This window comes from Jaculus jaculus, chromosome 1, assembly GCF_020740685.1.
Source record: "Jaculus jaculus isolate mJacJac1 chromosome 1, mJacJac1.mat.Y.cur, whole genome shotgun sequence".
NCBI lineage: Eukaryota > Metazoa > Chordata > Mammalia > Rodentia > Dipodidae > Jaculus > Jaculus jaculus.
In genome coordinates, this window is record NC_059102.1 from 222,043,916 (window position 1) to 222,188,094 (window position 144,179).

Genomic DNA, 144,179 nt, shown 5'->3' on the forward strand with positions numbered 1-144,179 from the left:
TTCAACCATTCAGGGCCTCACCATTTCTCCAGGGGTCGTTGATAATGATTATACTGGGGAAATTAAACTCATGGCCACCACCCTTCAGGGGCCTATTACCATTCTTCCTGGACAACGAATTGCTCGGTTAATACTATTGCCCCTCAATAATAAAGCACCCTGCCAGAAACAAAAGAGAGGTCCCTATGGGTTTGGGTCATCAGGCATTTACTGGGCACAAGAGGCCACTCAAGCAAGGCCCCTTCTTAAATTAAAGTTAAAAGGAAAAACCTTTGAAGGTCTTATAGACACCGGTGCAGATGCCACAATTATTTCCAGTAAAAATTGGCCTGCATCTTGGCCTCTCACTGCTTCCATGACTCATCTCAAAGGAATCAGACAGGCCTCTAACCCCTTACAAAGCTCTGAAGTCATTCAATGGGAGGATGAGGAAGGAAACTGAGGCACTGTTCAGCTTTATGTGGTCACAGGCCTGCCCATTAATCTCTAGGGCCGAGACATCCTCTCTCAAATGAAACTTATTATGTGCAGCCCTAATGAGTTGGTAGTTCACCAAATGCTTAACCAAGGCTTCCACCTGGGACAGGGACTGGGCAAACATTCACAGGGAACAAAAGAGCCAATACCATTTACTATAAAGACTGATCGTGCTGGAATAGGCTATAAAAATTTATCCTAATGGCTGTTGACATGCCTGTACCCCATGCAGATAAAATATCTTGGAAAACAACAGAACCTGTCTGGGTTGTTCAGTGGCCTTTGGCCTCTGAAAAATTAACTGCAACCACGATGTTAGTGCAGGAACAACTTGCTGCAGGCCATATTGAACCTACTACCTCTCCTCAGAATACTCCTATCTTCATTATAAAGAAAAAGTCTGGAAAATGGAGATTGCTCCAGGACCTCAGAGAAATTAATAAGGCCATGGTACCTATGGGGACCCTACAACCAGGCCTCCCCACTCCAGTAGCAATTCCTGCAGGATATTGTAAAATCATTATTGACCTAAAGGATTGCTTTTTTACAATTCCCCTGCACCCTGAAGATCAACAGCATTTTGCATATAGTTTACCTGTGGTAAATTTTAGAGGCCTTATGCAGAGATTCCAATGGAAAGTGTTGCCCCAAGGGATGGCTAACAGCCCTACGCTGTGTCAAAAATTTGTGGCCCAAATTATAGATCCATTTAGACATAAATGGCCTTCTTTGTATATCATTCACTATATGGATGACATCCTCTTGGCCAGTCCTGATCCCACTGAACTCCTAACTTGCTCTCAAGAACTTTCTAGGGCCCTTACTGGAGCTGGTCTTCAGACAGCTCCTGATAAAATTCAATTAAAACCTCCTTACTTATTCTTAGGCTTTGAACTTTTTCATAACAAAAATCTTCCACAAAAGATCCAACTTAGGACTAACAATCTAAAAACTTTAAATGATTTTCAAAAACTCATAGGAGATATCAAATTGGCTCAGGCCTTATCTTAAGCTAACTACTGGAGAGCTTAAACCCTTGTTTGACATCCTAAAAGGAGACCCAGATCCTGCTTCAGGCTGCTCATTAACAGCCCCCGCCCTAGAATCCCTAAAGATAGTGGAGGCTACAATTTTGAGCCAAAGGGTCACTTTTATCTCTAATAAAAAGCCTATTCTCCTGGTCATTTGTGCCACTGACTTTACACCCACTGGGGTGTTCTGGCAGGAGGGGCCCCTCGTCTGGGTCCATTTACCCGCTTCACTACCCAGAGTCCTTACCCCTTATACCTCATGGGTGGTGGAATTAATAAAAATTGGACGTGACCAAAGCAGAAAAATATTTGGTAAGGACCCTGATAAAATCGTCCTACCCTATTCCACTACCCAAAAATACAGTGGTTAATACAGAATGATGATGACTGGGCAATATCTTGCTCCTCTTTTCAGGGTTCCCTTGATAACCACTACCCTGCTAACAAACTTCTACACTTTCTAAGAATTCAGCCATTTGTTTTTCCTACATTAACTTCTCCCCAACCTCTTCCCCATGTCCCTCTAGTTTTCACCGATGGCTCCTCTAATGGAGTGGCAGCCTTCACTATAGACAATCAAACCACTTCCCTACAATCCCCATTCCACTCTGCTCAATTGGTGGAGCTTTTCACTGTTTTACAGGTTTTCCAACAACTTCCAAATACCTCCTTTAATCTGTATACTGATAGTGTTTATATTGCTCAATCCATCCCCCTGTTAGAAACTGTGCCATACATAAAATCCATCACAAACGCTACCCCTCTGTTTTTCTCCATCCAGCAATGCATACATTGTAGGCAACATCCTTTTTTGTTTTTGTTTTTGTTTTCTGTGGATTTTTTCCATTTTCTTTAATTTTTTGTCTTTTTATTTTTACTTTTTAAAATAAATTCAGTGTTCACATTTCTATAAAGAATGAACGCAGTTTCAGGGAAAAGTGCTTTTCCCGGCATACCTCCTGTCTGATGCCCACCCTGATGCTTCGAGGTGCCTGGGAAAGCAGCGAGCTGCGGAAGAGAAGGCCTGCGCTTGGCTGTTGCCTCCAGACGCCAGGCAGGTAAGCTTTCAAGAAGGCAGAGGGGAAGACTAACTACTGCTTTTTAAAAAATATTCATACGCTTTGATGCGTGTCCGTTGAGACGATGAGAACAAGAGCTTGGAGACATCCCGTCCAGGCCATGCGTGGGGGGCAGCGGTGCCCTCGCACCTGCCTGTCGTGGGACATTAGGGTGCGGGGTAAGTTCTGGCTTTCAACGCGGGGCAAAGCCTCGCCCAGCTTCCTAGTTCAAGGTTGACTCTTTCCTCTAAAATCTGTGCTGAGTCTTTGACTGCATGCACGGGAAGTATGAACGTTCGACTTGTATGCAAAAAGGTACAAAAACAACTAGAATATAAAAGTTTTGGTAATATAAGGCCATCTGTTCAAGTCCACCTTGGAAACCTGTAACAGATATTTAAATACTACAGTGAAAAGGCATCTTATTATACTTTTAAAAACATCTGAATTCGCTAAGATTAAGTATGTAAAAAAAATCATTTCCCTTTGAGAGCACTTTGTCCTTTGAAGAAGGGGAGGTGGAGGGGAGGGCACCACCGTGGCTAATGCTTCAGCCACGGGTAGGCTTCAATGGAGGCCTTGCGGCGGTCGCCATAGTCGTACAGGAGCTCATCTCCCGCTGCGATGTCACGCGAGGCGATGAGGGTGAGGTGAGGCACGCCATCGATGTCATGCAGTTTAGTTTGGCAGTTCCCACATTTGCTGTGGATGATCAGTCTCCCTAGGCGATTTGTCTCTCGAGTGGCATCCACGCAGTATGTTTTGCTCAGTTACTGAAAATAGCACATGTAGCAGCCCGTGGAGGGGTCTTGTGCATAGAGCCTCCCGCTTCTTGGCGTCAGTGATCTCAATGAGGTCCCCGTGGTATTCCCCCACCAAGTCCCCCTGCAGAACTGCTTAGTGGCAATCACGCCCCTGCCTTTGCCATCAATGAGGTCAATCTTCATGCCTTCTTCCTTCCCACTCTCGATCAGCTCGTCTATTCTTTTCCATTCTTCAGACTGCAGCTCAGCTTTGCTCTTCCTGGAGCTCCTTCGGACCGGGTAGAAATCTGTGAGTTTGCGATTCTGCTGTGTTTTTCCTTGAGCTTTTTTCCGGGGGGCCTGCTTGCCCTTAAGGGGCTTTTTCAGGGCTTGCTTGGTGACAACTGCATTGGTAGAATCAAATGATGGGGGTGGAGTTTTTGGAGGTTCTGCTGCTTCAGATTTTTGGTTTGGAAAAGGTGCCAGGGGATCTCTCCTGGCATCTTTGATCTTCTGTTCCTCAGACTTCATGGTGTTTCTTATGGCGTTCCCAGCATTTCTTTTCTCTTCTCGTTTCCTGTAGATCCCAGCTAATAGTTTCCCTTGGCATTTGACTTCATGCTGTATAACGGAGTTCTCTTCCTGAAGGGGAATACGCATTCCAGAGCACTTGTTTGGGCTCATGTAGGAATAGATCTTTGATTGCCCAGCAAACACATTCTCCTCTTGTCATGGCTGGGGCTCTGTCACCTCCAGGGATCTCCCAGGAAACCGAGCTTTCGAAAAAAGTTGCAACAACTGTAGCCAACTGCCAACATCCTTTTTATATAGGCCATATTTGTGCTCATTCTGGACTCCCTGGGCCTCTAGCCACAGGCAATGCCATGACTGATAAAGCCACCCACGTTGCCTTCTTTGTTGAGCTCGATCCTGTGGCCCAGGCCAAAGCAGCTCACTCTGTACATCACCTTAACGCTCAAACCTTACATCTTCTTTTTAAAATCACCAGGGAACAAGCTCGCTAGATAGTCAAACAATGCACAAACTGTGTCACCCTTCTACCCATTCCCCACTTAGGCGTGAATCCTAGAGGTTTAATTCTCAATGAGATCTGGCAAATGGATGTAACACATGTTCCCTCATTTGGTAATCTTAAATACCTTCATGTTACTGTGGATACCTTTAGTGGATTCATTTTTGCCAGCCTCCATGCTGGAGAAGCTTCAAAAAATGTCATTGCTCATGTACTCAATTGTCTTGGTGTCATGGGAAAGCCTCAAATTATTAAAACTGACAATGGTCCTGGATATACTAGGAAAAAATTCCAAAATTTCTGTCATCAATTGCAAATTAAACGTATTACAGGCATACCATACAATCCCCAGGGTCAAGGAATTATTGAGCGAGCCCATCAAACTATTAAACATACCCTCCAAAAGTTAAAAACGGGGGATTTATATCCCATAAAAGGCTCTCCAAGAAATATCCTTCATCATGCCTTGTTTATCCTAAACTTTTTAACCTTTGATACTCAGGGAAATTCAGCTGCTGATTGCCTTTGGCACACAAATACAAAAAATACCTTTGCTAAAGCCATGTGGAAAGATCCTTTAACTTTAAAATGGAATGGCCCAGACCCAGTACTCATTTGGGGCCGAGGACCAGTATGCTTGTTTGACACCAAAGAAAATGCTGCGAGATGGTTGCCAGAGAGACTTGTAAAACAAAGCTGATGATCCTCCAGTGACATCTCACATATCCAGGGAAGAAACACTTCCCTGAGAGAATCTTCCTTTTTCCCTAACAGGACAAAGTTGGAAGGACCTCTACTTATCTTAATCCTCTCACTCATAATCGGACTCATTATAATTAAAATCATGTCTTTTATATGTCAACAGATTAAAGCCATTAAGGTGCAGCCTTTACAGGTCCATTATCACAGACTGGAGCTGGCGGATCGAGGCGAGTCATTGCCACTGAAGACCTACCACCTGCAGCTGCCACTCTCCCTTGATCTTACATTCTGTACTTATTTACTATACTGCTGTCCTCTACACCTCTGCTATCACTGCCATCTACCTGTCTTGGCCAAATAGCTCCCCCTCCTTTAGGAGCTGCATAGGATTCAGACCTATACATATCAGCTCACAATAAAGTGAGTGTGATATGGGCACCAATGTGGGTGCGAGGCAAAGCACCGCAAGGGAAGGTCCCTATCTGACCGCTTCTGAATTCCCTGAGAGATATACCTGGCTTGCATGGAGGTTGGTACCATAACTGTTATCACTAAAGCCGTGCCTCACTCTCCAGCCACACAGGCCCTGCCTCCCCTCCCCAAAAGGTACCAAGGGCCAAAGATTTTGGGAAAAAGACATCCCATGGGAGGAGTCGGGTCCCTACTCCCCCAGTTGGTTAATGCCCACCGCTGCAAAGCAGGCCTTCCCTCTTTTTGTATAAAAGAAAGGAGGAGGAGATGTTGGGAGCCATGAACCAAACCTCAGCCATGTTAACAGAGACTGCCATATAGCAAGTTAAAGTTTCTACTTCCTCACCTAATACTCAACTACCAGAAACAAAGACTGCCATATAGCAAGTTAAGTTTCTACTTCCTCACCTAATACTCAACTACCAGAAACAAAGACTGCCATATAGCAAGTTAAGTTTCTACTTCCTCACCTAATAGTCAACTACCAGAAACAATGGGATCGTACACTTGGCCAAACATTTCCCCATCCTGCCGGTAGCTAATGAAGAAACAAAGGCATTGCGGTTTAACCAGTAACTCTCTGATCTTTGCCCTAACTATGTCCCCTTCCCCCTACAACTCCTTGCCCTGACCACGTCCCCTTCCCCCTACAACCCTATATAAACCTACATGTAAGAATAAACTCTCAAGGCCGTGACAAATGTCTAGCATGGTCTCCTTCTTGTGTCTGTTTGTCTTTCACCCAGGTTAGCTTCTCCTTGAGTCCTTGTTCAACTCCCCGCTGGCTGGGGCACTTCTGGTATTATTTCTATAAAATTGTAAGTCTACACCTGGTAAGGGAGAAAGACCTCAGGTAAATTTTAATTGTGTTGGAATTTAAAAAAAATGTGTGTGTGTGTGTGTGTGTGTGTGTGTGTGTGTGCGCGCGCGCGTGCGCGCGCGCACGCGCACGTGTCAGCACACCTGCATGCTGCAAATCAATGCCAGATGCATGTGCCGCTTCTTGCATTTGGCTTTACATGTTTGCATCTGGTGTTGGGGAATTGAACTCTGTCTGGGAGGCTTTGCAAGGAAGCACCTTTAATCACTGAGCCATCTCCCTAGTCCCTGGGATTTTACCTGGTGTGGGGTGAGTACCCTTCCAATGCTAAAACAAGGGATCACTCCTTCCAACATTTACTCTATAATACTATGTGCACTATGCACTGTGCCTACAAAGAAGTGCAGGAAGCAGCTAGTGAGCTCATCAAGACAATGGGGCCAAGCCTCCCAGAAAGATGTCAGCCAGGGAGATCTCTGAGGGCCCCAAAACATTATAGACTATGGCCAAGGCTCTTTCTTGCACACCAAAACTAGATAATAAGACCCTATTGCTGAAGACTCTACATGTTTGGGCTACAAGACACCGAGAAATCAAGCTGGTACTGAGGTGGAAGCCTCCTTCCTGTTGACTAGCTATTAGGATTGTGGAAAGGCGTATGCAGCAGGTTGGGGGAGAAAAGTCATAAGTGGTTTTAATGAGCAGTGGACTCTGTAAGCTTGATCGTTGCCCAGCCAGGCCAAATGTACCAACTGGTACAACAGTGGCATGTCTCTTATGGGGGAAACCAACTTCTATCTGATTGGACTTGAGGCCTGCTCCACCAGAAGAAATTACTGCCCGGTGCTGAAAAGCCTATAATTTGGTAGGTCATAAGCCTTGGGAGGGAGTGGGATTACTACTGTTCTCTGGCTAAATTATTATGGCCACCAAATTGCCATTTATTTATTTTTTGTTTTTTTTCCGAGGCAAGGCCTCACTCTAGCTCAGGCTAACCTGGAATTCACTATGCAGTCTCAGGGTGGCCTTGAACTCATGGTGATCCTCCTACCTCTGCCTCTATGCATCTATGTTCATGAGGGAGATTGGTCTGTTATTTTCTTTTTTTGTTCTATCTTGCCTGGTTTTGGCATCAGGGTGATGCTGGCTTCATAGAAGGAGTTTGGTAGAATTCCTTCTTTTTCTATTTTATGGAAAAGCTTAAGAAGCAATGGTGTTAGGTCTACCCTGAAGGTCTGGTAAAATTCAGCAGTGAATCCATCTGGGCCTGGGCTTTTTTTAGAGGGAGAGAGAGAGGGAAAGGGAGAGGGAGAGGAAGAGAGAAGGAGGGAGGGAGAGGAGAAAGAGCAAGGTCAGCTCAGCCAGCCACATCAGGAGCAATTTCTGCTCAAATGCAAATATCTCTGGAAACTGGGTGAATTCTTGAGGCTGAAGCCACGGTTGAAAGGGCCATGGCCGTCCCTCGCATTTCAGTTACAGTTACGCAAACCTAAGAGCATTTATCCCATAGTTCAATCCTGGAAGGCTCGGGTGGCCCTAGCCAACCCCAGCCTCAACAGTGAGCTCACAGGACTAGCCAATGAGCAGCGCCAATGGGCGTGGCCCGAGCCGCAGCTGCGCTGGGCTCTTTTCCGGCTGCTGCGCTGTGCCTCCGTTTTGGACTCTGCAGCCGCGTGAGGCGCCCCGGGGCCCGTGTGCCGAGCTGTGGGCGCCGGGGACCTGAGCTGCTTGCCGGCCAAGCCCGGAAGCCGGGACATGGTGAGCGTGGGGCCGGCTGTCCTCAGACCGGGAGGACCGGCCGGGAGCCGCCAGAGCCGCCGGTGGCTCCGGCCTCCCCGCGCAGCCGCCCTGGCGCCGCGGGCTCGGGGTCGCGTCCTCCCCGCGGGGCGGGGCGGGGCCGGAGCGGCGTCCTGGGCGGTCCGCTGGGCTCGGGCGGTGACCCGGACCTCGGCCCTGCGGCCTCTGGGCAGCTCCGCCGACCCGGCGCGAGAGGCGGCGCGGGTCCCCGTCGTGGTGCTTCTGGGGTCCGTCGGGAAGCCAGCGGGGGTTGCTGCCGACGTGTAGAGCTTGCCTAGCGGATTAGGATCCCTCGCTCACACCCCAAGCATCGCATATACCGCCTTGTTGGAATCCGTCTTTCATCCCAGCATTTGGGATTGGAAGCAAGAGGATAAGGAGTTGTAGTGTTACCAGCGTTATCCTCCACTACATAGTGTTAGGTCGGGGGGGGGGGGGTTGCACAAATAATGAGGCAGAGACTGCTTGAGCTCAACAAAAACCAGAGAGAAATTTATTACAGCCAAGGCAAGACAAAGCTGATGGATCAGGGACAGGCCAAACTCGGGAGCTGGAACTGCATCCCCGAAGGAGTGGCTCACAAGCTTTTTAAAGAAAAATCACAACCAGGTGCTGGGCAAACAATGTACAGCCAGGGTGACCTTAACAGGATTGGTGAGTTTCAGGTGGAGAAATACATTGTAACGATGTAACTGTAGCTAAGGAACTAGTTGCTTTGGTTCCAGGATATAGGCAAGCCTAGAGGGTATTCAGAGAGGGGATCTGACTTTTTTTTATTGGTTGGCTCAGTTACAGGGAAATAACTTGTAGTCATTCCTGGAACTGGAGGTCAACAACAGTACATGAACAATATAGAAAATGTTTTACAAAATGGAGTTTCTATGGCTAGCTTAGTTCTTTCATTCCCCTCGTTGATTTAGGACTGAATCAAACCTTTGATTCAAGATTATGCCCCTCAGATAATCCTGTGACCAGGCAGTTATACTGGGTTCTGACTACCATAAGTTTTATAGATGAGACCTTTGTTTAACAAATTGGAGCAACTAATTTAAGGATACAGGGTCCTATGATTAATCCCATCAGTAGCACTAATGGGCCAACAAGGGCAGTAAGCAGGAGTTAGCCAAGGGGACCAGTTGAACATTTTGTGAAACCAAGACCATGATCATTAACTGTCTGTCTATTTTCTATGTTTTTAGGAGGGCTAGGGTTTGTCTGATGATCCCCGAATGATTAGCATAAAAACAGCATGTTTCTTATAATGCTGCGCATTGTCCTCTTTCCTTAAGGAACAAGAGGTCTAAGCCCCTTCTGTTTTGAAGGAGTACTTCGGCCAAGGAATTGATTTGGTTTTCTAATAAGGCTGTCGTCTCGCATAGTCTCGTTAAATCTCTGTTTACGGCTTCATTTAGCTGTTGATTATTGGAGAGTCCGAGGGCCAACAAGTTGTCCTTGATGGCAGCAGACCCTGCTATTCCCATTCCCACTAAGGCAGGTTTTAGAGTGGGAACGGCCCTCTGAAAACGGTAAGGGATGAGAGAAGGCATTAGATGTTGACTGCCCATTTCTCCTTCGTAATAGAGTACCCTGGGTACAACCATTACTAAGATACAGAATTCAGGGCTATTTTTCTTTGTGAAGAAGGACACTGATAGGCAAAGTGTTAGTCCTGTGGTGCAAGCAAAGTATGCCCGGTCAGGGGCAGCTAGTAATCCTTTCCAGGAGTTGGAGATTGGAACAACATGGGTGAAGGAAGGATGGCATAGTGATGAGTAGGGGAGCCCTCTAACTGATAGTTGTCAGAGTGAAAGCAGGTGCCATTTCCCGAGATGTCACCTACAGTGATGGAAGACGCCAGGGGCATGAGCGAGAGTCATTAGTGGGAACAGTTTTTAGCTTGGAAAATGGAAGGGGGTCTTGAAAGGCCACCCCATATAATATAGGGGGGTCTAGGGTCCAGACAAAGCCAGCAATCTTTAGTGGCATTGGGAGTGCTAGATTTTAGTAATGAGTGTGTGGCATTAACTAGATTCACTAGGGTAGTGACAGATGGAGAGGTTAGGTTTGAGGGCCTTTGACAGTATGGCTCTAGGTAGAGAGGCTAGGGGTCCAATGGGGAGACTGGGGATAGATTCCTTCTGGGGTATACACTAGATACTAAAAGAAGTTCCAGGGTCTGGGCCAGGAATATAAGCTGTCAGCCCCCAGGTTTTCCTACCTGCCAGGATGGGATGACATGCGCCTCCCCAACTGCTTGATTTACAGGGGTGGATGTGGGAAAGGTAGACAAGAGAGGTCAGGATCCACATTGGTGGCCTTCCATTTTTCTGGCCCAATTGTTAGGGATTCACATCTCCATTACACACAAAAATTAGTCCCCTCAGTACAGGGATGTCCCATTCACGTATCGATCCATGGAGCACAGGTAATAAGTGTATGTGAGTAAATTGAGGTTTCTAATGGGAATTTGGCCCCTTGATAGTTCCAAATAGAAGACCAGAGATATGCAAGGTCTACTCGAAAGTAAGGTTGTTGGTTTAGGTCACTGGGAAAAAAAGCTAGACAGGACTTTTCCTGTTTTTGTTTCAGTTAGCCTCCAGACACAAGGTGGGGGTTCATCGGCCACTGGGGGCCCATGTGGGGAGTCTAAGAGTCTGGACACTCTGAAAGATAAAGCATTAGAAGGAGACAAGAAATTAAAGTCAATGGCTGACAAACTAGCTTGACTCACAGAGGGTCAGTTGGATGTCTTTCAGTCTGCCATCTGGAGTTGGGCTTGTATCTTCAGTCTGGCAAGGGTTTGATTTGGGAGTGATGAATCCAAATCCAGATGTGTCTACCTTGACTGCTGTCAGGGTGGTGAGGATGATAGTGTGTGGTCCTTTCCACTGTGGGGACAAGGTTTTCCCTGGGTCTCTTGACCCAGATTAGGTCCCCAGGTTTATATCTGTGGGGTTTGGTGGGTGGCAACTCATAGACTTGCCTCAGGATTGGGAAGATATTATCCCGGGCTATCTGTAGTCCCTGGCTAGATTGGAGAAAATTAAATTCAGATATCTCAGGTAGCAATTCTGTCTGGAATCTGGGGAGTAGGGGAGGTGGCCTCCCAAACATGATCTCATAGGGAGTCAAGCCATAGGTGTAGGGAGTATTCCGGGTGCAGAACAGGGCAAAGGATAGGAGGGCTGTCCAGTCCTTGCCAGTTTCAAGGGGTAATTTATTTAAGGCCCCCTTAATGTCCGATTCATTCTTTCTATCTGTCCTGAGCTTTGGGGGTGATAAGCACAATGAAGTTTCCAATTAGTCCCAAGATTTTTATTAACCCTTGTGTTACCTGTGAGACAAGGCAGGTCCATTGTCTGAGCCTATAGTGGTGGGGAGGCCATACCTGGGGATGAGTTCTTCCAAAATTTTCCTAATCACCACATTGGCTATTTCTTTCTTTGTAGGAAAAGCCTCAATCCATCCTGAAAAAGTATCTACAAAAACTAGAAGGTACTTACAACCATATTTATCTGACCTTACCTCAGTAAAACAACTTCCCAGTATACCCTCGGTGCCAATCCCCTTTCCCTCTTGTTGGGAGTCTGGTTGTTGGTACTTGGTTTTTTGACTTGGCAGGGTAAACATTTAGAGACACAGTCTTCTATAATTTAGCTGAACCTGAAAATTTAAAAGCAAGAAGAGGCCAGGAGTTCTCTAATTTTACATCTGTCTAGATGAGTACCTTTATGGATCTGATGGATTAGGTCCTTTGCCATTTCTTCAGGAAGAACCAGATGTCCCTATATCTATCTATATCTATATCTGTATCTATATCTATATCTATATCTATATCTATATCTATATCTATATCTATCTATATCTATATCTATATCTATATCTATATCTATATCTATATCTATATCTATATCTATATCTATATCTATATCTATATCTATATCCATCCTTTTCTGGTGTAGGGATATTGCAGGGTACCAAAGTCCTAGTTATCTTGGGCCATATACTTTCGTACATCTGGCAGGGCTGGTACTGGCAGCATGACCAACAGTTTTGAGTCTCCCATGGCTGCCTTTTTAGCAGCCTGATAGCCAGTCTATTTCCTGTGCCTCCAGAGAATCTCCTTTCTGGTGGCCAGGGCAGTGAATTATAGCCAATCTCTTTGGTAGCCAGAGGGCAGATAACAAGTTTCATTTTTATTTTTGACAGTCTTTCCTTCTGCTTTGAGCAGGCCTCATTCATGGTAAACAGCACCATGAACATATGATGTGACAAAGGCATACCTGCTATCAGTATATATGTTGGCCACCCATCCATCACTCAATTTGAGTGCCTCTGTTAGTGCCATGAGTTTAGTCCTTTGAGCTGAAGTTCCCGGGAGCAAAGCAGTAGCCCAAACAGTCTCATCTAGAGTTACCACACCTTCCCTGGCATACCTTGTTCCATCCTGAATGAAGCTGCTTCCATCTGTGAAGAAAACCACGTCCGGGTCTTTCCAGGGGACATCCGTCAGGCCTGGTCTAGTTCCCTGGACTAGTTGAAGTACTTCCGTGCAGTCATGCAATTTCTCCAAGTCAAGGTTGGGTAGCAAGGTAGCCAGGTTAAGGGTGGATGAAGGCTGAAAGGTTATCCTTGGGGGATTGAGTAACAAAGCTTGGTAGTGAGTTAGTCTGGCATTTGTCATCCACATGTCCGGGGGATTTTTGAGAACCCCTTACTTAGAGTGGGTGGTGGTGATGGTAAATGGCTGTCCCAGAGTTAAGTTTATCTGCATCCTTTACCAAAAGGGCAGTGGCAGCAGTGATGCGTAAGCAACTCAGCTAGCCAGCGGCCACTGAGTCCAGCCTCTTACACAGATAGGCCACAGGTCATTTCCAGGGGCCAAGTTGTTGAGTCAGTACCCCTTTAGCTATTCCCACCTGCTCATCCACAAACAGCCGGAAGGGTCTGTGGACATCTGGAAGGGCAAGGGCAAGTACTTCAAGGAGTACCTTTTTAATACCCTGGAAAGCCTGATCTTGAGCTTCATCCCAAGAAAAAGAGCTCTCATTACCCTGAGTGGCTTCATAAAAAGATTGGGCCATTTCTACAAAACCAGGTATTCAAAGCCCACAGAAGCTGGTGGAACCTAGAAACTTGCATAATTGTCTTCGTGCCCTTGGGGTAGGGATCCCAAGGATGGTCTGCTTGGAAGCTGGAGACAGCCACCATTGACCTTCCTTTAATATGTTACCCAGGTAAATAACTTCTGAGGCACAAATTTGGGCCTTTTTGGCAGATACTTTGTGGCCTAAGGTGGCCAAAGTTTGCAGTAATTCTTCAGTGGCCTGAAACCAAGTTTCTTGGTCTTCACCAGCCAGCAAGAGATCATCAGTATATTGGAGGAGACTCATTTCAGTGTGGGAGGCATGGTACTCATTCAGGTCCCGATGTTTTTGAATCCTTGAGTGAGATGAGTCCATATCAGTTGGCCACTGAAACCTTGCTCAGGGTCTTGCCATTCAAATGCAAAGAGCATTTGACTCTCTTTAGCCAATGGCAGGCTTAAAAAGGCATACTTTAGGTCTAAGACAGTGTAGATCTGTGGTTCTGGAGGGAGTGAGCTCAGCAGGGTATATGGGTTAGGTACCATAAGGTGAATATCTTCAAGCCTTTTTTTAATCTCCCCCAAATCTTGTACTGGCCTATAATCCATTGTCCCCAGTTTCCTGACTGGGAGGAGAGGTGTGTTCCAAGGGGACTTGCAGGGTACCAGAATACTGTGTTGTCTCAGTCTTATCTATATGCTTGTGAATCCCCTGATGGGCTTCTGGAGTCATTGAATATTGTTTTATTTGGATTGGAGAGGCTGAAGGCTTAAGGCTCACAATCACAGGGGCTTGATGAATTGCCAACCCTGAGGAGGGAGGGGTTGGATTCAGCCCAGACTTCAGGAATTTGCTGCTGTAATTCAGGCAGAAAGGCCTGGGGCCTGACAGTCAATGTGTTGGAGAAGAGGCAGTATTCTTCCTCCATATCGACATCCAAAACACAAAGTACTTCAGGCTGTGGGGAGATCATCACCCCGTTCCCAGTGAAGTGAATTTGGGCTTTCATTTTGATCAACAAGTCTCTTCCCAGAAATGGGTAGGGACAATCGGTGATAACCATAAAGGAGTGGGAGACCTTACTTCTCCCTAGATCCACTGAGTGTTTGGTGGTCCCTGGATATAGGTTGGTGCCTATTGCTCCTTGGATCCAGGTTTCCTTTCCTGACAGGGATCTCGTGGATGATTTTAGAACAGAATTATAAACGCCTGTATCTACCAGGAAGCTGACCAATTGCCCCTCTACTTTCAAAAGTTACCCAAGGCTCAAGGAGGGGAAGTGTGCCCTTTTGGCCTCAATCACCTAATCCACCCAGTTCTAGGACCTTTGGTGAGTTCCTAGAGCTCACTTGTCTCTGTTTTCTTTGGGGACATTCTCCCTTCCAGTGGCTTATCTCCTTGCAATAGGCACACTGATCCTTTTTAAAGGGGTGGCCAAGAGGTGGCATCTCCGCAACTCTTGTGGTTGGTCCCCCTAAATGGTTGGCTTCCCTTGTAGTTCTTGAGGCCCCTCTTATTTCTTTCCCCTGCTGGTAAGAGGACTTTAGTTAGTCCTTTGGTCTGTCAATCCTTTGGGGTTTCCCTGTTGTAAATCTTAGTATCCACTACAACTAATTCAGATAGGTTTTTACCTTCAAATCCATCTAGATACTGGAGTTTTCTTTTAGTATCTGGGTTGGGCTGGTTAACAAAAGCCATGTTGAGGGCCATCTGATTTTCTGGTGCCTCCAGATCCAGAGGGGTGTAGGTTCTGAAAGCCTCTAATAATCTTTCCAGGTAGGTGCCAGGAGACTCATCCTTCCCCTGGATTACCTGACCAACTTTTGACAAATTTGTGGGCTGCTTAGAAGCAGCCTGGAGACCACCCATTAGAACTTGGTGGTAGATTTTTAGGTGCTCTCTTCCTTCAGGTGAGTTGGGGCCACGTTCCTGGTGGGATCCTGGGTGGTAGGAACAGAAGATGAAGGGTGACAAGATGGGCTCACTCGGCTCAGCACTGGAGAGGCCTTGCCTCAGATTGTTAGGAGGGGGGAGATCTTCCTCTGGAGAGCCTGAGGGAGGGAGTACTTCTGGAGGTTTCTCATTCCCCTTGGGTAAGAGTGAGAGGATGGTGGCCCTTTTAGTAGGAGGAACCAGAGATTTTAACCAGAAAGGGGAAGGTCAAAGATGAGGTAGCGCTAAGCCACAATGTAGGGTACTTGGTCCAGTTGGCTGGGGTGGCCAAATATGACTCTGGGTTTTAAGAATTAGGTTCAAGTCAAAAGTTCCCTCTGGTGGTCAGCCAACTTGGAAGGTAGGCCACTCAAGGGAGCAGAGGTCTGGAGTTTTTCAGGTTTCACTTTGGCTGCCGAGAGTGCTGCTGCTTCCTGGAAATCCTTAAAGTGGGAGAGAATGAGGTCAAGGGGGGGGGGGGTTGAAAGCTGAGAGGAAGAATTTCCCATGGTTAAAATAAAGTTGAGGGAGACAGAAAAACAAAGGATGATGACAAAAATGACAGCTATGAAATGAAAGTAATGAAAAGACAAGCCAGACACAACAGAAGGGAGAGCACTGTGCAGGGGTCACCAGTAATTGGTGACCCTAAACCAGATCCAAAGGGTGGCAAGTGGACAGAGGAGGAGCCAAGGCGTCCCCCAGCCCCCTTTGGCTCTGAAACCAATAGCGTGTCTGCCTGTTCTCTTTTGAGTCCTGAATGTCTAGACACCAGCAAATGAGAAAATCAAAACAAAAATAGACTTACCAGCTGGCCTGGAACCAGGGGTCTCATGCCTCAAGTTGTTCAATCTCAGGGGAACCTCCAAAATGTTGGGTCAGGGGGTTCCACAAGTAATGAGGTAGAGACTGCTTGAGCTCAACAAAAACCAGAGAAGTTTATTACAGCCAAGGCAAGACAAAAGCTGATCGATCAGGGACACGGCCAGACTCGGGAGCTGGAACTGCAACCCCGAAGGAGTGGCTCACAGGCTTTTTAAAGAAAAATCACAACCAAGCGCTGGGAACCAGGTGCTGGGCAAACAATGTACAGCCAGGGTGACCTTAACAGGATTGGTGAGTTTCAGGTGGAGAAATACATTGTAATGATGTAACTGTAGCTAAGGAACTAGTTGCTTTGGTTCCAGGATATAGGCAAGCCTAGAGGGTATTCAGAGAGGGGATCTGACTTTTTATTGGTTGGGTCAGTTACAAGGAACTATCTTATAGTCATTCCTGGAACTGGAGGTCAACAAGAGTACATGAACAATATGGAAAATGTTTAACAAAATGGAGTTTCTATGGTTAGCTTAGTCCTTTTACATAGGCCAGCCATGAGAAAACAAGCACATTGCTAAACTCCTATTTCTTAGTCTTCCAGATGCTCTGAACTTTACATTTTATGTTTAGATAAATGGTCAGCTTTGAATTGATTTTGTGAAAGCTATAAAATCTGTAGCCAATTAATTTCTTTTCATGCCAGGTGGTGGTACAGTAAGAGATAACTAGACTTTGCAATGAGTTTTCTTTCCTCCCTTGTCATAGTTAAATTTTTTTTTAAATTTTTATTAACATTTTTCATGATTATAAAATATATCCCATGGTAATTCCCTCCCTCCCCACCCCCACACTTTCCCGTTTGAAATTCCATTCCAGGCCACTTTGTGTCTGGAGGAGCACGTTGTAAGGAGTCCTATCCTTCCTTTGGCTCTTACATTCTTTCTGCCACCTCTTCTGCAATGGATCCTGAGCCTTGGAAGGTGTGAAAGAGATATTGCAGTGCTGAGCACTCCTCTATTACTTCTTCCCAGCACCATCATGCCTTCTGAGTCATCCCAAGGTCATTGCCATCTGAAAAGAGAAGATTCTTTGCCAAAAATAAGAGTAGCATTGATATATGGGTATGAACATTAAGAGAAGTGCTTACTGGGCTGTTTGGTGAGCATAGTATATATATTTAGCGAGACATTAGCAGACGTTACACCCCTAGGGCTCATAACTACCCCTGTTTTAGGTTTTTAGTATCAGGGATGTATTCCCTCCCATGGAGTGGGCCTCCAGTCCAATTAGAGGGCAGTTGGTTTCCACCATAACAGATGTGCCACTATTGCACCTGTTGGCTCATTTGGCCTGGCTGGCCAATTATAAGGCTTGCAGTGTCCACTATTGAGTATCTTCACTGGTGATTTCTCTTTCTCCCATTGAACTGTGTGCAGAATGGCTTCTTCTAGCTTTCTGTCAGCTGGTCTACATGGAGGAGGTTTTCAGCTCAGTTCCAGCAGGATTTCTCAGTGGCCTTGCAGCCCAAGTATGTGGAGTCTTCAGCAATAGGGTCTTACCATGGATTCCTGGTGGGAAGCCAAGGGCCTCTACAATGGCCTATAATATTTTGGGGACATCAGGGACCTCCCTGGCCAACAACTCACTGGAAAATATCCCATCCCTGGCGCTGAAAATTTTTTAGTAACAATCTATGACTCCTGAGTGTTCCATTGTCCAAAAGAGTAGGTTTCTATATGATTTATTTATATCCTCTTAGATTTTGATTAGCCCTCCCTGCACCTTTCCTTTACTCAGCCTTTTCCCCTGACCTCAATTAGGCTTTTTCACCCACATTAATCTATTCTTCTACTTACATATATGCAATGTCATCCTATTAAGTCTCCCCTCCCTTCCTTTCTATTCCCTTTTGTGGTGGTTTGATTCAGGTGTCCCCCATAAACTTAGGTGTTCTGAATGCTAGGTTTCCAGATGATGGAGATTTGGGAATTAATGCCTCCTGGAGGGAATGTATTGTTGGTGGTGCACTTATGGGTGTTATAGCCAGTTTCCCCATGCCAGTGTTTGACGCACTCTCCTGTTGCTATGGTCCACCTTCTTTTGGCCATGGGGTTATGTCCATCCTCTGTTCATGTCATGGTTTTTCCTGCCATTGTGGAGCTTCCCGTCTTTTTCCCACTAGCTTCTCTTGATTGGGTGTTTTCTACCAGAAATGCAAACCGTCTGCAATGGTAAAGTGGTACCGAGGAAGGGGATTGCTGCTACACATGACTGTCTGGCTTTGGCCTTTTGGAGCTGATTTTCAAGAGGGATATGGAAGGATTTGAAACCTTGTCCTAAGAGATGCCTTTCAGTGCTATAAGTACAGCTTGATGGACTGTTCTGGTCAGAGTTGAAAAACCGGAATGCAAAAAGAAATATGGACTGTGAGGTTTGGCTTATGAGGGTGAGAAAGAGTTTTGCTTTTACTGGGCTAGCAGTTTGTGTGAGGCTTGCTGTTATGCCGGTGTTCTGAGAAGCAGGGTTGCTTTGCATAGAAATGAAGTGGTGTGAGCAGAGGATTATGGTACAGAAAAAATGAAATATTTGGGCCTAAATTGCTGCCCCTTCACCTGAAAATTGTTTGTGAGATTACAACCTTTGAGACTGGGCCAATTGACCTGCACTGGAGCAACAGAAAGAAGACTTTCTGTAGACTCTTGAAGGGGCCTGAGTGCTCAGGAGTGTCCTGTTCTTCAAAGTCTGCTTTATTCCCCCCGGATTAACAAATTGGCATCTACCTGGTATTGTGGACTATCAGAAATGCAGAAGAGAGGGTCATTGAGTCTGCAACACAGTCTTGTATTTTGAAAATGGCCATGGGCATTGTGAATCAGGTTTGCTGGATGCCTGGGTGGAGACCCAGTGGAGCCATGAGGATGACCTGTGGGTTGCAGTGGTGACTCAATGGAGATTCCAGGACTGTGAGTAGCATAGCTGGAGGGGCCAACTTGGAATGCTAGAGACTTGTTGCTGGTTGGAATTATCGGACTTGAAGATTTGTTACTGGCTAGAGTTGTTGGATTGAAGCTACAGAGTGGGCTGGGGAGATGGCTTAGCGGTTAAGTGCTTGCCTGTGAAGCCTAAGGACCCTGGTTTGAGGCTCGGTTCCCCAGGTCCCACGTTAGCCAGATGCACAAGGGGGCACACGTGTCTGGAGTTCATTTGCAGAGGCTGGAAGCCCTGGGGCACCCATTCTCTCTCCCTCCCTCTATTTGTCTTTCTCTCTGTGTCTGTTGCTCTCAAATAAATAAATAAATAATTTAAAAAAAAAAGAAATGAAGCTACAGAGTTTGATGTTTGCCCTGGTTGTTTTAAGTATTGTATTGGATGAATGTTTCTTTACTATGCCCAATGCCATCTTTTACAGTGTGAATGTTTATTCTGTGCCATTATGGGTATTTTGCGGTTATTTTTTGGTATTACAGCTCAGTTAAAAGATTTTGGACCATGGGGATGTATGAACATCATTGGAATTCATAAAAATCATGAGGACTTTTAAAGTTAGATGAATGCATTTTACATCATGTATGGTTATCAGTTTATGGGGGTCAGGGGCAGAATGTGGTGGTTTGATTCAGGTGTCCCTGATAAACTTAGGGGTTCTGAATGCTAGTTTCCCAGGTGATGGAGATTTGGGAATTAATGCCTCCTGGAGGGAATATACTGTTGGGGGCAGGCTTATAGGTGTTATAACTAGTTTCCCCATGCCAGTGTTTGGCACACTCTCCTGTTGCTATGGTCCACCTTTTGTTGGCCATGGGGTGATGTCACCCTCTGTTCATGTCATCATTTTCCCTGCCATTGTGGAGCTTCCCTTCTTTTTCCCAGAAGCTGCTATTGATTGGGTGATTTCTACCAGCAATGCAAACCTGACTGCAGCACCTTTATATGTCTTTTATAGCTTACTGGCCTATGCTAATTAGTTTTCTTCCTACTCACACAGAAGTCCAACCATCTGCAGCTAGGATCCTCATATGGGAGAGAACATGCCACATTTGGCATTCTGGGCCTGGGTTACCTCAGTTAGTATAATCCTTTCCAGATCTATCCCTTTTTTTTTTTTAGGTCATCTTGACATTTATGAATCCCAAAGTAATCACATGTATGTGATTTTGACATTTATGAATTGTGAAGCAACTATATGTGCTCCATATATATCTGAGGTAAATTGTTTTTTTTTTCAGTCTAAGAAAGTATTTTTTTTTCCTTTTCACAATTTTTATTAACATTTTCCATGATTATAAAAAATATTCCATGGTAATACCCTCCCCCCCCCACACTTTCCCCTTTGCTATCCCTTTTCTTGCAGATTTCATAACTTCATTTTTCTTTACTGCTCAGTGGAACTCCATTGTGTAAATATGCCATATCTTCATTATCCACTCATCAGTTGAGAGACATCTAGGTTGTTTCCTCTTCTTAGCTACTGTGAATTGAGTGGCAGTAAACATGGTTGAGCAAGTATCTCTAAGGTAATGAGGTGAGTCCTTAGGATATAAGCCTAGGAGGGCTATAGCTGGGTCATACGGTATACCTATTTTTAGCTGTCCTACGAATCTCTACACTGATTTCCACAATGGCAGTACCTAATTGCATTCCCATCAACAGTGTAGAAGGGTTCCTCTTTTTCCACATCACCGCCAGCATTTATGATCATTTGTTTTCATGATGGTAGCCAATTTGACAGGACTGAGATGGAATCTCAGTGTAGTTTTGTTTATTTTATTTTATTTTATTTATTTATTTTTTTAAAAAAATTATTTATTTGTTTATTTGAGAACGACAGACACAGAGAGAAAGACATATAGAGGGAGAGAGAGAGAATGGGCGTGCCAGGGCTTCCAGCCTCTGCAGAAGAACTCCAGACGCGTGCGCCCCCTTGTGCATCTGGCTAACGTGGGACCTGGGGAACCGAGCCTCGAACCAGGGTCCTTAGGCTTCACAGGCAAGCACTTAACCGCTAAGCCATCTCTCCAGCCCTCTCAGTGTAGTTTTAATCTGCATTTCCCTGATGACTAGGGATGCAGAACTTTTTTTAGATGCTTATATGTCATCTGTATTTCTTCTTATTCCTTTTTTTTCTTTTAATAGGTAGGGTCTCTGGTCCAGGCTGACTTATAATTAACTATGTAGTCTCAGGGTAGCTTTGAACTCATGGCAATCCTCCTACCACTGCATCACAAGGGCTGGGATTAAAGGTGTGCACCACCACACATGCCTATATTTCTTCTTTTGAGAACTGTCTATTTATTTCCATACCCATTTTTAAATTGGGTTGTTTGATTTCTTGTTATTTAATTTTTTGAGTTTTTTTTAAATTTTTTTGTTTATTTTTATTTATTTGAAAGTGACGGACACAGAGAGAGAAAGAAGCAGATAGAGAGAGAGGCAGAATGGGCACGCCAGGGCCTCTGGCCACTGCAAATGAACTCCAGACGCATGCCTCCCCTTGTGCATCTGGCTAATGTGGGTCCTGGAGAGTCAAGCCTCAAACCAGGGTCCTTGGGTTTCATAGGCAAGTGCTTAACCACTAAGCCATCTCTCCAGCCCATTTTTTTGAGTTCTTTGTATATCCTAGATATTACTCCTCTATCAGATGTATTGCTGGCAAAGATTTTTTTCCACTCTGTAGGTTGCCTCTTTGTGTTATTCAGTGTCCTTTGCCATACTAAAGCTTTATAATTTCATGAGGGTCCCAGTGGTTAATGAAGGATTCAGGAACCAGATGGATGTCATGACAGGCTTCAGAGTCCTCAGTAGGCCTAAGTTTCTATTTCCGGGCAAGGTCTAAGTTTTTATTTTCTGGTAAGGGTGGGTTTGATAGTTATTGGAAAAACCACAAACTACTTACGCCATGCATTCCTGTAGTCATAGATGAGTTTAATTCCTCTAGCCTCTGCCAGCCAACTTTGCACACCAATATCCTAAGCTAATCAGAAGTGTACAAGTGCAATTTCTGTTTAAATCAACCAATCATGTACCCATCCCCTTCTCTGTTCATATCCCTATAAATACCCTACCCTCCTGCTACTTGAGGCCCTTGTACAGATCTACTGCATTCGTGAAGCCAAGAGTCTGAGCTTAAGCCCCAAATAAAGCTCCTTGCATTTGCATACATGTTTGGGACTCCTTGGTGGACACTGGAGGTGCCAAGAATTAGGCATAACATTTGGGGGCTCGTCTGGGATCCCCTCACATACCCTCTCCCCCAAGGACCACCAACATGTGGAGCTCAGGTTGCAGTTAATCTATGGTTTTATTGCTGGAGCAATTGGGGTTAAACTCAGAATGTCTTTGCTAAGACCAATATGTGGAAGGGTTTCTCTGCTTTTTCCTCTAGTAGTTTCAGAGTATTGTTGGGACCCCTCCTCACGGAGGGATTCCAAGCCTTGGGAATCGAGTGAGACCCCAAAGACTGACACTGACACTTCTTGATGCAAAGCAGCAAGAGGTGTTTATTGAAGTACCGGTGCACCGGGGCTCAACACAGAGTCCTCACGCTGGAGGGGTGAAGAGCCCCGAATAGCAACTTTACAGGGTTTATATAGGGAAAAACCACAAAGTTAGGGAGGGGGGGTCTTGCTCAAGGGACTTTCCATATAGAGTGGATTTTGATTGGTGGAATCCATCTGGTGTTGCTTGCCTAGGCCAGAAGTGACCACAGGCAGGACGGTGGCTTCCTGAGTTCCAGAAAACTGAGACAGGGTTCGGGAATTAGGCAGTTGAGCAACGTTCAGGATCAGAGACTATCATGTTAAAATAGTTGTTCTTTAGTCAATTTGTGGCAAGGAAGCAAGCAAGTTACAAAAGTTAAGAAGGCAGGTTAGCATGGTAACGAGGCTTTTAATTTCTGTAACCTTACAGTATCAGGTCTGATGTTAAGGTCTTTAATCCATTTGGACTTAATTCTGGTGCAAGGAGAGACAGAAGAGTCTATTTTCATCCTTCTACAGATACATATCTAGTTTTCCCAGCATCATTTGCTGAAGAGACTGTCTTTTCTCCAATGAGTATTTTTGGCATTTTTGTGGAAGATCAAAGATCACGTGGCAATAGCTACCCGGACTTATATCTGGGTCTTCTATTCTGTTCCATTGATCTATATGTCTGTTTTTGAACCAGTACCATGCAATTTTTGTTACTTTTGCTCTGTAGTATTATGTTAAAAATCAGGTATGGTAATACCACCTATTTTTATTGTTCAGTATTTTTTCAGATGTCCAACATTTTTGTGCTTCCAAATGAATTTTTGGATTTTTTTTCTCTTTATGTGAAGAATGCCATTGGAATTTTGATGGGGATTGCATTAAATATGTAGATTGCTTTTGGTAAGATTGACATTTTCACAATATTAATTCTTCCGATCCAGGAATGTTTTTCCATTTCCTAGTTTCTTCTGAAATTTCTTGAGTGTTTTAAATCCTTCTCTTCCTTTGTTAGGTTTATTCCAAGTGACTTTATTTTTGTTGTTGTTGATGCAATTGTGAATGATAGTGATTCTCTGATTTTATCCTCTGTGTCTTTGTTGTTAGCATATAGAAATACTATTGATTTCTATGTGTTTATTTTGTATCCTGCTACATGGATGTAGGTGATTATCAGCTCTAAGAGTTTACTGGTAGTCTTTAGGGTCCTTTATGTATCGAATCATGTCATCTGCTGCTGGGCTCCTTCCCACTCAGGTAGTGCCGAGGGAAGAACCAGCGTAGGATGTTGGGAGTCTTTTCGAAGCAGGAACTCACTTTATTGTTACAGGTGCGTGTTTATATAATGTCGAGAAGGAAGGTGGAGACTTTAGGGTGGGGTGAGATATAAGGGCCAATAGCATACCGAGACCTCTGAGATGATTGGTTCTAAGTGCTCACGAGCAGGGACTGTTAACTTCCTGTGTGGAAGTGGCAGGCTAGAGACCATTTGGCCCCCTGCTGAGTTCTAAGTGCCCATGGGCAGGAATTCTAATTTCCTGTGTGGAAGTAGCAGGCCAGAGGCCATTTGGCCCCCTGCTGAGTCATAGCTGGGCAGAGGCAGTTAGGCTCAGGAAGTCCCACTAGGCCTCACTTCCGGGCCACTCAAGGCCCAACAATCTGCAAATAATGACAACTTGATCTGTTCCTTTCCAAAATTATCCCTTTTATGTGCGTCTCTTGCCTCATTGCTATGGCTAAGACTTTCAGTCCTATATTAAATAGAAGTGGGGACAGTGGACACCCTTGTCTTGTTCCTGATTTTAGTGGAAAAGCTTCCAGTTTTTCTCCATTTATGGAGTAATATGTTGGCTGTAGGTTTGTCATAAATGGCTTGTATTATGTTGTAATATGTTCCTTCTGTTCCCAGTCTTTGTAGGACTTTTATCATGAAGGGATGTTGCATTTTGTCAAATGCTTTCTCTGCGTCCAATGAGATGATCATGTGATTTTTGTCCTTCAACCCGTTTACGTAATGTATTACATTTATAGATTTGCGTATGTTGAACCATCCCTGCGTCTCCGGGATAAAGCCTACTTGGTCAGGATGAATGATCTTGCTGATATATTCTTGTATTCTGTTTGCCAGTATTTTGTTAAGAATTTTTGCATCTATGTTCATGACTCCTGGTTTTGGTATCAGGGTGATGCTGGCTTCATAGGAGGAATTTGGTAGGATTCTTTCTTTTTTCATTTTATGTAAAGCTTTAAGAAGCATTGGTGTTTATTCTACCCTGAAGGTCTTACGAAATTCACCAGTGAATCCATCTGGGCCTGGATGTTTTTTGATAACTGCTTGGATCTCTATACTTGTGATAGGTCTATTTAAGTGATTAATCTCATCCTGATTTAATTTTGGTAGGTCATATAAATCAAGGAAATCACCTATTTCTTTCAGATTTTCAAACTTAGTGCAATATATATTCTTATACTATGTCCCTATGATTTTTTTGAATTTCTCTGATATCTGTTGTGATGCTACCTTTTTCATCTCTTAATTTTATTAATTTGTGTCTCATCTCTCTTTTGGTCAGATTTGCCAAGGGTTTATTAATCTTGTTTATCCTTTCAGAGAACCATCTCTTCCTTTCATTGATTCTTTGGATTGTGTTTTTGGTTTCTATTTAATTAACTTCTGCCCTAATGTTTATTATTACTTGCCCTTCTACTGATTTTTGGTTTGCCTTGTTCTTCTTTTTCCAAGGCTTTAAGGTGAAACATTAGGTTGTTTACTTGAGACCATTCTAGTTTTTTTTTTTTTTTTTTGGTTTTTCAAGGTAGGGGATTGTTCTAGCTCAGGCTGACCTGGAATTAACTATGTAGTCTCAGGGTGGCCTTGAAGTCACGGTGATCCTCCTACTTCTGCCTCTCTAGTGCTGGAATTAAAGGCCTGCACCACCATGCCCAGCTCCATTCTAGTTGCTTAATTTAGGCACTTAAAGCTATGAATTTCCCTCTTAGGTCTGCTTTCATTGTGTCCCAAAGGTTTTAGTATGTTGTGTTCTCATTCTCATTTGACTCTATGATTTTTTTGATTTCCTTCTTGATTTCTTCATTGACTTACCATCATTTAGTAGTGTATTGTTTAGTTTCCATGATTTTGTGTATGCTCTATAACTTTTCTTGTTATTGATTTGTAGCTTGATTCCATTGTGGTCATATAGAATGCAAGGATTTATTATAATTTTTCTGTATTTGTTAAAATTTGCTTTGTGTCCTAATATATGGTCTATTTTAGAGAATGTTACACATGCTGCTGAAAAGAATGTGTATTCTACAATTGATTTTGTCTTTAAATATATTCCTTTAGCCTGCTTTTATTGTGCAATGTCCTTATTTCTCCATCTATTTGAATGAATAGCTTTGCAGGATAAAGTAACTTTGGTTGACAGTTGTTATTTTTCAGAACTTGGAATACATCACTCCAAGCCCTTCTGGCTTTTAAGTTTGTGTTGAGTAATCTGCTGTGATCCTGATGGGCTTGTCTTTGTAGGCAACTTCATTTTTCTCTCTAACTGCTTTCAAAATTTTTTCTTTGGTTTGTATGTTTGGTATTTTAATTATAATATGGCGAGGAGGGGTTCTTTCCAGGTTTTGTCTGGCTGGTAGTCTAAAGGATTTCTGTATCTGCATTGGCACCTCTTTTTCAATTTGGGGGAAGTTTTCTGTTATGATTTTGTTTAAAACATCTACTATGCCTTTGGAGTGAAAATCTTCAACTATATCCTTAATTTTTTTTCTCAATTTTTATTAACATCTTTCATGATTATAAAAAATATCCCATGGTAATAACCTCCCCCCCTTTTCCCTTTGAAATTCCATTCTCCATCATATCCTCTCCCCTTCCCAATCAGTCTTTTATTTTGATGTCATGACCTTTTCCTCCTGTTATGATGGTCTTGTCTAGGTAGTGTCAAGCACTTTGAGGTCATGTATATCCAGGCCATTTTATTATGGAAGGAGCACGTTGTAAGGAGTCCTACCCTTCCTTTGGCTCTTACATTCTTTCCACCACCTCTTCCCCATTAGACCCTGAGCCTTGGAAGGTGTGATCGAGATATTACTCAGTACTCCAGCCACTTCTTTCCAGCACCATGATACCTTCTGAAAAGAGAAGATTCTCTAATCAAAGTGAAAGTAGCACTAATATAAGGGTATGAATATTAAGAGAAGTGCTTACTGGGCAGTTTGATAAGAACAGTGTAAGATTCCCGGGGGAGGGGGAATCTTCCATGGTGGGAGACCCGTGCCCAAGAACCAAGACCGAGCCACTGGATGCAAAGGCAAGAGGCAGCTTTATTGTTCTCGCAGGCGCCTGCGGGCACTCCAGTCCTTCGAGAGGCTGAGTGCGCCGGGCAAGGGGAAGGGTCTCTTTTTATAGGGTTAGGGAGAGCAGAAGCAGGTTTACAGAAGCAGAAGCATGGTTACAGTCCCAGCACTGGTTACTTATTAATAGACTTGGGGTCGGTGGGGATCCTTTTATTGTTTTCTTCTCGGAAACATCCTGCCAGGGTTATCTATAGTACATTAGGCGGGGTCAATGGTCATGCTATGGTCACAAGATTGTTTGCCTGTCTGCATCTGGGGGCTGTTTTTGGCTCCTGGTATTTTTCCATGGGTTTTACATTCCCCCATTTCTCTTGGAACTAAGTAAAATCTTTTACTTATAATCCTATATCATTTTGGCTTAATGACTGATACTGACTAGTGAGGACGAACGCCTGGATAACTGAGAGCCTGTCCCGTATAAACTGTACCAGCCTATTAAGAATACATGGACCAAAGGTTAATAGGAGTACAAGAATGAGCAAAGGACCCAGGAGGGTGGATAGGAGGGTGGTGAACCAAGGGGATTTATGAAACCAACCTTCGAACCAGCCCTGTCGTGACTCTAGCAATCTCTGCCTTTGGGCTAGTCATTCTCTGAGCATTTCCATAGATTCCCAGACTATGCCTGTGTGGTCAGCATAAAAACAGCATTCTTCCTTAAGGGCAGCACAGAGGCCCCCTTCTTTTAGAAACAACAAGTCTAGGCCTCTTCTATTTTGTAATACTACCTCTGAAAGGGAAGTAAGGGAAGTTTCTAGGGCAGAAATAGATTTTTCTATGGCCTGTAGGTCTGTGGTTATCGCTTCTTGTAGGGCTCGGGTCTGCTCAGAGTGTACCAGGGCAGTTGTTCCAGTTCTTATCCCCGCTAAGATTCCTCCTGCTCCCAAAAGGAGGGCGATGGTAAGGGATATGGGCTCCCGCCTAGGTCTATTTTCAAATACCTGAAGAATGAATTCTGATCTATGGTAGGTAATGCGTGGCCATAACTGGACTAGGACACAGTAATCAGCAGTAGAATTAAGGACAGTAGCAGAAACGCAAGGAGTCAGTCCTGTATTACAGGCCCAATAGGTTCCATTTGGAGATTCTAAGTAGTAAGAACCAGGGGACACAGGAGTAGTTTTGTTACATAAATGTTGAAGAGTAGTGGGTATGGTCCCGATACAGGAGCCCTGGCCAGTTACTTCTGCAAGAGTTAATTTATGGGATGCAACAGCAAGACATCGAGTAGGAATGTTAGTGGAATTGACAAAATTTCCTGGTAAGGCTATACCTTCATAGTAAGGAGGGTTAGCAGTTAAACAGAGCTAACAGTCTTGGGCATAATTACTGTTAGAGGCATTTAGAGAGAGATAAGCCCCCTGTATTAGACTAAAAAGTCAATCACCTGTTCCCTGGGGTTTATAGGGCTGAGTGGTTGGTCTTTTAGAAGGGGGAATTATAACATTGGTAGGTTTAGGAGGCGGAGCCAAGGAAAGTGGGAGTCGGGGGATAGGTTTTTGATCTGGTAGAACTGGGTTGGGGCCTATTGGACTTATGTCAGTCGATAATTGGAGCTTAATGGTAAGGAGGAAACCTGGGTCTGGCCCATCTATGTAAAAACGGACCCCCCAAGTGTGGCCTTTGAGCCATGTCCTATCTGCCTTGCCGGGAGAGGTGAAAGTAATGTTTAGAAGCATCTTGTTACCCTGATTTAGGCAAGTTACAGTAATAAAATCCCAGGAGGATTTGGGTTGCCAGTATACATTTCCAGTGGTTTCACATCCCCAGTTTTTACAATAATAGTTTGATCTAGTCCCACAGTCTGATGCCTGGGCATGTTGGGGGCAAACATATAGAGTGGAGTTTAACAACTGCCTGGCAGGTTTGGAGTAACATCCTGGGCTAACAGGAGGGTTGTGTCTCCTCTGATGGGCCCTTTTTAGAGTCTCCTCAAAAGGTTTTCTATGGGCGGTCAAGGCGCACAGATTGGGGGTTAAGGAGGGCCACCATGTCCATAATGGGGCAGGGGAGGTAGTAGACCAAATAATTTGTCCTTCCTCAGAAATGACTAGCCAAGTCAAGGATAAGGGAAGGTGAGGACTAGCAGAGATGTTACTCACAAAACTGAAAGTTAAGAAGAGGCATGTCAAGATCGAGAGAGTCTTATCTTTAGGGGATTTGGAGTGCGATGTGCTCTCCATGATGCGGGGTTTGGTGGTGTGCTGTCTGGGTATTCTGTCAGGGCAGCTTTGACGTGGGAGGCGTGGATCCAAGTGGTGATTCCGTCTACTTTTAAGGCCGTGGGAGTTGTCAGGAGCACGGTGTAAGGTCCTTTCCAGCGAGGTTCCAGATTCTTGGTCTGATGTCTACGGACCCAAACAGAGTCCCCTATCTGGAATGAATGGGGGATTAGTGGTTTATTAGTCGCCTCTTTATAGGCAGCTGCTAGAGGTTTCCAAACTTCCTGGTGTACCAACTGTAGGGCCTTCAAGTGAGCCTGTAAAGTGGGGGTATCAGTAAAATTAGAAATTTCTGTAAGCATGAAAGTGACAGCTGGCGGGGGACTGCCATAGAGGATTTCAAAGGGGGTTAGGCCATGAGGGCCTGGGGTGTTTCAGGCCTTGTAGAGGGCCAGGGGTAGGAGTTGTACCCAATCCTTTGAGCCAGTTGCAAGCGTTAATTTACATAAAGCCTCTTTAATTGTTCTATTCATCCTTTCTACCTGACCTGAACTTTGGGGTCTGTATGCACAATGTAACTTCCAATTGATCCCCAGTGCCTTGGCCACTGACTGACTTACCTGGGAGACAAAGGCAGGCCCATTATCTGACCCGAGTGCCTGTGGCATTCCATACCGAGGAAAGATGTCATCTAGTAATTTCTTGGTTACCATCCTGGCGGTTTCATGCTTGGTGGGAAATGCTTCTACCCATCCTGAAAAAGTGTCTACAAAAACTAGGAGATATTTGTAACCATACATACCCGGTTTTACCTCAGTGAAGTCGAGCTCCCAGCAAGCCCCGGGTTGGTGTCCCCTCAGGCGGGACCCAAGGGCCATCTGGGCTCGTCCAGCATTTACCTGAGCAATTTCTTTTAGGATTGAACCTTTGTTTAGAAAAAGATGTCCTGTTTCCTTTTGTTCTAGTAGAGTATTCATCTTCTGAGCGCTCATGTGGGTTAGCCTGTGAAGTTGCTTAATGAGGAGGGCTGTAATCTTTTGAGGTACAATAGTCTTTTCTAGGTAAGTCCATTTGCTGTGGGCAGCATCATATGATGCCCCCAGTTTCTGAATTAAGTCCAAGTCCTCATTCGTGTATTCCCATCCCGGAGTTGGAGATGTTGTTTTAGGAGTCCCCTCCTCAGTGGCCATCAAAATCAAGAGTTGGGGTCCCAGAGCTGCCTCACGGGCGGCTTTATCAGCGAACCTGTTCCCTATGGCCTCGGGGCTGTTTCCTTTCTGGTGGCCTGGACAGTGTATAATGCTGAGCTTCTGGGGTAGGTACAGAGCCTTGAGGAGGGCCAATATCTCAGTCTTATTTTTGATTTCTTTTCCCTCTGAAGTCAGCAGGCCCCTTCTTTTGTAAATTTCCCCATGTATGTGGGCGGTGGCAAATGCATACCGGCTATCAGTGTACACATTGAGTCTTTTACCTTTAGCCTGCTGGAGGGCTTGAGTCAAGGCAATGAGTTCCGCTTTTTGTGCTGAGGTCCCTCCAGGCAGGGCGCTAGCCCAGACTACTTGGTCTCTGGTGGTCACTGCAGCCCTGGCCCGCCTCTCACCATTCAGTAGGAAGCTGCTACCGTCCGTGTACCAGGTGAAATCTGTATCCTGCAGCGGCTGGTCAGTGAGATCCTTCCTGGTTCCGTGCACCTCTGCAAGAATCTGCTGGCAATTATGAGTCTCTGGCCCCTCAGGGAGGGGCAACAGGGTGGCTGGGTTTAGGGCCACTATTGGACCAAATTGCACACGGTCTTTGTCAAGAAGCAAGGATTGGTAATGGGTCATACGTGTATTAGACAGCCAACGATCTGGGGGCTGTCTCACGATAGACTCAATGGCATGTGGTGTTAGCACAGTCAGAGGTTGCCCCAGGGTTAGTTTACTTGCATCCTTGGTTAAGACTGCAACTGCAGCGATCATCCTTAGGCATGGTGGCCAGCCTGAGGCCACTGGATCTAACTTTTTTGAGAGATATGCAACTGGGCGCCTCCATGGTCCAAGCCTCTGAGTTAGCACTCCCTTCACAAACCCCTGTCTCTCTCATCTATGAATAGCTCGAAGGGCTTGGTGATGTCAGGCAAGCCCAAAGCCGGAGGAGAGAGGAGAGAGTGTTTAATTTTGTCAAAAGCCTCTTGCTGTGGCTTAGTCCAATTGAAGGGGGTTCCTTGTTTAGTCAAGGGGTAAAGGGGGGCTGCCATTTCAGCAAACCCTGGTATCCATAGGCGACAGAACCCGGCGGTCCCCAAGAACTCTCTGAGTTGTCTATGGTTCTGGGGGACAGGAATGCAAGCTACAGTGTCTATGCGGGCCAGTGTTAACCAGCATTGGCCATTTCTTAATTTGTACCCCAAGTAGGTGACCTCTTGTTGACAGATTTGGGCCTTCTTAGCAGAAGCTCTATAGCCCAAGCGTTCCAGAGTCTCAAGCAGGGCCCCGGTACCTGTATGACAGTCCTGATATGAGGAGGCCGCAAGCAGGAGGTCATCCACATATTGGAGCAGAATTAAAGACGGGTGCTGGACTCGAAAGTCAGCCAGGTCCCGTTGTAAGGCTTCATCAAAGAGGGTGAGACTGTTTTTAAATCCCTGGGGAAGTCTTGTCCATGTTAATTGCCCTGAGATTCCAAAGTCAGGGTCCTTCCATTCGAATGCAAACAGTGGCTGACTCTGGGGAGCTAGTCTCAGGCAGAAAAAGGCATCCTTTAAATCCAAGATTGAATACCACTGATGAGAGGGAGGTAAAGAACTCAGCAGGTTATAAGGATTAGGCACAGTGGGGTGGATATCTTCCACCCTTTTGTTAACTTCCCTAAGGTCTTGGACAGGGCGATAGTCCCCGGTACCAGGCTTCTTGACAGGTAATAGTGGAGTATTCCACGGGGATCTACAGGTGGTCAGAATTCCCTGGTCCAAGAGCCTTCTTATGTGAGGCCTAATTCCCAGGCAGGCCTCATTAGACATTGGATATTGTTTAACTGATATTGGGGATGCCGATGTCCTTAAGGTTATAATAAGGGGGCCCTGTTGTCTTGCCACTCCCATCCCTCCAGTTTCTGCCCAGGCCAGCGGGTAGGCCTTTAGCCAATAATCTATATCTTTAGGTTCACTTGGGGAGTTGTCATGGAGCTGATATTCATCTTCCAGATTAAGAGTCAGTACATGTAGGGGAACTCCCTTAGGACCAGATACTTTGGCTCCAGTTCCTTCAAAATGAATTTGGGCTTTCAATTTTGTTAAAAGATCCCTCCCTAACAATGGGTAGGGGCAATCCGGCACGTGTAGAAAAGAATGTGTGACCTTACCGGTGGCTAAATGTACCTTCCGTTCGGTGGTCCAGTGGTATTGTTTTCCTCCTGTGGCACCTTGTACCCAGGCAGTCTGGTCGCTCAGGGGTCCAGGGCATTGGGTGAGGACCGAATGTTGGGCGCCGGTGTCCACTAGGAACGTGACAGGGTGCCCCCCAACAGTAAGAGTTAACCTAGGCTCAGGGGGGGGGGCTCCTGGCCCAGACTGCCCTAGTCTTCATCTAGGGCAAACAGGTTGGATTTCGGGGTGGAATCCGTTGGTTTCCTGGGCCTTTTAGGGCAGTCCTTTACCCAGTGTCCTTTTTCTTTGCAATATGCACATTGGTCCCGGTCCACTCTGGGTCTGGGTCTCCCTTGGTCTCCCAACCTATTAGTCCTATCATTGTTCTATATTACAGTGGCCAAGAGGCAGCTCAATTCTTTGCTCCTTTTGCGTTCTCTTGCATTTTCCCTGTCCTCTGCTTCTTTCCTAAGTTTGTCCTCCCTGTCCTCTGCCTCCCTACGTAAGCGGTCTTCTCTTTCTTCTGGTGTCTCTCGCTTATTAAAAATCTTTTCTGCTTTCTTTAATAAATCTTGGAGAGACTGTCCTTGTAAATTGTCTAATATTTGAAGTTTATTTCTAATATCTGGGGCAGACTGCCAGATAAAAGTCATGGACACATTTACCCCCTGATTAGGATCCTCCGGATCATAGGGGGTGTACATGCGATAGGCTTCCTTAATTCTCTCTAGAAAGGCAGCAGGGGATTCATCTGGTTTTTTTATTACTTGCTTTACCTTGGCCAAATTAGTAGGGTGGCGCCCAGCACCATGGAGGCCCGCTATGAGCAACTGGTGATAAAGGCGTAGGTGTCCCCTACCATCTGCTGAGGTGTGATCCCAGTCGGGGCAGGTCAAAGGAAAAGCATCATTAATCTCATCTAGTATCTGGGTAGGTCTCCCGTTATCGCCTGGAATATTTTTTCGGGCTTCCAGAAAAACTCTCTGCTTTTCTTCTGACGTAAAAGAGCCTGTAAGAGTTGTTGGCAATCATCCCAAGTGGGTTGATGGGTAACTAAGATAGATTCAATCAGGTTAGTCAAGGCAGTAGGGTCTTTGGAGAAAGGCGGGTTGTGGGTCCGCCAGTTATATAAGTCTGAGGCAGAGAAGGGCCAATATTGAACCTGTTCCCCTGGCCCCTGCCTCAAGGGAAAGGCTTGTGAAGTCTCCTTAGGTGGCTGCTCTCGGTCGCTCCTCAGACGTCCAGCCATTGGGGAAGGGAGCTCGGGTGGGGCCGAAGGGGCCAGTGGCTGGTGACTAGGGGTATCTTGGGTCTGAGATCTATAGGGAGGGGGCTCCTCCGAGAGGAGATGTATAAGGGGGGTGTTGGGGTCCGGGGGAAGTACTGGTTTTAGGGGCTTCTTGGTATCAACTGGACAACAAGAGGAGGAGGAGGTAGGGGCAGGGATAGGCAGCGGTGGGGTAGGTTGAGGAGGAATGAAAGGAATGACCCAGGGTGGCGGGTCGACTGTCAGACTTTCCCAGGTAACTATATAGGGGACCTGGTCTGGGTGTCCGTGTGGGCCACGATCAAACACTTTAGCTTTCACCTGTAAAATAGTAGAGAGGTTAAAAGTTCCATCCCTTGGCCAGCCCACATTGAAAGTGGGCCATTCTGCGGAGCAGAAAGTTTGCCATTTTTCCTTTTTGACGTCTACTGACTGGTTGGAGGCGATCTTTCGAATGTCTTTCCAATGATCTAGGGTTAAACTCAGGGGGGGTCACCAATTTTTGACCCATTTTGTCAAGAGACAACACTAAACAAACACCAAGGACTAAGACAACAGAGAGACAGCCGGCACAGAGACGCGCAGCGCGGCTTCGGTAACAAACTGAAAATGCAGATTCAGACGGGGGGACTGTTCGTCCACCCAACAGACTAACATATCCCTTGGATACTTGTTGAGCCCTGAAAAATCGGGCTCCCAGGTTCCCTGGAGCGTCCTCCAGGGTGGCAGGGGAGAAGTCCGAGCCCGTCAGCTCCTTCTCAGGCCGCCCAGATACAAAACGACATCGGATCCGAGCCGATTTTCTAACGCAGCGCAAACAGTCAAAAACAAAACCAGACGTAGACAGACAGAATGGTGCACCAAATCAATCGCTTACCTTCTGGTGGGCAGTAGTTGGGTTGGGCAGGGGGGGGTCTCTCTATCCCGGACGAGCCCCCAGCTGTAAGATTCCCGGGGGAGGGGGAATCTTCCGTGGTGGGAGACCCGTGCCCAAGAACCAAGACCGAGCCACTGGATGCAAAGGCAAGAGGCAGCTTTATTGTTCTCGCAGGCGCCTGCGGGCACTCCAGTCCTTCGAGAGGCTGAGTGCGCCGGGCAAGGGGAAGGGTCTCTTTTTATAGGGTTAGGGAGAGCAGAAGCAGGTTTACAGAAGCAGAAGCATGGTTACAGTCCCAGCACTGGTTACTTATTAATAGACTTGGGGTCGGTGGGGATCCTTTTTTTGTTTTCTTCTCGGAAACATCCTGCCAGGGTTATCTATAGTACATTAGGTGGGGTCAATGGTCATGCTATGGTCACAAGATTGTTTGCCTGTCTGCATCTGGGGGCTGTTTTTGGCTCCTGGTATTTTTCCATGGGTTTTACAACAGTATATACATTTATCTAGACATCAGCACATGTTACACCCCTAAGCCTCATGACTACCCATTGTAAGTTTTCAGTATCAGGGATGTATTCCCTCTCATGGAGTGGGCCTCCAGTCCAATTAGAGGGCAGTTGGTTTCCACCATGGTAGACGTGCCACTATTGCACCTGTTGGCTCATTTGTCCTGGCTGGACAATTATAAGGCATGCAGTGTCCACTGTTGAGTATCTACACTGATGGTATCGATTTTTCCCATTGACCTGCATCTAAGAATGGCTTCTTCCAACTTTTGTCAACTGGTCTACATGGTTATCAGCTCAGTTCCAGCAGGATTTCTCAGTAGCCTTATATCCCAAGAGTGTGGAGTCTTCAGCAATAGGGTCTTACTATCTATTCCAGTTGGGGAACAAAGGGCCTTGTCAATGCCTATGATGTTTTGGGGGCATCAGGGATCTCCCTGGTCAACAACTCACTGGAAGGTATCCCATGCCTGGCACTGAAGATTTTTTAGTAACAATCTATGACTTCTGAATGTTCCATTGTCCAAAAGAGTAGGTTTTATATGATTTATTCATATCCTCTTAGATTTTGATTAGCCCTCCCTCCACCTTTCCTTTACTCAATCTGTTCTCCTGACCTCATTTTGGACCTTTTTACCCCCACTAATTTATTGTCTTACTTACATATATACAATACAGTCCTCTTAAGTACCCCCCCTTCTTTTCTTTTTCATTTATGTCTCTTTTTTAGCTTACTGGACTCTGCTGATGAATTTTTTCCTTTTCACACAGAAGCCTAGTCATCTGTAGCTAGGATCCACATATGAGGTAGAACATGCAGCGCTTGGCTTTCTGGGCCTGCATTACTTCACTTAGTTTAATCCCTTCCAGATCTATCCATTTTCCTGCAAATTTCATGACTTCATTTTTCTTTACCGCTGAGTAAAACTCCATTGTATAAGTGTGCCATATCTTCATTCTCCACTCATCAGTTGAGAGACATCTAGGCTGGTTCCATATCCCAGCTATTATAAATTGAGCAGCAATAAACATGGTTGAGCACGTACTTCTAAGGAAATGAGATGAGCCCTTAGGATATATGCCTAGGAGTGCTATAGCTGGGACATATGGTAGATCAATCTTTAGCTGTTTTAGGAACCTCCACTCTGATTTCCACAATGGCTGGACCAGATTGCATTCCCACCAGCAGTGTAGAAGGGTTCCTCTTTTTCCACATCCTCACCAACATTTATGATCATTTGTTTTCATGATGGTCGCCAATCTGACAGGAATGAGATGGAATCTCAATGTAGTTTTAATCTGCATTTCCCTGATGACTAGTGACGTAGAACATTCTTTTAGATGCTTATATGCCATTCGTATTTCTTCCTTTGAGAATGCTCTATTTAGCTCCATAGCCCATTTTTTGATTGGCTTGTTTGATTCCTTATTATTTAACTTTTTGAGTTCTTTGTATATCCTAAATATTAATCCTCTATCAGATATATAGCTGGCAAAGACTTTTTCCCATTCTGTAGGTTGCCTCTTTGCTTTTTCTACTGTGTCCTTTGCAGTGCAAAATCTTTGTAATTTCATGAGGTCCCAGTGATTAATATGTGGTTTTATTGCCTGAGCAATTGGGATTGTATTTAGAAAGTCTTTGCCAAGACAATATGTTGGAGGGTTTCCCCTACTTTTTCCTGTAGCAGTTTCAGAGTTTCAGGTCTGATGTTAAGGTCTTTAATCCATTTGGACTTAATTCTGTGCATGGCGAGAGAGAACAATCTATTTTCATCCTTCTGCAGATATATATATCCAGTTTTCCCAACACCATTTGTTGAAGAGGCTGTCTTTTCTCCAATGAGTAATTTTGGCATTTTTATCGAGTTTCAGGTGGCTATAGCTACTTGGGCTTACATCTGGGTCCTCTATTCTGTTCCACTGATCTACATGTCTGTTTTTGTGCCAGTACCATGCTGTTTTTGTTACTATGGCTCTGTAGTATAGGTTAAAATCAGGTATGGTGATACCACCAGCCTTATTTTTGTTGCTCAGTATTATTTTAGATATCTGAGGTTTTTTTGTGATTCCAAATGAATTTTTGGATTGTTTTTTCTATTTCCATGAAGTATGCTTTTGGAATTTTTTTTTTTTTTTTTTTTTTTAAATTTTTTTGTTTTATGTTTATTTATTTATTTCAACGTGACAGACAGAGAAAGAAGCAGAGAGAATGAGAGAGAGAATGGGCACGCCAGGGCCTCCAGCCACTGCAAACGAACTCCAGACGCGTGCGCCCCCTTGTGCATCTGGCTAACGTGGGACCTGGGGAACCGAGCCTCGAACCGGGGTCCTTAGGCTTCACAGGCAAGCGCTTAACCGCTAAGCCATCTCTCCAGCCCTGCTTTTGGAATTTTGATAGTGATTGCATTAAATGTGTAGATTGCTTTAGGTAAGATTGCTATTTTCACAATATTGATTCTTCCAATCCAGGAACAGGGGATGTTTCTCCACTTTCTAGTGTCTTCTGCAAAATCCAAGAACAGGGGATGTTTCTCCACTTTCTAGTGTCTTCCGCAATTTCTCGCTTGAGTGTTTTAAAGTTCTCATTGTAGAGATTCTTTTTTTTTTTTAAGCTATGTTGTATTCTTTTTTTAAAAAATTTAATTTATTAGTTTTCTTTTCAGCAAATACAGGCAGTTTGGTATATTTGTTTAGGCTCATCTATGATCTACCCCCTCCCATTGGACCCTCCATGTTGATGTACATGGGTCGTGCATTGTGGAGTTTGCCCACAGTTATTGGTATGATAAATGTCTCTGCAAATCATGACCCAACATGTGACTCTGACATTCTTTCCGCCCCCTCTTCTGCAAAACTTCCCTGAGCCATGTTGGGTTCATTTTTGGTCTGCTTCAGTGCTGAGGTGTTGGGGGCCTCTGAGGCTCTGGCTGTCTGAATTGGTAGGAGTTGATTTTTCTCTGTGTTGGTCTCCTTCTCCTTTGTGCTGGTATTCGGTTCACAGTAAACATCACCCTTGCTTGTTTCGCCAATTGTCCCTAGTTTTAGTCGTGCCCCTTTTGAGATATGTTGGGGCAGCTCTCTCCTTAGGATCTGCATCTATCTGAAAAAGAGAAGCAGATTCTCCCACGGAGAGGAAGTTGGCACCTGGAAAATTGAGATAACACTTACTTTTTTGATAGAGAGTTTGATAGGTACAGGCCCTCTTGTACCCTATGATTGATGGTAGCTTGATAATGGAGAGTGGGCTTGTGTTTGGGTATAGTTCTGACTTGTTTCCCAGCTCCAGCTATGGGTCTCGTACCACTGAGGGGATCAGTTAGCCAAATCAAGAGCAGTTGGTTCCCCACCCTGTCTGTGTGCCACTATTGCACTTGTGTGGGCATCACATCAGGTTATTTGTTCCTAATTAGGTTAGACAATGAGTTGTTTGGACAGATATTGGTCATTTCCCCCAGGCGCCCATGTGGCACCTTCAGGCACTAGACACACTGACTGTCTGGGGACTGACTCTCTCCTGGCTTCTAGCCATGTCATTCCATTTTACCTGTCAGCTGCGTATGGAGTCTTCAGCAATGGGGTCTTACCACTGGCCTTTGGTGGGTCATCAAGTACTCTGACAGAAGTTTGCCATTGTTTTGGGAAACCTTGTAGGTTTCTCTGATCAAAATCTCATTGTGGATGGTAGCCCCAAGTTGGAACTGGGGGTTACAGGTCAGTGCCCACTAAGAAATTGAGGAAAAACATAACTAATGTACAAGAGCTAGAGTGGAGAGAGATAGAGGGGAGAGGGGGACAGGGAGGGAGGGAAGATGTAGAAGATTTAGGTTAGTCTTGATCCTACCCTCTCCAGTGTCTTCTCGTTCAGGTGTTTCCTGTAAGGGTCTAGTGAAGATTCTTTATTTCCTTGGATTGGTTTATTCCAAGACTCACTCGCTCTTTCTTTCTTTCTTTCTTTCTTTCTTTCTTTCTTTCTTTCTTTCTTTCTTTCTTTCTTTCTTCTTTCGATGCAATTGTGAATGGGAGTGATTCTCTGATTTCATCCTCTGTGTGTTTGTTGTTAGCATATATGAAGGCTACTGATTTCTGTGTATTTATTTTGTATCCTGCTATATGGCTGTAGGTTTTGATCAACTCTAATAGTTTACTAGTATAGTTTTTAGGGTCCTTTATGTATAGAATCATGTCATCTGCAAATAATGATAACTTGATCTCTTCCTTTCCAATTTGTATCCCTTTTATGTGTGTCTCTTGCCTTATTGCTATGGCTAAGACTTCCAAAACTATATTAAATAAAAGTGGGGACAGTGGACACCCTTGTCTTGTTCCTGAGTGGAAAAGCTTCCAATATTTCCCCATTTAGTAATATGTTGGCTGTAGGCTTGTCATAAATAGCCTTTATTAGGTTGAGATATGTTCCTTCTATTTCCAGTCTCTGTAGGACTTTTATCATGAAGGGATGTTGGATTTTTGTCAAATGCTTTCTCTGCGTCCAATGAGATGGCCATGTGGTTTTTGTCCTTCAACCGTTTATATAATGTATTACATTTATAGATTTGCGTATATTGAACCATTCCTGCATCTCTGGAATAGCCTACTTGGTCAGAGTGAATGATATTTTTGATATACTCTTGTTTTCTGTTTGTCAATATTTTGTTGAGAATTTTTGTATCTATGTTCATGAGGGAGATTGGTCTGTAATTTTCTTTTTTTTTGTTCTATCTTTGCCTGGTTTGGGTATCAGGGTGATGCTGGCCTCATATAAAGAGTTTGGTAGAATTCCTTCTTTTTCTATTTCCTGGAAAAGCTTAAGAAGCAATGGTGTTAGCTCTTCCTTAAAGGTCTGGTAAAATTCAGCAGTGAATACATCTGGGCCTGGGCTTTTTTTAGTTTGGAGATTATTGATAGCTATGAGGATCTCCATGTTTGTTATAGGTCTATTTAAGTGATTAATCTCATTTTGATTTAATTTAAGTAGGTCACATAAATCAAGGATAACATCCATTTCTTTCAGATTTTCATGATTTGTGGAGTGTATGTTTTTATAGTATGTCCTTATGTTTTTTTGAATTTCTCTGGAATCTGTTGTGATGTTACCTTTTTAATCTCTGATTTTATTAATTTGTGTCACTTCTCTCTTACTTTTGGTCAGATTTGCTAAGGGTTTATCAATCTTGTTTATCCTTTCAAAGAACCAACTCTTTGTTTCATTAATTCTTTGGATTTTTTTTTTGTTTCTATTTCATTAATTTCTGCCCTAATCTTTATTATTTCTTCCCGTCTACTGATTTTTGGTTTGCCTTGTTCGTCTTCTTCCAAGGTTTTAAGGTGAAGCATTAGGTCGTTTACTTGCAACCTTTCTAATTTCTTAATATAGGCACTTAATGCTATAAATTTATCTCTTAGAATTGCCTTCATTGTGTCCCAGAGATTTTGATATGTTGTGTTCTCATTATCATTTGACTCTATAAATTTTTTGATTTCCTTTTTGATTTCTTCATTGACCCATTCATCATTTAGTAGTGTATTGTTTTGTTTCCATGATTTTGTGTATGCTGTATAGCCTTTCTTGCTACTGATTTGGAGTTTAATTCCATTGTGGTCAGATAGAATGCAAGGAATTATTTCAATTTTCCTGAATTTGTTAAGATTTGCTTTGTGTCCTAATACATGTTCTATTTTAGAGAATGTTCCATGTGCTGCTGAAAAGAGTGTATATTCTGCAGCCTTTGAATGAAATGAAATGTCCTGTATATATCTGTTAGGTCCATTCCTTCTATGACCTCATTTAGTCCAGGTGCCTCTCTGTTTATTTTTTCCCAGGTTGACCTGTCAATTGATGAGAGTGGGGTGTTAAAGTCACCCACCACCACTGTGTTTGGTGTTATCTGAGACCTTAGTTCTAACAGTTTTTTTTTTTTTTTTGATGAATTTGGGAGCCCCCATGTTAGGTGCACATATGTTTAATATAGTAATGTCCTCCTGTTGGAGTGTGCCCTTAATCAATATAAAGTAACCTTCCTTATCTTTCTTGACTAACATTGGATTGAAGTCTACCTTGTTAGGTATTAGGATAGCAACCCCTGCTTGTTTTCTAGGCCCATGTGCTTGAAACACCATTTTCCATCCTTTTACCCTAAGATAATGTCTATCCTTTGTAGAAAGGTGAGTTTCTTGGAGATTAGAAAAAAAAAAAAAAAGTAGGATGCTGCTTTTTAACACAATCTGCAAACTATGTCTTTTGGTTGGAGAATTGAGGCCGTTGATATTAAGAGATATTATTGAAAGGTGTGTAATTATGTTTGCCATTTTTTTGTGTGATTCTGGTTCTACCTGTGCTCTCTTGTGTTAACTAGTATTTGAGTATTGCTTGTTTTTTCTAGGTTCCTTATATGTGTGCTTTTCCTTTTCTTTAGCATGGAGGATTCTATCAAGTATTTTATGTAGAGCTGGTTTTGTCTTCAAATACTCCTTTAACCTGCTTTTGTCATGGAATGTCCCTATTTATCCATCTGTTTGAATGGATAGCTTTGCAGGATAAAGTAACCTTGGTTGACAGTTGTTATCTTTCAGAACTTGGCATATATCACTCCAAGCCCTTCTGGCTTTAAAACTATGTGTTGAATAATCTGCTGTAATCCTGATGGGTTTGCTTTTGTAGGTAACTTGATTTTTCTCTCTAACTGCTTTCAATATTTTTTCTTTGGTGTGTGTGTTTGGAAGTTTGATTATAATATGGCTAGGAGTGGTTCTTTCCAGGTTTTGTGTGGCTGGGGTTCTAAAGGGTTCCTGCATCTGCACTGGCACCCCTTTCCCAATTTGGGGGAAGTTTTCTTCTATGATTTTGTTGAAGATGCCTACTATGCCTTTGGAGTGGAATTCTTCTCCTTCTACTATGCCCTGAATTCTTATATTTGATCTTTTCATAGTGTCCTGAATATCTTGAAATTCACAGTCAAACTTTTCTATAAGTTTGTCTCTTTCTTGTTGGACTGTATTAGATCTGCCACCTGGTCTTCTAGCTTAGATATTCTGTCCTCTCCTTCATCCATTCTAGTGGTGAGATGTTCTATGGAGTTGTTTATTTCATTAACTGTGTTCTTCATTGCTAGTAATTCTGACTGATTTTTCTTTATTATTTCTATTTCCTTATTTATGTCTTGTATTGCCTTCTTTATTTCATGAAATTGGTGTCCTACATGTTCTTTGATTCCTTTGATTTCCTTTTTAAGTTCCTCTTTCTCTCCTTTGATTTTTGCTCTGACTTCTGTGAACATATTTGCAATCATTGTTTTGAAATCTTTCTCAGGAATTTCCTCTCACTCGTTCTCACTGGACGGGCATTTCTGATGCATTAATACTTTTAGGTGGATTTATATCATCTTGCTTTTTAGTGTTTCTTGTGTTACAGTGTATATATTTTTGCATCTTGGATTAAGTTAATGCTTGGATTTTCTAGCTAGGTGAGTATTCTTAGCTTTATCAATTGATTTGATGTTATATATTTTCAGGGTAGGAGCTTAAGGTATTAGGTGTGGCTCTTAAGACTCTCAGAGTATCTACAAAGGTGCTCCTAGGGGTTGAGTTTCCCTCTTATGGGAGTATTCATGTAGGCTGAGTGGAATAAAATACAGGTAGATTCTAAAATTAACTAAACACTGTACCCATTCAATCAAAATGAGCCCCACGTATGTTTGCAAGAGTAGTTATTATAACAACCAGATCCTCTATCAACATAGAGGTTAAGATTTCTGGTCTGTTGAGGGATCCAAGTCAACTTGTCACCAAGTGAGACCCTTCACTGGTGCAATCCTAGTTACCTTGGATGATTTTGGTCTCGGTGAAGTTGCTGGCTGCGTCGTCGGGCTGCTGTTTTGATTTGTGGAGCTGGGCACTGGCTTTTCCTGCGGTGCAACCCGATCCCGGCAACTCTGGCCCTGCAGATCAGCACCCCCACTGCTGGATATGCTGCTGCTAAAGCTGCCTCTTAGGTCTGTCAGCAGCTGAAGCTGCTGCTGCTGGGCCCACCGCTGCTGCTGGGTCCACTGCCACTTCTGCCACTGAAGCTGCTGCTGCTGAGTCTGCCGCTTTTGTTGCTAGTGGGTCTGCTGCTGCTGGGTCTGCCAGTGCTGCAGTTACTGGATCTGCTGATGCTGGGGCTGCTGTTACCAGTGTCAGAGGCGCTGATGTTGCTGCTGGAGTCTGCTCCTGCTTGGGTCCTGCTGTCAGCCCAACTTGTCATGGCCTGGTCCCGGGACCGCTTCTCTGTTCGCTGGATCTGGGCTCACGTGGTGGGGGAGGGGAGGCAGCTGCTCTGGTTCTCTGGCTTGTTCTTCTACCTCGTGGTCTGCTCCTCCATTGCTCACTGCCACTCTCCCTTCACATTTCTTGAATTGCAGAGAGCTCCGGTGTGGGTGGAAGCTCCCGGCACCGGCTTTTCCTGTGGTTCAAGCCGAGTCTGGCGGCTTTCTGGTGTGCCACCGCCGCCGTGGTTGGCGGTGCTGCAGGGGCCACTTTTGCCGGCCTGTGTGGGATCTGGATGCTCTGGATCTCTTCTACTTCTCCGCTGCTGCTTCAATTTTCTATACACCTCACCTTTTAGTAAAAGAGTGCATTTTGCTGAGTTGTTTTGGTCTTTTTTCCCCCCAGGCTGCTTTGGCATGGTACCTAAGCTGCTATCTTAACCGGAAGTCCTGACTGGTTTTTCTTTATTATTTCTATTTCTTTCATGTGTCTTGTATTGACTTCTTTATTTTGATAAATCGGTGTCATGTGTCTTCTTTGAATCCTTTGAGTTCTTCTTTCATTCCTCTGATTACTTTTTTGAATATATTTACAATCATTCTTTTGAGATCTTTCTCAGGTATTTCCTCTAACTCATTCTCAATGGAGATCATTTCTGATGCATTAATACTTTTTGTTGGATTTATATTGTCTTGCTTTTTAGTGTTTCTTTTGTTATAATGTATATATTTTTGCATCTTGGTTTAAGTTAATTCTTGGATTTTCTAGTTAGCTGACTATTCTTAGTTGTATAAATTGTTCTGATGTTATATATCTTCAAGATAGGAGATTAAGATGTTAGGTGTGGCTCTTAGCACTCTCAGAGTATCTAGAAAAGTGTTCCTAGGGGTTTAGTTTGCCTACTTGGGGTATTGAAGTAAGCTAAGTGGAACAAAATACAGGTAGATTCTAAGATTTAGCTAACCACTGTACACATTCAATCAAAAACAGCACAGAGTGTTTATGCGTGAATTGGTATTATAACAACCAGATCCTCTATCAACAAAGAGGTTAAGATTTCTGGGCTGTTGAGGATTCCAAGTCATGTTGTGACTGAGACCCTTCCCTGGTGCAATCCCAGTTACCTTTTTGGATGATTTTGGTCTCAGTCAAGTAGGCTGGCTGGGTCGTTGGACCGCTGTTCTGTTTTCTGGAGCTGGGCACTGGCTTTTCCTGTGGGGCAAACCAAGCTTGGCAACTGTGGCCCTGCAGACTGGCACCACCGCTGCTGGAACCTCCGCTGAAGTTGTTGCTACTGGAGTTGCCGCTGCTGCTGCTGAAGCTGCCACTGCTGGTTCTACCGCTGCTATAGCTGCCACTGCTGCTGCTGCTGGAGCCACTGTTGCCAGTGCTGGAGCCGCTGTTTCCACTGCTGGAGCCACTGTTGCCAGTGCTTGAGCCGCTGCCATTGCTGCTGGAGTCGGAGCCGTGGCTTCCACTGCTGCTTCCACTGCCGGAGCTGGAGCCGCCGCTGCTGCAGCTTTTTTGGCCTGCCTGTGTGGGCTCTGGATGCTCTGGATCTCTCCTACTTCTCTCTTGCCATTTTTATTTCTTATACACCTCACTTTTTAGTAAAAGTGTGTGCTTTGCTGGGTTTTCTTTGGCTTTTTCTCCCCTACGCTGCTTTGGTGTGGTTCCTATGCCACCATCTTAACCAGATGTCAATGTACAAATTTTAGCATCTTGAATTAATTTAATACTTAGGTTTTCTAATTATCTACAGTATTATTAGATGTAGCAATAAATCTGAACGCCAGGCATGGTGGTGCACGCCTTTAATCCTAATACTTGGAGCCATGTGTAGGAAGATCACCATAAGTTCAAGGCCATGTTGAGACTACCTAGTATATTCCAGGCCAGCCTGAGCTAGAGTGAAACCCTACCTCGAAAAAACAAAACAAACAAACAAAAAATAAACAATCAATGTGATGTTATACATCTTCAGGGTAGGAGCTTAAGGTGCTAGGTGTGGCTCTTAAGACTCTCAGAGTATCTGCAAAAGTGACACTAAGGTATTGGGTTTGCCTCTCATGAGTATTCAAGTAGACTTAATGGAACAAAATACAGGCATATTCTAAAATTTAACTAAATAGTGTGCACATGGAAAGAAAAACAGTACAGAGTATTTATGCAAGAGTAGGTATTATGACAACCAGATCCTCTAACGAAGTCACTGTCCCTTAGGATGTGTGTTCCCCCACACCCTTAATCCTGTCAACTAGGAGGTTAAGATTTTTGGTCTGTTGAGGGTTCCAAGTCAGCCTGTGAGCAAATATGACCCTTCTGTAATGAACAACAGAAGAGGAAACAAAGGCACTATAAATCAGGAAGCAACAAATGACAAGCCCAATATATAGCTTATTTAAGAATGGCAGATCTGTCCATCCATCAGTTTTAACATATAATGTATCCTGGCATGGAAAGTGCTTCTAGCACTTCTGATGCAAGCCTATATATCAGACTTATTAGGTGGGTACTGGCCTGGTGTAATTCCAGTTACCTTTTGGTATGATATTTGGTCTCTGTTACGCTGTGCTCCTCCTTGGGTTCCCCTTTGCTACACCGTGGGTTCAAGTAGGCTGCCTGGGTCGCTGGATTCATGCTCTGTTCTCCTGTGCTGGGTGTGGAGAGCTGACTTCCCCAGGTCTCTGGTTCTGTCTGGTCCTTGAGCTGGTGAGGGGGAAGGGTTGGCTGTGGATGGTGACTCCTGTTGTCCTGCTGGTCTGTGTGATCCTCTGCCTCATGAGCTGCTGCTGGAGCCGTCTCTGTCTGTCTATGTGGACTCTAGATTCTGTGGATCTTTCCCACTTCTCTGCTGCAGTTGGTAATGTGCACCTCACTTTTTTAGTAGAAGTGTGTATTTTGCTCTTTTTTTTTTTGTTTTTTGTCCTGTAGACTTTTGGCATGGTACCTACACTACCATTTTTTTTTTTAATTTTTCTATTTTTTTAATTAATTTATTTTTAATTTAATTTATTACTTTTCTTTTCAGCAAATACAGGCAGTTTGGTACCATTGTTTAGGCTCATCCATGATCTACCCCCTCCCATTGGACCCTCCTTGTTGATGTAAATGGGTCGCCTACACTACCATTTTAACTGGAAGTCTTCTATTATTTTTTGATGTAAGTGGTGTGACTTTTTTTTGGTGTTTTGTTTTTAATTGACATTCAGTTATATATTGCTGGTTTGCAGGAAATTGTACCTTTTTTTTTTTTTTTTTTTTTTTTTTTTTTGGTTTTCCGAGGTAGGGTCTCACTCTAGCCCAGGCTGACCTGAAATTCACTCTGGAGTCTCAGGGTGGCCTTGAACTCATGGTGATCCTCCTACCTCTGCCTCCCGAGTGCTGGGAAATTGTACCTTTTATTGTGTAAATATCTTAGTAGTTACTTGAGTTTTTTGTTGCTTCTTGTGTTTTTTCTGTGGACCTAGGTAGTTTTATTTATCTACCTAGTTTAATTTTTTTAATTTATTTGCCAGCAGGGAGAGAGAGAATGGGCATGCTTGAGCCTCTAGCAGTTGCAAATGAGCTCCAGATGCTTGTGCCACTTTGTGCATCTGGCTGTATGTGTGGGTACTGGGGAGTTGAACCTGTGTCATCAGACTCTGCAAGCAATTGCCTTAACCGCTGAGCAATCTCTCCAGTCCATGTTAGTTAGTTTTGCTTTTCAAACTATTTTTTTAAAAGCTAATATTTAGCTTTAAGATTTTTTTGATATATTATGATTTGTTATTTATTGATGTGGCAGATCACACTGACAATTATTATTTTTTCTTTGGGGTGCTGAGAATTGAACATATATCTTTGTCCAAGCTTAGCATGTGCTTGGCCCCTAAGCACCATAGCCTCAATTTTGAAGTTTGAATTGGTTTTACATTCGCAGTAATTCCCAATCATTTCTGATATGTTTAGTTTTTGATAGTTATTTGTTTGGTTTTATTTTATTTTATTTTTTCATTTTTGTTTTTACTTATTTGAGAGAGAAAGGGCCTTGAACTGCTGCAAACAAACTCCAGAAGCATGCTCCAACTTGTGGGTCTGGCCTATGTGGGTCCTAGGGAATTGACCCTGGGACCTTTGGCTTTGTAGGCAAGTGCCTTAACTACTAAGCCGTTCTTCCAGCCCTGCGTAGTTTCTTTGTTGAAACAGTCATACTCTGCAGGCTGGACTCTAACTCATGGCAATCCTCCTGCTTCATCCAAGGAGTGCTGATACTATAGGTATGAGCCACTCTTACCAACTCTGTTTATTTATCTTTCTTATAATTTGGTGGGTTTTGTTTTGATTTAATTAGTTGGTTTTTTTTTTTTTTTTTTTTTTTGAGTTAGTGTGTCTCTTTAGTCCAGGCTAACCTGGAACTCATGGTACTCCTCCTACATCAGTTTCTAGAGTACTGGGGTTAAAAGGGTAAGCTACCACGTGTAGCTCAGGGTGTCCTTGAATACTCTGTATAGTTGAGAATGACCTTGAACTCATGATCTACATACCTCTACCTTCCAGATTTTTGTGAGACAGAAAAACATGTATAAAAGAACTTAAGAAAAAAAATCAAAGCCACAGCCAGGTCTGCCTAAGACTTAGAACAGGGAAGAACTATATAGTTTAACAAGAGGTGAATAGTAATCTTTTTTTAAGAGTTGTTTTTACTTATTTATTTGGTACAGAAAGGGAGGGATGGGGCTTGGAGAGGTAATGGGCACGCCAGGACCTCTAGCCACTGCAAACGAACTCCAGATGTGTAGACACATGTGCCACCATGTGCATCTGGCTTACATGGGACCTAGAGAATTAACCCTAGGTCTTTAGGCTTTGCAGCCATGCGCCTTAACCTCTAAGCCATCTCTCCAGCCCATGAATAGTAATCTTAATGCCATGCATATTAATATAATGCCATGAATGTAATTCAAATTCAACTCCTTTTAGTAAGCTGGTCAATTTATGTTGCCATCTCTCATAAAACTTAGCTCACTGATACTGATCTGATCATGGTAAGTGTACTGACTTTAAAATGTTCATTCACAACTGTGTTTTCTACCATGTCTGTCAGGCTTTTAACCATTGGGGAACTTAAGTCTTAATAAAACCAAGGTTTATTTAAACTGTTTGGATTTTCTTTTTAAGTTGATCTATGTTACAAGAAAGCCAGAAATACAAGGCTGGTGTAACTGGCCTTCTGAGGATTTAATAACCATACTTGGAAATCAAAGCCAATTAGGATATATAGGCTAAAAGGGAAGCCAATATTTTGGTCTGTGCTCCCAGGTCAAGCAGGCCCCAGGAAACAACATGGCACTTATAGAGTCCTTTAGCTACTTTTTGTGTGTGTATGTGGTCTTTTAAAGTATGGTCTTGCTCTAGCCCAGGCTGACATGGAATTTACTATGTAGTCTCAGGGTGGCCTTGAACTCACAGCAATCCTCCTACCTCCTGAGTGCTGGGATTAAAGGCATGCTTTACCATGCCCAGCTTCCATCCACCCTCAGGTAGTCCTAAACAGTCTTAACTCTTTCTCTCTGGGTCCCCTTTGATTATCTTCCAAGGCCTGAAAGTCAATAAGTATAGACAACATATACATGCCTCTTGGTCCTCTCCAGCCTCAAAAAGATATTTCAAGTTGATGTTTGTCTCCTAAATGAAGGGGGTAATAAGTCTAGGCAGGTATTCAGTTTGGTGGTCATTGAAGAACAGACCTAAACCCATCTTCCTGTTTTCCTGGTAATATTAGAAAATGAAAAGCCACCATTCCCTCCTGACTCAGAGGGCTGGTCGTTGGTAGAGATACAAAACATATAATATATACTTCCAAATTAAAAGGTTAAATAAAAATTCAGATTAAAGGTTATTAAATTTCTGAGTAAAAGATATTGCCTTTACCATGGTAATCTAATCTGTTTCAGTTTCTTCAAGCATCCTGTTCAGCCTGAACATTGAATTGCCTCCTGTTTATTTTGCTATAGATATTGAAATTTCTTCCTTTTTAGTTTGTAGATGTTGTATTAATAAAGCATTTCTTGGTTTATCAGAAAAAAAACAAAAGAATTTCTGATTAAGTTATATTTGAGAAAATAACATGATTAGATTATTAAGATTAAATTTCTAAGGTTAAAATTCCACTTGTCTAAAATAAAAACTAATGCTTCATTCTCTTGTTTACACCAAGGTTTGATTTCTTAATTTTAATTTTATTTGTTACTTTATTGACAACTTCTATACTTATAGATAGTAAACCATGATATTTCCCTCCCCTTCCCCACTTTCCCCTTCACAATTATGCTCTCCATCATAGCCCCTCCCTCTCTCCATTAGTCTGTCTTTTATTTTGATGTCATTGTCTTTTTCTCCTATTATAATGGTCTTATGAAGGCATTGCTAGGCACTGTGAGGTCATGGATGTCGAGGTCCGTTTCTGTCTGGACAGTTGCATTGTAAGGAGTGGTACCTTTCCTTTGGCTGTTAGATCCTTTCCTCTAGCTCTTCCACATGGACCCTGAGCCTTGGAGGGTGTGACAGAGGTGCTTCAGTGCTGGACACTCCTCCTTCCCTTCTCAGCATTATGTTGCCTTTTGTGTCATCCCAGTGGTCAATGCCGTCTGAAAAGAGAAGCTTCTCTAACCAGAAGTGAGAGTAGCATTAATATATGAATATCAGCATTATGTGTAGTGCTTTCAGGGAAGTTTGGTGAGAATAATATATACAGTTAGCTAGACAAGAGCAGGATTTATATTCCTAAGGCTCATGACCTCCCCTGCCATAGGCTTTTGATTAGGTTTTCAGTACCAGGCATGAAATCCCTCCCATAGAGCGGGCATCTGATCAAATTAGAGAGCAGTTGGTTTCCCCCAGAGCACATATGCCACTGTTGCACTTGTTCAGTCATTTGGCCTGTCTGGGCACACTTGAGGCTTGCAGTGTCCACTGTTTTCACCACTGATGACTTCTGTCATGCATGCAGCCCTTTCCAGCTTTCAGTTGGCTGGTCTACAGAGAGAAGGTTTTCTGCTTAGCACCAGCTGGATTTCTCAGTGACCTTGCCACTCAGGCATCTGAAGTCTTCAGCAATAGGGTATTGACCAATAGCCTGTAATGTTTTGGAGGCAACAGGGACCTCCCTGGCCAACAACTTGCTGGAAGGTATCCCATCCCTGACAGAAAAATTTTTAGTAATAATCTATGGCTTCTGAATATGCCATTATTCAAAACAGTAGTTTTCATATATCTTTTTCAGAATATCTTGAATTTTGATTGACCACCCCCCTTCTTTTACACAATTTCTTCCCCTGGCCTCGCTTAGGTCTTTCCCCTCCCTGTAGTCTGTTCTTCTATTTACATATATACAGTACCATCCCTTTAAGTCCTTTCCTCTCCTCCCTCTTTTATAGGCTTTTTCTAGCTTACTGGCCACTGCTACCAATTTTTGGTTCTAGCTCACACACACGTCTATATATTTGTAGCTAGGATCCACATATGAGAGAGAACATGCAACATTTGGCTTTCTGGGCCTGAGTTATCTCACTTAGTATAATCCTTTCCAGATCCATCCATTTCCCTGCAAATTTCATAATTTCATTTTTCTTTACTCCTGAATAAAATTCTATTGTGTAAATGTATCACATCTTTATTACCCATTCATCTGTTGGGGGACATATAGGCTGGTTCCATTTCCTAGCTATTGTGAATAGAGCAGCATTAAACATGGTTGTACAAGTGTCTCTAATGTAGTGAGAAGAGTCCTTAGGATATATGCCTAGGAGTGCTATAGCTGGACCGTATGGTAAATTTTTTAGCTGTCTCAAGAACCTCCATACTGATTTCCACAATAGCTGTACAGGATTACATTCCCACCAGCAGTGTAGAAGGGTTCCCCTTTTACCACATCCTTGCCAACATTTATTGTCATTTGTTTCCTTGATGATAGCCATTCTGACAGGGGTGAGATGGTATCTCAAAGTAGTTTACATTTCCCTGATGGCTAAGGATGCAGAACACTTTGTTTTTCTTCCAAGGTAGGGTCTCACTCTAGCTTAGGCTGACCTGGAATTCACTGTGTTTTCTCAGGGTGGCCTCGAACTCATGGTGATCCTCCCACCTCTACCTCCTAAGTGCTGGGATTAAAGGCATGTGCCACCATGCCCGGCAGAACACTTTTAGATGTTTATATGCCATCTGTATTTCTTCTGGTGAGAACTCTGTGTTTAGTTCCATAGTCATTTGTTTTTGATTGGGTTGTTTGATTTCTTACTGTTTTGCTTTTTGAGTTCTTTGTATATTCTGGATATTAATCCTCTGTTAGATGTGTAGCTGGCAAAGATTTTCTCCCATACTATAGGTTGTCTCTTTGCTGTATTCAGTCTCCATTGGTGTACAAAAGCTTTGTAATTTCATGAGATCCCAGTAGTTGATTAGTGGTCTTATTTCTTGAGCAATTGGGGTAACATTCAGAAAGCCATTGCCTATGCCAATATGTTGAAGGTTTTCCCCTACCTTTTCCTCTAGCCATGTCAGTGTTTCAAGTCTGATATTAAGGTCCCTGATCCACCTGGACTTGATTCTTGTGCATGGAGAAAGACAGGATCTATTTTTATCCTTCTACACATAGATATCCAGTTTTCCCAGCACCACTTGTTGAAGAGACTGTCTTTTCTCCAATGAACATTTTTGGCATTTTTGTCAGAAACCAGATGGTTGTAGCTGCCTAGATTAACGTCTGGGTTCTCTATTCTGTTCCATTGATCTACATGTCTTTCTTTGTGCCACTACCATGCTATTTTTGTTGATATAGCTTAAAATTGGGTATGGAAATACCACCAGCCTTATCTTTGTTGCTCAAAAGTGTTTTGGCTACTCAAAGTTTTTTTATGCTTCCAAATGAATTTTAGGATTTTATTTTTTTAAGTTTCTCTGAAGAATGCTATTGGTATTTTGATGGGGATTGCATTAAATGTGTAGATTGCTTTGGGTAAGATTGACATTTTCACAATGTTGATTCTTCCAATCAAGAACATGGATGTCTTTCCATTTGCTTGTGTTTTCTGCAATTTCTTCCGAGTGTTTTATTAAAGTTCTTATTGTAAAGATCCTTCACTTCCTTGGTTAAGTTTCATCCAACTTTATTATTATTACTATTTTTGAGGCAATTGTGAATGGGAGAGGTTCCCTGATTCTTCCTCTGCATGTTTGTTGTTAGTACATAGGAAAGGCACTGATTTCTGTGTGCTTATCCTGCTACATTGTTAAAGTGTTTATCAGCGCTGTTTTTTGGTAGAGTCTTCAGAGTCCTTTATAGAATCATATCATCTGCAAATAATGATAATTTAATCTCTTCCTTTCCAATTTGTATCCCTTTTGTGAGTGTCTCTTGCCTTACTGCTATAGCTGACTTCCAGTACTATATTAAATAAAAGTGGGGACAATGGACACCCTTGTCTTGTTCCTGAATTTAGTGGAAAAGCTTGAAGTTTTTCCCCATTTAGTGTTATGTTGGCTGTAGTTTTGTCATAAATAGATTTCTTTGTTATGTTCCTTGTATTCCCAGTTTCTTCTTTCATGAAGGGATGTTAAATTTTGTCCAATGCCTTTTCTGCATCTATTGAGATAATCATGTGAATTTTGCCCTTCATTCCATTTATGTAGTGTATTACATTTATTGATTTGCATATGTTGAATCATCCCTGCATCTCTGGGATAAAGCCTACTTGGTTGGGGTGAATAATCTTTCTGGTATATTCTTTTATTCCGTTTGCCAATATTTTGTTCAGAATTTTTGCATCTATGTTCATGAGAGAGAGTGGTCTATAGCTTTCTTTTTTTTTTGTTCTGTCCTTGTCTGGTTTTAGTATGAGTGTGATGCTGGCTTCATAGAAGGAGTTCGGTAGAATTGCTTCCTTTCTATTTTATGGAAAAGTTTGAGAAGCAGTAGTGTTAGTTCTTCCATGAATGTCTAGTAAAATTCACCACTGAATCCATCTGGTCCTGGATTTTTTTTGTTTTGTTTTTGTTTTTTGAGGTAAGGTCTCACTCTAGCCCAGGCTGACCTGGAATTCACTATGGAGTCTCAGGGTGGCCTTGAACTCACAGTGATCCTTCTACCTCTGCCTCCCGAGTGCTGGGATTAAAGGCGTGCATCACCACGCCTGGCCTGGATTTTCTTTAGTTGGGAGACTTTTTATAACTGTTTTTTTTTTTATAACTGGTTATAGGTCTATTTAAATGCTTTATCTTATCTTGATTTAATTTTGGTAGGTCATATGAATCATGGAAATCATCCACAAACTTAGAGGTTTATATATTCTTAAAGTGTATCCTTATGATGTTCTGAGTTCCTTTTGTATCTGTTGTTATGGTGCCTTTGTCATCTCTAATTTTATTAATTTTTGTCTCTCCACTCTTCTGATCAGATCTGCTAAGGACTTATCAATGTTGTTTATTCTTTCAAAGAACCAACTCTTTGTTCCATTGATTCTTTGGTGGTTTTTTTTTTTTTTTCTATTTCATTAATTTCTTCCCTAATCTTTGTTATTTCTTCCTGTCTACTGATCTTTGGTTTGCTTCGTTCCTCTTTTTCCAAGGCTTTAAGGTGAAGCATTAGGTCGTTTACTTGTGAACTCTGTAATTTCTTTTTTTTTTTTTTTAATTTATTTGAGAGCGACAGACACAGAGAGAAAGACAGATAGAGGGAGAGAGAGAGAATGGGCGCGCCAGGGCTTCCAGCCTCTGCAAACGAACTCCAGATGCCTGTGCCCCCTTGTGCATCTGGCTAATGTGGGACCTGGGGAACCGAGCCTCGAACCGGGGTCCTTAGGCTTCACAGGCAAGCGCTTAACCGCTAAGCCATCTCTCCAGCCCCTCTGTAATTTCTTAATGTAGACACTTAGAGCTATAAGTTTCCCTCTCAGGACTGCCTTTATTGTGTCTCAAAGGTTTTGGTATGTTGTGTTCTCATAACCATTGGATTCTATGAATTTACTGATTTCCTTTTTGATTTCTTCCATAACCCATCCATCATTCAGTAGTGTGCTGTTTAGTCTCCATGAATTTGTGTATGCTGTGTGATTTTTCTTGTTGCTGATTTGCAGTTTAATCCCATTTTGGTCAAATAGAGTACAAGGGATTATTTCAGTTTTCCTATATTGGTTAAGATTTTCTTTGTGTCCTAATACATGGTCTATTTTAGAGAATATTCCATGTACTGAGAAAAATGAATGTTCTGCAGCATTTGTATGGAATGTTCTGTATTACCTGTTAGGTCCATTTGTTCCATGACATCATTTAATCCAGATGTCTGTTTATTTTTTGCCAGGATGACCTTTCAGTTGATGAGAGTGGGGTGTTGAAGTCACCTACTACAATTGTGTTATCTGTGATCCTAGTTTTTGTTTGATGAAATTGGGAGCCCCATGCTAGGTGCATATATGTTTAGAATTGTAATGTCCTCATGTTGGAGTGTGCCTTTAATCAATATAAAGTGACTTTCTTTATCTTTCCTCACTAATGTTTGTTTGAAGTCTATCCTGTCAAATATTAGGATAGCAATCCCTGCTTGTTTCCTAGGCACATTTGCTTGAAATTCTGTTTTCCATCCTTTCACCCTAAGACAGTGCCTATTTTTTGTTGAGGTGAGGCAACAAATGGCAGCATCCCATCTTTTAATCCAGTCTGCAAGCCTGTGTCTTTTGGATGGTGCGTTGACACCATTAATATGAAGAATTATTATTGAAAGGTATGTGTTTTTTTCTTTCCATTCTTCTTGTTTTGTAGTGCTTCCTGTTTTCCCTTTACTCACTTGTTTTAACTGTTATTTCAGTGTGGTTTATTTTTTCTTAATTCCTCCTGTGTGTGTCTTGCTCTCTCTGTAGTGTGAAGGATTCCTTTAGGTATTTTCTGTAGAGCTGGTTTAGTTGTCATAGATAACTTTAGCCTGTTTTTGTTGTGGAATGTCCTTATTTCTCCATGCACAGCTTTGCAGGATAAAGTAATCTTTGTTGACAGTTGTTATCTTTCAGAACTTGAAATTCATCATTCCAAGCCCTTCTGGATTTTTTGTTGTTGTTGTTTTGTTTTGTTTTGTTTTGTTTTGTTTTGTTTTGTTTTTCCGAGGTAGGGTTTCACTCTAGCCCAGGCTGACCTGGAATTCACTATGGAGTCTCAGGATGGCCTTGAACTCATAGCAATCCTCCTACATCTGCCTCCTGAGTGCTAGGATTAAAGGTGTGCACTACCACACCCACCTTCTGGCTTTTAAAGTCTGTGTTGAGTAATCTGCCGTCATTCTAATGGGCTTGCCTTTGTAAGTGGCTTGCTTTTTCTCTCTAACTGCTTTTAGTATATTTTCTTTGGTTTGTGTGTTTAGTGGAAAAGAGGTTCTTTCTAGGTTTTGTCTATTTGGTGTTCTAAAAGCTTCTTGTATCTGCATTGCCATATCTTTCACAATTTAGGGAAATTTTTCTTCTGTGATTTTGTTGAAAACTAAGCCTCTGGATTGAAATCCTTCTCCTCCTACTATTCCCTGAACTTTTCTGTTTGATCTTTTCATAGTGTCCCACATCTCTTGAAATTCCCATTCATACCTTCCTATTAGCTTGTATTTCTCTTTGTTGGGCTGTATTAGGTCTGTCACCTGTTCTTTAATTTAGATATTCTGTTCTCTCCTTCATCCATCCTACTGGTGAGACTTTCCACAGAGTTTTTTTATTTGACTGACTGTGTTCTTCAGGGCTAGAATTTCAGCCTGGTTTTTCTTCAATATTTCAATTTCCATACTTTAATGGCCTCCTTATTTAGTTAAGCTTCTCTTTTAGGAGCTTGCTTTCTTCTTTAATTCCTTTGTTTCAACCCCCCCCCCTTGGTTCCTTTGATTTCTTGGAGTATAGATAAAATCATTTTTTTAAAAGTCTTTGTCAGGCATCATTTCTGCTGGATTTACAGTTTTTGTTGGGATTGTATTGTCTTGATTCTTTGTGTTTCTTGTATTATAATGTAGTGACTTTTGCATTCTTAATTGGTTTGATGCTTGGGTTTTCTACTTATCTGCAGTTTTCTTAGATGTGGCAATCAGACTTTATGTATTTTAAGGATATGAATTTAAGGTGCCAAGTGTAGCTTTTGTACCCCAATCCAACCACAGAAGTTATCCCAGGTGTTGTGTTTGCCTTTTAAGCAAGTATACTAGTCGACTGGGTGGAATAATTTACTGGCAGATTCTTTAAACTTCAGCTGAGCTATATACATGTTCAATAAATACCAGCACAGAATATGCAAGTGAGGGATTAAAACAGATAGCCTTGCCGGGTGTGGGGCTCACACCTTTAATCCCAGCACTCAGGAGGCAGAGGTAGGAGGATTATAGTGAATTCAAGGCCACCCTGAGACTACATAGTGAATTCCAGGTCAGCCTGGGCTAGAATGAGACCCTATCTCAACCTTCCCCCAAATAATAATAATAATAAATAAATAAAAATAATTTTTAAATAATTAAAAAAAAAAACACAGTCTTATAAAGCCAAAATCCACAAGAGTGTGTGTTGTTCTACACCTTTAGTCCTGTCAGCTGGGAGATACAGTATTCTGTTCTGAATTGGGTTCCAGGTCAACCTGGATCTGAACCAGACTCTGCCCCCAATAATGACAGAAGCAAAGCTTCTATAAATCTGAAAGCATCAAAGGCAACAGTATTCAACCCCCAAATACAGCTTAATTGAAAATGGTAAATCCAACCAAGAATATGTAATCCATAACCTGCTATGACATGTAAAGAGAGGTTAACATTTCCAGTGCAGGCCTGTGTACCCTGTTTTTTTTTTTTTTTGCCAGTTGGCCTTGTTACCTTTTGGGGTGGCTTCCAATCTCACCAATGCTGAGTGCCCACCTCAATCCCTCTGTGTTGTGCTGTGGATCTGGAGTTCTGATCCATTGTGCCGGATGCCGTGCCTCCTAGGGCTGAATTCCGGAGGTTCGTGGTTTTGATAGTTGGGGTGGAAGGGTGCAGGAAGCCTGGAGTTGTACTGGAGCTGCTCCCGCAGCCCCGCTGGTATCTCTTTCAGTAGCTCCTTAGCTGGCCTCAGCTGTCTTTCCTTCAGATTTCTTGACTTTTCAAGGAAGCTGATAAGGTTGAGAAACCCCTTGTTTGGTCTCTGCTGCTGCCACTCAGCATCATGCTAGCACCTCAGTGGGATTTTGGCCATTTTCCTCCTTTCTGGTGGATCTTGGTCTCTCCTGCCTCCCTGCTGTGTCTAATAAGAACCTGTACATCTTCACTTTTCAGAAGAAGAGTGTATTTTGCTGTGGCTTTTCTTAAATCCCTGCCTAGGCTGGTTTGCCATGGCTCCTATGCTGTCATCTTACCTGGAGGTTGGTTTCCTTAAATATAGTTCTGTTCTTAGTACTGCTTACAAAATTGGCTTGCCAATAGGAATTTTATATTTTATCTTTTTAAAAAACATTCTATTTATTATTTATTTATTTTTTATTTGAGAGAGAGGGGAGGCAAATAGAGAGAGAATGGGTACACCAGGGCCTCTTACCACTGCAAATGTACTCCAGACACATGCACCACCTTGTACATCTGGCTTTACATGGGGACTAGGGAATTGAATCTGAGTCCTTGGGCTTAACTGCTAAGCCATCTCTCCACCCCTATTTTATCTTTTACTATGTTGCTTAAAAACCTATCTTAAGCTATCTCCAGATGTTAAGTTTGTTTTCCCTTTCTGTAAACTTTTTTTATTTTTTATTTTTGCAGTAGGGTCTCACTGTAGCTCAGATTGACCTGGAATTCACTATGTAGTCTCAGGATGGCCTTGAACTCACAGTGATCTCCTACCTGTGCCTCCCAAGTGCCAGGCTTAAAGGTGTATGCCACCACACCCAGTTTGTAAACTCGTTTGATGGATAATAAAACTTATTCCAATGGATAAAACTTTGTCCTAATTATACAAAATCTCATTGTACCCATGATCATTAATTCTCTAAAATGGTATTTAAAACAATTGGCACAACTAAACAAATTAACCAAAGCTTTTAGTATTTTCAACCTGACACATTTTCATTAGTTTTCTAAATCTAAGACCTATTTTGATCTCTGCACCAAGAAAGTAAAAACTATGAGCCATGTATATTACAAAACTACTACAAGGAACTTTTAAATGCAATGTCTCTCACATTTAACATACACAATTTATTTGAGGAGGTCCAATCCCAAATTGTTTCAGAATTCCACCTGGGTCTCCTGGCTAATAGCTGTTGTCACCCCTCTAATCTAATCTTATATATCCATAAGTCTCTCTCTAATATAATTGCTAGCCTGATTTATCCAGACCATCATGTAGCATGTCATGTGGATTCATCTGATTAACGTGCTCCTGAGTGTAGATATTAGCCTCTGGTTCATCAGACATCCCAAGACGAGGAGGCCTTTGACCTCGCTGTGCCTCTATTCAGCAGGAAGAAACTAGAAATACTGTACCTCCTCATGAGGCCTCCCTTCCATCCTCTTTTTCTATAAAATTTTTGTTATTTTTTATATTTAAAAGAAAAAGGCCTATCATATTAGAATCCCAGAGCTCTCTCCCATTCTCCTTTCTCCCCTACCACCTGGCCATAATAGACCTGGAACTCTGGGACTGCCTTTTGGTATTACAGTTGAGGATGTTCTGGGATAAGAAGAGGGAAAGCCATCTCCCTGCCCCAGCCCCTAGCATGCACAGCTCCCAGTCCCGTCCTGTCCCATTCTGTTCCCCCCCCCCCCATAGAGTGGTTTCTCAATAAATCCTGGCTAGCCCTCAATCTTTTTTGCCATTCCTTCTCCAGGTGTGTCCATCCTCCCCTTTTTCTCTCCCTATCACTTCTTCCTTCCTCTGTGCAATAACCCCTTTCTCCTTTTTTCTCTTTCCTTTTTTTCTTTCTTCCTTCCATTACAGTAAAACCTTAAAACCAAAACTATCTGTCTTGGTCCTCTCCCTTCACTTTCCTGTTGTTAAATAAGACCCTGGGCCCAAGGAAACTGTTGGTTTCTATCCTCTGTTGTGAACCCCAAACTTGACACACACACCATAAATAAACATAAGGGGAAATAAATAAAATATAATTTAGGAGAGGTGACATTTTTATGAAATTTTTTTCCCTCCTTTCAAAAAGATGGTCTTGTTAAGTTGCATGATTTTGAACATCTAGGGTCAGTCTATCCTTTCATCTCAGTCTCTCAGGAGACTGTGACTAGTTTCACTAGTTTTCTGTCAGTAGACATGGAGTTCTTCCAAAACACACCCATCAGCTTTCCATGTCCTCCATTCTGCTTTGACATTACTCAATGGAAACTCAGCAATTGTTCTTTAAGGATGATTATTAATGAGCTATCATATTTCATACTTGATAAAATTTGGCCTAAGCCGCTTTTGGGCTTATAAATGCTTCTCCTAAATGTCTCATTTCCTTATTCAATCAGTTTTGTGATAACATGTGTGAAATAGTGTCTACCAGGAAAGTTCATTACCCAGAGAGTTTTGGGGAGCTAACCATTTAGGAACCTCTGAATATAGAACAGATTGTAGGCTTTCAGAAGGATGTTAGAAATTCAGAAAATGCCATGTTTCCAGAAAAGCAGACTACTTTTGTCATTTTTTTTTTTTTTATGGGTTGACTCTCAAAATTTTCTATTTTACTTCATGCCAGTGAAGTTAAAACTTTGTGAGCAGAATTTCTAAAGGCAGCAGCTTCATGATTGCTAATGTTAATTCTCTTTTGGTACTGCAAATGATAGATTTTAATATTTTATTTATTTATTTGAGAGAAAGAGGGGGGGAGGAAGGGAGGGAGGGAGGGAGGGAGGAAAGAAAGAAGAAGAAGAAGAGAGAGAGAAAATGGATACACCACTGAAAACGAACTCCAGATGTATGTGCCCCTGGTACATTTGGCTTATGTGGGTCCTGGGGAATCGAATCACAGTCCTTAGGCTTCACAGACAAATGGACTAACTGTTAAGCCATCTCTCCAGCCCAAATGATAAGTTTGTTATGGCAGGAAGTATAGATCTACTCTAATAAATGAAATGGGGGTGGCTTAGCAGCACATTCCTCTCCCTGGACCCAGTAATGTGAGGAGTGGTTCTGCTCTGCTGTTCCTTTTCTTTTTTTTTTTTTAATATTATTTATTTATTTACAAGCACAGAGATAGAAAATAAATATGGGTGCCTCTTGCCACTACGAGCAAATTCCAGGAGCATGTGCCACTTTATGCATCTAGCTTTACATGGGTACTGGGGAATTGAACCCAGATCATCCGGCTTTGCAAGCAAGTACTTTTAACCAATGAGGATTCTCTCCAGCCCTGCCATTTCCTTTTAAAATAGCTCAATGCTGTGTTTGTAATAAATGTATATGAGCCAATAATTATGATAACCAACATCTTGTCAACATTGTAGATTCAATATTTTGTCAATCTAACCCATTCTTTTATATATTTGTGTGTGTGCATGCACACACCTGTTCATATGCAGAATATTCCAGAACTTCCTACCACTGCAAATGATTGTCAGATCCATATGCCACTTTTTGTAGTCTGACTTTACATAGGTTCTAGGGAATTGAACCCAGGCCAGCAGGCTTTATATGCAAATACCTTTAACCATTGAGCAATCTTCCCCAACCTCTGTTATATTCTGTTATATAAATATGTGGTCTGTTTTAGGATATGGTAGCCTTTGAGGACGTGGCTTTGAACTTCACCCAGGAAGAATGGGCTTTGCTTAGTTCTTCTCAAAAGAATCTGTACAGAGATGTGATGCTGGAGACCTGCCAGAACCTCAGTGCTGTTGGTGAGAATATCATCATCTTTCATTTGTCTGTTAGAGAACAAGTATTTCTTGGGTATTGTTACTACAATACTCTGCTACTGCAGCTTCATGTTTCTGGGATGAACATCCAAACAAGACACAGTTCATGGGAGGAAAGAGTTTATTCCAGGGAGGCTTACAGATCCAGGGTAGAGTTTCATCAATGGTGAAAGAAGCTGTTTCCATACATCCAAGAAGAGAGAAACAACCAAGCAGCCTGCAAAAACCAAAAGCAGCAAGCAGGGACCTACCAGAGCTCAAACCTCTGTGCATACCTTTGGGCTAGAATTTATGTTTGCCCCAGTGATATGACTCCTGTAAAGCAGGAGTCTGCCTGACAGGGCCTGAAGCTGCAAAATCAATTTTAATAAAACAGCTGAGTCTATGGGGGGACATACATTCAACTTACCACAGTTGTCTATGCTGTTCTGTGATTCAGAATATGGTTAGGGAAGAATTTGATGAGTAGTTAGCCAGTTTAAAAAATACATTGAAGCTAGAAACTAGGAAGTTTTCTGTGATTTCGAATGAATTTTCTGTTGTCTACATTTTAGGAATCAAATGGGAAGACCAGAACATTGAAGACGCTTATAAAAATTCTAGAAAATATCTATCGTAAGTTGCATGCACAAATGGAACAAAATGTCCCTTGAGGTAAACTTAATGTGCCATCAACATTTTAGAACAAGCAAACAAAACAAGCATAACCCCAAATTCTTCATTAGGGAAACTGGTGCTTACTCTAGTCCAGGCTGACTTGGAACTCAATCTAAAGCCCAGACTGGCCTCAAACTCATGGTGATCCTCCTACTTCAGTCTCCTAGTAATGGGGTTAAAGGTTTGAGTCACCACACCCAGCCTTAGAAAATTTCACTAAAAATATGTAATGCATAGTAAAGAAAGCTTTTCAGTGTTTGCAAAACACGTCATTTGGAAAGTACTTGACTGCATTTATGAATGACACTGTTTCAATTATAGCTTTGTGGGAACTATATTATAGCCATATTAATTCATTTAATTTCACACCATTCAGATATCATGAAAAGCATATACTTTTTCTGATTGAAGAAATAGTATAGGTCTAAAACCTAGTATGTAAAGATTCATTACTAAAGCAACTATTATTAGCAACTATTATTAATATGCTTAGCATTTTTTTACAGAGGTTTCATTGTAGAGTGTTACAAGAATAAAGAATGTAATGAGTATAGAGCCATCTTTATGTGGATATCAAATCTCAATATGAGCCCAAAAACTTTTATTGGGATAAAACCATGTGAATGCAGTTTATGTGTGAGTTTCCATGTCATTTATCCTTTAATAGGTGCATCCTACTTCAATCTGGATATAAACCATATGAACATGAAGAATATGGAAAACAATTTAAATGTAAACACTGTGGAACTACCTTAAATTTTGCCAGAAATATTGAAAGACACATGAGAATCCACACTATAAATGGATCTTGTGAATATGAGGTATGTTCAGAATCCTCTGGTTTTCACAGTTTGTCGGGAAAACATACACAAACTGACAGTGAAGAAGCACCTTATGAATACAAGGAATGTGGAGAGTTCTCTGTTTGTCCTAGCTCACTTTGTACACATGGAGGAGCTCACAGTGCAGCAAAATGTTATGGATGTAATTACTGTGGTAAAACTCTGAGTTCTTCTAGTTCCCTTCGAAGACATGAGAGAATTCATACTGGAGAAAAGCCCTATGAATGTAAACAATGTGGTAAATCCTTTAGACTTCGCAGTTCCTTTCAATGCCATAACAGAATCCATGCTGGGGAAAAGCCCTATGAATGTAAACAGTGTGGTAAGTCCTTTACCCACCACAATTCCTTTTACAAGCATAAGTTAATTCATGTGGGGGAAAAACCCTATAAATGTAAACAATGTGGTAAATCTTTCATGTATCTCAGTTTGCTTCAAACACATGAAAGGACTCACACTGGTGAAAAACCCTATGAATGCAAACAATGTGGTAAAGCCTATCGACATGACAGTTCCCTTCGGAGTCATGAAAAAATTCATGCTGGAGCAAAACCCTATGAATGTAAAAGATGTGGTAAGGCTTTTGGACGTCACAATTCCCTTCGATTACATGAAAACATTCATACTGGAGAAAAACCTTATGAATGTAAACAGTGTGGTAAAGCCTTTCGGTGCAAAAGTTATCTTCGAATACATCAAAAAAGTCATACTGGAGAAAAGCCATATGAATGTAAGCAGTGTGGGAAGTCCTTTGTTTATCCCTGTTTCCTTCGAAAACATGAAAGAATCCATACTGGAGAAAAACCCTATGATTGTAAACAATGTGGTGAAGCCTTCAGGGGTTATAGTGCCCTTCGGAGACATGAAGGAGATCATGCTTTGCATAAGCCCTGTGAGTGTAAACAGTGTGGCAAATGCTTCATTTACCCCTGTTTCCTTCATGCACATGAAAGAACCCATACTGGTGAAAAACCCTATGATTGTAAACAATGTGGTAAAGCCTTCAGGGATCACAGTTCCCTTCTGAGACATGTGAAAGATCACAGTGAAAGATAAACACCATGGAAGCGAATAGTATGGGAAAACTTTCAGACTTTCCAGTTCCCTTAAATGGGAAAGTCATGGGCAAGAAATTTAATGAATTTATTAAAAAGTGGTGTAACCTTTGATATTTGGGTTTTTAAATTTGTTTTCCATTTATTATTTGTGTGTTTATTTATATATTTAGATTATGGAATCAGTCCCTGGAGGAAAATTCTATGTGTATCAGAAATATGGTGAGACATTCAGTGTCATTTGAAAATATGCAGAGCCGGGCGTGGTGGCACACATCTTTAATCCCAGCCCTTGGGAGGCAGAGGTAGGAGGATCACCGTGAGTTCAAGGCCACCCTGAGAATACATAGTGAATTCCAGGTGAGCCTGTGCTAGAGTGAGACCCTACCTTGAAAAACCAAAAAAATAAAAGGAAAATATGTAGTGACTCATTTTGGAGGAGAACCATTTTGATGAAAGTGGGAATATATTCTTTTCTCTCATTTACTCAAAAACACTTCATAATAATAGAGGTAGAAGGCTTTACAGGAGTAAACACTACATTGAAACTCTAGCAGTTTGGAGTAATTTAAAGAAAAGTTTTAACTACTGTGTAAGTGATGGTAGATCTCCATATATTTTGGGCAGGGTATTTTATTCTCCTGTCATTTGCTCTGCTGTGCTTACCACAAGCTTCTCTGGAAATTCTTCTGTCCATCTCACATCACACTAATAGTATACAGAGATTACTGAAGCCCACCATAGTTTCTGGTTTTTTACATCGGGTCTGGGGATCAAACTCAGGTACTCAGGCTTGATGAACAAGTGCTCTATCTATGTTGATATCATCCTAGCCTCTTTGATTTCTTTCTGCAGGGTTTCATAGCTTTCTGAGGATTTTCTTTTTTTACCTATTTTGTTACATTTGTAACTGTTTCACATTTGAGTTATTGTAACAGGCATTTAAAAATAATTATTAGTATTTTATAAAGTAAGAAGTTTCATTATTATATGCATGTGGTATAATATTAACCATCTCTGCATCCCTATGCCTCTTTCCCTTTGTAAATTTTTTTAAACTTCATTTTTATTTATTTATTTGAGAGAGAGAATGGGTACACCAGGGCCTACAGCTGCTGCAAATGAACTCCAGATACATGTGCTCCTTTGTGCATCTGGCTTATGTGGGTCCTGAGGAATCGAACCTAGGTCTTTTGCCTTTGTAGACAAATGCCTTAACCACTAAGCAATCTTTCGAGCCCCTCCCTTTTTAAAATTGAAGTAGTGTCCCTTTTACTTACATTTGCAGTTTTCTTAGATTCCACATATGAGGGCTGGAGAGGTGGCTTAGCGGTTAAGGCACTTGCCTGCAAAGCCAAAGGACTCAGGTTTGATTCCCCAGAACCCACATAAGCCAGATGCACAAGGTGGTGCATGCACCTGGAGTTCCTTTGCAGCTGTTGGAATCTCTGACACACTCATTCTATCTCTTATCTTCCTCTTTCTGTATCTCTCATAAATAAATAAAATAAGATTCCATATATAAGAGAAGAATATGTGATATCTTGTAAGATGAGCATACCCCATTTAACATGATCTCTAGTTTGTCCATTTTTCTGCAGACAACATAATTTCACTGTTTCCTGTGTCTAAATAAAACTGTATATATGTAACATTTTATTTACCATTTATCTATTAATAGAAACCTGTATAGAAGTGAAATGTTTATTTTGAATGGCTCAAAAAAAAAAATCATGTAGGTATCTCCATGGTAAATTGACTTATTTCTTTGGGTGTGTATCACAAGCTAGTATAGCTAGATCACATAAAATTCTGTTTTGAAGTACTTCTATGATTTTTTTAAATTTTTATTAACATTTTCCATGATTATAAAATATATCCCATGGTAAGTCCCTCCCTCCCCACCCCCACACTTTCCCATTTGAAATTCCATTCTCCATCATATTACCTCCCCATTACAATCATTGTAATTATATATATACAATATGAACCTATTAAGTATCCTCCTCCCTTCCTTTCTCTTCCCTTTATGTCTCCTTTTTAACATACTGGCCTCTGCTACCAAGTATTTTCCTTCTCACACAGAAGCCCAATCATCTGTAGCTAGGATCCACATATAAGAGAGAACATGTGGCACTTGGCTTTCTGGGTCTGGGTTACCTCACTTAGTATCATCCTTTCCAGGTCCATCCATTTTTCTGCAAATTTCATAACTTCATTTTTCTTTACCACTGAGTAGAACTCCACTGTATAAATGTGCCACATCTTCATTATCCACTCATCAGTTGAGGGACATCTAGACTGGTTCCATTTCCCAGCTATTATAAATTGAGCAGCAATAAACATGGTTGAGCATGTACTTCTAAGGAAATGAGATGAGTCCTTTGGATATATGCCTAGGAGTGCTATAGCTGGGTCATCTATATGATTTTTTAAGACAAATATATATTTAGGTTAGAGCAAGAGAGAGAGAATTGGCACATCAAGGCCTCAGCCACTGCAATTGAACTCCAGATCCTTCTGCCACCTAGTAGGCATGTGCAACCTTGCACTTGCTCTCCTTTGTGCATCTGGCTTATGTGGGATCTGGAGAGTTGAACATGGGTCTTTGGGCTTTGCAGGCAAGCGCCTTAACCACTAAGCAATCTCTCCATCCCTACTTTTAAAAATATGTTTTGTTTACTTTTATTTATGTGAGAGGGGGAGAGAGAGAGAATGGGCACATCAGGGCCTCCTGCTACTGCAGACAAATCCCAGATGCATTTACGTGGGTACTAGGGAATCAAACCTGGATCCTTAGGCTTTGCAAGCAAGTACCTTAACCATTAAGCCATCTCTCCAGCCCTTGAAATTATTTTTTTGAAGCAGGTCCCATGTTGCCCAGGCTGGCAGCAGCCTATGTAGTTTAGTACAGCCTTGAATTTCTGATCTTTTCTGCTTCTACCTCATGAGTGCTGTGATTACTAGTATGTACCACTATGCCTGTTTAATTTGATGCTGGGGATCAAATCCATTCTTCCATGCATACTGGAAAAGCATTCCACAGATTGAGCAGTATCTTTAACCCATCCACACTGATTTTCAGTGTCTTGGGTAGCTGGCAGTATTTAAAATTTATATTCTAATTCATTGCTAATATAAAGACATTTATTGAATACTGTATTTTGACACTATATTGCTGAAGAAAAAGCATAGTTAATGTGCTCCATTTTCTAAGATGTTGCTTTTAAAATAATCTACACTTATTCCCAGCAGTTACATTGGACATCCATGATTGGAAAGATGGGATTCACTGTAGCAACTTTGAAGCATGTTTAGTGCCCTGTTGTTCTGTCCTTGAAGGCTGAGAAGGGAGCTTTGCCATGGCTTCTCCGATATTTTTGTTTGGCTTGAGACAGGTTCTTGCTATGAAGTTCACATGAACCATACATTTCTGATCCTCTTGCCTCAGCTTTTGGAGGCCCAGAAATATAGTCATGTGTCAACATGCCAGGCCAGAATTATTTCTTTTTTTAAGAATATATTTCTAGATGATTGGGCTTCTGCGTGAGAATGCAAATACTTAGTAGCAGAGGCCAGTAAGGTAAAAAGGAGACATAAAGGGTAGAGAAAGGAAGGGAGGAGGGTACTTAATAGGTTGATATTGTATATATGTAATTACAATGATTGTAATGGGGAGGTAATATGATGGAGAATGGAATTTCAAATGGGAAAGTGTGGGGGTGGGGAGGGAGGGAATTACCATGGGATATATTTTATAATCATGGAAAATGTTAATAAAAATTAAAAAAAAATACTATACTGAAAAAAAAAGAATATATTTCTATTTATTTATTTGCAAACAGAAGAAAGACAGACAGACAGAATGGACATACCAGGGCCTCCAGTCACTACAAATGATGTACATATGCCTCTTTGTGCATTTGGCTTTACCTGAGTACTGGGATGTTGAACCCAGATTGTTAGGCTTTGCAGGCAAGCACCTTAACCATTGAGCCATCTTTCCAGCCCCAGAATTCTTTCTTAAGCACCCACCAGAGAAGCTGTCAGTTTTTGGAATGTTCCTTTACCCATAATATTTGAGGGAAACTTTATGTTAAAAAAAAAATTTGGGCTGAAGAGATGGCTTAGCAGTTAAGGTGCTTGCCTGAGAAGCCAAATGGCACAGGTTTGGTTCCCCAGTACCTGCATGGACAAGATGGCACATACGTCTGGAGTTTGTGTACAGTGGCTAGAGGCCCTGGTGTACTCATTTTCTCCCTTTCCATCCCTCCCTCTCTCTCTTTTTCTCTCTCTTAAAAAACAAAGTTAAAAGGGATAGAAGGCTTGGCAGTTAAGACATTTGCCTGTGAAGCCTAGGGACTCATGTTCAGGTCTCCAGATGCCATGTAAGCCAGATGCACAAGGTCACACACGTGCACAAGATGGTGCATACATCTGGAGTTTGATTGCAGTGGCTGGAGGCTCTGGCACACCAATTCTCTCTCCTTCTGTCATAAAAAAATATTTTTAAAATGTCCATTGAGAGCTTCAATGGGTAGAAGTAATGTACTGCTGTGGTATTTGTACAGTCTCAGCATTGCTTGCAAGGAGAGAGCCTAACAGTTCTGTAAATGGCAAATTCAAGGACAGTGTTAGAAATACACTGTCCAGACTTTGTAGCCAGGAAGTTGTAAATAGGCCAGGGCAGTCTCAGCCATCTTGCAGCCTGAAGTAAAAGGATGCTGCATTGGACCTGGAAATTCACTGTAATCCAAGCACTCCAGATGCTGAGGCAGGAAGACAACAAGTTCATTGCCCTTCTGGGCAATTAGCAGTCCCTGTTTAAAAAAACGAAAGTCTAGGTATGTTACTGCACATCTTTTTTTTCTCAATTTTTATTAACATTTTCCATGATTATAAAAAATATCCCATGGTAATACCCTCCCTGCCCCCCCCCCCACTTTCCCCTTTGAAATTCCATTCTCCATCATATCCCCTCCCCATCTCAATCAGTCTCTCTTTTATTTTGATGTCATGATCTTTTCCTCCTATTCTGATGGTCTCCTGTAGGTAGTGTCAGGTACGGTGAGGTCATGGATATCCAGGCCATTTTGTGTCTGGAGGAGCATGTTGTAAGGAGTCCTACCTTTCCTTTGGCTCTTAACATTCTTTCTGCCACCTCTTCCTCATTAGACCCTGAGCCTTGGAAGGTGTGATCGAGATGTTATTCAGTACTCCAGTCACTTCTTTCCAGCACTATGATACCTTCTGAGTCATCCCAAGGTCACTGCCATCTGAAAACAGAGATTCTGTACCCTAAGTGAGAGTAGTGTTAATATAAGGGTATAAATATTAAGTTAATATAAGTATAAATATTAAGAGAAGTGCTTACTGGGCAGTTTGATAAGCATAGTATATACACTTATCCAGACATCAGCAGATGTTACACCCCTAGGGCTCATGACTACCCCTATTTTAAGTTTTCAGTATCAGGGATGTATTCCTCCCCATGGAGCGGGCCTCCAGTCCAATTGGAGGGCAGTTGTTTCCCACCATGACAGACATGCTACTATTGCACCTGTTGGCTCACTTGGCCTGGCTGGCCAATTATAAGGCTTGCAGTGTCCACTGCTGAGTATCTTCACTGGTATCTCTTTCTCCCATTGAACTACATGTAGAATGGCTCCTTCCAGGTTTCTGTCAGCTGGTCTCCATGGAGGAGGTTATCAGCTCAGTTCCAGCAGGATTTCTCAGTGGGCTTGCTGCCCAAGTATGTGGAGTCTTCAGCAATAGGGTTTTACCATCGATTCCTGGTGGGCAACCAAGGGAATGCACATCTTTAATTCCAGCACTTGGGGGGCCAAGGTAGGAGGATCACTGTGAGTTGGAGGCCAGCCTGAGACTATAGTGAATTCCAGGTAAGCCTGGACTAGGCTGAGACCCTACTTACAAAACTGAAAAAGAAAGGAAAATGTTGTTCTTTGTGTAAGTTGACCTTATTAATGTTCATTTTCCCTGCAATATTGAAATTGCTGTAAGTGTTTTGAAGACTAAGTACATTATAGCTCAAAACATTTCAGTTGTAAATATATAATTTTTACCAAGACAATTTGTTTTTACCTTCCTAGATTTAATGGATATAAACTGCAAAACTGTAGTTCTTGGTTTATTATTCACTATGTAGTCTCAGGGTAGCCTTGAACTCACAGCAATCCTCCCACCTCTGCCTCCTGCTGGGATTAAAGGCGTGCGCCACCACTCTTGGCAGTTTTTCTTAGTTGTGTCTTAATAAGATTTGAGTCATGCTTTGCTTGTATGAGTAGTTGATTTTTCTCTCCTTTGCTACAATTATTTTATGGATGTGTCCCATTTCTGCCTATTGTCAGTACAATGTTTTATGTGAGAGAATACAAAATTAAATTAAGGTCAAGTGTAGAGACTTCTGCAAAATATCACTGAAGATTTTTGCAATGTGACAAGGTCTCACTGCAGCTCAGGCTGACCTGGAATTCACTGTAATTCTCCTTCAGCCTCCTGAGCTATCATTCCCAGTTAAAGTAGATGCTTAAACTCTAAACTCCATAACAAACTCAAAGACTCCTAGGAGAGAACATGTAGAACTTTCAGCAAATCAAAATGAAATTCATTTTATATTTGTTTTTTAAATATTTATTTATTTGAGATAGGGAAAGAGATAGATAGAGAATGGGCATGTCAGGGCCTGTAGCCACTGCAAACAAACTCCAGACACATGTGCCACCTTGTGCTTCTGGATTACAGGGATACTGAGGAATTGAACCTGGGTCCTTAGGCTTCACAAGACAAGTACCTTAACCACTAAGTCATCTCTCCAGCCCCATTTTATATTTTTATCCTTAAGTGAAATTTTCTTTTAATTTTTTTGTTAATTTTTATTTATTTATTTGAGAGTGACAGAGAGAGAGAGAGAATGGGTGCACCAGGGCTTCCAGCCACTACAAACGAACTCCAGATGCATGCGCCCCCTTGTGCATCTGGCTAACGTGGGTCCTGGGGAATCGAGCCTCGAACCGGGGTCCTTAGGCTTCACAGGCAAGCGCTTAACTGCTAAGCCATCTCTCCAGCCCCTTAAGTGAAATATTTTTATTCTGTATGTCTCCTGAGATGTTTTGTGCAAATAACCAAGTGCTTCATTTCATTTACATTTATGGTATGATTTCAAGAAACATTGGTAAGACTTTATAATTAGCTCCCAAATTTATGCTTTTTTTCCCCCCTGCTGTCAATTCCTGGCATTGTTAACCTGAGTGGGAATGTCTTGTAACTGAGTAAGGCACACGATTTCTAAAAAACATCTTTTAAAAGCTATCAGTGTGCTATGGGAGATGGCTCAGTGGATAACTACTTGCCGCATACAAATAAGTACCTGAATTTGGATCCCCCACCCCACCATTAAAGCCATAAACTATGGCAGGCTTCTGTAATACCTACAGAGAGAAGGAATGAGGAGACAGGAATTTCCTGGAAGCTCAGGTACAAATGTGAATGAGATTGCCTGCCTCAAAATGAAGTGAAAGGTAAGGATTGACCTGAAGTTGCCTTCTGACTCCACACATGCTCCATGGACACACACATATTAAATAAATTAATTTTAAAACTCTGCCAAATTATGTATGTCCTAGGTTGCTTTCGATTTCCCAGGGCTGTCTCTCCAGCCTCTTTTTTTCTGGGCAGGTTGGGGGGCTTAAAAAAAAAAAAGATTTATTTGAGAAAGAGGCAGAGAGAGAGGGAGAGAATGTGTGCACCAGGGCCTCCAGCCACTGCAAACAAACTCCAGATGCATGCACTACCTTGTGCATCTGGCTTATGTGGGTCCTGGATAATTGAACTGGGATCCTTTGGCTTTGCAGGCAAATGCCTTAATTGCTAAGCCATCTTTCCAGCCCTCCCCCCCCCCTTTTTTTGGTCTTTAAGCCCAGCTTTTATAGCAATTGGTTTGACTTGCGGGCAACACTTTTTCCTCATACCGACCATTGGAAGATGCTATCTAGGTTGAGTCTAAGTCCTGTCATCTTAGTGTATCTATGCATTATATTATTTCAAAATGGTTGATTTTAAAAATTGCTGTTATGGGCTGGAGAGATGGCTTAGTGGTTAAGCACTTGCCTGTGAAGCCTAAGGACCCCGGTTCAAGGCTCGGTTCCCCAGGTCCCACGTTAGCCAGATGCACAAGGGGGCGCACGCGTCTGGAGTTCGTTTGCAGAGGCTGGAAGCCGTGGCGCGCCCATTCTCTCTCTCTCCCTCTATCTGTCTTTCTCTCTGTGTCTGTCGCTCTCAAATAAATAAATAAATAAATAAATAAAATGAACCAAAAAAAAAAATTGCTGTTACGTGAATGTGGTGGGTCACACCAGTAATTCTAACATTCAGGAGAGTGAGGGAGGAGGATTGCTACAAGTAACAGCAGCCAGGCTTCTGTTAAATACTGACTTCCACAGTAGTCTGAACTAGAGTAAGGTACTGTTTTAAAAAATCAGATGAGGTGTTCACATGAGTTTCATAAAACACTTGTTCAATGAATTTTGATGTGGAATTAGGACAGAATGCTCATCAATTTCTGAAATGGTCCTAAACATACTTCTAAAAATGTTATTTTATGCATTTGTATGAAGCACTATTCCTAGCATTGAGAATTACAAAAAATTATAAAATTATAAAATCAAAATACCAATGAAAAACCTTGAAGACACCTTCTTTGTATCCTTTAATAGATTTAGCTAAGATTTAATTCTTTAAATAAAAAAGCACATTTATGTTAGGGTACAAATTTCCTTTCATCTTAAACACCAAAGAACTATTTTGAAATTAATTTATTTATGATTTATTATTGGTAAATGTTTGATTTGTATGCCCATTTTCATATACCTCTAATACCTGATGTTTTACTAAATATTTCCTAGTGAGATGTGAATAAAAATCTGTTGACTCCCAGATAGGGTACCACCACCATATCAAAGTAATGCTTACAACAAAATACAACTTGATGAACCAAGGAATTTGTTGGGGTTAGTAACAGGAACATGGAGGACTCAAAGGCAGTTGCATCACCAGAAAGCCCAACCAAGCATAGGTATCAACTCACTAAAGCTACATCTCCAGAACTCACTGAACAACTTGTAGGCAGCTAGGCTGGTCAAATAATCAGAACTACAAGAAGTTTGCTGTTACTCTAACCTTTAGTATAGGGGCCTCATGAATCTTACAAATTTCATCTTCATAGGACTTTTTCCTCCTTCATCTAGGATAGAATGTTTCAATTCAGAGGAAATTGCTACACAATACCCCACTTCTGGCTCCTACCTTCTTTCTACTCCCTTTTCCAGGATGTTTTCTGAGTCTTGGATGGAGTGAGGGAGAGATAGATCACTATGCTCCTTAGTTGCAGGAACTTGACCAGTTGTGAATCTTGGCAGTGCACCTCACATGACAAAAAAAAAAATTATTTCTATGACTGAGGTTGATAGGCATAAACAAAAGTGCTTTAAATGCCATTTATGCTTATTTAAATTTTTTTAAATTTATTAGAGACAGAGAGGGGGAGGGAGGGGAAAGAATGGGTTCACCAGGGCCTCTAGCCACTGAAAACGAATTCCAGATGCATGCACCACCTTGTGCATATGGCTTATGTGGGACCTGGAGAATCAAACCTGGGTCCTTAGGCTTCCCAAGTAAGCACCCTAACTGCTAAGCAATCTCTCTAGCCTAAATGCCTTTTACATTTTGAGAATTGAAGAGATGGCTCAACAGGCACTTGCCTGCAATGTATAACAATCCAGGTTCAGTTCCCCAATCCCCATGTGTGAAAGTTTGAGTGGATGTCCCTCAATTGATTCAGAAATTTATTAAAGCATGTAATATAGATCTCCAGTAGCCTGGCTGGAGGAGATGTCACTGTGTGCAGATCCTAGGGTCCAGCTCTCAGGTGTGCGGGCAGATCTGGAATTTCCAACCAAAGATAGGCAAAGTGCAGTCTGGGGTTCCTAGAGTGTGCTTGCTTGTGCTGGTAGTGCTTGCTTTTCTCTCTTGTGTGTGGACCTGTAAAAGGTGGCCAGTTTCTGCCATTGTAGAACTTCCCCTGCACCTCTAACCTTCGAATAAATTCCGCTTCTCTTATAAACTGTACCTGATTTGGAAGTTCATCCCAGCAGTGTGAAGCTGTCTGAGACACCACGTGAAGCCAGATGCAAAGTGGTGCATGCATCTGGAGTTCATTTGCAGTGGTGTGTCCATTCTCTGTCTCTTCCCCCTCCCCCATATCTCAGCAAATAAGTGAAAAAAAAATGGGGGCCTGGAGAGATGGCTTAGCAGTTAAGGCACTTGCCTGCAAAGCCAAAGGACCCAGGTTTGATTCCTCAGGACCCATGTAACTCAGATGGACAAGGTGGCACATGTGTCTGAAGGTCGTTTGCAGTGGCTGAAGGCCCTGGCCATTCTCTATCTCTCAAATAAATTTTTATAAAAACTGATATATAACTTAATTTTTGAACAAAGGCATTTTGAGATTTAAAAGACTTCCTGAGCCTGGTGGGTCATTGTGAGGTGGCATGTGTTCAAAGAGTACACAAACCCCAACAAGCTTGGCAATTGGACTAAGGCAGACTTCTGGGTAAGAGAGCAGCATAGTAGCCACACAAAAGCAGCCTAGGGGGAGAAATTAAAAAAAAAAAAAAAAAAACAATCACTCTTCTACCAAAAAGTTAAGGTGTATAAGGAATTATCAACCATAGCAGAGAAGCAGGAAAGACCCATAGCTTCTAGCAAGCAGACAACCAACCAGATACAGCTCCCGCTGCAGTGCTGATCCCAGTCTCTGGGAAGAACTATGCACCCGAGCCACAGTAGAATCTGGGTGGGGGTCTCTACTCATGCCAGCCTCCTTGCAAAGTCACAAACCTGAAGAAGACAGCAGGGACTAGCTGAGTGGCTCACAAGGAAGAGGAGATCAGCTATGTAGCTCCGATACCCTCTACAGCCTTTCCTCCCCAAACTGCCAGTGCCAGCAACCAGTAAAGACCGGAGGAAGGGAACTCAGTTACACAGCATCCAGCGTAGGCGATCACAGCAGAAGACCCACCAACCAACCAGCGTAGCCAAGCCCACAGAGAGACCTAAGTTGTCATGCAGCATAGGTGAAACTGAAGCCTTCCCAAAAGGTAATGGGCCTACTTACATTGGGTCAGTATCACTTTATTCTTCAAAGCTATCCATCCAAATAGATGGGGAAATAAGGACATTCCATAACAAAAACAGGCTAACACATTATATGAACACTAACCCAGCTCTATAGAAAATACTTGACAGGATACTCCATCTGGAAAAGAAAGAAAAGCACACACATAAGGAAATAGGAAAAATAAATAAATAATGTATTCCAAGTTGTGAAAGATAACAACTGTCAACCAAGTTTACTTTATCCTGCAAAGCTATCTGTTACAGTCAGGTTCACATTGCTGGTAGAAATCACCCAACCAAGAGCAGCTTGTGGGGAAAAGTGGTTTATTTTGGCTTACAGGCTCAAGGGGGGAAGCTGCATGATGGCAGGGAAAACAATGGCATGCGCAGAGGGTGGACATCACCCCCTGACCAACATCAGATGGACAATAGCAACAGGAGAGTGTGCCAAACACTGGCTTGGGGAAACTAACACCCATTAGCCTGCCCCCAACAATACACTGCTTCCGAAAGCTGTTAATTCTCAGTCTTCATCAGCTGGGAACCAAGCATTCAGAACACCTAAGTTTATGAGGGACACAAACCACCACATTCTGCCTCAGCCCCCATAAACTGGTAACTATAGATGATGTAAAATGCAGTGCATTCATCCAACTTTAAAAGCTCCCATAGTTTTTATCAATTCCAATGATGTTCATACATCCCCATAGTCCAAGGTCTTTTGAAAAATTTTTTTAAATATTTGTTTATTTATTTGAAAATGACAGAGAAAGAGGCAGATAGAGAGAGAGAGAGAAAAATAATGGGCGTGCCAGGGTCTCCAACCACTGCAAATGAACTCCAGGTGCGTGCGCCCCCTTGTGCATCTGGCTAACATGGGTCCTGGGGAATCAAGCTGTGAACTGGAGTCCTCAGGCTTCACAGGCAAGCACTTAGCCACTAAGCCATCTCTCTAGCCCAGTCCAAGGTCTTTTAGCTGAGTGGTCTTTTAACTGAGCCATAATACAAAAAAAACAAAAAACAAAAAACATAATGGCACAGAATAAGCATTCACACTGCAAAAGATGGGGCATAGTAAAGAAATACTCAAGCAATACATGATTTAAACAGGGCAAACATCAAACTCTGTAGTTCCAAGTCCAACACCTCTAGCCAATGACAAGTCTGTAACCAGTAAAAGTCTCTGTTCTAATTCCACCCCTCCAGTTAGGCTACTCACAGTCCTGGAAAACTTCATCGGGGCTGGCAGCTTCCCTTAGCAGCCATCTTGTGGTCCTGACATCTCCACTGCAAGCCATGGTTTATCCTCATGGCCCCATGGGATTCTCCATGCAGACACCCAGCAAACCTGCTTCATACTGGCCATGGCCATATCCAAAACACAAGAGCATGTTGCAAACTCAATGACCCTGTATTTCCTGCATTTCTTATACTCCATAATACCAGGTAGGGTACCAATTTGTTAATCCAGGGTATGTGGGGGGGTGGGGTGGATGAAGCCGTCTTTGAAGAACAGAACACACGTTGAGCACTCAGCCCCTTCAAAAGAATACATTCTTCCTATTGCTCCAGTGCAGGTCAGCTGGCCCAATCTCAAAGGTTGTAATCTCCCAGTTGCAGCTAAACAGGTAGCAGTTCACCCAAAGATTTCATTTTTTTTTTCTGTGCCATATCCCTCTGCTTGCACCAGTTCATTTCTACACACAACAACCCTGCACAACTTCTCAGAACATGGGTATGCTAGCCCAGTCCAGGTAAAGCTCTTTCTCACCCTCATAAGTGAAACTTCAGTCCATAGTTCTTACTGAATTCAGGTCTTTCAACTCTAACCAGAATAGCCCATCAACGTGTACTAATAGTACTGCAAGGCATCTCTTAGGCCAAGGTTTCAAATCCTTCCACATTCCTCTTGAAAAATCAGCTCCAAAAGGCCAAAACCACACGGGTGTTTAGCAGCAATCCCACTCCTTGCTACCACTTTACTGCTGCAGTCAAGTTCGCATTGCTGATAGAAATCACTCAACCAAGAACAGCTTGTGTGGGAAAGAAAAGGTTTATTTTGGCTTACAGGCTCAAGGGGGAAGCTCCATGATGGCAGGGAAAACAATAGCATGAGCAGAGGAGGGTGGGCATCACCCCCTGCCCAACACAAGTTGGACAATAGCAACAGGAGAGTATGCTAAACACTAGCTTGGGGAAACTGGCTATAACACCCATAAGCTTGCCCCCAACAATACACTGCATACAGAAGGCATGAATTCTCAAATCTCCATCAGCTGGAAACCTAGCATTCAGAACACCTAAGTTTATGGGGGACACCTCAATCAAACCACCACACTATTCATTCAACTAGACAGAGAAATAAGGACATTCCACAACAAAAGCAGGCTCAAGGAATATTTGAAGACAAAATCAGCTGTACAGAAAATATTTGAAAAGATCCTCCATGCTGAAGGGATAGAAAAGCACACCTATAAGGAACCTGGAAAAAACAAAACATACAAATACTATTAATACAACAGAGCAAAGGTAAAACCAGAAGAACTACAAAACAAGAAAAATGGCAAAAATAAACACACACCTTTCAATAATAACTCTTAATATCAATGCCCCAACCTAAAGACAGGTTTGCAGACTGGGTTAAAAAGTAGGATCCTCCCATTTGTTGCCTCCAAAAAACTCAACTTTCTATAAAGTATGAACACTATCTTAGGGTGAAAGATTGGAAAAATGAGCCTAGGAACAAGCAGAGGATGCTATCTTAATATGTGACAGGGTAGACTTCAGACTAACATTTGTTGGGAAAGATAAGGAAGATCACTTTATATTGATTAAAGGTACACTCCAACAGGAGGACATTACAATCCTAAACATATATGCACCTAGCATGGAAGCTCCCAATTTCATCAAACACGATTAGAGTTAAGGTGACAGATTACACCAAATGTAGTGGGTGACTTCAACACCCCACTCATCAGTTGACAGGTCATCCTGGCCAGAAGTAAACAAACATCTAGATTAAATGAGTCATAGACCAAATGGACCTAACAGATGTCTAAAGAACATTTCACTCAAATGCTGCAGAATGCAATTTTTTTCAGCAGCACATGGAACATTCTCTAAAATAGACCATATATTAGGGCACAAGGCAAACCTTAACGATTACAAGAAAATTGGAATAATTCCTGTACTCTTAACTGATCACAATGGGATTAAACTACAAGAAAACCTGTAAAGCATACAGAAACTCATGAAAATTAAACAATATACTACTAAATGATAAATGGGTGAATGAAACAAATCAAGAAGGATATAAAAAAATTCATAGAATGAAATGATAATGAGAACACAACACACCAAAACCTTTAAGATACAATGAAGGCAGTTCTAAGAGGGAAGCTAAGTGTGAATTTTATACCTTTAAGAGCTTATACTAAGAAATTTAGGACTTCTGGTTAAGATGGCAGCATAGGTACCACACCAAAACAGACTGGGGGCGGGGGAGAGGGAAGACCAAAAATCTCAGCAAAATATACACTTTTACTAAAAAGTGGGGTGTATAGGAAATTAAAGTGGCAGCAGAGAAATAGAAGAGATCCAGAGCCGGCAAAAGTGGCCCTGGCAGCTCCACCGCCCACAGCAGCGGTAGTGCACCAGAAAGCCGCCAGGCTCAGCTGCAGCCACAGGAAAAGCCAGGTGTGGGAGCTTCCACCCACACCGGAGCATTCCGCAACTCAAGAAACGTGAAGGGAGAGTGGCAGTGAGCAACGGAGGAGCAGACCACTAGGTAGAAGAACATGTGAAACAGCGAGAAAACCAGAGCAGCAGTGGCTCCCTCCCCTCCCCCACCACGTGAGCCCAGATCCAGCGAACAGAGCAGTGGTCTTGGGACCCAGCCACACCAACTTGGGCCGACAGCGGGACCCAAGCAGGAGCAGAGTCCGGCAGCTACATCAGCGGCTCCGGCACAGCAGCCACAGCAGCAGCAGATCCAGTAGCGGCAGCAGCAGTAGACCCAGCAGCAGCAGATCCAGTAGCAGCAGCAGCAGCAGACCCAGCAGCAGCAGCTTCATTGGCAGCAGCAGTGGTGGTCCCAGCAGCAGCAGCTTCAGCAGCAGGGGTGGATCCACCAGTGGCAGCTACAGCAGCAGCAGCAGAGGCAACAGCAGTGATGGGCCCAGCAGCAGCAGCTTCAGCAGCAGCGGCTACAGACCCAGCAGAGGCAACTTTAGCAGCAGCAGTTCCAGCAGTGGGTGTGCTGATCTGCAGGACCACAGTTGCCAGGCTCTGTTTGCCCCACAGGAAAATCCAGTGTCCAGCTCCAGAAATAAGAACAGCAGACCGACAACCCAGGCAGCAACTTGACTGAGACCAAAATCATCCAAGGTAACTGGGATTGCACCAGGAAAAGGTCTCACTTGGTCACAAGCTGACTTGGATCCCTCAACAGACCAGAAATCTTAACCTCTTTGTTGACAGAGGATCTGGTTGTTATAATAACTACTCTTGCATACATACTTGGGGCTGTTTTTTATTGAATGTGTACACTGTTTAGTTAACTTTTAGAATCTACCTGTATTTTATTCCACTCAGCCTACTTGAATACTCCCATAGCAGGGAAATTCAACTCCTAGGAGCACCTTTGTAGATACTCTGAGAGTCTTAAGAGCCACTCCTAACAAGTTAAGCTCCTACCCTGAAAATATATAACATCAAATCAATTGATATAACTAAGAATACCCAGCTAGCTAGAAAAGCAAGCACTAACTTAATCCAAGATGCAGAAATATATACATTATAACACAAGAAACACTAAAAAGTAAGATGATCTAAATCCACCTAAAAGTATTAATGCATCAGAAATGACCTCCAGTGAGAATGAGTTAGAGGAAATGCCTGAGAAAGATTTCAAAAGGATGATTGTAAATATGTTCAAAGAGGTCAAAGCACAAATCAAAGGAATCAAAGAAGAAATCAAAGAGGAAATCAAAGAAGACGTAGGACACCAATTCCATGAAATAAAGAAGGCAATACAAGACATAAATAAGGAAATAGAAATAATAAAGAAAAACCAGTCAGAATTACTAGCAATGAAGAACACAATTAATGAAATAAAAAACTCTGTAGAAAATCTCACCACTAGAATGGATGAAGGAGAGGACAAAATATCTAAGCTAGAAGACCAGGTGGCAAATCTAATAGAGTCCAACAAAGAGAAAGACAAACTTATAGAAAAGTATGAGTGGGAAATTCAAGATATTTGGGACACTATGAAAAGATCAAATTCAGGGCATAGTAGAAGGAGAAGAATTCCACTCCAAAAGCATAGTAGGCATCTTCAACAAAATCATAGAAGAAAACTTCCCCCAAATTGGGAAAGAGGTGCCAATGCAGATACAGGAAGCCTTTAGAACCCCAGTCAGACAAAACCTGGAAAGAACCTCTCCTCACCATATTATAATCAAACTTCCAAACACACAAAGAAAGAAAAAATATTGAAAGCAGTTAGAGAGAAAAATCAAGTTACCTACAAAAGCAAGCCCATCAGGATGACAGCAGATTATTCAACACAAACTTTAAAAACCAGAAGGGCTTGTAGTGATATATTCCAAGTTCTGAAAGAAAACAACTGTCAACCAAGGTTACTTTATCCTGCAAAGGTATCCATTGAAATAGATGGAGAAATAAGGACATTCCATGACAAAAGCAGGTTAAAGTAGTATTTGAAGATATAACCAGCTCTACAGAAAATACTTGATAGAATCCTCCATGCTGAAGAAAAGGAAAAACACACACATAAGGAACCTAGAAAAAACAAGCAATACTCAAATACTAGTTAACACAAGAGAGCACAGGTAGAACCGGAACCACACACAAAAAAATGGCAAACATAAATACACACCTTTCAATACTATCTCTTAATATCTCACTCCTGTCAGATTGGCTACCATCATGAAAACAAATGGTCATAAATGTTGGTTGGAATGCAATCTGGTCCAGCCATTGTGGAAATCAGTGTGGAGGTTCCTAAAACAGCTAAAGATTAATCTACCATATGACCCAGCTATAGCACTCCTAGGCATATTTCCAAAGGACTCATCTCATTTCCTTAGATGTACGTACTCAACCATGTTTATTGCTGCCCAATTTATAATAGCTGGGAAATGGAACCAGCCTAGATGTCTCTCAACTGATAAGTGGATAATGAAGATGTGGCACATTTATACAATGGATTTCTACTCAGCGGTAAAGAAAAATGAAGTTATGAAATTTGCAAGAAAATGGATGGATCTGGAACAGATTATAATAAATGAGGTAACCCAGGCCCTGAAAGCCAAGCTCCACATGTTCTCCCTCATATGTGGATTCTAGATACCTATGATTGGGCTTCTGCCTGAGAAGGAAAGTACTTAGTAGCAGAGCCCAGTAAGTTAAAAAAGAGATATAAAGGCAAGAGAAAGGAAGGGAGGAGGGTACTCAATAGGTTGGTATTGTATGTATGTAAGTACAATGATTGAGATAGGGAGGTAATATGATGGAGAATGGAATTTCAAAGGGGAAAGTGTGGGGTATGAGGGAGGGTATTACCATGGGATTTTTTTATAATCGTGGAAAATGTTAATAAAAATCATGTAAAGAAAAAAATTAAAATTAAAAAATATATATATAAATAAATAAAAATAAAATAAAAAACCAGAGTTAGACTGGAGCTTTTAGGCTCCAGCTGATGGGGTTTTGGAGCATCCTCGGTACCCCCTGGCCTAGAAGCATTAATTGGTGCATCTGCCCGACCTTCGTACACCTCCAGATTGTGTCCAGGCACCAGAACCAGATTTACATGAAAAAGAATAGAGCAGAAAAAAGACACACAGTTCAGAGGGGCACCCCAACTCCCCAATCATTGGATAACCAATTGTTCCCCTAAAAACACTTCAGTATTGAGTCGGTGGGGGTGATTCTACCAGCAATCCCGGTTGAGCCCCCAAATGTAACGGTCTGAAATTGCTGAGGTAAGACTCAAATAGTATGTAAAAGCAAAGAACATTTATTCTGCAGAATTAGCCAGCATGCGAGGTCAACCATTCATAGAAAATGGCGACCATGAGAGGAGCACACAGCCCCCTTTTAAGCACAGCTAGGGGAATTTCAGGCAGGTTAGGTAATCTTTTAAAATGATTGGCTAGGCAAGGAGCAGTTACAGTTGTACATCTTTGGTTGGGGCAAAAGGCATGAAAGGGTTGCAAAAGGCAAGAGAGGGACATGGGTGGGCATGTTTAGACATGTCTGCAGGAACTGACTCAGCCCCTGGGCAGCTGTCTTCTCCAGCCACAGTCAGGGCCACTGTTGATTAACACCCCACCCTTTCCCAGAAGTACCGACTGTCTCTCCTGAAAAGTGAAACTTGGAACTAGTTAGGGTGGCACCTTACTGGAGGCTGTCATGGTGTCAGTTTGGTCCCTTCACTTTCACATGTCTAAGCAGAGAAAGAGAAGTACAAATCTAAAAGCCACACAGCACAGCACACTTCAGGAACTCCAGCCAGGCACACCTTGCATATTTTTAGATTGAAATCTCACCACCACACCTTAAGATGCACCCAGTGACACTGCCTCCAGCCAGGTGGCTGCAGATGCAAACTACAAACTAATGAATATACTGGGGGCCATCTGTTCAAACTACCACAAGTCTCATACCAGTCCCAAAGTCATAGACCTTTATTTATTTTTATTTATTTTTTTGTGTGTGTGCATGTGTGTGAGATAGGGTCTTACTCTACCTTAGACTGATTTGGAACTCAGTAGTCCCAGGATGACCTCAAACTCACAGAAATCCTCTAGCCTCCTGAGTGCTGGGACTAATGGAGTGTGCTACCACACCCAGCTAGTCAAGAATTTCTTTAACTTTCTTATAAACAAGGTTTTGTCAGGCCCAGTTGAACTGGCATCAAACTGCCTCTTTCATGCCCAACTCTCATACTGACCTTGGGGAGAAGCCTTGTGAATTTTGTAAGTTTCAGGAATGTCCTGAGACTTGTGAGGTATTTGTCCTGAGCTGTTTTTACTTCCTGAGCTTTACATGAACCTCAGAACTTCCTGAGTCTTAAGGAATCCATGATTTAATTTAGACTGAGCCTCTGTCTATGATGTAATGTTTCAATTCTGAGGAAAATAGTGTACATTTGGGGGTGGCATAGGTCCCAAGGGCAAAAAGTTTAAGAACTAGGCCAAAACAAGAGCCTTAACACCTGTAAAGTTAAAGGTCCTGTTTTCTGTACCTGTATGAATGGTAATGCTAGAAGGCACATTCTGCTGCCACTCTGTAGTGCTGTTAAATGCCAAGGGTTACAAAAACCAGCACTTGAAGGCCAAGCATAGTGGTACATGGCTTTAATTCCAGCTCTCAGGAGGTAGAGGTAGGGGATCACTGAAAGTTCTAGGCCACCCTGAGACTACATAGTGAATGCCAAATCAACCTGGGCTAGAGCAAGACCCTATCTAGAAAAATCAAAAGAGAAACCAGCACTTGAAGAGCTTGTTTTTACCATCATTTCTATCCAGACACAGCAAAAGAACCCCATCCAGCTAATTATTAACAGTCCTACATATTTATAGGATACAGTGTTAGCTTTGGGGGATTTTATTTTCTGAGACAAGGTCTTTGAAGTTATGTGCTTCAGGCTGGACTTGAATGCCATGTACCTTCAGTTGTCCTCAAATTCTCAGTTGTCCTGCCTCTGAAGTGCTGTGATGACAGATGTGTGACAACATGCCCAACTGACATTTAACACATGCAAAAATGTATAATGAGTAGTAGACTGGGGCAGTGGGCATTTCTAAAACTTCAGACATTTACTATCTCTATTGAAAATATTCTAAATCCTCTATTGCTATTTTGCAATGTTCGATCCATTATTGTAACTGTCATTATTGTAGTGTATGTCATTTCATTCATCCAGCTATGTTCCTATAGTTATTAGCTATCCTCCACACCCTCTCAGGCTCTGGTAGCCACAATCCTATCTTCTACTCCAAAGGAATTGGTTTTTATTTACAGTTCTATGTAATACTCATGTATTTTGACCTATTTCAAGTATGATGATAGGGTGTTTTTTTGTGATAATGTATCTTAAGTAAATGTTTTATTCCAGCTTTTTTTGTTATTGTTTTTTTTTAATTAAAAAAAGTGAACATTTGAAGCCAAACATGGTAGCTCATGCTATTAATCCCAGCACTTAGAAGGATAACTGCCACAGGAAAACCTTTTTCCCCTGGGGAGACTTGAACATATTTCTTCCCCAGATATAGCATTAATGACAGGATAAAGTAGAAAAGCTAAAAGTTGAGCTGATTCACTGAGTTACTATAAGAGTTAATTGCTGAGCCGGGCATGGTGGCACACACCTTTAATCCCAGCACTTGGGAGGTAGAGGTAGGAGGATTGTCGTGAGTTCGAGGCCACCCTGAGACTCCATAGTGAATTCCAGGTAAGCCTGGGCTAGAGTAAGACCCTACCTCGACAAAAAAAAAAAAAAAAGAGTTAATTGCTGAGAAGCTAAACTTATCTTTGTCAGCAGATGGAAAAATCCCAGAGAGAACTGTCCAGAGGGATGATAAGAAGGAAAGACAGGTTAGGCTAAAACCAAGTAAAGTGGAGGTCATTGTTAGGGTGGCTTGACTACATAATTGACTGATATGCAAATTGCCACATCTTGTTTGTTCACTTATACCTCCCCTTGGATATGAAAACTAAAAAATGGAAATAAAGTCTTAGCTTAGGACCAGAGCTTCTTTGGAGGGCTATCTGAAGCTCTTTGGCCCCCAGGTAAATAAATAAACTCCTCTACTTCCACTCATACTGGTGATGGAATGATCCAGAGAATTTCTGCAACAAAAGTACAATTATAGCAGGGTGTGGTGGCACACACCTTTAATCCCAGCCCTCAGGAGGCAGAGGTAGGAGGATTGCCATGAGTTTGAGGCCACCCTGTGACTACGTAGTGAATTCCAGGTCAGCCTGGGCTAGAGTGAAACCCTACCTCAAAAAACTTTAAAAACCTGGGCTGGAGAGATGGCTTAGCGGTTAAGCACTTGTCTGTGAAGCCTAAGGACCCCAGTTCAAGGCTCGATTCCCCAGGACCCACGTTAGCCAGATGCACAAGGGGGCGCATGCATCTGGGGTATGTTTGCACTAGCTGGAGGCCGTGGCATGTCCATTCTCTCTCTCTCTCTCTCTCTTTCTCTCTCTCTCTCTCTCTCTCTCTCTGTCTGTTGCTCTCAAATAAATAAAGAAAAGTAAATATATACATACATACATACATACATAACAATTATACCAAAACCAGTTTGGTGAACCAATGAGTTTAATGGAGTTACTTATTGAATGGTTCTTTATAGGAGCAATAGATGACTCAAAGGCAGCTGCATCACCAAAAGCCTACCCCAGCATGTGGTGGAAGAAATTTAATAAAGAAATCAGACCAAGATGATATGCTAGAACACAGTTTCTATTGTACAAGACTTTGCCAGCATGACCCTATCTATCCAGCCACACCCTGCTTGTACGTTATCTGGTTAGTGCAGGTATAGGCACAAACTCTCTTGAATAAACAACTTTGTTCTACATTTGTACTTTTTTTTTTTTTGGTTTTTCAAGGTAGGGTCTCACTCTAGCTCAGGCTGTCCTGGAATTCACTCTGTACTCTCAAGGTGGCCTTGAACTCACAGCAATCTTTCTACCTTTGCCCCCTGAGTGCTGGGATTAACGGTGTGAGCCACCACACCCAGCTCTACATTTGTACTTTCTTATTGCTAAGGAATTTTCTGTTTGTGCCCCCCAGTCATGTAACCTTATAAATTTGTAACCCACCAATAGTATAAAGAACTCAACAGCTGAAATGGCTTAGTGATTAAGGCACTTGCCTACAAAGCCAAAAGACCCAGGTTTGAGTCCCCAGAACCCATATAAGCCAGTTGCACGAGGTGGTACATGCATCTCGACTTTGTTTGCAGTGGTTGGAGGCCCTGGTGCACCCATTGGGGGAAGAAAAGGAACTCAAGATGTCAGACTGCCTGCCATGCCATCTATAAAAAGCCATCAGAGCTCAGTGGCTTGTTGCTGAGTCCATGTCAACATGTATACATTTTCTGATTCTCCACTCTATCTCAAGTGCCATCTGTATGACTCAGTGCCCCATAATAAGCACAGGTGACATGTCATGGAAGCTGTGTCTCTGGAATACACTGTACAACCTGCAGGCAGCTTGGCTAATCAGAGTCTAGAGCTCACTGCACCACTTGCAGGCAACTCAGTTGTTTTACCTTAGGGTGGGGTCTTCCTCCTTCCTCTGAGTTTTTCAGTTTCAACTGGGCCTTGGGGAGTGGTTGAGTGCCTTTTACATCTGTTGTCTCCCTGACTTGACTTCCTGAATCAGAACCTCCTTCCTCTCTTCAATTAGGGGGAATCTGCTACATAACACTCCATCCCTTCCTTCAGCTCTTACACTGTTTCCACCCCTCTTCCACAATGTTCCCTGAGCATTGGAAAGGGTGAGATACATGTCCATCTATGGCAAAGCATTTGGCCACTATGTCACAGCAACAATCGCTTTGTTTCAGGAGCAGAACCAGTTCTGTGTCTATCAGACCTCATTGCCAACTGAAAGAAGCTCTCCATGACCAAGACAGCAGCAGTAATAGTACAGAAAGTAGACAGGATTTCCAAAGGTCCACTGCCATCAACTCCAAGCAGGCATCAGTTGGTCTCAGGAGTCAGCAGCTAAGCAGATACTATAGGAGACCATTAACAAGGTTCAAAATAGCATGAAAAGAGACCATTGCTTGCATTGACACAATATTGGGAAGAACACCATGGATGGGAGGCACTATCCCATCCAGCCTTCCATAATTTCTATGTTCTATGAGCTATCCTGCTTATTCATCCTAGGATATTTCCCCTATGGCCTCTGTGCATTTCCCCACCCCTGAGGTTTTAACTGGGACCCACTCAAGCTACTAAGCACAAGCCAGGGCCAAGACTGGGGTGGGGGCAGTGAGGCTGCTCTTCAGCCTGCTGTGGTGTCAGCTCTTTGGGTTGGCTTCTCTCATCCCCTTCTTTTGACAGGCTCCAAGAGGCTAGCACTGAGGCTAGAGCCTGGTCATTGTCTGTATCAGACACACCTAGTTGCTGTGTTCACTTCAGGCTAGGTAAGCTATTTTCGCCCCCAGCACACCCTTTTTTCAGGAGAGTAATGTACATAGCTCCCTCTAGGGCCTTAATTGTTCATCCCTGGGACACCCAATCATGCATACTTTCTAAGAACTGCTTCTCTGGGTGGGCTTTCTCCAGGTGGTCAGCTTGCACAATGTTGATGGGTCAGAAAGACATTCTCAATTACAAGAAACCAATTTTACCCTGTTGTGGTGAATCCAGGGGACAACTTCAGCCATTTTTACATAGGGACCAAGAGAGCTCACATGCCTGAGTGAAGCCCATTTATATGGATCAAGCATCAGGATGAAGTTCTTCATCAGACTCAGGTGTGTTTGGGAGAAACATGATTGGTTAGTGGAATCAAAAGGCTGACTCAGGGGCCTGGAGAGATGGCTTATCTGTTAAGGAACTTGCCTGCAAAGCTAAATGACCTCAGTTCAATTCCCCAGGACCTATGAAAGTCAGATGCATGAGGTAGCGCATGCAACTGAAGTTCATTTGCAGTAGCTGGAAGCCCTGGCATGCCCATTCTCTCTCTCTCTATCTCTCCCCCTCTTTCCCTTTCTCAAATGAATAAATTACATACATACATACATATGTGTGTATATATATATATATATATATATATATATATATATATATATATATGATATTTTTTTTTAAGGCTGACTCAGGAAGGGCCAGCCCACAGCTATGTTACCTCAAGAAAAGGTTGAGGAAGGAGCAAAACCTTGAAGGGTTAATAGCTTTCCCTGAAAACTAGAGGGAACTAAAGAGTTAACAACTATCCCTAAGACTAAAAGGCCTTAAAGGAACTGAGCCATCTGAGACACTCTCCCTTAGACAATTCTTGTTCAAGAAGCCTCTTCTGAGCAAAGACACAAGTAACTACAGTTCCTATTGTTGCGGGAATTTCTTGAATGAGACTTAAAGCCTTGCGGACAGAGGAGAGGAGGATTTATTCACACTAGCAGACTGACACCCTGATCACTCTGTAATGGCGTCAGCCCCAAGTTTAGGCAAGAGGACCTTTTATATCTTTCTTCCTACAAGCAAACAAGGTTACAGAAGCATATATGACATGAGTGGGCAGCTACATAGTTTAAATTTCTTGTAATTTCTGTTGTAGTCAGCCCCAAACTATCAGAAATTTGCAGCATGGACAAGGAACTTCCTCTGTGTTCTTTGTCCCCCATGAAGGCTTGTGGAAGGGAGCTTATCTCGCTATCTCTGGTCTCTCCCTACAGGTAGCTGTAGGGCAACCAGGGACTTATCTCTGCTCTTTGTGGGTAACTTACTTCAGGACTGCTGGGGGAGGGGCTCTGTAACCCAGCACAAATATTTCTTTTATTGCTACTTTCTGCTAGATATGCTCCTCTTCATCATCATAAACCCGTATGATTCTTCTAATGGTATCCTCTGATACTGGTAAATAACTTGTAGTCTTATCACTTCGACCCAATTCCTGATGAACTGAGTCAAGATGTTAATCAGACAGGGGCCAAACAGTAAGGCCAAGAGGACCATAATGAAGAGCCCAGGTAGGGGTGCCAGGCAAGGGTCCCAGGAGTTCCAGTTACTCTGCCAGTAAGACATTCCATCTCTCTCCCACATCTCAATTCTTTCCAGAAGTTGTCTGGCTTTCTCCCTTAGTACTGCTGACTGACTTGCATAAAACCACATTCATCCCCCAGGAAAACACAAATAACTCCTTTCTCTGCCCTCATCAGATATAGTCCCCTGTGGTTCTGCAGCATGACTGAGGCCAGAAAATCTATCTGGTTTTGCAGGGTAACTGTAGTTTGCTGGACTAGGCTGAGATCCTCCTTAATCTGATTAGTTGACTGTATTGCACTTGTTAGAGCCCTATAGCAGTCACCCCAGTGGCTACTGTCCCTGTTAAGGCCATGCCCAGGAGCATGGGGAGCAGGACTGAGTTCCTCTTCTGTCTGGAGTGGCTAGACAGGTATTGGGAGACTTCATTTCTTGGGCATATTTCTAACTCAGGGATCAATAAGACTAGGGTGTAATCATCCCCTGGGAAGTGAGTATAAGTTCCATTTTGACAGGCAAAATAGGTACCGTCTGGAGCTCTGGTCCTGAGAGCCAGCCTGGTGCAGTTGTTCTTTTCTCCTACACAGTTTGCTTCCCCCTGCCACACAGGTGCCACCTTTGGTGGCTGTATTATCTCTGATCATGTTGAACAGAGTTAAGTTGGTAATTCCTACCCCAGTGTAGGTCATCTGGCTAGCTCTTAAGCAGATCCAGCAATCTTTCCTGAGTTCTGGGTCTGCTTGCCTTATCAACTCATGGCTGCAATGAGCTTGAGATATCAGAACTGAGACAATCATTTGAGTAAAATGTTGGCTAAGACTACTTACATATAGCTTAAGTGTAGAACAGAACCTGGTCATTGCTGAACCAAAAGAGCTTTTTTTGTTGTTGTTGTTGTTTGTTTTCTTTGTTTTTTTTTTTTTTTGTTTGTTTTTTGCAGGTAGGGTCTTACTGTAGCCTAGGCTGACCTGGAATTCACTATGTAGTCTCAGGCTGGCCTCAAACTCATGACAATCATCCTACCTCTGCCCCCAAGTGCTAGGATTAAAGGTGTGTGCCATCATGCTCAGCTTAACAGTTTCACTCTAGCTCAGGCTGACCTGGAATTCACTATGTAGTCTCAGGGTAGCCTTGAACTCATAGCGATTCTCCTACCTCTGCCTCCTGAGTACTAGGATTAAAGGTGTGTGCCACCATGCCCAGCAGCCTTGTTATTTTAAAACTTTTTTGTCTATTTATTTATTTGAGAGAGAGGCAGATAGAGATAGATATAGAGAGAGAAAGAAAGAGAAAATGGGCATACCAGGGCCTCCAGTTGCTGCAAACAAACTCCTGGTGCATGTGCCACCTTGTGCATCTGGCTTACATAGGTCTTGGGAAATTGAACCATGGTACTTTGGCTTTGCAGGCAAGCACCTTATCAGCTAAGCCATTTATCCAGCCCAACAGCTTGGTTTTTAATATAACCTGTGACAAATTTGTTTGGAAGGGGAAAACACAACTGTATAATTGATGTTCTTTGCTTGATCTTTTAAAAAATATTTTATTTATTTGAGACATATAATGGGCATGCCAGTACCTCTAGCCACAGCAAACTAACTCCAGACACATGCCCCGCCATGTGCATCTGGATTACATGGGTACTGGGAAATCAAACTTGGGTCCTTGGGCTTCAGAGGCAAGTGCCTTAACCACTAGCCATATCTCCAGAATATGTTGAGTGCCTCTGATACTTGTGAGACAATCTTAGAAGTGAAGGCTGGGCCGTTGTCTGTATCAGAGGCACTCAACATACCCTGGAAACTACACATTCCCTATCGCCCTCAGTCATCGGTAAAGTAGAGCTGGCCAACGGTCTTATTAAACAGCAGCTCACCAAGCTCTATTGATCTTAAGCTGTCCTGGCCCTCCCTTCTCCCTGTTGCTCTAACCCAATTATGAGCTGCCCCTTGCTCTCCCACCGGGCTTAGCCCTTTCAAGTTACTGTATAGGAGACCGTTTCTGCTTTCTAATCATCTTGCTACCCCCCACACACACACACACACTGGCTAACTCCCCTACTTTTCCCTTCTGCACTCCCTTCTCCGTTCACACACAGATAGATCCCTACCTGCTCCACTGACTACCGACACATCAGGGACAACCCTTACTACCTCTGACCCTGTCTTACATGGGGATCAAGTTTTTCTTAAACAGCTTGACCTCAGACCTCTCGAACCCAGGTGGGACAGACCCTACACTGTGATTCTCACCACCCCCTCAGCAGCTAAACTTCTGGGACACTCCTGTTGGTACCACATCTCCAGGCTTAAATGAGCTTTAGGACAAAATGGTTGGTCTGTACAGCAAACAGGTCCTACCTCCCTTAAATTCTCTAGCTATCCTGCTCTTACTTAGCCTAGCTCCCACCCTCTGGGCTACTGACTGCACTTCACCTCCTTGTGAGTTCCAATTTCAGGTCTGGTCCTTAGACAACAAGGGATGACAGACCACCATACTCAACTATGCTTCATGCCTTTTTGGTTCCTGCAATGCAGTCCACTTAACCTTTGATACTGTTTCTACATGCTACCACCAATGTTCCAATATCAAGCACCTGGCAGAGCCACATAGCAACAGTCAGATTCTGCTACTTTCTGGGATCACATGGGAGGGCATCAGGCCTGGCAGAAGGAGGCCTAGGGCGCAGCCTGATGACAGCCCAACGCTTTTCCTAAGAGCTGACTGACCTAACTGGAAGGCTCACAGAAGCAATGGAGACCACCGTAATGGCCATACAATCCCTACAGCTCCAGCTGTTGTCACTGGCACAGGTAACTCTATAAAACAGGAGGGCTCTAGACCTACTAACCACAGAAAAAGGGGGAATGTGTGTGTTTCTCAGGGAAGAATGCTACTACTATATAAATTAATTGGGCCTGGTGAAGACCCAAAAAAACCCACTCCAGACACTGGATGAAGATCTCAAACCCTGCTTCATTAACCAGACATCCTCCCTGAGCTGGTGGCAATCCACACCTCTACCCTGGCTCACCCCACTTATGTGTCCATTAATAATGATTTTTTATTCTTCTAATAGCCCCTTGCTTCCTCCATTTCCTCCATGGGCACATCCAGAAATTTTCCAGGATGGCCATCAACCAGGTGCTCTTACACCCATATGTTCTCTTAAATAGGGACCGGCCAACTTCCAACTCTCCCTCCCCAACGTCATACCCAACCAGCTTGAAGTAGCCAGGACTTGACTCGGCACCCATATACACAAGAAGGTTGGAATGTTAGGTTAGTGCTCAGAACAAAGGACCTAACATGATAGCCATGCCCTCCAATAACCCCATCACCCACATTTCTGAACATGATCAGGACAGCAGTTTCAAGACTCCCCAGCCAGCCAAGGGCTGGTCCCCCCTCCCTAGTTGGAAGCTTATAAGGAGACCTCCTTTTTTATTTGTTTTACGTTTGTTTTGTTTTACTTTATTTCTTTTCTTAAAAAGTTTATTAACATTTTCCATGATTACAAAAATAATCACATAGTAATTCCCTCACTCCCCCCACACTTTCCCCTATGAAATTCCATTCTCCATCATATTACCTCCTCATCTCAATCATTGTACTTACATAAATACAATATCAACCTATTAAATACTCTCCTCCCTTCCTTTCTCTTCCCTTTAAGTCTCCTTGTTAACTTACTGGCCTCTGCTACTAAGTATTTTCAGTTTCACACAGAAGCCCAATCATCTGTAGCTAGGATCCACATATGAGGGAGAACATGTGGCACTTGGCTTTCTGGGTATGGGTTACCTCACTTAGTATAATACTTTCCAGTTCCATCCATTTTTCTGCAAATTTCATAACTTCATTTTTCTTTACCGCTGAGTAGAACTCCATTGTATAAATGTGCCACATCTTCATTATCCACTCATCTGTTGAGGAACATCTAGGCTGGTTCCACTTCCCAGCTATTATAAATTGAGCAGCAATAAACATGGTTGAGCACATACTTCTAAGGACATGAGATGAGTCCTTTGGATATATGCCTAGGAGTGCTAAAGCTGGGTCATATGGTAGATCAATCTTTAGCTGTTTTAGGAACCTCCACAATGTTTTCCACAATGGCTAGACCAGATTGCATTCCCACCAGCAGTGCAGAAGGGTTCCTTTTTTTCCACATCCCCGCCAACATTTATGATCATTTGTTTTCATGATGGTGGCCAATCTGACAGGAGTGAGATGGAATCTCAATGTAGTTTTAATCTGCATTTCCCTGATGACTAGTGACCTAGAACATTTTTTTAGATGCTTATATGCCATTCGTATTTCTTCCTTTGAGAATGCTCTATTTAGCTCCATAGCCCATTTTTTGATTGGCTTGTTTGATTCCTTATTATTTAACTTTTTGTGTTCTTTGTATATCCTAGATATTAATCCTCTATCAGATATATAACTGGTGAAGATTTTTTCCCATTCTGTAGGTTGCCTCTTTGCTTTTTTCACTGTGTCCTTTGCACTGCAAAATCTTTGTAATTTCATGAGGTCCCAGTGATTAATCTGTGATTTTATTGCCTAAGCAATTGGGGTTGTATTCAGAAAGTCTTTGCCAAGACCAATATGTTGAAAGGTTTCCCCTACTTTTTCCTCTAGCAGTTTCAGAGTTTCAGGAGTGATGTTAAGGTCTTTAATCCATTTGGACTTAATTCTTGTGCATGGCGAGAGAGAACAATCTCTTTTCATCCTTCTGCAGATATCTATCCAGTTTTCAAAACACCATTTGCTGAAGAGGCTGTCTTTTCTCCAATGAGTATTTTTGGCATTTTAATTGAACATCAGGTGGCTATAGCTACTTGGGCTTACATCTTGGTCCTCTATTCTGTTCCACTGATCTACATGTCTGTTTTTGTGCTAGTACCGTACTGTTTTTGTTACTATGGCTCTGTAGTATAGGTTAAAATCAGGTATGGTGATACCACCAGCCTCATTTTTGTTGCTAAGTATTATTTTTGATATTCGAGGTTTTTTGTGATTCCAAAAGAATTTTTGGATTGTTTTTTCTATTTCCATGAAGAAAGCCTTTGGAATTTTGATAGGGATTGCATTAAATGTGTAGATTGCTTTAGGTAAGATTGCCATTTTCTCAATATTGATTCTTCCAATCCAGGAACAGGGGATGTTTATCCACTTTCTAGTGTCTTCTGCAGTTTCGCGCTTGAGTGTTTCAAAGTTCTCATTGTAGAGATTCTTTACTTCCTTGGTTAGGTTTATTCCAAGGTACTTTGTTTTTTTGATGCAATTGTGAATGGGAGTGATTCTCTGATTTCATCCTCTGTGTGTTTGTTGTTAGCATATATGAAGGCTACTGATTTCTGTATATTTATTTTGTATCCTGCTACATGGCTGTAGGTTTTGATCAGCTCTAACAGTTTGATAGTAGAGTCTTTAGGGTTGTTTATGTACAGAATCATGTCATCTGCAAATAATGATAACTTGATCTCTTCCTTTCCAATTTGTATCCCTTTTATGTGTGTCTCTTGCCTTATTGCTATGGCTAAGATTTCCAAAACTATATTAAATAAAAGTGGGGACATTGGACCCCCTTGTCTTGTTCCTGATTTTAGTGGAAAAGCTTCCAGTTTTTCCCCATTTAGTAATATGTTGGCTGTAGACTTGTCATAAATAGCCTTTAATATATTGAGATACGTCCCTTCTATTCCCAGTCTCTGTAGGACTTTTATCATGAAGGGATGTTGGATTTTGTCAAATGCTTTCTCTGTGTCCAATGAGAAGATCATGTGATTTTTTTCCTTCAACCCATTTATATAATGTATTACATTTATAGATTTGCGTATATTGAACCATCCCTGCATCTCTGGGATAAAGCCTACTTGGTCAGGTGAATGATCTTTTTGATATATTCTTGTATTCTGTTTGCCAATATTTTGTTGAGAATTTTTGCATCTATGTTCATGAGGGAGATTGGTCTGTAATTTTCTTTTTTTGTTCCATCTTTGCCTGGTATTGGTATCAGGGTGATGCTGGCCTCATAGAAGGAGTTTGGTAGAATTCCTTCTTTTTCTATTTCCTGGAAAAGCTTAAGAAGCAATGGTGCTAGCTCTTCCTTAAAGGTCTGGTAAAATTCAGCAGTGAATCCATCTGGGCCTGGGCTTTTTTTAGTTGGAGATTATTGATAACTGTTCGGATCTCCATGTTTGTTATAAGTCTATTTAAGTGATTAATTTCATTTTGATTTAATTTAGGTAGGTCATATAAATAGGGGAAATCATCCATTTCTTTCAGATTTTCATAGTTTGTGGAGTATATGCTTTCATAGTATGTCCCTATGATGTTTTAAATTTCTCTGGAATCTGTTGTGATGTTACCTTTTTCATCTTTGATTTTATTACTTTGTGTCTCTTCTCTCTTTCTTTTCAAAGGTCAGATTTGCTAACGGTTTATCAATCTTGTTTATCCTTTCACAGAACCAACTCTTTGTTTCATTAATTCTTTGTTTTTTTTGTTTCTATTTCATTAATTTATGCCCTAATCTTTATTATTTCTTCCCATCTACTGATTTTTGGTTTGCCTTGTTCTTCTTTTTCCAAGGCTTTAAGGTGAAGCAGTAGGTCATTTACCTTTGCCCTTTCTAATTTCTTAATATAGGCACTTAAGGCTATAAATTTACCTCTTAGAACTGCCTTCATTTTGTCCTAGAGATTTTGATATGTTGTGTTCTCATTATTGTTTGACTCTATAAATTTTTTGATTTCCTTCTTGATTTCTTTATTGACCCATTCATCATTTAGTAGTGCATTGTTTAGTTTCCATGATTTTGTGTATGCTCTATAGCCTTTCTTGCTACTGATTTGTAATTTGATTCCATGTGGTCAGATAGAATGCAAGGAATTATTTCAGTTTTCCTGTATTTGTTAAGATTTGCTTTGTGTCCTAATATATGGTCTATTTTAGAGAATGTTCCATGTGCTGCTGAAAAGAATTTATGTTCTACAGCATTTGAATGAAATGTCCTGTATATATCTGTTAAGTCCATTCCTTCTATGACCTCATTTAGTCCAGATGCCTCTCTGTTTATTTTTTCCCAGGATGACTTGGCAATTGATGACAGTGGGGTGTTAAAATCATCCACCCCCACTGTGTTTGGTGTTATCTGTGACCTTAGTTCTAATAGTGTTTGTTTGATGATTTGGGAGCCCCCATGTTAGGTGCATATATGTTTAGGATTGTAATGTCCTCCTGTTGGAGTGTGCCCGTAATCAATGTAAAGCGACCATCCTTATCTTTCTTGACTAATGTTGGACTAAAGTCTACCTTGTCAGATATTAGGATAGCAACCCCTGCTTGTTTTCTAGGCCTATTTGCTTGAAATACCGTCTTCCAACCTTTCACCCAAAGATAATGTCTATCCTTTGAGAAAGGTGAGTTTCTTGGAGACAACAAATTGTAGGATCCTGCTTTTTAACTCAGTCTGCAAACCTATGTCTTTTGGTTGGAGAATTGAGGCCATTGATATTAAGAGATATTATTGAAAGGTGTGTATTGATGTTTGCCTTTTTTTTTTTTTTTTGGTGGTTCTGGTTCTACCTGTGCTCTCTTGTGTTAACTAGTATTTGAGTATTGCCTGTTTTTTCTAGGTTCCTTAAATGTGTGCTTTTCCTTTTCTTCAGCATGGAGGATTCTATCAAGTATTTTCTGTAGAGCTGGTTTTATCTTCAAATAGTCCTTTAGTCTACTTTTGTCATGGAATGTCCTTATTTCTCCATCTATTTCAATGGATAGCTTTGCTGGATAAAGTAACCTTGGTTGACAGTTGTTATCTTTCAGAACTTGGAATATATCACTCTAAGCCCTTCTGGCTTTAAAAGTTTCTGTTGAATAATTTGCTGCAATCCTGATGGGCTTGCTTTTGTAGGTAACTTGATTTTTCTCTCTAGCTGCTTTCAATATTTTTTCTTTGGTTTGTTTGTTTGGAAGTTTGATTATAATATGGTGAGGAGAGGTTCTTTCCAGGTTTTGTCTGGCTAGGTTCTAAAGGCTTCCTGTATCTGCATTGGCACCTCTTTCCCAATTTTGGGGAAGTTTTCTTCTATGATTTTGTTGAAGATGCCTGCTATGCCTTTGGAGTGGAATTCTTCTCCTTCTACTATGCCCTGAATTTTTATGTTTGATCTTTTCATAGTGTCCTGAATATCTGGAAATTCCTGCTCATACTTTTCTATAAGTTTGTCTCTTTCTTGTTGGACTGTATTAGATCTGCCACCTGGTCTTCTAGCTTAGATATTCTGTCCTCTCCTTCATCCATTCTACTGGTGAGATTTTCTACAGAGCTTTTATTTCATTAGTTGTGTTCTTCATTGCTAGTAATTCTGACTGGTTTTCTTTATTATTTCTATTTCCTTATTTATGTTTTGTATTGCCAGTTTATTTCATGAAATTGGTGTCCTGTGTCTTCTTTGATTCCTTTGATTTCCTCTTTGACTCCTTGGATTTGTTCTCTGACTTCTTTGAACATAGTTACAATCATTCTTTTGAAATCTTTCTCAGGAAAGATTCTCATTTCCTGTAACTCATTCTCACTTGAGGTCCTTTCTGATGCATTAATACTTTTAGGTGGATATACATCGTCTTTCTTTTTAGTGTTTCTTGTGTTATAATGTATATATTTTTGCATCTTGGATTAACTTAATGCTTGGATTTTCTAACTATCTGGGTATTCTTAGCTTTATCAATTGATTTGATGTTATATATTTTCAGGGTAGGAGCTTAACTTGTTAGTCGTGGCTCTTAAGATTCTCAGAATATCTACAAAGGTGCTCCTAGGGGTTGAGTTTCCCTAGTATGGGAGTATTCAAGTAGGCTGAGTGGAAGAAAATACAGGTAGATTCTAAAAGTTAACTAAACAGTGTACACATTCAATCAAAAACAGCCCCAAGTATGTATGCAAGAGTAGTTATTATAACAACCAGATCCTCTGTCAACAAAGAGGTTAAGATTTCTGGTCTGTTGAGGGATCCAAGGCAGCTTGTGACCATGTGAGACCCTTCCCTGGTGCCATCCCAGTTACCTTGGATGATTTTGGTCTCAGTCAAGTTGCTGCCTGGGTCGTCGGGCTGCTGTTCTGATTTCTGGAGCTGGGCACTGGCTTTTCTTGTGGGGCAAACAGAGCCTGGCAACTGTGGCCCTGCAGATCAGCATACCCACTGCTGGAACTGCTGCTGCTAAAGCTGCCTGTGCTTGGTCTTTCACCACTGCTGCTGAATCTTTTGCTGCTGGGTCCGCCGCCGCTGCTGCCTCTGCTGCTGCTGTAGCTGCCACTGCTGGAGCCACTGCTGCTGCTGAAGCTGCTGGGTCCACTGCTGCTGCTGCTGGATCCACTGCTGCTTCTGCCACTGAAGCTGTTGCTGCTGGGTCTGCTGCTGCTGGGGCCGGTGTTACCGGTGACAGTGCTGCTGATGTTGCTGTCAAACTCTGCTCCTGCTTGGGTCCCACTGTCGACTCAACTTGACGTGTTCGGGTCCCAGGACCGCTGCTCTGTTTGTTGGAGCTGGGCTCAGGCGGTGGGGGAGGGGAGGGAGCCGCAGCTGCTCTAGTTCTCTCACTGTTCCACATGTTCTTCTACCTCATGGTCTGCTCCTCCATTGGTCACTGCCCCTCTCCCTTCACGTTTCTTGAGTTGCGGAGAGCTCTGGTGTGAGTGGAAGGTCCCCGCACCTGGCTTTTCCTGTGGCTGGAGCCAAGTCTGGTGGCTTTCTCATGCACCTCTGCCGTGGCTTGCGGAGCTGCTGGGGCCGCTTTTGCCGGCCTGTGCGGGCTCTGGATGGTCTGGATCTCTTCTACTTCTCTGCTGCTGCTTCGATTTCCTATACACCTCACTTTTTAGTAAAAGTGTGTATTTTGCTGAGTTTTTTTTTTGGTCTTTTCCCCCCTAGGCTGCTTTGGCGTGGTTCCTATGCTGCCATCTTAACCGGAAGAGACCTTTTTTTTTTTTTTTTTTTTTTTTTGGTTTTTCGAGGTAGGGTCTCACTCTGGTTCAGGCTGACCTGGAATTAACTCTGTCATCTCAGGGTGGCCTTGAACTCATGGCAATCCTCCTACCTCTGCCTCCCGAGTGCTGGGATTAAAGGCGTGTGCCACCGCGCCCGGCTTTTTTTTTTTTTTTAATCCTTGAAATAGTTACTTTCCTTAGCCTGCCCCTGGTTCTTGGCCAGCATGTGGTCTGCCCCCACCCTGTCCTTTAAAAGACCTGCACCTTAGGTCCCTGATGTGAGTTCTCTGGCCTCACATTTTGGGACCAGGAACCTCCCGGATAGCTGTGCCAGTAAAGCTGAACTAGCTTTACTGATCTGGTTCCTCACTACGGCCATGCCTTTCACCCACCACCATAGGGTTATAAATATATTTTACCAGGAGAGGGAAATGTCTTTCTCTGAGCTACCTGACAACTGGTGAACCTCCAGCTTCTGGTGAGTTTCTCCTCTTATCAGTCTGACTGGGCTGAGAGGAAGGGAGAGAATCCCCTCGGCCCCAACCCTTACTTTCCACTTAGGCTCTTTATTTTATTTTAGTTTTTTTCAAGGTAGTGTTTCTCTCTAGTCCAGGCTGACCTGGAATTCACTATGTAGTCTCAGGGTGGCCTCAAATTCACAGTGATCCTCCTACTTCTGCCTCTGGAGTACTGGGATTAAAGGTATGCGGCCCCACATAGGCTCTTTTACCCACTCCTGCTCTCCACATAGCAGAAGCTCTCTGTACTTTCTTTTCTGTCCTCTCCATGGTTTTGCCAGACCCACCATATGGGCTCTCAGGCCATGTTGGGGTATTTATTTTTCTTCCCTTGGTTCTGTACTTCCCTAAATATAATAATTTAATAATTACCTTATCAGTCTTATTTTATTTCTTTTGTTAGAAGTAGACATAAATCCAGGGTTTGGGGTTCAAGGAGCTACCTGAACCCCTAACACCCCATTTCACTTCTCTCTCTGTGTGTGTGTGTGTGTGTGTGTGTGTGTGTGTGTGTGTGTGTTCAGACTTTTCCTTATGTGAAATAGATTTTTCTGTCATCCTCATCCTTCCCAGCCTGGCTTGGGCTTCCTGCTTGCCTTCCCTCTAAATCCTAATTATCCCTAAATGAAATCTAATAATTCATAATTTGCCCTTTTCTTAGTCCACATTTTCAATGATTTGTTAACTGGAAAAGGACCCCAAATTGTAATCCATGGGCCTTGAGTCTCTGGTATTTTTATAGAATCTTTGTTTGTTTCTTTTCGAGATAGGGTCTCATTCTAGCCCAGGATGACCTGAAAGTCGTTCTGTAATCCCCAGCTGGCCTCAAACTCACAGTGATCCTCCTACCTCTGCTTCCCAAGTGCTGGAATTAAAGGCCTGTGCCCCTACACCTGACTCATTTTATGGAATCTAAACCTCTTTGGAATACAAAAATCTCACATCAACAGGGAAATCTGTCACATACTTCAATACACAGGCTCTGGGACCAGCTTGCTGGTAATTAAAAAATTATTTATTATTAGCCACTCAGCTAGTGGTTTAAGATGGGAAGGGGGAGAGAGTGGGAGAGAGAAGCTAGGCTGCCCTGGGCACACTGATACTGGTTGCCAGTTCCAGAGTCTCCACTTAAGTGCCTGTGGCTGGTGCAGATCACTCAGTTTGGTACTTCAGGAGGGGGAAGGGCAAGGATACTGGAGAGCTGTATGCACAGCTTTGGGGCTGGGATATAGCGAGGGCAATAGTATGTGACTCTGGAGCTGAGTGTGAGAACATAAGAGAGGAAAGCTGTGTGTGTAAAAAAGAAAAAGATACAGAGATGAGGAAACATACACCTTACTTCAGGCCAGAGTGCCAGAAAAAAAACAAAAAACAAAAAACAAAAAAAAAAAACAACCCCACACAGCTAGAGAATGGCATCTAGCATTGGAGAGAAAGGACTTGTGGAGGTATGGACTGATGGGGCCAGGTTTGGCAGGGTGCCAAGGAAGAGGGGATAGGTAGGGAGCTCAGAGGCTATAACAAAGATACAAGACTTGAGCCTTCCTTGGCGTTCTTTATTTGAAATTCATGATCCTTGGAGGCCATCAAGCCATCAGTCTTGTTCCAATTTCTGCCGGTAGGCTGGGCTTCCTTGCCCATCGGATAGTGAATTTGTAAAGGACTGTGCACACTAGTGACCCAGCGGCTGGTAAGGAGAGCAGGAAGTGCCTACCGTGTACAAAAAGACAGCAGTACCTGCCCTGGGCGAGAAAGAGCAAGTTCTGCCCGTACAATTATCCTCGTACTTAAGGCAGGGCTAGGAAAGGCTGTGGCTATTCCTGTTGGTTCAGTTCCATTCACCCGCCTCAGGGAGCGTCTCCTGTCAGTCAGCCTCGTGGGCGCTGGCCAATCAGGAGCGCCAGCACGAGGCAGAAGGCGGGCTCTCCGCTCCCCGCCCCCGCGCGGCTGCTTTCCGGCGCCGCCATGCTGCTGTGTCCGACTCCCCTCTCCTGTGAGGCGCCGTCTGGACCCCTGTGTGCGGTGGGCGCTGCCGACCGGAGCTGCTTGCGGCGCGCGGACGAGCCCCGAAGCCGGGACATGGTGAGCGTGGGGCCGGCTGTCCTCAGACCGGGAGGACCGGCCGAGAGCCGCCGGTGGCTCCGGCCTCCCCGCGCAGCCGCCCTGGCGCCGCGGGCTCGGGGTCGCGTCCTCCCCGCGGGGCGGGGCGGGGCCGGAGCGGCGTCCTGTGCGGTCCGCTGGGCTCGGGGCGGTGACCGGGACCTCGGCCCTGCGGCCTCTGGGCAGCTCCGCCGACCCGGCGCGAGAGGCGGCGCGGGCCTGGTCCGCGGCGCCACTGCTGCGTGGCCTCCCTCTGATCCTGCTTTGGTGAAGGGTCCTAATGGACGTGACTAAACTCAAGCCTTATCTGTTATCTTCTCGAAGTTCTAGACTTAGCATGCTATTTTTAGGTCCACTTTGAGTTAAGTTTGTGTATTCTGTGCCAATACAGACTACCAGGTGGACCAGCAACATTTGATGAAGGGCCATACTTGCCTCAGTTTCCTTTATCTACCTCATCAGAAACTCTGTGGATTGGTTTCAGGGTTTTCTCTTCTGATGATCAATTTTTTTCTAAATAGTATACATGGTGTCTGCTTATGTAGTAGTTGTTTTTTTTTCCTTTTTTTTGTATTGTTTAGACAATTCCGAGTTTTTTCTCCTGTATACTCGAGTCAGTTTTCTATCATTCATAACGATTTTATTTGGTTTATATTTAAAGTATAGTAAATTTTGGAGAATTGGCATCTTAATGCTGAGGTTTCATGTCCACAATCATAGAATAGCTGTACATTTTTTTGAGTACTTTGATTTTTTTTCAATTAAGTATTTGTAGTTTTATGTCTACAGATCTTTATGTTGACTTTTGTAAATCTTACATTCTACAGATTTGCTAAAATAGCTTTTTTTTTTTTTTTTTTTTGAGATAGGGTCTTTAATTCTAGCCCAGGCTGACCCGGAATTCACTATGTGTTAGTCTCAGGATGGCCTCAGACTCACTGCAATCCTCCGGAGTGACACGCGGCGTTATTCTTGTTTCTTTTTTAAGGTAGGGTCTTGCCCTAGCCCAGGCTGATCTGGAATTCACTATGTAGTTCCAGGCTGGCCTCATACTCATGGTGGTCCTCCCTCCTCTGCCTCCAGAGTGCTGGGATTACTGGCCTTTATATCTTTTTTTCCTCTGGGCACAATATAATCTTCACTTTTCAGTACTCAAAGCCACAGTTGACTAATTGACCATAATGATACAGTCAGTGATCACGAGGTATGTGATAATGCAATACAGCCATAGACATTCCCCAGCAGGAGGATGGGAGGGTCACAAGATCCTCACCTGGGATCCCAGCCTTTATTCCTTCTTGCCTTCCCCTGGTCACAAAATAATCTTGAGAGATGGTAGAATGCAAAGGAAATGGAGGTAAACTGGCAATAGGATTCCCTGATGCCTCTGGGGTGTATGCTGCACAGTGGTTTTGGTTCCTTCTACCACCCTAAAGTGCTGCTGGTGAACTTTACATACAAATGCTAGCTCCTTGAAGACTCTTCTTGCCTTTTGTCTCTTTGATTTCTTTAGTAATACCAGACTCTTGTGGAATGTATGTCATGCAGAGTGACATATAGATAGTTGGAGATGAAGGAATTAAAACAAACTCAATAAGGCAAACTGGCATAGAAGAACTTATTGTAATACATTGATAGGAAGTAGGTGGGTGAGTTTTCAGGGGAAGATTTAAGGGGAAAGTAACCTTGGTCTTACCTGGTGGGCCATTTTTTCCATATCTTTTTGAGTAGTAAATTTTACTGGGTAAATTGTGTTTTTCTGTTGTTTTTGAGATTGGCCATTTGTGTAAGGTACCATGGGTCATTCTCATTGGGTGCCACATAATTGTGGCCTGATGGTTATGCTTTTATGTTTGGACCTTGGAAGCCAGGCTGATATCATTTGGAGATCTAGAGGTCTTTGGGGGTGGGAGACAGCCATCAGTGTTGATCATAATGATTGATATCCCATCTGGAGCTTAATGGAGCTTAATTTGGAATATAACTAATCACAAGGTTAACTAAATAAAGATAAAAAGAGAGGACTGTGCTGCTGAGCAGAACCAGGTGTGGCAGGAAAGCCAGCTCCATGTATACCTCCATAAAAGCTATTTCTGGGCTGGAGAGATGGCTTAGTGATTAAGACACTTGCCTGCAAAGCCAAAGGACCCAGGTTCAATTCTCCAGTACCCACATAAGCCAGATGCAGGTGGTGCATATGTCTGGAATTCGTTTGCAGGGGCTGAAGGCCCTGGCATGCCCGTTCTCTCTCGAAATAAATTTAAAAAAAAATTTAAGCTAGTCCTTAGAGGCTCACTCTATTATGTCATTTCTTTAGTTTTATCCCTCTAGCTTCATCTTCTATCCCTGGTTGATTGGCACAAAATAACATACTTCCATTGCACATCACCTACTCCTGTGTCCACACCCCCTTGATGCCCTATGTTACTAGGAGAATCTGTCAGCCTGGATAGCTCACTTAGGTTGGATACAGTGGCAGAGATGGGAGACACTATTCATCTAGCCCTCCATAATCCAATCATTTTCCATGAGCCATCTGGCTTCTTCATGGGCCATATAGGGCTTTGGAAAGGATTCTGGGCTGGACAAATAATCTCTATCCTTTCTAACTGGATAGTTTCTATAGTTTTGACATAGCCCCTACATAGTCTGTACTGTTGTGGTCCTATTGGGGGTAGACAACTTCACAGGTTCTCATCTCACCTTACCACACATGACAACCTTACAGCTCACACTATGTGGGGGAATTCTCTAAAAATGGTATGTAGAATGCAACCAGTATATCCACCACAAAATGTTCTATTCAAGAAATGCACACAGTATATTCCTGGTAGTGGATAATTGTTCACCCTTATTAAAAACAGTCTTTTCACATGTACTGTTCTATCCCATATCCATCCATTTCTGTATGCTCATTATTTTGCACATTAGTAGGGAACCACGGATATGGGTGTCCATGTAAGCATTACTGGCTAGCAACCTTGGACACCCATCAGAAAAGTGGCTGAATTTGTTCCCACATCAGATCTCCTTCCTCTGCAGTGACAACGAGAATGCACCTTCTACCTCCTTGTCTCTCCTTTCAATCCTTTGGTAAACGACTATTTAGACTTTAAAGCACTCCACAGACTCTTATATACTATTTAGCTTTTCTTCAGTTTTTCCCCCCCCTTAGGAACTCAGGCTAGACACAAATCTTGCCGCATTTATTTACCAGTGACTGGGGCACATCTCTTTGTCTGCTTTGCCCTTCTTTCATCCCCTTTTGAATGCTTTTGCCAGATGAGGGTACAGTATTGGCATGTGTTAGACTCAAGTCAGGCCCCCTCTTGTAATTAAAACATCAGCTACAGGGAAAAGTCATTCCTGTCGTTTGAATGTGAACTGTCCCCTACATAGACTCATGTGTTTGAATACTCCAGCTGAATAAAATTACATTGTGTGTGCTGAGCGTGGTGGTGCTCGCCTTTAATCCCAGCACTTGGGAGGCAGAGGTAGGAGGATCACTGTGAGTTCAAGGCCACTGTGAGACTACATAGTTAATTCCAGGTCAGCCAGAGCCAGAGTGAAACCCTACCTTGAACCCCCTACCCCCTCAAAAAAATCCTTCCTTAAGCACTTCAGATGTTTTGTCATAAATGGAGGAAGAAAGTAATGTACTCATTTGCTGACTTATGCAGAAGGTGGACCTCACATAAAAACCTTTGACCAGGGTCAGATGTGACTTCATAAAATTAAAAGGCTTCTGTACAGCACAGGAAACAGTTGAGAGATAGTCAACGGGGGAAGGGGATACCTTTGCCAGTTTTATATATGACTAGAACATATGATGAACTAAAAAATATAAATAAGAAAACAACCCAGTCAAAAAAATGGGCTAATGAATTGAACAGAAAATTCTCCAAAGAAAAACACAAATGGCCAGTAAATGGTTTAAAAAAAAACAACAAAAAACCTTAGCCATTAGGGAAATACAAATTAAATCAACTGTGAGATTCCATCTCACCCCAGTCAGAATGGTTAAAACCAAGAAATCAAATAAATGCTGGTGAGAACAGGGATGGGTTGGGAAAGAACCTTTATCTACTGCTGGTAGGAGCACAAAATGATACAGCTGTTACAGAAATAGGTGTGGTTTCTCAAACAGTAACAAAAAAAAATCCTAGCAATACTACTACCATAACCCAGCTATGCCACTCTTGGATATATACCTAAAGGATTCTAAATCCTACCAGAGACAGTGACACACATCCATGTTTATCACTGCTCTATTCACCATAGCAAAGGAATGGAATTATCCTAAATGTTCACCAACTGATGAACAGATAATGAAAATGTGGCACATACACACATGTAATTTTTGGGGGGGCGGGAGGTTTCGAGGTAGGGTCTCACTCTGGCCCTGGCTGACCTGTAGTCTTACTGGGGTAACTGGAATCCTATTAAGAAAGTCCTTGAGGCTACAGAGAAAGTCTTTGGAGTTGGAGGGATGCTTAGTGGTTAAGGCACTTGCCTGTAAAGCCAAAGGACCCAGGTTTGATTCCCCAGGACCCATGTAAGCCAGATGCACAAGGTGACATTGTGTCTGGAGTTCATTTGCAGTGGCTGGAGAGCCTGGCGCGCCCGTTCTCTCTGTCTCTCTCTCAAATGAATAATAATTTTAAAAAAGTCCTTGCTGTCGGGCATGGTAGTGCATGCCTTTAATCCCAGCACTCTGGAGGCAGAAGAGAGAGAGTTGCCATGAGTTTGAGGCCACCCTGACACTACATAGTGAGTTCCAGGTCAGCCTGAAGTAGAGAGACCCTACCTTGAAGAACTAAAAATAAAAAGTCCTTGCCTATATCTATATCTGGAAGTATTACACTACTTTTTCATCTAGCAGTTTCAAAGGTTCAGGTCTTAGGTTGAGCCTTTGATCTATTTAGAGTTGGTTTTTATGCAGGTTGAGTTATAAGGGTCCAGTTTCATTCTTCTACATATAGAGAAACCCAGTTTTCCTTGCACTATTTGTTAAAGAGACTATCTTTTCTCCACTAAGGCCTTTTTTGCATCTTAGTAAAAATTTAGATGGCTGTAAATACATGGGTTTACGTTTGTAACTTTTGTTCCATTGATCTGCATGCCTTTTTTTCCTTCTATTTTTATTTATTTATTCATTTGCAAACAGAGAGAATGGGTGTGCCAGGGCCTCTAGCTGCTGCAAATGAATTCCAGATACATGCATTACTTTGTGCATTTGGCTTTACATGGGTACTAGGAAATCAAACCTGGGCTTTGCAAGCAAGTGTGTTAACTGCTGAGCTATCTCCACCTCTACATGTCTGTTTTGTGCTGGTACCATGCTGGGTTTTTTTTTTTTTTTTTACTATGGCTGATAATAAAAATATATTTTAATGGCTCTGTTAATTAACTTGAAACCAGCATATTGATAACCTTAAGCTTGTTTTCTATCTATCTATCTATCACAATGTTAATTCTTTCATCCATGAGCATGGGAAGTTGGAAATCTTTCCATCTTTTAGTGTTTTTTTTTAATATTTCTCCTTAATATTTTTAGTTTTTGTTATAGTGGTCTTCCATCTCCTGGGTTGTTTATTCACTGTCTCTTTGTGGGATGGGCTTTGAATTCTTCCTCTGCATGTGATGTTATGTGTAGCAGTCTGCACTGGTGGGGAAGGAGTGATTTGCAATTCCAGTTCAAATCTATAGAATCAGATTTGGGGTCCATGTGACCTTAGTGGAGCTTAGACCAGTTATCTTTTGGAGTTAACTTCCAATACAACTGCACTGCGTTGAACTGTACTTCTTAGTCCCCTTTTTTTGACATTCTGTGTGTGGGTGAAGTAAACAGGTTTTAAGTTCCCACAGCCCTCAGTATTCCCTCCCTATCTTTTCTTCAACTTCTTCCTTGGTTCATGGGCTTCACTGCCAACCAAGGATCTAGTCCTTTGTCAACCTGCTGGCTACACCCACAAGTAGCTTCTACCACCCTTGCCAGAAGAACTTAGTTTGGTCAGATGCAGATGCCCAACCACTTCTTCCAGTATTTTTTTTTTTGTATTTTTAAATGTTTTTAAATTTATTTATTTCAGACAGAGGGAGAGAGGTGTGTGCCACCATGCTCGACTAACATTGCATTTTTTAAGTATTCCCTTAGCTGCTGAATTACAAGACTAGTGTGCATTCATTTGGAATCAGCAGCAGTGGATCTTCAAAATGAGCCCCCATGCACTTTACAGTCTTATTGTTTGTCATGGGATGGTGGCCCAGGACCTTCTTTTGTTAATCTTGTCCACCTTCTAAATATGATTCATTACATGGGCAGGTATGCTCACCTGCTTGATAAATTTGGAAAAGCATCCAAAGACACCAAAAGGAATGTGGATGGGAGATATTCCTTACAACCTGTAAGGGCCAGGCACAGCTATAGAATTCACAAAGGTTGATGAGATGTGTAAAACATGTATGGAACCCAGAAAGTTAGTGAGAAAGCCCTACAACAGCCTGTGTTCATAAAAGAGCTACAGATATTCTTGGGACAATGTGGTATTGGCTGGTTTTCATGCCCAGCTCCACCCAAGTTGCTCATCTTGCTTAACTTGATGAAAAGCATGTTGCAAGGGATTGGAATGAAAAGGCCCAAGAGGTTTTGAGCAATCTAAGATCCCTGTAGGACAGGTTAAACAGCTGTGACTTATTCCCCCTGTCTTCCTTTCTATTAGAAGTCACCAGAAACTCAGGTGGCTTATGACTAAAACAACATTAGCAAACAATTCCAGTAGGGTTTTTATCAAAGGTGTCTGGAGGCCCTGTTGTGCCCATTCTTTCTGTCTCTCTCTGTCCTCTCTATCTTTCTCAGCTTGCAAATAAATAAATTTTTTTTCTTTTGGTTTTCAAGGTAGTGTCTCACTGTAGGTCAGGATGACCTGAAATTCACTACATAGTTTCAGGGTGGTCTCGAACTCACAGCGATCCTCCTACCTTTGCCTCCCAAGTGCTGGGATTAAAGGCATGCACCACATGCCTGGCTTTATTGACTCATTTTTTAGGGGTAAAGGAGGTGATTAGAGGTCTCTGTAAGTATAGAACAAATTAATAGGCTTTCAGAAGGTTGATAAGAGTTCAGAAAAATGCAATAGTATTTGCATAAATCATTTAGACTGAGTGAACTACTCTTAGCATTTTATGTTTATGTGATGTCTCCCATAACCTTACATTCCCTTATGCCAGGAAAGCATAACCTTTATGAGCAGGAATTTTTTAAAAATTTTTTTATTTATTTATTTTTTAATTTTTTTTATTAAAATTTTCCATGATTATAAAATATATCCCATGGTAATTCCCTCCCTCCCCACCCCCACACTTTCCCATTTGAAATTCCATTCTCCATCATATTACCTCCCCATTACAATCATTGTAATTACATATATACAATATCAACCTATTAAGTATCCTCCTCCCTTCCTTTCTCTTCCCTTTATGTCTCCTTTTTAACTTACTGGCCTCTGAGCAGGAATTTTTAAGGACGAGCAGCCTCATGATTTCTAGTGTTAACACTCTTACAGTACATCAAATTGTACAATATTCTTATAATGGGAACTATAGAAACAGAAATTGTAGGACTCAGCACATCCTGATCCCTGGAACCATGAGATGATTAATGTTGGTTGTCAATTTGGCAGGATATAGAACCACCATGAGGAAAAAAATAATAATAATCCTCTGGGCATGTGTGTTAGGAATTTTCTAGATTAGATTGAGTTAGGAAGAATCACCTTAAGTGTGGATGATACCATCCCATGGGCTGAAGACCTAAACTGAATAAAGGACAAAGTTAGTTGAGCATCAGCATTCATCCCTGCCTAATGCTCCTGCTGCCCCACTTTCCCCAAGATGATGGCCTATAACCTGGAACTGTGAGCCAAAATGCACCCTCCCTGCCATGACTTGCTTTTGCCAGGTATGGTATCACAGCAATGGGAAAGTAACTAGCGAGTCTTCTTAATTATGCTATTTCCTTTCAAAATATCTCAATGCCAACATTAAAACTACTCTGCTGTCAGAGTACGTTTGTAGACCACATAATTACGTGAACAACTTGTCAGTTGAATGTAGTTTCACAGTGCTGTCAGTCTCACCTGTTCTCTTAATACACGTATGACATGTTTTAGGACATGGTGGCCTTTCAGGACGTGGCTATAAATTTCACTCGGGAAGAGTGGACTTTGCTATATCCTTCTCAGAAGAGTCTATACAGTGATGTGATGCTGGAAATCTGCAGGAATTTCACCTTTATAAGTAAGTATATCATCATTCCTTCAGTTAGTCAATTAGAGAATTTCTTGTTTCTTGATCCTCTTCTGAGATTTGGAATGTGATCAGGAAAGAATTTTGTGATTAAGTTAGGCATGATGGCAAAGTACATTATCTGGGTGTGGTGGTGCACGCTTAAAATTCCAGCACTCGGGAGGCAGAGGTAGGAGGATCCCGTGAGTTCAAGGCCACCCTGAGACTACAGAGTGAATTCCAGGTCAGCCTGAGCTAGAGTGAGACCCTACCTCGAAAAAACAAACAAACAAAAAAGTACATTTAAGCTAGGAAATAATAATTTCTAAAAATTTATAGTAACTTTTCTGGCTCTGTCTTTTAGGAAACAAATGGGAAGGCCAGAACATTGAAGATCATGATAAAAATTCTAGAAGAAATCTGAGGTAATTTGCATGTACAGATGGAAGCAAATGTCCCTTGTGGGAATCTTCATGTGCCATGAACATTTAAAAACAAACAAAACAAATAAGCACAGCTTTACATTTATTCATCATTAGAAATTTTCATTGAAAATATGTACTTCAATGTAATGTTCAGTGTTTGCAGAACATTTCACATAGAAACAGTACTAGGAAACATTTTAGGAATGCCACTGTTTTGATCATAGCTCTGTAGGAGTAATACTGGAGAACTATCAATAAAATCAGTACATTCATTTTAAACCATTCAGATAGGGCAGAAGGCATTTACATTCCCTAGTTATAGGAATAATATAAGCTAAACAGTAAAGCAACTATTTATAACATATTTGTCACTTTGTACAAAAATTACACTATGAGAGTAAAGAAGTTGGTCAAGGCAAAGAAACCTTTACCCATATGCCAGATCTCAGTATGAGCTTGAAAATTTTTACTGGAGTAAAACCATGGCAATACAGTATTATGAAAATGTTTTCATGTTTCATTCAACCTTTAATAGGCACATCATGCCTCACCCTGGATACAAACCATATGAGCATGAGGAATGTGAAAAGCAATATAACTGTAATTCTCTCACAAATATTCAAAGACACATGGGAATCCACACTTGCAAATATGAGGTATGTTTAAAATCCTTTGGTTTTCTCTGGTCATTTGGAATACTTCAACAAACTCACAGGAAAGAAAAATTTCAAGAAAAGCAGAAAGACTGTTGGTCCTCATTTGCTTTGTACACATGGAGGAACTTACTGTAGAGAAATGTGGAGAAAAGCTTTGTGAATATCAACAGTGTGATAAAGCCTTTAGATGTCACAGTGCCCTATATTTCCATGGAAGAATTCATACTGGGGTGGAAGGAGACTGGCAACAATGTGGTAAAGCTTTCAGATGTTAGTTTCTTTCAGTACCATAAAATAATTCATGCTTGGAAAGTTTTAGGAATGTAAATAATGTGTTAATTCTTTTATATATCCCTGTGTCTTTCAAATGTACAAAATAACTCCCACTAGGTAAGAAAAAAAAAAAAAAAAAAAAAACCCTGAACATTAGCAATGTGATTAAGACCTTCAGCCTCCTGTTTCCTTTCACAAGTCATTTCATGCTTGGGAAATGTAAGAAATATGGCAAATGGCTGGAATGTAAGTCATGTGGTAAATTAGCCTTGGGATATCACAGTCTCTGAAGTACATGAAAGAATTTATACTGGAGTAAGACCATATGAACGTAAACAGTGTGATAAAGCCTTCGTACGTCACAGGCCCCTTCAGTTATACAGATGAACTCGTACTGAAGAAAAGCCATAGGAATGTAAACAAAGCCTTCAGATGCCAAAGTTCTTTTCTGAGACATAAATAATTACATTCCGGAGCAAAAACTCCGTGAATGTTAACAGTGTGTGAAAACTTCCAGGCATTCTAGTTCCCTTCAAATCTATGGAAAAACTCATCGGCAGAAATTTTAATGGTTAAAAAAACATGGACATGGCTAAGGGTTAAAGGTGAGATTTTTTTTTTTTTGGTATATGTGTTTTATTTTATGGTTTAAAGTTCTTGATGTATGTTAGGAAAGTCCTGCTGTTCAGCAAACTTTGACAATTGCTAGATACTTTGTTTTCCTAGTAGTGTTGGAAAAATAGTTTTGGGCATCTGCTAAAAAGTCTGTTTTGGAGATTCGGGCATTTATAAAGCTAGAATTTGGAAGAAGTAACATTTTTATGACAATGCGTTTACTCTACTTCCTAAGATGGAGAAGACTTGTTGAATTGCACAGCCCAGCTTTGAATTCCTGGCATGAAGTGATCATACCATTGTAGTCTCAAGCTGCTTTGACCACAGGTCCATGAGTGCACTTGGCTATCTTGAGTTCATTCTAAAAATACATGGGATAGTTCTGTTCCACTCTGGTTTTATGTTACTCAGTTTTAATTCAAAAACAGTTCTTTCAGGCTGGAGAGATGGTTCAGAGGTTAAGTGTGCTTCCTGTACCAGTACGAGGGCCTGTGAGGTCCCGAGACTTCCCGAGTTCAAATCTCCAGATCCCATGTAAAAAACAGCTGGGCATGGCCATATGCACCCACAGGGGTGCAGAGACCCAAGAATCATGGGAGACCCACAAGCTCCAGAAACAGTAAAAAGAGACTCAGGCTCAAAAACAAGACCAGGTGGAATAGCGATGGAGCAGGACACCCTGTGTTCCACTCCGGCCACCACTGGCCAGGCAGGTGACCCCCCCAACCCTCCCTACCACAGGTGAGTGTATATAGCACTGCAAGGGCACATACATGTTTATACATTACACACAAAGCAAAATGTTCCCCCCTCCCAGGATGAATAGGTGGAATAAGCTGTTTTTAGGATTCTACATACTTGCTCTTGTGGAATAATATTGGGTTGGCTCAGTACTTCATTTAACAAGTTGTGACCACCATGGGTGGAGTAGTGTCTGCCAGGCAAGCACATCAGGCTCATTGCCTAGTGTGTTTGGGATGTTTAGTCTACTAGGTATCTCAGTGAATGTAGAACCAATTGTCAGGTTTCCAGAAAGAAAAAAACAAGCTCAGAAAATGCTATAATGTTTCCATAAATCATTTAAGATTATTAAACTACTATTAAATTTTATTTTTTAATTTATTTATTTTGGTTTTTCAAAGTTGGGTCTCAGTCTAGCTCAGGCTGACCTGGAGTTCACTATGTAGTCTTAGGGTGGCCTCGAACTCAAACAGCAATCCTGCTACCTCTTCCTCCTGAGTGCCGGGATTAAAGGCATGCACCATCACACCCAGCTGACTACTCTTAAATTTATGCTCATGAAATGGATCTCACTGAGAATCAGTTTCTTCAGGTTCTCTGAAGTTCATGAGTAGTGTCTTCTAAGGACAAACAGTCTCCTGAGTGCTAATGCTAATAATGTTTATCTGCACTGCACGTGGTAGGACTTCATTATGACAGGTGGTAGAGATCCATGCTAGACAGAGAAACTGGCATGGGGAGCAGCATAACATGCTACTCCCTCCACCCACAATGAGAGATATGTTCCTGCTGTGCAGTTTCATTTCTAGGTATCTCTGTGCTAGCACTAAAACTGCTTTGTCATGGAATAAGTGTGGAGACCAAAGAATTATACCAACATCTTGTCAATTGAGTGTAGACTTGCAGTTCTGTCATTCTCACCCATTCTTTTATACACATACATGGGATGTTTTAGGATTCGGTCACCTTTGATGATGTGGCTGTGAAGTTCACCCAGGAAGAGTGGGCTTTGCTGGATCCTTCTCAGAAAAATGTGTACAGTGATGTGATGCTGGACACTTGCAGCAATCTTGCTTCTGTAGGTAAGGATACATCATCCTTCACTAAGACAGTTAGAAAGATGTTTTTTGGGCTGGAGAGATGGCTTAGTGGTTAAGGCATTTGCCTATGAAGTCTGAGGACCCATGTTTGACTCTCCAGATCCCGTGTAAGCCAGGCACGCAAAATGACGCAAGCACTTAGGTCACATATGCGCAGAAAGCACCTGGAGTTCAATTACAGTGGTTGGAGGCCCTGGCCCACCAATTCTCCCCCCCCCCCATATTAAAAGAAAAAGGATAAAAGTTTCTTGGTTATTAATAGTCTTCTGTGATTTGGGGAATTGAAAAGGAAGAATTTGATGAGTAGAACAGGCATGTTTAAAATGTACATTGGTCCTGGAAACTAATACTTGTTTGATAATTTATAATAATTTTTTCTTGGTCTACATTTTAGGAAATAAATGTGAAGAGCAGTGCGTCGAAGTCCAGAACAAAAATCCTAGGGGAAATCTAAGGTAGTGCAAAAGAGAAAACAAATGTCCCTTGGGGGAATCCTGTGTTGTGAAAACTGAAGAACAAGCAAACAAGACAAATAAGCACAGCCTTTAGTTAATTCTAAGAAAAATTTCATTGTTTGCAGAACACTTGGTAGTAGTACTAAAAAACTGCATTTGTAAAAAGTCGGGTGTGGTGGCACTTGTCTTTAATCCCAGTGCTGGGGAGGCAGGGTTAGGGAAAAAAACAAAACAAACAAAAAAACTACATTTGTGAATATCAGTCTTTTGTTCATAGCTATATGGAAGCTATATTGTAGAATCATCACTTAATTTCAAACAATTCAGATGTGGCAAAAAGCATATTCTTTTGGGAACAGGCAAAGTCAAAACATTAGTAATAAAATAATATGCAAACAATTATTATTAAAGTAACTATTACTAATATGCTTCTCATTTTTTACAGAAGCTACCCAGTAGAGACACTGCATGAGAGTAAAGAAGAAGGTGTTCAGTGGGGAGAAACCTTCACCCAGATACCAAATCTCAATATGAACATGGACATTTTTACTGGAGTAAAACCATGGCAGTATAATGTGTATGAAAACGTTTTCATGTTTCATTCAGACTTCAATAGGCACATCATGCCTCACCCTGAATATCAACCATATGAGCATGAGGAATATGAAAAGCAATATAACTGCAATTCTCTCACAAGTATTCAAAGATACATGGGAGCCCATATTGTAGATGGACCTTGTGAATGTGAGGTATGTTTAAAGTCCTTTGGTTTTCCCTGGGCATTTGGAATACATCAACAAACTCAAACAGGAGAAAATCCCTATGAATACAAGCCATGTGGAGAGGCCTCTGTTTGTTCACTTTGTACACATGGAGGAACACAAACTGGAGAGAAATGTTTTGAATGTAATGAATGTGGTAAAGCTTTGAGTTCTTCCAGTTCTCTTCGAAGACATGAACAGATACATACTGGAGAAAAGCCCTATGAATGTAAAGAGTGTGGAAAGACCTTTAGAGATCACAGTTATCTTCGAGAACATGAGCAAATTCATACTGGAGAAAAACCCTATCAATGTTCAGAATGTGGCAAAGGCTTTATACGTCACAAGTATCTTCGAATACATGAAAGAACTCATACTGGAGAAAGACCTTATGAATGTAAACAGTGTGGGAAAGCCTTCAGAAGTCTCAATTGTCTTCGATTACATGAAGGAACTCATACTGGAGGAAAACCTTATGAGTGTAAGCCATGTGGCAAAGCCTTTAGATGTGACAGTTCCATTAATAGACATAAAATAATGCACGCTGGGGAAATGCCTCATGAGTGTAAACAGTGTGGTAAGGCCTTTATCTATCCTTGTTTGCTTCAAGTGCATCAAAGAGCTCATACTGGGGAAAAACCCTATGAATGCAAACAGTGTGGTAAAGCCTTCAGACGTCACAGTTCCTTTCTAAGACATAATTCAGTTCATGCTGGCATAAAGCCCCATGAATGTAAGCAGTGTGGGAAGTCCTTTCTGTATCCCTTTATGCTTCAAATGCATGAAAGAATTCATACTGGGGAAAAACCCTATGAGTGTAAACAGTGTGGTAAAACCTTCAGACGTCACAGTTCTTTACAAAAACACACATCAATTCATGCTGGGCAAAAGCCTCATAAATGTAACCAATGTGGCAAAGCTTTCCTTTATCCCTATTTACTTCAAAGGCATGAAAGAACTCACATTGGTAAAAACCTGTGTATGTATACAATGTGATACAATCTTCAGATGTCCATAGTGGAGAAAAAGCCTAGGAATTGTAAATAATGTAACAAAACCTTTGTATATCACAGTTCTCTTCAGTTATATGAAAGAATTAATTGTGGAGAAAGCCACTGAATATTATGTAGGAAAGCCTTCAGATGTCACTGTACCTTCAGTTACATAAAATGATTCATCCTCAATAAAGCCCTATGAATGCAAACAATGTAATGAGGCTTTACTGTTTCCTTTGATTACTTGGAAAATTCAGTGGCAGAAAAACCAAATGAGTGTAAACAAGCAATTCAGACAAGCCAGGCCTGGTGGTACATACCTTCAATCCCAGCACTCGGGAGGCAGAGGTAGGAGGATTGCTGTAAGTTCAAGGCCAGCCTGAGACTACTACATATTGAATTCCAGGTCAGCCTGGGCCACAGGGAGACCCTACCTTGAGACCCTACCTTGAAAAACAAACAAAAAAGCACCTCAGACTTAACAGTTCTGTTTGAAGACACTTCATGATCCAGAAAAGCCCTGAAATATAAACATGGTAAATCCACTACATGAAAGAACGTATACCAGTGAAACCCTATGAATGTAAACAATGTGGTAAAGCCTTTAGGAGTCATGGTTTCCTTTGAAAACGTGAAAGAAGTCCTGGTGGGCAAAAACCCCTCTAAGACAAAAAACTAATGCTACAGGAAAAAAAATCAGTGAATGTAAGGATCATGGGAAAGCTTTTAGACTCTTGCATTTGCCTTCAAGTGTATGGAAAAACTGGAAAGATTTAATGAATATTTTAAAAATGAGACTTCAGTTTTGTGGTTTTGTGATCTTGGAAGGACTCAAGGTCGAGAACAGTCCTATGTGTATAAGCAGTGTGTGTTGAAACTTTCACTGTCATTTGGAGACTGGAGGAAAACCCTTTGCGTGGTAGACTGTGGGAATATTTTCATTTCCCTTATATCCACCCAAACATAGATAATAGTTGATAGTTTATAACAGGTAGATCTTCTAAGAATGACCACCCCATGAAACCCTAGTAGTTTAGGAAATAAAGGACAAATTGTTAATTTGACTATATTAGTCATGTGAGAATTCAGTGAGAGGAAATCCTGTAAATTGAAGTGTGTTCAAATCCTAAAGCAAATTATCAAAAAATGTTCACAATTTCATATGAACAAATTCTTTGTCCTTAAAGAAGGTCTCCCAAGTTTGGTGGTGCAGAGCTGTAATCACTGCTACTTGAGTTGCTTAGGAGGATTGCAAGTTCAAGGTTTACCTGAGCAATTCAGTGTGACTTTGTCTCAAAATAAGTAATAGAAGACATCTGAAGATATAGTGTAGTGGTAGAGTGCTTGCCTCATATTTATTGCCCTCTGGGTTCAATCCCCAATCCTGCACCACCAAAAAAAGAAAAAAAAAATTTTTTTTAAAGACTGTCCCTAGGCTGAGTTTCCCTTACGTTAACAGGGGAACAATGGTTTGAGAATTCTTCTAGTAGCACTGTGTCCCCTAACAATGGAAATCTTTGATGAGATATGTGTTGGTAGGCAGTGTCATAACTGAGTAAAGATAATAAGAGTTTACTCATGGTACAGCCTGCTACACAGCTTATATGGTATAATCTGAATATTCTTGGCTTGTAGGTATATAGTATATTGTGCTTAGTGGTGTTGGCAGAAAGCTAGCACTATTAAGTGCGTATTGGGTGCGCTGTGAAGATTCATTCTAAAGCCAGGAAGGGCACTTAACCTTGAATGGCACTTCTAGGACTAGATGTTGCCTGGGTAAATCTGAGTGTTTAGTGAATGTGAAAGAGGGATATTATTGTACACTAGTGTAGACTTTAAACATTGTAGACTAGATTATGCTACATTTACAAAATTTTACATGAATTAAGTTGCTTACTATAACTTTATAAACTTAATCTGTTTTTACTCTTTTCAAAAGAAATAACATACTTTAAAGGGCAACTGGCTGCAATAACAGGAGTACAACCTGTGGTCCTTTTGGCCTTTGTCATAATACTTAAGCACAAACAGGACAACTGTATGAAATGTTTCCTTGTTACCTTTCTAAAAAGTGTTTTCTGTTTCACTTTAGTAAAAGTTTTCAAAAATAGTTACAAACTAGCACTGAAGAGGCATAAAGATTTGTTGAGTTTGAGGACAGCCTATGCTACATAAAGAAACCTTGTCTCAAAGGGGAGTGGGAAAAAAAATAAGATGAGGGTAGGAGAGGTGGCTCAGCAGTTAAGGTGCTTGCCTGCAAACCTAATGACCTCAGTTCAGTTCCCCAGTACCCATGTAAAGCCAGGTGTTGTGTGTATCTGGAGTTCATTTGCAGTGGCTAGAGGCCCTGGTATGCCTGTTCTCTCTTTCTCTCTTCTGTCTGCTTACAAATAAATACAATATTTTTTAAAAATTAAGTTGGCATGGTGGCACACACCTGCAATCCTAGCACTTGGGATGTGGAGGTAGTAGGATTAGGAGATCAAGGCTTTCGTTTGGTACATAGTGAGTTTGAGGACATCTTGGTGTATATGAGATCCTGTCTCAAAAGCAAGCAATCAAAAAAAAAAAAAAAAACCCTAAAAATGAAAACATACTAACTCAGGATTGCCCAGAGTCAGACAACTGTTTGATGTTCCACCTGCACATCTATTCCAATGGAATGCCTCTAGTGACAGGACACATGGAATTAATGCTTTTTTTTTTTTTTTTAAAGGAATAGTTTCTCAAAGGCATGGATTTCTTGAGACATTCTTGCCCTTCAGTAATACATGCATACAGCTTTGCTTGTTTTGTTTCTTATCATAGGTGAGTCACAAGCAATAATGGATTATGTTCACTCCTGTATTAGTAGAAACCTCTTGTTTTTGGGGTCTGTATTTTCAAACTTATGTAGGAGCTACTGAAGTCTGCAATCACTTAGGCAAATCCCTTCACTGAATTGTTTTGGAGGGTTCTTACATCTATAGAACTACTTGATGCTAGAAAATTTTCAGCTCCAGCGTATATAATAGGATGGCCATCATATATTGCAGGACAGTGCAGATGAACACTTGCATGAGTGTACAACTAAGCAGTGGTGTCGGTGTAATTCGTTTTCATTGTTATTTTGTTTGTGTAATTTTTCACTTATTTAAAAATTGTCATTAACTAAACATCTTCAATAACAATACTATCATAATATCTTACAGTAATAGAAATATACTGCCAAAGTGGTTAGATTTTACATTATGTTTATTACTATTCAGTAGTAGTCTTAATGCTTTGAAACTCTAAATGAGTTGAGAAATTATGATCAAGAGGAACATAGTGTTGCTTTTGGAATCATTTATCTCTTGCTAATTTCTGTATTTACACCTCCAGCCAGGCAGCATTTCTAAAAGGTTTTCTCCACTGTAATTTTTTCTCTTCCTTCCCTCTCTCCCTCCCTCCTCCTTTTTCTTTTTCTCTCCTGCCCTTCTCTCTTCTTTTCAACAGGGTCCCTGTATCTCATAACCCAGACTGGCCTCAAACTATAGCCAAGAATTACCTTGACCTCCTGATCTTCCTGGCTACGCACTGTGATCGGGCTTCTCTAGTTCTTTAGCCAGCACTGAGTCTACATGATATGGAAAGACTATGTAAAATAGTATTTTTAGTTATGTGCCACTCCCTCTAGATTTGTATAGCCATGTAATAAACATATGTGATAAACTACATGTGAATAAATCAACTAACAGATGAATAAAGTTACTCAAATCTTCCAGTAGCCATAGAAAGAACAGAATAAGCTAATGTGTTTCCTCTTTTATTTTCAGGGGTTTACTACATGGAAAGTGATGTTATGGTATATTAAACAGGAAAGTTCTTTGTTGTATAAGACTATGAATACTGGAAGACATATGACACCCATGATTCATTGTAATAAACAGAAATGCCTGTAGATAGTCTAGTACCTCTAGTTAAGATTTACTGCATTTATATAATATTCAGCTCAAAAGCAATTATTGTTTGTAAATGCTCAACTAAAACAAATAAAAATACTTGGGACATGCCTTGTGGAATTGATAAATTTGCAACTTGAGAACATCACTGGCTATGTTGATGGACAAGTAGACTGGGAATTAGTGAATTGGCTACACAATGATGATCTCCCTTATTTCATCTTTTCATGAGCTGGTAAATGATGTCTAGGATCACTTAATTTTATTTATTTATTTTTTAAGGTAGAGTCTTACTCTCTTTGTTGGTGTTAAGGAAGGGTCTGAGACTGTTTATACAGTTGTAAGACCCAGAATCTTAGATTTCATCCAAGACTCCAGTGCCAAGTTCTAGTTATCTTTTACCCCTAACTTCTGCATAACTTACTATGGTGTGAGTAAAACCAATAAATTCTGGCCTTGAATTTAACTGATGATAAGTGTTATGGGTTTGAAACAAAATTCACTGTTACCCTTGGTCAGAAACCTTTGTGATTCACCTCTCCCATATTACAATGAGTATTCATGACATTTTGCCAAATTTTTTTATTTATTAGGAGCAGAGAGAGAATGGGCATGCCAGGACTCCAGGCATTGCAAATGAATTCCAGATGGATGTACCACCTTGTGCATCTTTTGCCAAATTTTCTAGGTCATCTACATGGTTGTAACTGTAGCCTCATTTTCCCCCAACTTCAAATGGCAAATTCTCTATGACTGGTGGTGCCCTGTGATCTAGAAACAGAAACTTCCATTTAAACTATGCCTAGATGTGAACTCTTCATGGGATTTTTCAACAGTATACATTTCTTTGAATAGAGATGTGGCTAACCTGACAGCTACAGAACAAAATATAAGAAGGCCAATGTCTATATCAGACCATCCTTTGAAGACCTTGTGTGCTAAAGTCGACACACTGTTTAAAGATTTTAAATTGTCCATAGATCTCATATATTCAAGGAAGATGGCTCCTTTGGGTTTATTCCTTGAAGCACAATGAGATTCTTACTTGATTTTTTGATTTTAAGTATTCAGAGTTAATCACTTTCCAGCAGATGGGTAGAGAGTATCCCCTCTGGGATAAAACTAACTATACTTTGATTCACAAGATGAGATGGTGAATGTTCTAGTAACAAAATTACACTCTCAAATACGTAAACTCATGTCTCATCCCCAAAAACCTCTAACATAACTTAGGTAAACTTAAAAAAAAATTGACAGCCTCCATACCTATAGACAATATACCATGATCATAATCCCCTCCCACAACCTTCCTTCCCTCCCCAAAACACTTTCCAACTAGTCTCTCTGCTATTTTGATGTTATCATTTCTCTGTCTTTTTTTTTTTTTTTTTTTTTAATTTCAAGGTCAGGTCTTACTCTAGCCCAGGCTAACCTGAAGTTCACTATGTACTCTCAGGCTGGCCTTAAACTCACAGCAATTCTCCTACCTCTGCCTCCCAAGTACTGGGATTAAAGGCATGCACCACCACACTCAGCCTGATGTCATCTTTCTTTCCTCCTATTATGAAGGTCTTGTATAGGTAGCATCAGCTACTGTTAGGTCACGAATACCATAGCTACTTTGTGTATGAAAGATAGTATTGCAAAGCACTCCTCCCCTTCCTTTGGCTCTTACATTCTTTCCGCCATTTCTTCCAAAATGGTCCCTGAACCCTGGACAGTGTGATAGAGATGTCTCACTTAATACAGAATACTGTTTCTTTCAGCACTTTGATGAGTTTTGAATCTCCCCAGTGGTCACCATGATCTGAAAAAAGAAGTTTCGATGAGCTAGAGTGAGGGTAGTATTAATATATGGGCATAAACCTAAGTATTTAGAGGGCAGTTTGGTAAGCTTAATGCAAGAGTTGAAGTTTCTCCCCTAGGGCTTATGCCCTGTCTGGACATAGGTTTTTGATTAGGTTTGCAGTACCAGACATGAACTCCCTCACATGTAATGGGTCTTGTGTCCAATCAGAGCAGTTGGTTTTACCCATAACAGGCATGCCACTATTGCACCAGTTGGTATATTTGGCATGGCTGGCTAACCCTTAAGACTTGGCAGGGTCTACTGCTAGTTAAGACCATTGATGACTTTTCTACAGCTTGAGTACTCATCCTGCAGCCCCAGCATATGGTGTGTTCAGCAGTAGGATCTTACCATCTACTTCTTGTGGGCAACCAAAAGCCTTGCCAATAGTATGTAATATTTGGGGGACATTAGGGGTCTCCCTGACAAACAACTCACTGGAAGGCATCTCACCTTGGCACTGAAATTTTCTTGTAACTAACTATAGCTTCTGGACACAGCACTATATATGCCCACAGAGTACTTAAACATAAACTCTAACAAATCTATTATTTAGCTGATGTAGAAGTTGGTTTCCATATGACTTATTCGAATAACACCAACATCTTTAGTTTTGACTCACCTATGGGAAGATGATGGGACACCTTCTCTCCTCTATCCCCATCCCCTGACCCCACTTAACACCATTTCACCTCCAGTATTCTACCCTCTACTTATTTACTATCCCTTCCTCTTAACGCCTCCCCTCTCCTCCACCCTCATGGCTCCTTGGAATAGTTTTGAATATTTTTATTGACAACCTTTGAACACACAATATACCATAATCATAATCCCCTCCCACCACCTTCACTCCCCCTCCCCCCATCTCCACCTCTACTAAATCCTTTCCAACTGGTCATGGAACAGATCTTTTACAATCATAGTCCTCTCCCATCACCTTCCTTTTACTTCCTCTCAAATCCCTCAACTGACTCTCTATTCTTTCCAACAAGTCTCTCTTATATTTTGGTGTCATTTTTCCCCCCTCCTATTAAACAGATCTTTTGTTGGTAGTGTCAGCCATGGTGAAGTAATGAATATGATGGCCACATTGTGTCTGGAAAACAGTATTGTAAGCCCTCCTCCCCTTGTTTTGGCTCTTAGATTTCCCCCCCCCCCCCCACCACCACCCTTTCCATAATAGACACTGAATCTTGGATGGTGTGATAGAGAGATCTCAGTGCTGAATTACTGTCATGTCTCAGTGCTTTGGTGAGTTTTGGATCACCCCAGTCAGCTCCATCTGAGAAGCTTCTCTAACCAAAAGTGAGAGTAGTAGTAATACATGGAGATAAATATAAGTATTTAGAGGGCAGTTTGGTGGGTATAATATGTCCATCTAGCCAGACAATAGTATTAGTTTGCTCCAAGGACTTATGATCTCCTCAGCCATAGGCTTTAAAAAAAATAGGACCTTTTATTATTTATTTATTTGAGAGAGAGGGAGAAAGAAATCATGTGCCAGGGCCTCTAGCCACTGCAAACACTCCAGAAGTGTGTGCCACCTTGTGCATCTGGCTTATGTGGGTGCTTGGGAATCAAACCTGGGTCCTTAGACTTCACAGGCAAGTGCCTTAACTGCTAAACCATCTCTCCAGCCTCTACTTTTGACTAGGTTTTCAGTAGCAGGCATGAATTCCCTCCTATGGAGCAGGTCTCAAATCCAATCTGAGAGCAATTGGTTTCCTCCATAACAGACATGCCTTCATTGCACCAGTTGATATATTTGGCCTGGCTGGTCAGCTGTAAAGCTTGCAGGATCCACTGCTGGCTAAGACTGTTGGATTTTTTTCCCCCCACAACAGACTGTGCATCTCTTTCCAGCATTATGACAGCTAGTCAACAGGGAAAAGGATTCTAGCTCAGCTCCAGATTGATTTCTCAGTGATGTGTAGCCCAGGCCCCAACAGACTCATGATCATCTCTCAGTGCAAATAGTATTCAGTCCAAATTCAAAGGTCCCCATAAACTTTACCTACTTTAAGATTATTCCAAAATCTCATATGAGACTTAAAGCTGTTTCTTTTTCTTTCTTTTTTTTTTTTTTTTGGTAAAAAAATAAAATTAATACAACCATATTGTCAAATAACAATGGTTAAAAGACATTAGATACAACTTTTAAAACTTTATGCAAAAACTATACTTAAAGAAACAAACTATAAGCATTAATGTACTTACTATAAATGGATTGAGAACAATGAAATACAAAGCTTTTTTTTCACTGTGAAGACTCAATCTGAAAGCAAATGCATCTGGGTGCCACAGGTCTGTGTGAGTTACACAGGTAAGCAGATTATAGTTTGTTCAGCTTTTCAAAGTGTGTTACCTTAGATGGCTTTGGCAACTCAACAGATTGAAATAAACTACAGGGAGTAGAGACAGGGAAGGGAAGAGTAAGTGTTTTTTCAAGAAAGTTAAAATAAAAAGCCTATAGTGGGAAAAATACACTATATAAAGATAACAAAAATAATATGATGGAGAATGGAATTTCAAAGGGGAAAGCTTGAGGGGGAGGGAGGGTATTACCATGGAATTTTTTTTTATAATCATGGAAAATGTTAATAAAAATTAAATTAAAAATAAAATTAAATTAAAAAGATAATAAAAATAAGTATATATACGATTTCAACATTACATATTGTCAATGGCCTTTATGAGGGCTTAATATATGTTTACCTGATTATTTTCAAAAGCACCTAGGTACCAAGAATTAAAAATAAAAAAATGGGTAACCCAGGCCCAGAAAGCCAAGCGCCACATGTTCTCTCTCATATGTGGATACTAGCTACAGATGATTGGGCTTCTGCGTGAGAATGAAAATACTTAGTAGCAGAGGCCAGTAAGTTAAAAAGGAGACATAAAGGGTAGAGAAAGGAAGGGAGGAGGATACTTAATAGGTTGATATTGTACATATGTAATTACAATGAATGTAATGGGGAGGTAATATGATGGAGAATGGAATTTCAAATGGGAAAGTGTGGTGGTGGGGAGGGAGGGAATTACCATGGGATATATTTTATAATCATGGAAAATGTTAATAAAAAAAAAATGAAACTCCAAGCAGTTCACCACCTCCTTTAGCATTCTAATTCATCCAAGCAACCACACAGCTGCCACTCATTAAAATACTGAAAGATGGATAGACATGATGGTGCACACCTGAAATTCTAGCACTTTGGAGGCAGAGGAGGAGGCTGCTATAAGTTCAAGGCCAGCTTGGTCTACATAATGATTTACAGGTTATCTATGGCCACATTAGAAAAAAAAAAGGTCAGGGAGGTGGCTCAGTGGTTAAGGGCACTTGCTATGCAAGCATGAGGACCTAAGACTCATCCCCTCACCCCAGCTCCATTTCCCAGCATCCATGTAAATGGCTGGGTGTGGCCATGCACATCTATGACCCTATTACTGTGGGGGTGGGTGACAACAACTGGAGAATCCTTTGGGCTTGTTGGCCAGAAAACAAACAGCAAAACTGACAGCTGTGGGCTGAGACTCTGCCTCAAGGAAAGAGGAGTATGAGCTACAAGAAGACACCCTCCTCTGGCCAATGTGTGTGCACATGGGGCACTCAGACCTGCACACACATGTGCATACACCACACAACAAATACCCTACATACACATACCAATAAAATATAATATTTTAGCCAGGTGTGGTGGCGCACGCCTTTAATCCCAGTACTTGGGAGGCAGAGGTAGGAGGATTGCCGTGCATGCTTCGGGAGTTCATTTGCAGTGTCAGGAGGTCCCGGTGTGCCCGTGCATATTCTCCCTTTCAAGTAAATGAGTTTTTTTTTTTCTTTTTTTAACAGGCTGGTGTGTTGGTACACAGTTGTGATTCCAGCACTAGCGAGGATAAGGCAGAGGAACAGGAATTCAAGGTCATCCTCAGCTACATGGTGAGTTCCAGACCAGCCAGGACTACCTGAGACCCTGCCTCAAAGGATTAGAAAGCAAACCACAAAGCACAACACACCAACCAAACAAGAAATTCAATAAGAAATTTATTCTATAGGAAACATATATGAAGATTATCCAAGGAAAGCTTTTGTTAGCAAGCTTAAGACACATAAACAGATGTAGTTATTTTGAAATTATTAAATTCTTTGGAACAGTAAGTTTGACTTGTTTTTAAAGTTGTATGATGATCACCTTTACCGGTATTTAAATTTAAGATCTAAGGTAATCATATTTTAAAATGTCTGAACATGATAAAAATGTTAAGGCTGTTTCTTAACTGTGAGTTCTGTAAAATCAAACAAGTTACATACTTCCAACACATAATGGTACAGAGTAAACATTTCTATTGCAATAAGGCATAACAAGGAGAGACTGGACCATTGAAAAATCAATAACCACCCCAGGTAACATCAAACATACGTAGTTTAAGTCCAACATCTACAACCAGTTATGATAGTCTCTAGGTTTATAATTCTGCCCACCTGCAGTGCTGAGTAGCCGGGGGAAACTTTTTCATCGTGAAACACCAGCTCTCTATGGTAGCCATTACACATGCAAAACATCTTCAGGTGTCCACTGCAAACCACAATCCATCTTCATACAGTGATCTTTTTGGCCTGCAATACAGAATTGTCATCCTGCTTCACATGCCATATTTTAGCAATGACTCCTGGAACCCTGTGTACTTCATGGCCATTTTCCATGCATTTTTCATGCTTTCAGAGCCAATACCAGGTGTGCAGTGACACAGCCATTATTTTTTTTTAATTTAATTTATTAGTTTTCTTTTCAGTAAATACAGGCAATTTGGTACCATTATTTAGGCTCATCTGTGATCTACCCCCTCCCATTAGACCCTCTTTGTTAATGAAAATGGGTCGTGCATTGTGGAGTTAGCCCCCAGTTATTGGTATGATAAATGTCTCTGCAAATCATGACCCAACATGTGACTCTGACATTCTTTCCGCCCCCTCTTCCACAAGATTTCCCTGAGCCATGTTGGACTCATTTTTGGTCTGCTTCAGTGCTGAGGTGTTGGGGGCCTCTGAGGCTCTGGCTCTCTGATTTGGTAGGAGTTGATTTTTCTCTGCATTGATCTCCTTCCCCTTTGTGCTGGTATCCAGTTCACAGGAAAACATCACCCTTGCTTATTTCGCCAGTTGTCCTTAATTTCAGTTGGGCCCCTTTTGAGGTATGTTGGGGCAGCTCTCTTCTTAGCATCTGCATCTATCTGGAAAAGAGAAGCAGATTCTCCAATGGAGAGTAAGTTAGCATCTGGAAAATTGAGATAACACTTACTTTTTTGATAGACAGTATGATAGGTGTAGGCCCTCTTATACCCCGTGATTGATGGTAGCTTGATATTGTAGAGTGGGCTTGTGTTTGGGTATGGTTCTGACTTGTTTCCCAGCTCCAGCTATGGGTCTAGTACCATTGAGTGGATCAGTTAGCCAAATCAAGAGCAATTGATTCCTCACCATGGCTGTGTACCACTATTGCACTTGTGTGGGCATAACATCCGGTTTTTTGTTGCTAGTTAGGTTAAACAATGTGTTGCTTGGACACATCTTGGTCATTTCCCCCAGTCGCCTATGTAGCGCCTTCTGGCACTAGACACGCTGACTGTCTGGGGTCTGATTCTCTCCTGGCTTCCAGCCATGTCATTCCATTTTACGCGTCAGCTGTGTATGGAGTCTTCAGCAATAGGGTGTTACCACTGGCCTTTGGTGGGTGATCAAGTACTCTGACAGAAGTCTGTCATTGTTTTGGGAAACCTTGTAGGTTTCTCTGATCAAAAGCTCATTGTGGATGGTAGGCCCAAGCTGGAAGTGGGGGTTACAGGTCAGTGTCCACTAAGAAATTGAGGAAAAAGATAACTAATATACAAGAGTTAGAGAGGAGAGAGATAGAGGGGAGAGGGGGAGAGGGAGGGAGGGAAGATGTAGGAGATTTAGGTCAGTCTTGATCTTACCCTCTCCAGTGTCTTGTGGTTCAGATGTTTCCTGTAAGGGTCTAATGAAGGTTCAGCCATTTGGTCTGTCTTTTAGGAAGTGAAATTTTATGGTACCATTGCCGTTTGGGTCCGGATTACTGTTTTCCACCCTTTGATTCCCTCCCCGCCCTCCCATCCATCTTATTGTCTAGTCCATGAGGTGCTTGCTGGATATGTAAGGCATCTTGCACAGATTCAGGTTAGGTGTTGCAGATGAGTGAGACTATGTGTCGATTTTTTTTCTGTGATTGGGTAAGTTTGCTGAGAATGATCTGTTCCAGGTTCAACCATTTTTCCTCAAATTTCTTTATGTCGTTTTTTCTTACTGCGACACAGCCATTATTAATCCAGGGGAAAATAAATCTTGACCCTGAGAACCTTAGAATTCTTCCTTTCAATCATCTCCTTTCAAAAGAGTTTGCATTCCTACTCATTCATCCATTCCTGGGTGAACTTCACCCTCAGGCATCTTTTCCATTGTTTTAGTGTAAAGCAATTGGCCCACCCTTAATGGTGGTAATCTAATAAAAGCAGCAACCTAAAACTAATCTCTGTGCCTATAACTTTAAACATGCATGAATTTTTCCAACTTTTAGATCATACATCTTTCAGTTCTATTCTTTCTGTCAAGCACACCAGTCCATTTTTTTTTAATTCAACATTGATTAAACTCTCTGGGAATAGGCAGAAGAACACAACCAGCCCTTATGCCAGTAGTTTAGTCACAACAAAGTTCTCTGCTTTCTTTCCCTTCTCTTTGAAAGTTCATAAGCCAACACAATTCTCTCTGCATTTAACATTTTCAAGCTCACCAGAATAGCCCATAAAATTTGGCTTACTACTCTGTAAGGCTTCTGTAGTACCAAGTACAGAGTCTTGCCACATTGCTCCAGCATACAAGTTCCAAAAATCCAAAATTCACATGGTCAGATTCATCACCCAGCAACACTCAACTCTCAGTTTAGAAGGGAAGTTTGAAGGAGAAAAGCAAAAGGCAAACACCAGACTTGATCTCTGCAGACAGAGACTGTTTATTACAGAAAGGGGCTTACAGCCTTCCTGTGGGATGGAGATTGAGTCACTGAGCTAGACTGAGGTTTAAGGTTATAATGAGGATCCTAAGAAAAACAGACTGGACTGGGTGCACATCCAAGGAAAGTAGATAAGAGACTTGTAGCTATGTGTTTCTTTGCTCAGAATAGGATTTTTCAGCAAGAATTGTCTAAGGGAGGATACCTTAGATGGTTTCTGTTCCTTCAAGACCTTCTGAGTTAAGGGAAGTGCATCAATCATGGGAATTGTCAAGCTAGTCTGGGAATGGCTCCCTCTGATGTTTCTCTAAGGCCTTCTAGTCTTAGGGATAGTCATTAACCCTCTAGTACCCTCTGGTTTTCAGGAAGAGTCATTAATCCTTCAGTTTGGACTCTGGAAGGATAAGGAAGATTGGGGAAAATTGGGGAGTGAGCGGGGCATCACAGGAGTGGTCTATGTGGGAAGGACCAGAGACGATGACATCAGATCTTCACACTACTTCCTCCTGGGAAGGACAATAGATCTCTCAGGGGTGTCCCACACAGTACCATGGAGGTTAAATGCCCAGGAATGATATTCAGTGGCCATGAAGAATTTAGTGACTTACTGTGGGTGAAGGCATGTATTCTTTCTTGGAGGAATTCAGTGAGACATCTGAGTATGTAAGGACCACAAGAGAGAGCGAGTATTATAATCTGGGAAATAAATTACCTATCAGAGACAGGATATGTTTAACTTGAAAGGAATAGAGCTGTGAGATTTCTTAATTTACAGCAATAGATATCTTAGCTAGTCAAAGAGAGATATCAGGTCACATGCATAGAAATAATATTATTGACCATTAAAATGGTTCATATAGCCCAAGATATTATTGGCTCTGGATTGGAAACATTTACCTGTCTACAATTGGTGTACTCAATTATTGAAGTTTCAGTCACACAAGTGTGGCTTTTGGGAATCTCAAATTTGGGTTTTCCATTTTCCAACCTTCACTTTGTAGTTTGTATACATAGTAGGTGTGATTGTTTGAATAGATGGCCCCTAATATATGCAGTGTTTTATTAGTTTGTAGTTTGGATCTGCAGCCACCTAGCTGGAGGAGGTGTCACTGGGCAGATCTTAAGGTGTGGTAGTGAGTTTGAAATTCCAATCTAAAGATATGCAAAGTGTGCCTAGATTGAGTTCCTGAAGGGTGCTGTGTGGTGTTTATTTCTCCCTCCCTCCCTCTCCCTCTCGCCCTTCCCCCCCTCTTTCTCTCCCTGTACCTTTAAGAGGGGTTCAACTTATACCATTATGGAACTTACCTTGGATCTGTAAGCTTCAATAAATATCCCTTCCTCCATAACTGTGTCTGGTCTGCAATTTCATCTCGGTGAACCTGAAGCTGTCTAATATAGTAGGCCATTATCTCATGTGGATCTTATTAACAGACAAGGAGGCAGCTCTTCAGGAGAGTGATATTTATCAGAGCCACTAGGAAAGAAGCTCATAGAACACATCAAATCTATTAGCTATTATGATCTGGTTATTATACATGTATGAGTTTTCTTATATGTGATATGACATTTATAGGTGACATGAATATTATATTTAAGATTGAATAATAATCATGTCAGTGATAGGTAAGGAAGAAGGAATTGTTACTTGGATGGGAAGTTAATTGGAATTTTTGGAAGTAAAAAGATTGGTTTAGGTAAGGTAGGAAGTATAAGAGATTAATTATATTGACTCCATAATACAATAAAACATATTTTATTAATTATTTCTAGTTTATCAGAATAAGCTTATAGCAAATAAATAAAAGTTTGAACCAATAAGAAAACATATAAGAGTAGATCACTTAAGAAACCTATTGTTGTAAACAGGTGTCCTATATAACAAAATAAAGGCTTAGTTTTGATTTCTATGTCACATTTAGATAGAGTTTAAATAAATAGACAAAACTAGTTAAAAAATTTTGATCTTGGGCTAGACAGATGGCTTAGCAGTTCAAGCACTTGCCTCTGAAGCCTAAGGACCCAGGTTTGATTTTCCAGGTCCCATATGACAGATGCACAAGGTTGGCACATGCATCTGGAGTTTGTTTGCAGTGGCTAAAGGCCATGGAATGCCCATTCTCTCCCTCTCTCTGGCTCTAATAAATAAAGAAAAATAAAATCTTTGAAAAAAAATTTAAAGTCCTTTAAAAAATATCTTGATCTTGCTAACCTTAATATTGATATGAAAAACTAAGGCTTACATTACCAGCACCAGGGATGGAATGGAGAATTGGTTTACTTTTACATCAGCATGAATCCAGGGGAATCTCTTCCAAAGCCTGAATAAAAATGTTAATTAGTAGAGAGATATCTGTAGTTGTGTTATGGAGTTAAGAAGAAACATAATGGACCAGAAGCTGTAATACAAACTATGGCCTTGAAACAGTACAAAAACTACAGTGTCAGAATGACATCGAAACAAAAGAGAGACTGATTGAGATGGGGAAGGGATATGATGGAGAATGGAGTTTCAAAGGGGAGAGGGAGGGTATTACCATGGTATATTTTTTATAATCACAGAAGTTGTTAATAAAAATTTGAAAAAAAATTACAAAACAAACCCCCTACAGAGTCAGTACAAAAAGACTATGTAGTATGGGACATAACCAACATAAAATTTTATTACAGTACAAGACATAAGTTTGGGTCAAGGGCCTTTAAATTTTATTTTATCATAATATGAGGTATTGTTGGGACTTGAGAGGCCCGAGCGTGAGGCCAAGTGGAACTTCCTGAGCCTAGCTAAAGTTTGGTGATCTGCCCCAGGCCAGCTACGCCTAATGGCTTCTGGCCTGCTACTTCCACGTAGGAGTTGGAATTCCTGTGCGTGCGTGCGTGCTTGGGACCAATCATCTCATAGGTCACGGTTTACTATTGGCCCTTACCTCTCCCCCCATCCTAGAATCCCTGCCTTTGTTCTCAACATCAAATAAGCAACTGCTTGTAACAATAAAGCAAGTTCCTGCTTCAACAAGACTCCCGACTCAGTGTAGTTTTTCTCTGGTGACTAGGAGAGGTTCTGAGTCATCTGACATTCACCCTTCTTCCTCAACCCCTTGGGGGGAACCAGCAGGCCTGGTCCTTCCTCAGCACTACATACCTGCTGGCGCCCAATGTGGGGCTCTGGGAACCTGGCCGACTAGTGCCCCATGTGAGGCATTCTCATTGAGGAGGTCAATCATTGTACATGTGCGGGTGAGCGTACCCTCAGAAGTTATGAGGCAGTCTTCATATTTAATGTGCTAAACTTTGCTTCTATAACCTGTACTTGCTTGTCAACATCTCTTCGTTCACTTTCTCTTTCCTTTCACTTTTGGTTCGCCGGCAAGTTGCATCTGCAACTTCTGTATTTCTGAAGGGGTCCCAGCAAGCTGCATCTGCGGCTTTTATATTTCTGAATGGGTTATATGGACACACTGTGTGGTTTTTAACCTTTAGGCTTGTGCCTCTCTCTCTCTCTCTCTCTCTCTTGGGCCTGTGAATGCAGGCCAGCTTTTTCTGCCGTTATGGAACTTCCCCTGGATCTGTAAGTTTCAATAAATATCCCTTCCTCCATAACTGTACCTGGTCTGGAAGTTCATCTCAGTGAACCTGAAGCTGTCTGATACAGAACTTTGTACCAAGGAGTGGACTGAGATAAACCTGACCATGTGGATGTTGATCTTTTGGAACCTTTGTTTTGGAGGAACAGGCATGGACTTGGTGCTTACAACTGAAGGTGTCTTCTGGAGTGGTAAGCCAAATTTTATGGACTATTCTAATGAGAATCTAAAATTGCTAAATGCAAACAGCATTGAACTTTGAGGCTTGGCTCATGAGCTTTCTAAGGGAAAGGAAAGACTATAGAGGACTTTGTTGGAACTGGGATACTGGCATCAGGGCTGGCTGCATCCTGCTGCCCAGGCCCAGAGAGTTTAACTAAGGTTAAATTTATAATGGACTGATGTGCATATGTAGAAAAGAATTTTTAGGTTAAACATAAATGCCATGACTAAAGTTAGAGATTTTTCAACTGTTTACAGACTCTTAAGGATACTCTAAAAGTTTTATATAGGGACATAGTCTTAATCTAAATTCATCTTACATTAGACACAGGTGATGCCTATGCTAGGTGGGTCACAAAGTCATAAGTACAGATGTAGTTGGAGGTTTAACCAGGTTAAACATAGACAAGAGTCTATCACCTTGTGTTTTGCAAATGGGTAAATTTACTATGTGAAAACAAACAACTTCAAAATAGGATAAAAAATGTCAGGATGGAGCAGCAGCTGCGCCTGTGCTGTGTGAAGGTCTCCTTGGTGGGTGGGTGTGGTTGGGACAGCTGCCACTGGTCACCTCTGAGTCAAGATGAGTCCGGTTCGTGTCCATGCATGGAGTTCTCTCTCATCTCACTCGGCTGCAGGAAATCAGGCTGAAGTGACTGAGTCCGCAATGAAGAGAGAAAAGGAGCAGTTCTGTAAACTCTTCATTGGTGGCTTAAGCTTTGAAACCACTGAAGAAAGTTTGAGAAACTACTACAAGCAATGGGGAAAGCTCACAGACTGTGTGGTAATGAGGGATCCTGCAAGCAAAAGGTCAAGAGGATTTGGTTTTGTAACATTTTCATCCATGGCTGAGGTAGATGCTGCCATGGCTGCAAGGCTACATTCAATTGATGGGAGAGTAGTTGAGCCAAAACGCGTGGTAGCCAGAGAGGAGTCTGGAAAACCTGGAGCTATGTGACTGTGAAGAAGCTATTTGTTGGCAGAATTAAAGAAGACATTGAGGAGCATCACCATAGAGATTACTTTGAAGAATATGGGAAAATTGGTACTATTGAAATAGTTACTGATAGGCATTCTGGAAAGAAAAGAGGCTTTGGCTTTGTTACCTTTGATGACCATGATCATGTGGATGAAATTGTATTGCAAAAATATCACACCATTAATGGTCATAACGCAGAAGTAAGAAAAGCAGTGTCAAGACAAGAAATGCAGGAAGAGGAAGGGAGAGTGGCAGTGAGTAATGGAGGAGCAGACCACGAGGTAGAAGAACATGTGGAACAGCAAGAGAACCAGAGCAGCTGCGGCTCCCTCCCCTCCCACAGCGCCTGAGCCCAGCTCCAGCTAGCAGAGCAGCGGTCCCAGGACCGGCCACGCCAACTTGGGCTGACAGTGGGACCCAAGCAAGAGCAGAGTTCAGCAGCAACATCAGTGGCTCCAGCACCAGTAACAGCGGCCCCAGCAGCAGCAGACCCAGGAGCGGCAGCAGCGGCAGACCCAGCAGCAACAGCTTCAGTGGCGGCAGCAGCAGTGGACCCAGCAGCAGCAGCTTCAGTAGCAGCAGTGGCTCCAGAAGTGGCAGCTACAGCAGCAGCAGCAGCAGAGGCAGCAGCAGCAGTGGGCCCAGCAGCAGCTTCAGCTCCTGACAGACCCAGCAGAGGCAGATTTCGCAGCAGCAGTTCCAGCACCGGGGGAGCTGATCTGCAGGGCCACAGTTGCCAGGCTCTGTTTGCCCCACAGGAAAAGCCAGTGCCCAGCTCTAGATATCAGAACAGTAGCCCGATGACCCAGGCAGCAACTTGACTGAGACCAAAATCATCCAAGGTAAATGGGATTGCACCAGGGAAGGGTCTCACTTGGTCGCAAGCTGACTTGGATCCCTCAACAGACCAGAAATCTTAACCTCTATGTTGATAGAGGATCTGGTTGTTATAATAACTACTCTGGCAAACATACCTGGAGCTGTTTTTGATTGAATGGGTACAGTGTTTAGTTAACTTTTAGAATCTACCTGTATTTTACTCCACTCAGCCTACTTGAATACACCCATAGCAGGGAAACTCAACCTGGAGGAGCACCTTTGTAGATACTCTGAGAGCCTTAAGAGCCACACCTAACACCTTAAGCTCCTACCCTGAAAATATATAACATCAAATCAGTTGATACAGCTAAGATTACCCAGATAGTTAGAAAATCCAAGCATTAACTTAATCCAAGATGCAAAAATATATACATAACACAAGAAACACTGAAAAGCAAGACGATATAAATCCACCTAAAAGTATTAATGCATCAGAAATGCCCGTCCAGTGAGAACGAGTGAGAGGAAATTCCTGAGAAAGATTTCAATAGAATGATTGTAACTATGTTCAAAGAAGTCAGAGAACAAATCCAAGGAGTCAAAGAGGAAATCAAAGGAATTAAAGAAGATGCTGGACACCAATTTCATGAAATAAAGAAGGCAATACAAGACATAAATAAGGAAATAGAAACAATAAAGAAAAACCAGTGACAATTACTAGCAATGAAGAACACAGTTAATGAAATAAAAAACTCTGTAGAAAATCTCACCAGTAGAATGGATGAAGGAGAGTACAGAATATCTTAACTAGAAGACCAGGTGGCAGATCTAATACAGTGCAACAAAGAGAAAGACAAACTTATAGAAAAGTATGAGTGGGAATTTCAAGATATTTGGGACACTACGAAAAGATCAAATATAAGAATTCAGGGCATAATAGAAGGAGAAGAATTCCACTCCAAAGGCATAGTAGGCATCTTCAACAAAATCATAGAAGAAAATTTCCCCCAAATAGGGAAAGAAGTGCCAATGTAGATACTTGTCTTACCACTCCAGAAGCAATCTTCAGTTGCAAACACCAAGTCCATGCCCATTACTCCAAAACAAAGGTTCCAGAAGACCAACATCCACATGGCCTGGTTCATCTCATCCCACTCTTGGTACCAATTTCTGTAGCAGACAGCTTTGGGTTCACTGAGATGAACTTCCAGACCAGGCACAGTTATGGAGGAAGGGATTTATTGAAGCTTAAAGATCCAGGGGAAGTTCCATAATGGCAGAAGAATCTGGCCTGCCTTCACAGATCAAAACAGAGAGAAAGTGAAGCACAAACAAAAAATCAAAAGCCACACAGCACAGCACACTTTAGGAACTCCAGCTAGGCACACTTTCCATATATTTACATTGGAATCTTAAGCCCACCACCACACCTTAAAATCTGCCCAGTGACACCACATCCAGCCAGGTGGCTGCAGATGCAACCTACAAACTAATAAAACACTGAATATATTGGGAGCCATCTATTCAAACTACCACATTGCAGCACTGGACCCCCTAAGCATTATGAGTGTGGGGATGCTCCCTCCTAATCCTTAGATTTCCTTTGCCCTTTCTACACCTGGAAGACATTCCTGGTGGTGAGAATGGCCACTCTAAATAGCCCCTGTTCTCCAAGATGGATTCTAAATTATCTGTTCCAAAAGACACTCCATTGGCATATCTCAAGGCTGATTTAAAGAAGCTCTGGTTTCAGCTAAGCCATCTCTCCAGCCCCCATTGGTCTTGATGACTTTCTCTGACATGGCAATTGGACCGAGATTCCCTCTCCTGCAGCTGTTCCTCCTAAAACTATCTCACACACACAGTTCTGTCAGCTAGCCATGACTTGCCAGGGTCTCTCCCTCATACCAAATTTGAACCATCCCAGTAAATCAAATACAAACCTTGCTTTTGTAAAGAAACTCCTGTTTTTACAGGGCTTCTTTAGCTTCTACATATAGATATCTAATTTTTCTCTATTTGCTAAAAGTTAAAATCACTATACAGCTTCTGGAGTTTTTTCCTTTCTTTTCACTTTTTCCCTTCTTTTCATTACAAGCCACCAAGGAAATACTGATAAAAAGAGGTGGGACAATCACAGTACACAAAAACTTAACCCTTAAGTGACTAGAAAAGCCAGTGCCTGACACACAGCTAGATAAAATAAAGACAAATACCAAGGGAAATCCTGTAACCCAAGCCCTCTTACATATGGCTATTGGTCACAAAAGAAAAACTTGTCAACTTTAAATTCAAACCACTGGCTGTTGCCCTGTTAAGACTGAGTCCTCATCAATTTAAAACATAACTAAAATCTTAAAGGGATGTCTCTCAATGTTTCATGTTGTCATGTCTAATGTTGGCAATCATGTCATGTCATGTGTTCTATGTTTCATGTCTGTCTTTATGTATGACAAAATTCATAATCATTAATTGTTCCAATGCTTATGGTCATTAAATGTTCTGATGCTCATATATTTTAAGATGATATTACAATGTGCTCCCTCCAGACATAAAATGGTCTGTATATCCATGACCTCATAGTGCCTGACACTACCTGCACAAGACCATAAGAGGAAGAAAAGGTCATGACATCAAAATAAAGGACAGACTGATTGAGATGGGGAGGGGATATGATGGAGAATGGAATTTCAAAGGGGAAAGGGGGAGGGTATTACCATGGGATACTTTTTATAATCATGGAAAGCATTAATAAAAATTGAGAAAAAAATAATAAAGGAATAAGACAAAAATAAATAAATAAATGACATGTAGATAATAGCAATAGCCACAACTTCCCACAGAATATTGTATAACCATCTTCTTAGTAACTACAGAATCAGTTGAGAACATTTGAGAGAACTTATATCCTAATGCATGACCCATATACCTCAACAAGGAGGGGCCAGGGGGAGGGGGTAGGACATGGACGAGCCTAATAATGGTACCAACTTGACTGTATTCACTGAGTACAAAACTATTTAATATAAAAAATAAATTAATAATAAAAAATAAATAAAGATAAAAAGAAAAAAGATTATATTAAGTTATTAAAACCACATTTACAGTATATTTAAAATAATTAATCTCTATTTTTGACAACATGCTTGTCCATGCTTATTACAACAAGACATGTTTGTATACCAAATTCTAATCCTACTTCTGCAGAGAGATGTGTTTTTAGATCAGAAAAGACTTTATAAGGTAAAAGATTCCTCTAAGGTATGTTATTAAAAGAATATAAAAATGATATAAGAAGGTTGTGGGACTTAAACTGAAAAGGTTTAAATTGCCCATAGTAAAATGAGTTAACTTAAAGGTTTTTGTTCTCCATATTTTTTCCCACCTTAATTGTTCATATAACTCAGACTTTACTCTCTATAATAAGTTGATACATTTATTTATATTGCCATGTTTCAAATAGAAGTTAAAAATTGAGCTATACCTATATTTCTTACTGTTAAACTCTGACTACTAAAAAAACTGAATGTTTAACAAAATCAAGATTTATTTTTAATGAGTTTTTGTTTATTTAAACTTTATTTAAATGTAACATAAAAATAAAAATATGAAATTAATATAACTGACCTTCTGGATATTCAAAAAAGGGGGAAGCCCAGGGTCTGCTGACCAAGGGAAATCCAGATAGTCTATTTATAATCAACCACAGAGACAAAAACCATAAAAGCAGAAGGTAGAGACTAAAATGTTGTTAAATTTCTGATTAAAAAATATTTACAGATCAAACAGAAAGGATAATGTAAGTATATTATTATTATTTTTTAATTTCACAGGTCAAAATTCAGTTTTATTAAATATTCTGCTCTTTAACAATGTTTACGAAATGTCTGATTCTTATTTTTTAAATAGAAACAGTACTACTTTATTAAAATAATGGGTTTAGTTCACATGTAATAGTTTTGTTTCTCCACCATTTCATGTCTGACCACTACTACTATGTCCTATCATAACATTCCATACATACTTAAAACCAAGCAAAGTGTGGAGTCCAGCTTTAAAAACTAAACAGGCATTTTAGATAACACATTCTTGGCAATGGAACTTGGACAACATTTATCAAACATGGTAGAGAAAGTTCTCACTTTGCATTATAAAAAAGACAGCCAGATATCAACTGTTATAGAAATGAAGACAGAAAATTTCAAGGAACTGTTTAAACTACTTTCTTTCTTTTTTTTTTTTTGTTCATTTTTATTTATTTATTTGAGAGTGACACAGAAAGAAAGAGGCAGATAGATAAAGAGAGAGAGAGAGAGAATGGGCGCGCCAGGGCTTCCATCCACTGCAAATGAACTCCAGACGCGTGCGCCCCCTTGTGCATCTGGCTAATGTGGGTCCTGGAGAACTGAGCCTCGAACTGGGATCCTTCGGCTTCACAGGCCATCGCTTAACCGCTAAGCCATCTCTCCAGCCCTAAACTACTTTCTTAAAGAGATTTCCTCTACTGCCAGAGATCTTGAACAGCCTCCTGGTCAGTCATCCGGAAGCAATTCTTCACATAATTGACGAACTTGGCTTCCACTTTGGGAAGAGAACCAACCCTTTTCTATACTTGCTTGCATTTTTGCTTTAATGTCTTCAACAGAACTAGGTCTTTTTGGTGTTTTAGGAGTTTTTTTCCTCGTTTTTTGAAGGCTTGTTGACCTTTTGATCTTGGTGTTGAGGGTTTTGAGTCTTTTCCATTTGGGTTTGATTTTTGTGCATTTTTGGCTGGAATATCTCATATAGATTTCTTCACTGGAGCTTTTTCTTCAGCTTCATCATCATCATCATCTTCATCATCATCCTCATCCTTGTCTTCATCAGCAGCAAGTTTTACTTTTTTCTGTGGAACTTTGTTACCACCTCCAGGTGCAGATTGCTTTCCAGACATACTTAAGAGTTTTACATCCTCCTCCTCTTCATCTTCTGATTCTGCATCTTCCTCCACAACTACTAAGTGCTGTCCACTAATATGCACAGGCCCTGAACCACACTTCAACCTTAAGACCACAGGTGGTGTAATTTCAAAGCCCCCAAGAGAAACTGTTGGTTGTACAGATATTTTCAAAGTTGTCAGTGTTACTTTAATAGGACTGCCTTCATAATTCATTGCCTCTGCCCCAATGATGTGATGATCTTTTGCCCCAACCCCTAAACTGACCTGTGAACAAAACAAAAAACCATTCTTAATGATAACTGGTACTCATTTTCATCATTATCCACCTTAAAGTGATAATCTTTGTCAACCTTTAGTTCACAACCGAAAAGTTAGTTCTGAGGCCTCAGTGGGCTCATGTCCATGTCCATCGAATCTTCCATGGGGGGTGGCACGCACTTGTGGGGGAGATGAGGAGAGGGACGGAGACTACTAACTATGGCGCCTCACACTAGAGCCATAGGACGGAATCACACCAGGGCTGATTGTCTATTTTTTAAAATATTTTATTTTATTTATTTATTTTGGAGAGAGAGATATACAGAAATAGGAAGGTAGACAGAGAGAAAGGGCACGCCAGGGCTTCCAGCCACTGCAAACAAACTCCAAATGCGTGCACCCCCTTGTACATCTGGCTAACGTGGGTCTTGGGGAATGGAACCGGGTCCTTAGGCTTCACAGGCAAGCATTTAACTGCTAAACCATCTCTCCAGCCCAGATTGTCTATTTTTTTATTTTGATTTTTATTAGGTATGTACAGCTTAGTACATAATCCATTGCTCAGTACAGCAAGTGTGAGCAACACTATTATTATACATCATTGAAAAACCATTACATGCTTAATTGATTTGTTTTAAAATCAGGAATAATTTTCACTTTAGGTGTACAATTACATGTACATCTTTTTGCTAACTTTAAAACATAATGTTTAGGAAGAAAATATTTAGTGAGAAGACATTCTGATTTATCTATCAATGCTATTTTTAAACCCTTATTGACCTTTGTGTATTCACATGAAAGAAGAGCCCAGAATGGTCCAAACTCAAGTAAGGACAATGAACTCTAGGCTTTGGTGAAATGCTGTGTGTATTTCAACATACACATAGACTGTAGGCAAAACCAGCTCTAGAGATAGCTTACTTAATTTTACAATTGAGAAAGTAACATTAAAAGAGCTTACAGAAGCAGATAATATGTCTTTAAAAATAGTTGTCCTTTTTTTAAAATTTTGCCTTTTATGGTCAGTACAGGTTACATGATGATTAAATATCTGTTTTTGTCTATAAAAATAAAATATCCATAATTCTAAATCCCTTGTTTTTCAAATACAGCCACCATTTATGTGTTGACATGGTAAGATACTGGATTAAAATTAGTGGCTCATATCACATACACAATATGATGTAATAAATCCAGTGTTAAGTAAGGAATTAGAATACAGTAGCAGACACATATAAAAGGTAGAATTATTGATCACAGTTTTGTAGAACAGATGCAGTAGACTATAACTACCCTGCTGTATTAGTTATGATACTTGTAAGCTAGCTTCTTGTGAAGTTAATAGAAGAGGAAAAATAAGTGCTCTTCATAGGCCCTTGATATGCAAGAACTACAGGGACTTCTCTTAGACAAGCATTTTCGTGGCCACTTGCTGATCGTCTATCTATTTATCTCATTTTTTTCAAAGTCTATGAATAGGGATCTAGAAGCTAATTTTCTCCCAAGGGCCTAAGAAGGAGAGCAATGTCTGTACCATTCTAAGTATGAATTTTGTAAATTAAGTCAGTATTTCTGTGGGAATTGTTATTGCTTAATTAGAATTCTAGCAATATGAGTTCTATACCCAAATTTGATTGTTGGTTGTTTCTAACTCACAGTACATTTATAACATTACTAATGGGTATAACTTAAAATTTTCTTTTATTCATGATGAAATTATCAATACTTGAGTAAGATTGTACTACAAACTGACAAACTAGCATTTCAGAGAATTTTTATATATTTATGGCATATTTACATATTAGGTGATTATAATTTGGGACTGTTTCTAATCCTTCAATATCAGTAAAGTGATCAGAGGTAGTTTTAGGAAAGTTATCAAAAACTGTAGTAAATATCTATGCCCAATGCTAAATCTTACAATAGGTTCACATTTCATCTAACCTAGCTGAATACTAACAAGATAATTCAGTAAAACAAATAAAAAGATTTTCAAAAATTATCATTTTGACTATAGCCAAATACACTTTTGTTCAGTTAACTGGAAATTACTCTTATAATTTATGTTAGGATTGGGATGTTAAGATGAGCCCTCAGATTTTAAATCTTATTTATAGTTCCATTTAGTGAACTTTATTTTGGATCATGTATTTTCAAATTTCTCTCAATTCTTTCTTTTTCTTTTTCTCAATATTTATTAACATTTTCCATGATTATAAAAAATATCCCATGGTAATACCCTTCCCTCCGCCCCCCCCCCCGCACTTTCCCCTTTGAAATTCTATTCTCCATCATATCCCCTCCCCATCTCAATCAGTCTCTCTTTTATTTTGATGTCATGATCTTTTCCTCCTCTTATGATGGTCTTGTGTAGGTCGTATCAGACACTATGAGGTCATGGATATCCAGGCCATTTTATGTCTGGAGGGAGCACGTTCTAAGGAAATCTACCCTTCCTTTGGCTCTTACATTCTTTCCGCCATCTCTTCTGCATTAGACCCTGAGCCTTAGAAGGTGTGATTGAGATATTACTCAGTACTCCAGTCACTTCTTTCCAGCACTGTGATACCTTCTGAGTCATCCGAAAGTCATGCCATCTGAAAAGAGAAGATTCTCTTCCCAAAGTGAGAGTAGCATTAATATTAGGGTATAAATATTAAGAGAAACGCTTACAGGCAGTTTGATAAGCATAGTATATACATTTTTCCACACATCAGCAGACATTATAAACGCCTAGGGCTCATGACTACCCCTGTTTTAAGTTTTCAGTATCAGGGATATATTCCCCCCCCCCCACATGGAGCAGGCCTCCAGTCCAATTGGAGGGCAGTTGGTTTCCACCATAACAGACATTCCACTATTGCACCTGTTGGCTCTTTTGGGCTGGCTGGCCAATTATAAGGCTTTCAGTGTCCACTGTTGAGTATCTTCACTGGTGGTATCTCTTTCTCCCATTGAACAATATGTAGAATGGCTTCTTCCAGCTTTCTGTCAGCTGGTCTACATGGAGGAGTTTATCAGCTCAGTTCCAGCAGGATTTCTCAGTGGCCTTGTAGCCTAAATATGTGGTGTCTTCAGCAATAGGGTCTTACCGTCGATTCCTGGTGGGCAACCAAGGGTCTTGGCAATGGACTATAATGTTTTGGGGGCATCAGGGACCTCCCTGGCCAAGAAATCACTGGAGGTATCCCATCCGTGGCACTGAAAATTTTCTAACAATGATCTATGGCTCCTGAGTGTTCCATTGTCCGAAACTGGAGGATTCCATATGATTTATTTGCATCCTCTTAGATTTTGATTAGCCCTCCCTCCACCTTTCCTTTACTCAATCTCTTCCCCGACCTCACTTTGGGCCTTTTCACCCCTGTTAATCTATTCTTCTACTTACATATATACAGTATCAATCTATTAAGTACCCTCCTCCCTTCTTTTCTCTTCCCTTTATATCTCCTTTTTAACTTACTGGTCTCTGCTACTGAGTTTTTCCTTTCTCACACAAAAGCCCAATCATCTGTAGCTAGGATCCACATATGAGAGAGAACATGCAGCGCTTGGCTTTCTGGGCCTGGGTTACCTCACTTAGTATAATCCTTTCCAGATCCATCAATTTTCCTGCAAATTTCATAACTTCATTTTTCTTTACTACTGAGTAGAACTCCATTGTATAAATGTGCCACATCTTCATTATGCACTCATCAGTTGAGGGAAATATAGGCTGGTTCCATTTCCCATCTATTATGATTTGAGTGGTAATAAACATGGTTGAGCATGTACTTTTAAGGAAGTGGGATGAGTCCTTAGGATATATGTGTAGGAGTGCTATAGCTGGGTCATATGGCAGATCAATTTTTAGCTATCTTAGGAACCTCCACACTGATTTCCACAATGGCTGGACCAGATTGCATTCCCACCAATAGTGTAGAAGGGTTCCTCTTTTTCCACATCCCCACCAGCATTTATAATCATTTGTTTTCATGATGGTAGCCAATCTGACAGGAGTGAGATGGAATCTCAATGTAGTTTTAATCTGCATTTCATTGATGACTAGGGATGTAGAACCTTTTTTTAGATGCTTATATGCCAACCGTATTTCTTCTTTTGAGAACTCTCTATTTAGCTCATAGCCCATTTTTTAATTGGCTTGTTTGATTTCTGATTATTTAACTTTTTGAGTTCTTTTTATGTCTTAGATTTAATCCTCTATCAGAGATGTAGCTGGCAAAGAATTTTTCCCATTCTGTAGGTTGCCTCTTTGCTTTATTCACAGTGTCCTTTGCTGCACAAAATCTTTGCAATTTCATGAGGTCCCAGTGGTTAATCTGTGGTTTTATTGCCTGAGAAATTGGGGTTACATTCACAAATTCTTTGCCAAGACCAATATGTTGAAGGGTTTCCCCTACTTTTTCCTCTAACAATTTCAGAGTTTCAGGTCTGTAGTTAAGGTCTTTAATCCATTTGGACTTAATTCTTGTGCATGGAGAGAGAGAAGAATCTATTTTCATCCTTCTACAAATACATATCCAGTTTTCCCAACACCATTTGCTGAAGAGGCTGTCCTTCCTCCAATGAGTATTTTTGGCATTTTATCGGATATCAGGTGGCTATACCTACCTGGACTTATATCTGGGTCCTCTATTCTGTTCCATTGATCTACATATCTGCTTTTGTGCCAGTACCATGCTGTTTTTGTTACTATGGCTCTGTAGTCTATGTTAAAATCAGGTATGGTGACACCTCCCACCTTATTTTTGTTGCTCAGTATTATTTTAGATATTCGAGGACTTTTGTGATTCCAAATGAATTTTTGGATTGTTTTTTCTATTTCCATGAAGAATGCCTTTGAAATTTTGATGGGGATTGCAATAATTGTGTAGATTGCTTTTGGTAAGATTGCCATTTTCACAATATTGATTCTTCCGATCAAGGAACAAAGGATGTTTTTCCATTTCCTAGTGTTTTGCAATTTCTCGCTTCAGTGTTTTATAGTTTTCATTGTAGAGATCCTTTACTTCCTTGGTTAGGTTTTTTCCAAGGTACTTTATTTTCTTTGATGCAGTTGTGAATGGCAATGATTCTCTGATTTC

The 144,179-nt window shown here is 41.6% G+C and overlaps 1 protein-coding gene and 3 pseudogenes across 1 annotated transcript; 2 read left to right on the top strand and 2 right to left on the bottom strand.

The window, feature by feature from the left end:
* Positions 1-2,620: 2,620 nt before the first annotated feature.
* On the bottom strand, positions 2,621-4,090 carry LOC123461459 (annotated as a pseudogene).
* Positions 4,091-7,975: 3,885 nt separating this feature from the next.
* LOC105944606 (zinc finger protein 627-like) lies at positions 7,976-115,717 on the top strand. The gene is made up of 10 exons (XM_045151857.1): positions 7,976-8,093; positions 60,923-61,049; positions 61,622-61,682; positions 62,392-62,545; positions 109,365-109,491; positions 109,844-109,904; positions 110,440-110,560; positions 113,145-113,271; positions 113,684-113,744; positions 114,190-115,717. Exons 1-10 carry the CDS (start codon positions 8,091-8,093, stop codon positions 115,499-115,501), a joined length of 2,154 nt encoding a protein of 717 aa, XP_045007792.1. The 5' UTR covers positions 7,976-8,090; the 3' UTR covers positions 115,502-115,717.
* Positions 115,718-132,767: 17,050 nt separating this feature from the next.
* LOC123458325 lies at positions 132,768-133,321 on the top strand (annotated as a pseudogene).
* Positions 133,322-138,384: 5,063 nt separating this feature from the next.
* Positions 138,385-139,272, bottom strand: LOC101602531 (annotated as a pseudogene).
* Between the last annotated feature and the right edge of the window lie 4,907 nt (positions 139,273-144,179).

What these genes read in the sequence shown, in the direction of transcription:
- LOC105944606 (XM_045151857.1), top strand. An exon ending in TCCACACTTGCAAATATGAG is followed by an intron (nt 110,561 to 113,144) that starts GTATGTTTAAAA and finishes GGGATGTTTTAG; the next exon opens with GATTCGGTCACCTTTGATGA. An exon ending in AATCCTAGGGGAAATCTAAG is followed by an intron (nt 113,745 to 114,189) that starts GTAGTGCAAAAG and finishes CATTTTTTACAG; the next exon opens with AAGCTACCCAGTAGAGACAC.